Source organism: Ptychodera flava, chromosome 20 (assembly GCF_041260155.1).
Source record: "Ptychodera flava strain L36383 chromosome 20, AS_Pfla_20210202, whole genome shotgun sequence".
Taxonomy (NCBI): domain Eukaryota; kingdom Metazoa; phylum Hemichordata; class Enteropneusta; family Ptychoderidae; genus Ptychodera; species Ptychodera flava.
Window position 1 is genome coordinate 35,660,918 of NC_091947.1, and position 144,179 is coordinate 35,805,096.

The 144,179-nt window shown below is 37.4% G+C and overlaps 1 protein-coding gene across 3 annotated transcripts; it reads right to left on the bottom strand.

Annotated features, from left to right (window-relative positions):
* Positions 1-29,145: 29,145 nt before the first annotated feature.
* Positions 29,146-108,210, bottom strand: LOC139120824 (5-hydroxytryptamine receptor 1A-like). Of its 3 annotated transcripts, none has more exons than XM_070685397.1 (2): positions 107,920-108,210; positions 29,146-33,904 (listed from the first exon to the last, which is right to left on the bottom strand). In XM_070685397.1, the coding sequence occupies exon 2, from the start codon at positions 33,167-33,169 to the stop codon at positions 32,018-32,020; it is 1,152 nt and encodes a 383-aa protein (XP_070541498.1). In that variant the 5' UTR covers positions 33,170-33,904; positions 107,920-108,210; the 3' UTR covers positions 29,146-32,017. The 3 variants fall into 3 exon arrangements, with proteins under 3 accessions (XP_070541498.1, XP_070541496.1, XP_070541497.1); XM_070685395.1 differs by lacking the exon at positions 107,920-108,210 and adding an exon at positions 55,268-55,381; XM_070685396.1 differs by lacking the exon at positions 107,920-108,210 and adding an exon at positions 43,365-43,552.
* Between the last annotated feature and the right edge of the window lie 35,969 nt (positions 108,211-144,179).

Consider the following 144,179-nt stretch of genomic DNA (forward strand, 5'->3'; position numbering starts at 1 on the left):
AACCAAAAGTAAACATTGAAGTTTTTTCGATAACACTCGCAAAATATTGAATAACTAATTATAATTGTTCATTTTAAGCACAACGCATCCTATTGTTAGTAAACTCATTTCTCAATATCTTCTTTCGATGGATATATTCAACTCACGTAATCCTTCCGGCGTGGGAAATGCACTAAAGAACTCACGACGCAGAAAGCCAGCGTGTTTCGCTCCACTCGAACATGTAATCTTTGCCTGTAAACTTTCCATGAAACCAAAGAAACATAAAAGAACTGCGACAAAGGGTGAAGATTACATTTGTCATGTAAGACGAAACGAGGCAAGATGTAGGAATGAGTCAGCATGTGAAGAGTCTCTTGTCTTGTGTACAATCAAGTATGATTTACATGAGACTAGGCAAAATGCAGAGCAATGCGACCGACGTTGTGTTGATGCACACAAGTATCACATTAATACTGGTCTAGGTTTTGCCAAAGAAACTAGTTCTTGTTTCCCCTTCATCATACTCATTACGTCAATTATAACTATTCCTTAATGTAAGTCGTTAATGATAAATTCATACCGCTGACGTTTTCTAAATTTCCCAGTCTCTATCATGCGTAAAGTGTGTAAGCTATTGACAACAATTCAGTTAACAAAATTGAGAATATTGTACATGAAAGCGCAGGTTTTTTATCGATAACATAGGTATGACGACATCAAATCCATCATTTAACTGACATGACTCAATACAATACGGCAGTCATAAAATTAGCCAAGACAAACACTAAAAAACAGGGCCCTTTACTTAGTCACCATATTTCTTTGGTTTGCACGTACGTTCAACATTGCAATAATTCATCGACGTAAGTTTCTCTGTATGTTCATAGCATAGTATGTTCTGTGCTCGTCCGTTCGTAAACCTTCCGTCGGACAATTTCTTTCCTAGGCCAGTTAGTAACCAGATGTGCTTCAGATGCATCAATGACATGACCTAAGACCTTTAATCTTCTGAATGCTGCACATGTGGCTCAATAATGTACCGACTTGCTTGTCTCTGTTTATATTTTGCTCACTTGCCGACGCACCTGGAAATGTGTTCCATTACTAGCAACCAAAGAATGATAACTGGCAAACCTACCAAGTTAATATTTTACCCATCTCCGCTGCGATATTTGCTTCCCTTCCCATTTAGCTGGTTATTTTATAACTGTCGACGTCGCCTACTTGTTCTGATCTCGGTTTCTGTTACCAGGGCACGTCTCTGTCAAGAACATCCATCCGATGTGAGTGCCAAATTTAGACAACAGTATTCTAGTTACACTGTATCAGATATATGTGTTGAACTATGGTAACATTCAGACACTACCAGCAGGATGCATTCACGGCTATCAGATCAACATTACAAATCAACTAAAATATAGCAAGTTAATTAATTGTACGTAATGATACGGTCATTACGTGTGAGGTATCTACGTGCGAGGGGACCATTGGGATGCCTGCTTCAATTTCACAAGTCTCCAGCGGCTAGGAATACAAGCCTGCCGCAGTTTGTAGGGTGTCAGTCACAATAACATGTTGACGGAATTTCTGTGACTGAAATGATCGTGGTGTAAGTTTTTAAACACTTGTTATCCTAAATGACAGCTGTGTTTTAGGTTGAATTTGTTAAAACTGAGGCCAGTGAAGGCTAGGGCAGTCAGTATGAAACAGATGGGTCTATATCAATGATCGCCCATTCCTCTCAGTTAAAATTAGCATTGACAAAGGTCAGTGTGTATGTGTGATGTGGCGATAAAAAGCACAACCTGTGGTACCAGGTAAAAAGCATACTAAAATATCACCATTATAATAACAACTATGAGCAAGCTGCTTCCGTTTCAAATTGCCACCATTGTTTTGACAAAAGGCTCAATATTTCATTTTGCCATTAGATGCATCAAAATATGATAACTACTCCGAAGGCGTTATTTGGAACAAGATGTCCCTTGAATCATTTCACTAACTTTATCTTGTCGACTGTCTAATCCTGCAGTGCGGCACGTGTGATTTGACGAGAAGAGATGTCAAATTACTCCAGATATCTTGGTATCGAGCGTTCTCCCTTAAGCAAGTTCACGATATCGACAGCACAGTCTATTCTGGCAAGTTTACACTACGACTTTATGTAAATCACAATAGCAGAAATAGTGCAGCATTATATTCTGAATTTTTTGACAAAGCTTTTGACAGGAAACTGCGTTGTGTTAAAAAATAGATCGATAGATGACATGATTGAGCGGAAGGTATAAATAAAATGGATTTGATGAATGACTGACAACTCGACAAAAGTTGTTTCTCCTGTAACGAACACAATGATTTGGCCGATGGCTCTGTCAGATGTCATCACTGAACGGTGTTTGACGTCATTAATTGGAATACTTGAACTTGAAAATGTAAAGAGGAATTTGTCGATGAGTAAGCGTGATATATGTTATCGTGTAACTTTAATCAATGATATAGTGAATGAATTGTACTTTTTACAGTTCACAGACTTCGATTCACGTCAGTTTATGTCGATGAGACCAAATGTTATCCTGAGACCAAATCTAGCGAATACCAATAGATTATGGTCTTGTCTAAAAACAAATCGAAATGCCAGGTTCATATTTAAATTGTCAAAAACTAGTTGTATAACAACAATATAATTCAAGGCTGCTTATGTGATTAAATGCATACACTTAAAACAGTCTGCCATAATGTGACATATGTTAACCTTGCTAACATTTAGGCGCCAGAACAGTTTGGCGGAGGAAGAGATTGAATCTAATTGCTTGATATTTGAAATGACAAGCGACTCTCAATCCTAGAAGTCTTATGTGTAGAGCGATAAGACATATCTGATAAAACTGTTGAATTGATCGATAGAAATATGCCCCGAGAATGTTAGATAATGGGTCATGTGAGGTCACAATGGGTCATGTGAGGTCACAATTAGGTTTATTGTTTGCCGAAGTAAATATTGGTCTCCGAAACCGTTCAGGTTAATTGTGCTTTTATATGACTGAACAAAGACATGTAGATGTAACCATAGAATACACAAAAATGCATACAATTTCGTCGGTTTATAGTATCGTTTTACATGTGGTATTTCTTGACCCCTAGATGGAGATAGAATTACTTGCTGGACGACTTTATCTTACGCAAATCACGAAACCCCACCTTGCCCCTTCACATCAGATTTTGATCTGTGAGCATTTAGGGAATTCTATTAACTATTCAAGGGTTTACTATTCCTCAAGCAAGCCTCTGGCATAGCTTGGTTTTCAAATACAAGTGGAATTCACATCGAGCGATTGAACCATTGCTTTGCAATGACAGTGTATTGATCGACCACTCGTTTAATGCAGGCTACAGAATGTTTACGTGGAGGTAAAGCACCTATACTGCAACTCACAGCTGTTTCCGAATAGAAATGCAAAACTTAATGCTTAGGATAACATTGGAAGAGTCTCGTCGAATTTATGTAGTACATGGGAGCGATAATGGCTGCTATCTATAGATTATCAAGCACAATGTTGATTCTGATTGTTTACATTACGATCCATTGATATCAACACCAATCTATGGCTTTATATTTGTATTGTATGCATGGTTGCAATTGAACATTGCACAAGCCTGTCTGTTCTCTTCCGCTCTTTAAACAATGTACTATCCAAATATTACCACATTCATCTAACATAAGGTATGGAGATATACACACGCAATGAAAGTGTATTGGAAATGGCGGGAAAACGCTTCGATCGATGGTATTACTATTTGTCTTCACGGTGAAGTTTACATGATGGAAGGCAGCATTCATTGTTAGTGACAAGCCAAGTGTTTTCTATTCACATCGCTCGTTAACCTTGCTGACCATGGATGCAAGGCACAGCTGATTCAGGTCCTATGCTATCAGTAGCCTCAACAAATATGCCAAGTTACGGCCGATCAATTCCCTACCAAATGTTACTGAAATTATCCACATATTTGTGGAAAGTGTTACTTTTTAGGGACCAATTGTCGTTTTACTCTCAGGAATAGTGGATAGACATTGTTATGTTGCCGACTTGTTTAAACTGCAAAACACAAACTGTGCTGCTAAGGTGATGAAAGTTTAATAGACTTACGCATAACCATAAACTCGAGCTACATCATTCATTTTCTCACAGTAACGACAGACCTCTGCGTAGTTTTATCGCCCAGTTATCAACCGTAACTTTAGGAAGGGTAGACTCAAGATTTGTTTGTAGTAAATACCGTACGTATTGTGACCCTTGCATCTATCGGACTTAAAATTAATAATTTGCATGAATTTAATTGAAGCAAACACATATTTCCTGTAGTTGTGGGAACCAATAAGCCGCAAAGGCCTATACGTCATAGTTGACAAAAGACGTTGCATCTCTACTTGGTCTTCGGGGCAAAGTTACGCATGCTATTCATATATAGGCCTATAGCACCAACCCTCTTGTTCGGTATGTTCTCATCATATGTTCGATATTTACAACTGGATGTACAGCATGCTGGAAATAGCGCCAAAGAAACTGTGCTCTAATTTGACCTAGATTGGTGAACGGCTTGTGGCTTTCCATGGAGTATATTTGCATCTGTTTCGCAAGACTATCCAAACAAGATCCAAATCTACCAGTTAGTCTCACAATTTTTGTAAATCTATTAGGGCAACCTTGACGAGGTTTGAAAAATTTCAAGGTTGATTAGCAACTACTGTCTTATCAGAAATGGTAACTGTATTTAAAAAAACGATTTTATTGTAACTTCAACATGATCTTAGTACACCACGCGAAACATTCCTTAGAATGTGAAAGTCACTTTCAATTTACCGAGCAGTAAGTTTCTCACAGGAATGACAAAATATCCTGGAACACAAAAATAATAAGTACTTCTTACACTCAACTACTCAAGCTGAGAAATCCCGAGGAACCTGCAAACCAAATTTTTTAAAAGTTTATGAGTTTCCGGTTTCTGAAATTATTTGACAAAACTGACGAAATCTCCTCAAATGTATATAATCGCTAATTTTATCATAATTTTAACGAATGAGAATGAAATCCGTCAGAACACAGAAACTTGATTTATAGAAAGTGATATGTAACAAGAACTTTCTGAGAAGGGGAGGTTCGACCAAAGCGGAAACATATTCCATGAAATTACAATATTTACGTCAAATTTGAATAAGAAAAACTCAACGAATCAGTCAATTCAAAGTCAAAAGCTATTGGGCATCCCGGTTGGGCGTATGTTTACTGAGAAGAAAATGTTCACCTAACGGGTAGTAAAACACTCACAATTTATATTCTCTTATATTGTCATAGTGACTTTAAATTTGAATGTGAACATCTCTAGAACCAGAGTTGCTTCTGAAAAGAAAGATTTTTGACGACAGTTGAAGAGAGTAACAAAAAAACCTGGTTCTAAACAGATAATTGTGTATGTTGATATAAATTGAACAAAAGTATAACTCTTCCGTACCAGTAAACCTAATACAAAAGGCAGCTAGGCTTTGATTTGTACCATATTTATAGTTTTGGCAGTACAAATTTGCATATTTTAACGATCATTTTCAGTTGAACTGAAACCGATCTGCACATTTAATACTAAGATGATACATGCTTTGTTTTCTAGTTTTTGCAGTGACTGGACAAACATACAGAAAAACGAATGCATACTTATCCAAATAGCGCTATACATCCACACCCAGACTGGCTCTGTGGGCATATAAATATCAAAATAGAATAAATCTAAGGAATGAACCTCAGCAGACTGAAAGGGTAGGTGATAGGCTGGTGCTTAGATCGTGGAGTGAACGCCTTGCTTGGCCGGACATCGACAGTAACTGCTCTGGCGAGACAAGCTAAGCGACTGTGGGCCAGTCTAATCCACATGTAATCTAAAGTTGGAGAAGAATTGTAACGTGAGCGGGGAAGTATGATAAAAGTTCCGGCTTGGATACTTAAAGTGCCTCATATTCCAAAATTTTAATATTATTCGATCGAAGTTTCTACTCTAGTGGAACACAACATCAATTGACATAGCAGCTAGAGAACACATAAGTGTGCAACATGCTAATATCAGGCACTTGCAGTTGCACTTTTGAATTGGGTTCTTCTGTCACTATGAGATATTTTGACCTAAGCTTAGAATTTGTGATCATAGAAAAGCCGCACTGAATGTTAACCTTCGTAATCATTCACTATGTGCCGACCCTGGCTGTCTGTAAAACCATACATTTCACATATTCATATAATGTTACAGATATGAAATGGAGCCTCAAAAACTTGCAAGAAGTCGCGCGTGATAAAGTAGATATCGAAGGAGGAATTTATTTTCTCTCTGTCCAGGACATTCCTTCGATAGTTCGTCCGCAGCATGTGAAAATACACATTCTACGCATGCGTGGCTATCGGCGATGCTAACACTTAAAAACATTGTGCATTCATGCAGTATCGTATACGGATCTTGGAGGATCAATTGACACGTGACAAATGTCTTAACCAGTTCCGTTAACCTATACGTCTGACATATATTGTATACTGTGATTCACGCTATGCAAGTTTGCTGAAAAAGCGAAAACGGCGTCAAGCTGGGTGAAGCCAAGCGAAAGTCAACGAATTAAAGTAAAGAGAGGGATATTGCTCCTCAAAAATAATGGCAGACATAGATGTAGTTTTTGGACATGAAGCTGTTGATACAAGAGAGCCAAAGACGTAAATATGTAAAAACATGAATGTCTAGTATCATTGCCCGCAGTTTTTAACTAGAAATCGTAATTTGCGTTTACGTCTCTCTCGTATAGTTCATTATGGGTGTGTCAGGTTACAGTTACCTCAATGCGACCGATTTACATTCTGCTATATTGGTCGGTCTACCGAAATCTACATCCGACAACTTTCGTGAATTTCTGATATCGACAGAAAGAGTAATATTACTCCAGGAAATGACATACGGGTCGGGAAATTCACAGATACATTGATATTTGCTGTCGATATTAAGAGTTCATTCAGTACGTTAAATGACTGACTGATAGAAGTCTTATTTTCTCTACCTAACATTCTGTTGTTATTCACCCTCAGACATCAGCTAGTTGCCGTTATTACCAGAAAATTATGCAAGCAGGTAACTAACAGGTTATCTCAATGACAACACATGTTTCACGAAAATTTCTTGTCTATAAACGATCACTTTACTGGGCTCGGTAAACATATTAAAAAGTGAAGCATTGTAGCATGAAGAGTAACCAATAGCAACGTGGAAGGCTGGTTGCATTCAAATGAGGCTCCTGGGCAACTAGTCTGTGCAATCTGTTCAGCTTGGTAGTCTTAGAGCAAAATAATTTTTGAATGGCATCGTCGTTTTTTTCACTTGCATAGTTTTACTAACTTCAAATGACACCCTTTAGAATATTTATCTCCGAATGGAAAAATAATGCCAGGTGCCCGATTTTTTCGGGGTACATGCCATTGTGGACATTGTTTATGGACGACTATTGAAACATATTATGCTGCTTCGATCACGTTCTGGTATGTTGTCAAATCGTAAATTTGAACTCTAAAACATGCGGATAAATGTGGTTCCCGCTTTGGAAGATTCAATGGCTTTGAAACGGTCTTCTTAGTATACTTCAAATGTAATAATACAATCCTTGTTACTGGAATTGCAGTAGATTTCAGTACTTTGAGACAACAGGCTGACCTCTTCATATCGAAATTAATGATACTATTTTTCGCTTTTAAGTGTTAACAATCGTAAACTTTACTTGCTCAGTAATGGAGGATGCACATGCTGAGTCCTCTTTAAGGTTTAAGCTTCGACTGTGTATGGCAACGTGTCGTTATTTTGTGTGTATTTACTGTTGAGCTGGCTATCAACATTTTCACGTTGTTTTAGTATGAGGTCAACACGAACATTATCTAATGTTTATGACAGGACTCAGAACAGCTGCTACGAAGGATCTCTCTCGGTATGCAAAATTTCCTCCCCGTCGTCGAGGCAGTTGCTTACATACGATGGAAATCACGTTTCAGCGATGTTACTCGTCGCAAAGAGAGGTTTTAGAAATAACACTTTCAGAGTTTTTAACTTACGTAGCACACTGCCTTCGTGACCTCTCCAACATTTACGACATGAACTACTGCTCTCTAAAGTGATTAGTTTATTAAATCCAAATACATGAACGGATGGTAGAACTTTTTTAAGCTGTAAAGCTTGCGACCTCGTCATTTCAATAGCTTTTCGTTGAACCGGTTTAAATCATGATCACTTACCGTACAGGTGCAAACATGGTATGGCGACACACGAAGGCATCAAGTGTCGAACTCAATTCGTGAAAAGGTATAAATAACCAGTGATAAAAACATGTTTGACAAAAGGCCGAAAAGTTTCCCTGCAAAGAGCTGTGCCATAAATCGTCGTTTTTAGATACAGAAATTACGAACATGACATCAAATTGACACTAAATTGTCATAATTCATTATACAGTGTTATACTTATCACGACTGTTTAACCGCGACAAAGACTCTTTGTGTTCCACGAGTGCGTAAAACATCCCACGCTATGCGGCATGCAGATACATCTAATGATTCAACAAAACGAAGTCCAGTATCTGCACATAAAGTTAAGACATCTCCAGACTCTGCAAATCATGTGACATTCCATTTAGATTTATTCTAATAGGAATCGATTGCTTTGTAATAGCATCCGAGCACAGACCTCGTCGACTCATTATTTCAGTTTGCATTATTTCTGCTGGGCTGTAGCCGCTTTTTATTACCAGGTCAGGGGTTGCAGTGATCCCAGTCAGGGCTTCATCAATTCTAAACCTACAGTGCAGATTGCAAAAAAAAATACAGGCAGTTTTGCATATTTGTTACGGTTGATTCGCCGTCGCGAAGAAATTTGTAACGCAATGTTTGTTGTGTTGATATTCTGGGAAATGTTGCCTGTATTCCGCAAAGTATAGCTATCAGTCTTCAACAGAGAGTCTGTTGCCGTGCTGGCTACAAGAGCAGACTCAAATAAATGACATTCAATTTTACTCTTTAACAAATAATATACACTGTAAGTGCAAAACTCTGTAACCGTTGCATGTACATTCGTCGAATAACATGAAATGAAAGTGGAAAGCTATCATTTAATGCAATTATACACAACTTTGGTCAAGTCAGAACTAACCTGGAAAGTATAACGATCAGACTTCAACAAATAGTTTGTTGCCATACTGGCTACAAGAGTGAACTGAAATTCAAGCAACTCTAGGTTCCTTATAAATCAAGAAACCACGTGGAAAAACGCTAGGTTAGTTTATGATTGGTTGAATGTATAATAGCGCCATGTGCTTATGGATGTGATTGGTGGAATGAATATGCCGATGTGTTTTGTGATAAGTGGAGTATATACAAGAACACAGCTGTTAGCTAAATAAAATCACAAAAAACGACCAACAAAAGGCAAGTAAAAATATTCGCATTTTATTAGATTTATAGAGACTCATAAATATATATTTGCTATCGATGAAAATAAAATGTGCCCATTTCTATGTTTCACGTAACATCTAGCAGGGTGTCTGCTGAGTAAATGTCTTGAAGTTTTAATACAGCCAAAACGTACAAGATTTTTACTCTGCAAAAAACTAAAACTTGATTTTAATGTCTTGCAAGTTATACTGGAAACTTTGTTTTCTTATTCTAGCGAAAACTGCACAAAAAGACCACATCTGCCACTACCGCATTCATGCAGAGAAACTATTGTGGAATTGTACATGCCAAGAGTGCTCATCTATCTGTTGTCGCTTTGTAAGGGTCAGAGGGCATGGAAACTGTCTGCTGATTGGCCAACAACATTGCCATCTAAACGCGACCACAAGGAAGTGTATTGGAAGCACACTGAATTACATATAGCTAAGACATCTACCTCGAAATACTTTAGTTGGGAAACATTTATTAATTACTTCTGTGTCTGAAGAAGCTAAGTCCTTCTGAATGTGAACAGGACATTCGATGAAGAAGAATGAATACATTTTCTAATTTAACTAAGTAGCGGACTTCACGCAACGAAATGCTTTAACTCTGCTTTATGAAAAAGGCGGCTTTGTAGAGGGCACCACATGGGCATATTAAAGTATGTAAACGCTAGATTCAAAACAAACAGGTCAATGATGAAAATGGCTTAGAGCGATCTAGGCATTAAAATATATATAACAAATTTTCACAAGCTAAACCGAGGAAAGTCGCTGACATTTTCTTCTCAATGTGATGGAAATTTCAAAGTAATTTTTTTCATCTTCACAGTTGCTGTTCATGACGTCATTCCTGATATCTGTCATTGATTTCTCTACTTAAATATTCCCCGCCATCTTGCACATAACAGGAATATGTCATCGTTATTTTGAAGTATGTCATTAACTCTTTATAGTCGGTTGCTTGTCGATTTACAGTCATGCTCATATTGAATTCACCAAATGAACTTTGGCGAGAAGGAAGCTTTGCCCGACTGCCTTGTGCTCAATGAATGTTATTATGGGATATTATTGTGTGTACATTTTTGTTCCATTAAAATATCCCTGTGATCATACCGCTTGAAATAAGAACCATCTCTGAGCAGAAATGTGTTGATTACTGTACGCCAAGATCAATGAGAAATTCCATGGCAGGAATGCTGTCTTGCGATGAAGCAAGCCAAGCTATCCAAACAAGACGGAATTGCACTTTCAACCAGCGCATGATTTAGACAAACCCAATGCTCATCAGAGACCAACAATGGAAAAAAAATACTCAACAAACTCGTGCAAGGCCAAAATGAAGGCAAAGGTGTTTCCCACGAGATTCATGTTTGTCGTGAATCCAATGAAGAAAACATGGAATGTGGCGTTTCGGCTAGTGATGTTTTTTTCAATTAAAACCAGATGAACAATGCATTAATTATATGACTCTTAATCGCTATCTTATGGTTTGCTGGGTGACTGAACTTTCAAGCGTATATTTAGATTATGACCGCCATGATAACCAACCTGTAAAACGTGCCTTGTTTCTTTAAATAGAATAGCCCGGCTTTTCTGCTTGCATCCTTACTGGAACCTCATTGGATGGTTCTTTTATGAGCGGAGCTCATAAATGGCGTCGCGAAATGGAGTATAATCTGTGATGACGCTGCAGACAAACGTAATTGACTATTATTCATGTACGTTTCAGCGTAAGCTAAATTCAGATATTTCGAATTAAAATTTCTGGAAGCGGAGTTAGAATAGCCTTACAGGGTAACAGGTTGTATTAATCACCGATTAGTGTATTATAAGCATGCTTATATATCGATAAAATAATGAAAAGCAACATCACTAATAGAAAGAAGTCTTTCTACATTTTTTTAAATTGTACTTTTACGACATGTACCAGATTCGTAATTAAAATTCCTTAGTATGACGTAAAGACAGGGTTAAACACCTATACACGGCACACACTTTGAAACCATGTTTGGTCAGCAAAGGAGTCTCGTATACCGTGGGTCGTAATGTTGAAGTGCAAAATCAGAAAAACGCTATTCGCCCTTCCTTTTAGCACCTCTGTCTGATTTCAAAAGTAAATTGTTTTCAATGGTATATTTAATGTCTGTGCGCACATTTTGGTGCAAACATTTACATGACTTCGTTTAAAAAATCTCCTGCAACCCCTTACCGCTTGTTATGAAATTAATGATGGAAAAATTAACAACCATAAGCTTTCGCATGGGCTTACTTGCCGGCTAATTACTTAACACAATCATACATGTAACGGATAGGCAAACAAAAAACTACACGAGTTTGATGTCATGATACAGCACCGATATGGGTTGAAATGTTGGTCATCATGACACTTCTGAGCTGGTCATGACTTAGTTATTGCTGTGTACAGATCTAGCATACTCATATGAATAATTGTAGTTAATTACTATCGTAACATTTTCATCGTTCTGAGTCTGAACAGTTGTTAGCTCCAAGATTAATTGTAAGTCCAAATAAAACATCATCGAGGCAGTCATTTAGATTCAGCCAAGCGCGAAGTCGTTTTTCTCTGAGCTTATTTCTTACAGGTGATTTCACATGAGCTGAGCACCTCAATGTAATGAAATGAAAAGAGATCAATATTTGTGCTGGATAATCATAATGCAGAAATTCCAATGAAAGTGAAATTGGTGATATGAGGCGTTATGAAAAGTATGTCTGTGTTTTCCTAGTCAGACAGAACTGGGGCGTAGGAGACTCTCTGGCAGTGTCTGATGTCTGTTCATGTCGTATTTCGGTACAAATGTAAATTTTCAGTGTATAGCAAGAAAGCTTTGAAGAGGAAATGAGCACAGGTGTTGCGTATCAAAAACACAAACATTACTTTGGAATAAAATATCATGAAATACAAATTATTGCGCTTTCAAAATGTTTTTCGTTTTCTATTTTATATATGTGAATGCAAATTAATCGGCTGACACAGATGTTCGGCCGATGCCAGCATATTCTATTGACATTTCAATGGAATAAATTTCCGTATTCACTTTAGCGTATGCTACGTGTCTCTATATATTAGAATTGATTGATAGAATGATAATCAGTTTTGCCCTATCTTAAAATGACAGTCAAGTAACAGAACCTTTTAATTAGTGGATGACTACATTGCCACAGAGGTGGAAGGCCGGTGAATTGTGCCCTGTAATACATAAATTTTCCATGGCTGCAACTAAACACTACCTATGCCATATATAGCTTCAGTTCATAACCCTAGGAGATACAGTGCTATCATGATCAGTTTTGTCAGGATATTTGCTCCGAAATTATTACCTCACTTTGTTACAATTTCTGACTTGCCTGATTCCAATGTAAGGTTCTTCATCACATACGTACGCATGTCACAAAAGAAAACGTTCCATCAGTAAGTTCATCATGTAAAATTTAATTACTTTAATTAGTTTTACGTTGCCTATAGTGCGGTTGCTACAGTCAATATAAACGCAAGTCGCTATTTCTCTCCCAAACATTTGTCGAGTAAACCTGCGGGTTTTTAGTGAGTTTGATCACTTTGGTCCGTTGAATGCAATGCATCCTTTTGAGTAAGGCTGCATTCATAAACGCCCCTGAAAGGGGGGGGGGGGGTTATCCAAAAAAGTGCTTAGATTTTTTCAAATGCCCCACCAAACAAACTCACAATTCGTTAAAATCCCCCTTCTGACATACTGTAGTTTTGAAATCCCTCCTCAAAGGGAGTGGACAGAAATTGCAGGTTGGTCGCAATTCTTTTTGTGCAAACATTTTTGAAGGGTAATGAAATTTAACGCATGCCTTATGGGCCCGGCAGGGACGGTCACCATTCTTTGTGCAACTATTAGAAATGAAGGCAAAATGTGGCCGATATAAAGCAAATCATAATACATAGGAGTCTATTCGGCAAAAAATTAACATGTTCCCATAAAAACAAGCTTGATCTGTACATTTGTATAGGTTTGATAATTCATGTAAATGTACCTTACTTGGTAGTCTATGAGAACACCATGAATATTTTTTTCCAATATAAAAATGTAACAATATCTGTGCATAGACGTTTGATAATTGATATAAATGAACTTGATCAGCATAAGGTGGTTACAAGTGCACATGTGTACAAGAAATTTGATTTTGAAATTTCATCGAAAATGTTGATTCACTATATATGGCAATCTATGAGAAACTATGGAAAATGTTTTAACAATAATAACCTAGCTAAATCTGTGCCTTTATAAGTGTTTGACAATTGATACAAATGTAAAATTGATTCAAAAAGGGTGTTTGAAAGTGCACATGTAGACAACAAATATTATATTTGAATTTCATCTAAAATTATTTCACTTCTCATGGTAGTCTGCAGGTAAAGTATGAAATGTTTTCCCTCACAAAACTTGCTATATTTGTAACATGTAAGTATATATGTATATGTGCAAGTGTCCTTAAATTTTGACTTTTAGTCTGTAATAAGTTTCTTGATAAACAATATTAGTACTCCCTGTACAATTACAAGGTACACTACAAATGAACGTAAACATTACAGTGCTGTCCCTTTTTCGATCACATCAAAAGGTTTGGAAACAGGATGACTTCCCTCTCCTGTCAAGAAAATTACATAATTAACATACTTGTATACCAGATATGAACTGAATATGCTCACGTGTTTTACAACAGGTTCATTAATAGTAGTACGCTTCACAGAATGTTGGATATCCAGTAAATAGACTAGAAAATTTTAGCATTTACTAAATACAACAACTTGACCTGCTTATGTGACCTCTGAATAGAAGGAATGACGTGTATAGATTTTGAGTTTGACAAAATTACAAACTTAGTTATCAAGCATTGCAATTGACTGCTGATGACTCGACATGTATTGACATTTATTAGACACTACTGGACGCATGAAATAATACAGTATGGCATGAATTACTGCATACTTTTTGACTGTTATAAAGTTGTGTAAAACAATTTTACCTTTGACCTGTCTCATTTCAAAGCGACAGAACAACGAGCAAGGAGATGTTACGCAACATAAGATAATAACTAAATAAAACAAAAGAACAAAGACCGACATTGTATATTCTGACAGCAGTTCAATTGAGCACCGACGCGGAGTGGCAGACAGACTACTGATAGTTAAGCCGTGTATACGGTCTACTGCCAGATTAACTATCTCTGACGAAGATTTATTGTATTACGTTTTTCAATATTCCTGTCAATAAACCCAATTCATACCAATATAATCGACAACCGTGTGAGGCGTATAATAAGAACAATCAGATATCTGTCATATCATTATAGGTAGCAGGTTTCATCAACTTTCGCACAGTACTCTCAGAGTTAAATCACTGATTACAAAACTTTATTTAATATGTAAATGAGCTAATTATTAACTTGACTTGCCCAATGCTTCTCAGTACAATTAAATATTTATCAGATCAATATCTGTAGCAAGTTTCATCAAATGTAATGCTGTAAATTTGGAGTAATATCACTAATTACAAAGTTCATTAAATATGCAAATGAACCCTTAATTAACTCCACACAAGTAAATGCTTTACACCACAATTAGAAATCTGTCGGATCAGTATCTGCGACAGATTTCATCACATTTGGTGCAGTTATTTCGGAGTTATATGACTAATTACAAAACTTCATAAAATATGCAAATGAGCAAATGTTAAATTGACACTGTAAAATGCTTGTCAGTACAATTAGATATTTATCAGATCAAAATTTGTACCAGATTTCACTGACTTGGGCTCTGTAATTTCAGAGTTATATACCTAATTACAAAGTTTATTAAATATGCAAATGAACCCTTGATTATCTTCACACAACTAAATGCTTTACACCACAGTTAGATATCAGTCGGATCAGTATCTGCAGCAGATTTCATCACATTTGGTGCACTTATATCTGAGTTATATTACTAATTATAAAACTTCATAAAATATGCAAATGAGCTATTTATTAACTTGACACTGCCCAATGCTTCTAAGTATAATTATATATATATATATATATATATATATATATATATATATATATATATATATATATATATATATATATATATATCAGATCAATATTTGTTCCATATATCATCAAGTTTGGTAAAGGAATTTCACAGTTATGTCACTAGTAACAAAAGTTCATTAAATATGCAAATGAGCAGATAATTGACATGACACTCACAGTATCATCATAATGTTGTGAGATTGTCATCTGTGAAAAGTTTCATGAAATTTTGTGCAGTATTTCTTGATATATGTCTACACTGTCATAACCGTCTCCATAGGGAAACCATTGTACGTAAAAAATGATCTTGCATAATTTCATTAAGATGCAAGCCACACTAACCAAAATCTAATCAGTTCTTGCAAACAGCATATGGTACTTGTGTATAAAATCTGACTTGAATCTGTTCAGGCGTTTTTGAGTTATCGTGTAAATAGACAGACAGACAGACAGATACACACTAACACACACACACGGATAGACAGACAGACATCGCTATGACATCAGCCTACGTGTGAACACGTGAGCTAAAAATGGACATTATTTGTAACTTTTGGCCAATCATGTGTGTTTCGTTCAGTGTATCGACTGCAGTTTCATGTTCTACTCCCCACAGCATGATAAAATAACAAAATTCAGTTTGGCAAATACTCTGTATATGGATGTGTAAAGACCGTAATCATTGTTATTGATGACAAATGAATTCTAGTCCGGACTTGAATTCATTTTAAACAATAACAATGCTGATTGTACAAATATGGCTGTGCTTGACTTTTCATCACGCTTCAGGGAGTAGAACAAGAAAGTGCAGTGGATACAAAAATCAAACCACCCAAAAATTAGCCAAATGTTATATCTTAAAATTGACAACAAACCAATATTTCATATCAATAAGAGTTTTGTTTCGAGTATCAACTTTAAGTCCCCAAATTCCTTCAAGTGTCCCCAAAAATACTATCGAATTTTAAAGTGTCCTGTCAGTTCTCCCCTCCTCTCCTCCTCTTCCAGAGGTGTTCGTGAATGCAGCTGCACCTACAGCTTTAATAGCACTGTTAAATTGATCAAATCGTCCAACATACCATTTGAACCAGCAGAGTTGTCAGAAGACATTCAATGTGTATGGGTATCTATCTATTCTTACAGTACTTGTTTAAATGCTAATTGTTGACATTGACAGTCTCATAGCGATTACCCTGTGTTTCAATGTTCTATATGTAGGTCACCGCTCTGACAAACTTCCTTTCGTTTACTGTAAATCATAAATCCCTTCCAGCTAGATTTATGAAGTAGTATTACAGACTACTCATTGCGCCCATTTTTAATCAGATTTGTACATTAGCTCGTATTCTCTTTTATCATTCTGTAATAGCTTTTCATTTGTGACTTACTAGTGGTACTCCATAAAGGTTATCTATTTCTGCCGGCATTTAAATCGTTGATTTATGTAGATTATATTCTGTATAGTGTACATTTAGCCGTCAGGTTGGGTTTATCACAGGTTTTCAGGCATAGTATAGCAGTCTCCTCTACAGTAACACGTGCTTCTTTACACCTAATGGTACATAATTTCAACTGTACCTTTAGCAAAGCTAGGTTTAATCTGAGGAACATGGAGTACGGTGCCAGTATGAACATGGACTTAAACACGCCCATGCTAATGACAATCTGTACATCCGAATGGATATGCTTGATCTTGTAGATGTGGGTTTTATTTACTGACTTGCCGTATGTGTGCATTTAATAACATTAAATATAACAAAATACATACAGCTAATATAGGTCATATTCAGGCCCTTAGGATCATGGGAGACACCTTATTTTGACTTTGAAAAAAATACATGGCATTGTACTTTAAACTTGAGAAAATAAGCATCGTCTTCAGAACAGTTCATAATCCTTTACGACTCTAGGCTCTCTTATTAATGTCTGCATTCATGTTGTTTTTTTTGTCGGTTATTTCATTATGAGAACGATGGTGTTAAAAAGATCGTTTCTATTTCTCTCAAGCTTCAATATTAAAACACGAAGAAATTAGTATGGCTTCAGAGGTAAAAATTATACTTGAAATATTAGTCGTGAATTTCACCATTCTCTTCGAGGATGCATACATGAGGATGCCACTGAACAGACACTAAATGCAATATGAAAGTGAGCACATTGTACAAAGTAAACATCACAAATTATAAGTACATAAAAAGACAAGTTTTTAGATGGCATTCAAAAACACAATTGAATCAACAAGCATTATTAAAAGACAATATTACGGCAGCAACTAAAATGCACAAACAATGTTTCATAACATGTCTGCTGTATTACATTATGTAGCACCACATCTTATCACATAATACTTCAATTTCTAATCATGTTGACGGTTTCATCAGATAATTCTAGCAAGGAAGAAAATGCTGAAGGCAATTCGGATCCCTCAAGATGGCGTTCTACAAGCTCCTAAGTTTCTGTTTGTCTTTCAAAAAGAGTCGTTATTTAGGTTGAATAACACACGCAATATAACCTTATACTGACTGATTAGATGACAGTGTACATTTGGAAACTGTTGGTAAATTATGTCGTGTTTATGTCTCTGTGACAGGTCTAAAACATTACAATCAGGCGATTTGATACTGATTTTGTGAATTTAATTTCGTTCATTTATTGAATCTTGTATTGTTATACTTCCTGTCCAAACGACGTTCACATAATATTCAAACCAACGACAATATCAATTACAGCTAAGAATATTATTGAAGTGAAAACAAGATAAAATTCAGTCTCGCGTGTAATGTGTTATGATGACGTATGGAGAGAATCGCACAGTCCCCTTTGAGTTCACATCTCTCTGGTGTAAGTACGGACGTTTTGAAAGAATGAAGATCCCTGTGGGTTACAACTCACTTTGCATTAGAAGACATTGAAATGTATTTGCATGGAAGTGAATTACAGTGCCTTCAGCATAAGAGCCACAAGACAAGTGACCATTTCCTTTCGGGAAATACACATCGTATATTGTTATATATGACGTCAATGTAATTCAACATGGCGCCTACCTAGACAGTGAAATGCACAATTGATGTTTGGAGGTCCTTCACACTAGTCATTTTACTTTAATGGTTTGATCTTTCGCCTCAGAAACTGTATAAAAACAATCTTGTGTGATTTCATGGTTATTGAGTGACACAGACTGTTCCTGAACCCATAAACAGCTTAAAGTTGAATAAAAACGTAACTGGGACTGATATTAATTCACAATTTCATAAATACTGAAATTATTTATCTTTTACTTAATAATGATGAGCAGGTTTTTAGCCATCTTAGCTTCGTCGAATATCTAGTATTATTGCATAGCTACGATGCCTATTTTGCGGCAATTACATGTAAAGTGTATGCAACGCTAGGACGATAAAAAACATGATGTTCAATTGCAGAGAATGCTAGCGACGAGAAAAACAAACAATCAAAGGATCAAAAACGTCCACAAAACTAGCGTGCGGATAGACTGAATTAAACGATTTAACAAGTATTCCGAGATATACAACAATATGTTGTGTAAAGGTCTTCTATAGACATTTTTGTGAATAATAAGTTAAAAAATCCATGTGGCCAGTTCTTTCGCTTGTGGCATATTTGATGGACGGACTGTTACATACACTATTGGAATTCCGTCACGCGGCTTCACGATGCCTGCATGTCACGATTCAATGGAATATTGCATTTATCTCTGGTTCAAATTACAGTCAGTAATTTCTCCATTTATTTTATGTGACGGACCAAAGAGCCAAGCTATGTAAAATCGAAATGGCATTTGGCGTCAGAGAATGGTTTTCGCAAAACTTGAGAAGCCACAGCTGGTGTTTCATAACAAGGGCTAAGGCCACATATAGGATTAAAAGTTGGAATTGATATAAATGGTATCCTTAACGTCAAGTCAAACCATTCAGCGGTGAATGGAATCCCATTAACCAATTTATCGATTGGCTTCTCCCTTCAGGGTTTGGTGTGGAGTTTTGACCCTTGCCCAAGTAGACTATGTCAACAATGTTAAATTTATTAACCGGTTTCATCAGAAAGCTTGCTCATTTGGATATCTCACAACTTTTATCCGAACTGAGCCTCTGCCCTATTCTCGGCCATCGCAAACCTTCACCTATCGTCGTTTATGAACTCGTACTCAATGACACTCTTACGCGTGACTTGACTTTATTTTTCATTACGAGTTCAATATCTGCAATATGTTACCCTTCAGAAATCACCCCCTGGCAAGCCTTCTCCAGACCAACAAAAATAGCTCAGTTTATTTCTATAAGTTGAGCTCATTCCTTTAGCATGATGAGGCAGTCAAGTTTTCGTCAGTGTTTGAGACAAACATAAGGTCAATTTTGTTTTCTCTTGATCAAAAATCACTGAATATTTCATATTAAATTTTATATCGATCGAAAGGGAAATAAAAGAAAGCGGCCATGTGTCGGGATTTTTAACATGGTTTTGTAAAATCCTACTTTAAATTTGTTTCAAAGACATTTAACCCTAAGCGCCTGCACTGTGCACCAAAAGACACCCCTGTTCTAAGCATTGTGAAAACTAGTTAAACACATTATTGGGGAATTTAGGCAAGCTAAGACTATACTTACAGGATACGCGGATCAGTAATTTCCTTGAAATGAAACGGTACTTTCTAGAATTACAACCCATGGGTAATCGTAAAGACATATCATGAAAAAAATTAAAATTTTATCTGAATTACCATAATAGAATAATGGATGTTGTATTTTTAATATGTACATTAAACCATGTTATTTCTGAAACAAATGAGCATAAAATGAATTGTAAAAACGAAGGGGATCAGTGTCAAATCAATCTTCTTAAATCTTCAATTTTATGAATACTGAAGGTTCAAAGAGTGTATTTTTTCCCGAACAATAGATGAACACAAAGATGAATTCGAACCAATCAGGATTTGTTTCTCATTCGGAAATAAAAACCAATCAACGGCCAGATACCACCACTTAAACAGCTGAATCAACCACCACGTAGCAATACGATTACAAAATTACGATCAACAAAACACCGATAATCATCGCCGTGCTTTTATGATTTTGAAGTGCCCTTTCGATATATTGAATCCCCGGGACGTTTTCATTTAGTTCTCTCGCTGCCAGTCTAATGAAACAAAATTGACTGTCTGCCTGCCTACTGCTTGTCAGACACAACTTTGGGCGTAATCAATAGCTGTCTTCATTAGGCACGGTTGCCAGCACGACACGATATATCTGCTGCATTCGAGAGAGTTTACCAAGGTACAAGCCAGTTGTCCACTCCATATGACATTGCATTGGTCATAACTGGATTAAGTGAGCACAACCATCATTCTGGATTACAGTAGGCATTTGATGAGAGATTTGGAAAAAGTCAATCACATGTCAAGAAGACAAGATATTCCCCATACTGTTTATCACAAGGAGGCGTGCTCTCATTTGAATGTCTAGACACCATGACGGTAACATGGTCAAGCTAACGACAGTCGTGAGAAATTGTGACAATGTAGTACACGATGTTGTACATGTGCAGGGCAGTATATACAACGGTTTTCACAATTTCCTGACAAAATCATGAAAAAGGGGCCTACTCGGAGAATGGCATACTGCATTGGAGGGAGGCCAGGTGTTAGATGTCAGTCTACTGTCTGTACCGAGAAATTCATTTTACTCTCCCGGTGAAAGTACTCGAATGTATTTCTTCGCACCAGTCGGTGTATCTGCAAGGAACGTTAACACAGGCATTTTCCTGAACTTCATGTCTGAAAACCCGTTTACGTAACCTCCAAAATATATATACGAAGTTTAGAAAGTTGTTCTTTACGCTTATAAAGTGTTGAAAGAACTCAGATACATGTAGTCTTTCCCCACTGGTCGTGATTTGAACATCTATTCCCCATTGGTCGTGATTTGAACATCTATTCCCCCACTGGTCGTGATTTGAACACCCATTCCCCACTGGTCGTGATTTGAACACCCATTCCCCACTGGTCGTGATTTGAACACCCATTCCCCACTGGTCGTGATTTGAACACCCATTCCCCCACTGGTCGTGATTTGAACACCCATTCCCCCACTGGTCGTGATTTGAACACCCATTGCCCCCACTGGTCGTGATTTGAACACCCATTCCCCCACTGGTCGTGATTTGAACACCCATTCCCCCCACTGGTCGTGATTTGAACATCCCTTACCCCTCCCTCACTGGTCGTGATTTGAACATCCATTTCCCCTCCCACACTGGTCGTGATTTGAACACCTATTCCCCACTGGTCGTGATTTGAACAACCATTCCCCACTGGTCGTGATTTGAACACCCATTCCCCCTCCCCCACTGGTCGTGATTTGAACACCCATTCCCCACTGGTCGTGATTTGAACACCCATTCCCCACTGGTCGTGATATGAACATCCATTCCCTCCCCCACTGGTCGTGATTTGAACACCCATTCCCCCCACTTGTCGTGATTTGAACACCCATTCCCCACTGGTCGTGATTTGAACATCCATTCCCCCTCCCCACTGGTCGTGATTTGAACACCCATTCCCCAGTGGTCGTGATTTGAACACCCATTCCGCACTGGTCGTGATTTGAACATCAATTCCCCCTCCCACACTGGTCGTGATTTGAACACCCATTCCCCACTGGTGATTTGAACACCCATTCCCCCACTGGTCGTGATTTGAACACCCATTCCCCCACTGGTCGTGATTTGAACACCCATTGCCCCCACTGGTCGTGATTTGAACATCCCTTACCCCTCCCTCACTGGTCGTGATTTGAACATCCATTTCCCCCTCCCACACTGGTCGTGATTTGAACACCTATTCCCCACTGGTCGTGATTTGAACAACCATTCCCCACTGGTCGTGATTTGAACACCCAATCCCCCTCCCCCACTGGTCGTGATTTGAACACCCATTCCCCACTGGTCGTGATTTGAACACCCATTCCCCACTGGTCGTGATTTGAACACCCATTCCCCACTGGTCGTGATTTGAACACCCATCCCCTCCCCACTGGTCGTGATTTGAACACCCATTCCCCACTGGTCGTGATTTGAACACCCATTCCCCACTGGTCGTGATATGAACATCCATTCCCTCCCCCACTGGTCGTGATTTGAACACCCATTCCCCCCACTTGTCGTGATTTGAACACCCATTCCCCACTGGTCGTGATTTGAACATCCATTCCCCCTCCCCCACTGGTCGTGATTTGAACACCCATTCCCCAGTGGTCGTGATTTGAACACCCATTCCGCACTGGTCGTGATTTGAACATCCATTCCCCCTCCCACACTGGTCGTGATTTGAACACCCATTCCCCACTGGTCGTGATTTGAACATCCATTCCCCACTGGTCGTGATTTGAACACCCATTCCCCACTGGTCGTGATTTGAACGCACAATCAAAGCAATTAAGAAAGACAGGAACGCATCTCCACCCAGATCTTATCATTGAGTCTAATTGTTTGAACATGCATTAGTGACGCGAATAAAATCTCAAATAAAAGAGCCAAGTACATTGGGTATTATCTTGCCTTAATTCCCATTTACCAGATGACTTATTTTTCAACCATGACATGACTGTGAATGTTTCAAATATTTGACTTGTCTTGAAAAGTGATCGATTAAAAGTCCATGGGAGAGTGCAGCAGTACAGAGTGCTACTGTGTAAGCATGTTTATCCACTAATTACACAGTTGAGTGAAAGTAGAGTAAACCAACTATAAAAGGTAGCATGTCATCGGGACAATGAAGCCAAGGAAACCTTGTAGATAAGTATGATAGCAGTTTCTTAATTGACATCCGTTCTCAATTACTCTCCATGGGCCAAGACTATCAACATCGTAAATGCTTAACTCAGAACTTTTAATTTCTGTTCCCAAAACACCACCGTAAAATCGCTTTAATTGTGGTTTTGGCCAGGTAATGACCTCTCACAGTTCAAACATTCAATGTTCAATAATGTCGTCCACGCATTAAATCTACGTGGCATATCAACTTGTTTTATTTTCTCTACATGTACCCTCCAAGGCGAACTATTGAGCAGTAATGTACGGCAAATAAAGAACTGACGATACTTTACTGCACTTTAGAACATTCATTTTATTCCGAAGTCCAATCATTAGTTAAAACATCTGCAAGGCAAATGGAAAATGCAGACTGATAAATTTTAGAGTGCACAGTGGAATACGGAAAGAACATCACTTCTTTATTTTCTACGCCATGGGCTTGAGTGACACATCAGTTCAACGGACCAAATCCGGATAGTTAAGTTAATTTCATTGAAATCGCGTGCTTTCAAAAGTAGCCAGCATCTCCGATTGGGAAAAGTAAATCCGCCTAGGTGTATTGAATTAGGTATTGTCCGTTTCATTACATATTGGGGAAAACTAATTCGATTTAGTCGAAATGAGATGTTGAATGTTGACTGTTGTATTTGTTCACACAGACAAACGCTGTGGCCCTAATAACCCGGCAATAACCCGTAATGAAGCAATTTGAAAGTAAAATGAAACACTCTATATGAAGTCTGAGACACATCGGATGTATACATGGACTCATTAACACTCGCATCACTGGTCAACAAAATATTTCAATACAACCCAGTATGTCTGGCAGGCAAACTGAAAAGCTTTCACTTGAATATCGGTACTACATGCGAATTGTTTCTGAGTTCATTCTGCTTCGACACGTAAAAGAGTCCCACAAAGCTAAGCGAAAACGTGAAACATTTCATGGTGCAACCAAGCTGCGGTACTTGTGTACCACAAGTACACGGTCACATGGCGTCCCAGGTGGTTTCGAAGGTATTACCAACGTCCACGTGGTTGACATCGGTCACCTCGTGTTTTCTAGAAATGGTTACATTCCACAAGTGCAAGGGGATTTCTCCAAGGTTTTCATTTCAGCTATCTGACACGGGGCAATAGCAGAACATACTGCGAGAAATAGATTAATCCCGAAAGTAGCTAATATGATGTAGAGTACAGATGGTGTTCATGCTAGATGAGCGTCTGGTGCATCCCTGTACCAAAGTAGAACATTGGAATACATACATCCCATTCATTTTATGCTGTCACCGTGGTAACCATGCCAACTGTGATTGACAGCACCGCACACGACGTTTCTAATATCATATGACAGGTATTTGGGTATATTTGTAAGTCATAGAAGCGGGTGAATTCATGTATGGCTAGCCCTACACAAAATTTACACAGTTTCAATGTATACTACAAAGGTGTTCCAATAGAAATCATATATAACTATTTCTAATCCATGACTTTTCGTGGTTGTTCCAGTAACCACAGAAACGATGTTTGTCATAATCGTGTCTAATGACCCTTACATTATGACTTGAAGTGACTGACTCACAGCCTATTGTCGTAGAATATATCATGATAGATGAGGTCATACGTAGCCAATTCACAGTCTTGACTCATATAGTTGCTATGGTAACATCAGTATCGTTAATAAAGTGGAACCATGCACAACTAACCCTAAACCACGTATGTAATCGCCATGGTAACAACCAAAAATACGACAGTCAGAATACTTAATTTTGTCTTTGGGATTCTGCCCAATAAAGTAGGACCCTGTCGGCTGTCATACATTGTTTTCTTTTCATACAACTAACGTCACTGGAGATTTTCGTCTTTCAATATGAGAAACAGGTTCACCAAAACTAGAACATCCTGTTGACAGAAACAACATTTTCTTGTTTCAGAAATTCAAAAGTTTACTTGATGTGACCAGCATAGTTAATAATTTACATAATATAAATAACGTTTGTAAGAGGACTACCTATATATATATATATATATATATATATATATATATATATATATATATATATATATATATATATATATATATATATATATTATATATATATATATAAACTATACAGATGTCCTCGTTGGAAACTACAGTGCTCGATGCTAACAGCAGAGCGTCAAAAATATTACACAAATTACTTCAAGTACAAAGTAATAATCTCCTGTACGTAAGTTTCATGCATCTTGCAATCATCAGACTACTTTACCCTTAGGGTGTTGTCCTTTAATAGGATTGGGACGTACCAGTGTACTATAGTTTTATTATATATATATATATATATATATATATATATATATATATATATATATATATATATATATATATATATTATATAATACACACATGTATATGTATGTATGTACGTATGTACGTATGTATGTATGTATGTATGTATGTATGTATGTATGTATGTATGTATGTATGTATGTGTATGTATGTGTATGTATGTGTGTGTGTATGTATGTATGTGTGTGTGTGTGTATGTATGTATATGTATGTATGTATGTATGTATGTATGTATGTATGTATGTATGTATGTATGTATGTATGTATGTATGTATGTATGTATGCATGCATGCATGCATGCATGCATGCATGCATGCATGTATGTATGTATGTATGTATGTATGTATGTATGTATGTATGTATGTATGTATGTCTATAGACTCATTTATCATCAGCATGGTTTTACATGTAAATTTTGGAATAGGAAAGAAAATTGATCAGATGTGTATAGAATGACTTATTTGAAAGGAAATAATACAAGTGAATTTAATTTGAAGCCTTCAGATTAGACCAAACCATGAAGTAGAATGACACATTGATAACACACGTCATTGCAAAATACAGATATTCATACTGGGAGAGTCCACTTTATTTGTCACGTCCGCCGTACATACACCGTACATGATCGAAACTGAACAAGCATGTTTAATTGCCTGTGATTGCTTCAGCAACACGTGTTTGGAAATGTTTGCCGTCTCGTATAGAATGAGGGCCTAATTGATTATTTTCAAACACAGATTTTGTTTTTCAGGAGTAAAAGACAACTTTGCATATTTGTTTGTCAGTTATTGGACATATTTGGATCTATGAGAATGTCATTTGACGCCATTGAACAAGATAGCGAATGTACTGACGAAGAGCAGTATGTTAATATTCATTACCTGATATTCAAAGGCGAGCTATTGAAATTGTACAATTGCCTGTAAGAGACCTCGTTATCAGTATTATACTACAGCGAAGAGGCTTTGAAATAAGTGTTTTGCGATCCAACATCTTGACTCTGTGCACACTTTAGTGATCTTCAAAATGCCTTTAGTAATAGCAATCTAAGGCGTATAGCTTTTAACTGTTTCTGCATCAGCTAGTCTGAGGATTGAAACACCCATGACATGTATACATCAATGTAAACTCACTTACACTCTTCAAACTCAGACTATAAATAGAATTCCCCGTTGTTGAAATCGTCCATAGGCTTCAATTTCTCGTATTTTAAAATTTGATAGCCAAAAATTGATACACTTGGTATTAAACAAGTGATGGTTGGCATATGACACGCACAACATAGAACGTTATCTCTTTCTTTCTCATACATGTGTAATGATTCATTTATTCAGAGCAAGCATTTTTTGATATTTTATCTCGTCCACAGAGAAAACAGATCTATATTGGCTGCAACTATTCACGCCAATACCACATAGTGAACTTTGTATGTTTTTCTTTGGTTTCATTTTACCGTGTCCTATCGACGTCCACCGCGGAATGTGTGCCTATAATATTACACATGAAAGCCTGTTTGCCACTTTGTCTGCCGCTTTGCCTCTTTTCCACTCTGTTCACGGCTCTAAAGCTGCCGATTATACATCAATAGTGTGACTCTAAGTCGATGACGAAAACAGACGAAGTTTTCAATGGACATATTAACTACGGAACAATGCACATATCGAAATTTCACTTTATTCGTAAAAGAACTAATTTGCATTCAAAATAAACGCATCATTCGCGTGTCTCGTGATAATGTTCGTATTGTCTACGAATGTTTGGAAAATATCAAAATTGTAGATAGCAGCTATCCAGTAGTAGTGTTTATTTGGTGAATGACCTGGCAGACGTCAAGGACAACCCCTAGATGGGAGACAAGTATTGGCGAACCCTGGGGATATCTCATTACTCGGTCAGATTACCAAAGCGAACTTGAAGCAACGAGTTGGCATTGGGATGTTTGCTCAATGTTATCAGAACCAAGCAGTCATAGCAGGCAATGCAATGAAAGGAAGTGTTCACAGTTGTGTTAAATCATACTGAATAAAAATCTAAGTTAACGGCATTGTTTGACTTCGATGTAATCCTAACCAGTGTATTGGAGGTCAGTGGAAGTCCCAAACACACTGGTGACCTTTACTTTATTTTAATTTAATCGGTCATAAGACTGAACCAAATGTATGCATAGTGTGGTGATTGCAGGCAGTATAAAGTTTTGCTACAGGCGACTTATAGGCAAGGCTTAGTTTGCAATTTCAACAACGCCTTGAGATTGAGACGCGACGGTATACTTTCAATGAAATATGGCGACAGTTTCACGCCATGTATTTTATGTTTTCTGTGGTATGTCATTAACTCATCATTGTCTTTCGTATTTTCGTCATATGTTCGAGAATTTCATTTTCGTTAACAAACATTCTAATTCTTGGGCTTTGTTTTTCACACTGTAATGGATGAACTGTGTATGAGTTGTAGATAAGTGGATTACATCAAGTTGCAAATGCTCATCAGGTGTTTGTGTGAAGGCCGTTATAAGCCAATGCTACGCTCGTAGATAAAAGCTAATGCAAGCATTGCTGCATGTTGACTGATAGAACCCTCAAGCGACCATTTACAAGCTCCGTTTTGTGCACAAAGGGGTTAGAAATAAGATTAAAGTGGCTGATAATGTATCAACTTGACTAGATTGGAAACAGTTTCCAACTTGCCCAGAAGATACCTCTCTTGCCTTTATACGTTAAAACAACTTGCATTTTATGTACTTAAGTTATATCGTACTGGATGTATTAAAATCCCTCTAAAACATCAATGACCCGTAACCTTGAACTTCCCGTATTCAAATCACCATTCCTGATGAAAATTGTTTGACATCTGTCGTTCATATGACAGGTCATCAAGGAAAGCATGGAATTTATTTCTCTTTGTGATAGCGAACAATTTCGAAATCCTAGCTGTAACACATTATGTTTCTGATGGAAATTGTTAGACAAATGTCGTGTTCATGACAGGTCAGCAAAATATCCATGAAATTTATTCCTCTTTGTCCACATGAAATTGCTTATCGAGTAAATAATACTCAAAGTTGTCTGTTAAACATGCACATCAACATTTGTTTATAAACGATACAAAAGAGCATTTACACAGGATCCCAGATCTTTTGGATGAGGAAAAAACTGACGACAGCTGAATGTTCATCATTCAGCGTGGGTTTCTTTCTGTTCAGCACCCTAACAATAATCCTTACAGCCTGGTATCATCAACACTTCTTTGTAAGCTCGACATATAGCCCTGAGCTATCGTGATCTGTAAGGACTGGAATACTTTGCAATAACACGCACAAGTTGTGCTTGGTACACGTAGTAGGAGCCATCAGCTTATATCACGTGTTATAAAAATTTAAAACGGCAAACTGTTACACATGTCACATAGTCAGCCGTGTTTGACGGTTCATCCAGCCGTAACAACTGTATGTATTGAATATTTAAAAATGCGGGTATTTATTTCCAAAGGCTTTGACAATGCTTATCACAAGTACGTAGTCAGAAGTTGGTCTATACTAAAATTAGTGATGAAATCACAAATAAATACATAACATCCAGTTGCAAACGTTGATAATACAGATCCTCCTCCAAACATATGTTTGTATTCGTCCTCTGTCAATATTTCCATCATATTTGGTCAAGGGTAGGTACAAGCTTGTGATAATATCATCAGTACTTGTAACTTTATTCACTGTCAATATTTCGTTTTCCTAAGTTCAGAAACTTCACTTGTACAAATACATACACCAACATACATGTTGTGTTGAGAGCATCATAAGGGTAGTATGTGTTGGGTTATTTTTAAATACATCGTTGAATTGTTCATTGTATACAGTAAATTCTGTCCTTGAATGATTAATCTACTGCTGGCCATGATTGACAAGCATGCATCATTTTTACAAACAAAACGATGATAAAAACTACATCAATATTTCTAAAATTTGAGCATAACAATCTCTAAGATTCCATCAAACCCTTTCGTCTTTCTCATATTATTTGTGAATTAATTACAGCGTGTCTATGGTCATCCAAATACGGATTTTTACCATTATGTAAATATAACTTTAGATTGTGCATAATATGATTACATATCATAATTTCGTATTGTCATATTGCATCACATTCTACCATATTGTGTCTTCTATCATACCTTATCGTACCCTATCATAAGATCTTATATCGGAGAATAGGTCATGACAAGGTGCGAATTTACTGAAATATAGATCTCTTTACTATTGACAGGAACAAGTGTGGTACTTTACGTGTCAATTATTATCAGCCACGTCAGTGGAAAAGTTCAAGCAATATTTATCATATAGTTTTTAACTGTCAAGATATTACATTGAATTTATCAGCTAACAGTAACCAAATAAATAACGTCAGGACAAGGGTCTGACAAGTAAATTCACCGATTTAAATTAAGTAAAATGATACGATGAAAATTGTGCATAGATCAATCTGAAAACGACAACAGGAAAGACAAAAAGTGCATATCGTCACACCATTTGATATATCGCAAAAAATGGTCAAAGATTGTCTATTTCAATATCTTGGAAAGAAATGCTTGATCATCAACCTTTTTATCAAAAACCATGTAACCCGTTATACAATTTAGACCCAGTCGTCATCAAATGAAATTCATTTTAGAAGATAAAATATATATATACCAATTAATTCTTATGTTTTATTGTTAATATCGGCTGCGCTTTGCAATTTGACAGATGTAGTAACGTCCGGCGTGCTTATAGTCAGCAGGAAATATGTTCTTCGGCAAAAATGAACCTATCTTTTTCGTTTTTGGGTGGCAACATGACATTGTCTCTCATACAACGGCAAATACATTTTAAATGCACGAAAGCGAGCATTCTATCTACAAAACCTAGGAAGAGCAAGTCTCGAACTGTGTCCATGACCACAGTTAAATTTGTATTAAATGATGATAATGTTACTTTAAGGGGTTCTGAGTACACAACTGTTTTTCTTGGAGTGTTAGTACATCTGTCGTACTTGGCATGTTGTGTTTCTAATCGCTCCAGCATGCAAATCAATGAGCAGTTTGTTACACTACACATGCGTAGCGTTTTATGTCATGCTGCCGCTGTTCTCTCTTTCAGAAAATCAACGGAAAAGAAATATTGAGTTCTCCTTCAAGCAGGCCAAGGTTTTTCTTGCTTCGTAGTAAGATGATCGGATCATGGAAATGACTGGGTACAATAATTTGATCGAAATGGAATTAGCTTTGTAGCTATTTATACGGCTAGATGTTTTTAGCGTCAGTATAATTTATGGGATGGAAAATACTCTCGTTTTTGGTCGATTGGAAACCGGAATAGGGGCGATAAAGAAATTACACTAAAATTTGTCTTTTTGATTTTCACCTTTTTGGTATTGCATAGGAGCATATCCAACAGCCCACTACCGTCTGTGTCATTCTTAGCTTTCAGCGATGATAGTAAATGCAACAGGTCAAACTATAAATACCTTGCTATCGTTTGTTTATATTATTCGAAGAAAATTGTACCTTTACTCGACCGTGTTCAATCTCTCATCACAGAAACATAACGTGAAATAAAATAATTCAATGTCAAACGAAGTGTTTATGAATATAATGTTTCCTCCTTTTTTCAAGATTTTGATGAATATGAGATGCTATAAGCCTTAATTTGGAATTCAATTGTCCATGTCACCGACTTCGTATTCAAAAGGGTAAAGATCGTCCACATTCTCATGCATTTGTCATTTGCTTGCGTTTTGGGATAGCTTTCGTTTCACTAATTACCTACAATTCAGCAAACACGAAAACTGGAAATATAATGCGATTTGTGTCTCGGCTCCACATTTTATGTTCAGATTAGAATTATATGATGTCATAAATGTAGAAAATATATTTTATATCAGGCATCACAGACACCGCCAGGGATCTCTTGGGTTTAGTATTCCTTTGCAAGCTAAGAAGTGCCGTATGTACAGTATTGATACATAAACCATAGCGCAGGGTGTGTCTTGCATTCAATTATAGTCAAGAATGTGATTGCTGTCGTAAACATTTGCGATATAAAACATGGCTTATCGTAATTCATAATTGAACAACACCTGTATAAAATCGAACACAAATCAATTGTGTCAATCGCGGAAAATTGCCATTTTTAAGCAATACACGTTTGCGTCGGTTCGACTTCAAGGAAAATAATTGTGTACAACCAAAACAGAGAGTTCATTTTGACGGGCGTAATCTTCTTAATCTAGATGAAATTACATATTTGGATAATATTTATATGTTTTGGATGGTTGAAGATGAGTCTAACCGTTGCAATAGCGGCACGATATTAGTTTTCGAAAGGCATTCTTGAAATCCTGGTTGAAATACGTGTAAATTAATGGATTCAACAGAGAGTTAACGTAGCCAAGCCACACGAGGAATCGTTTAAGTGTTGGGGCGACATAGCAAGTCTCACAGAATGGCATGACGAGTGCAACAATGAAGAATGGTAGCCAACACACCACAAATGCTCCAATGATTATGCCCAGTGTACGGGTTGCCTTACGTTCTCTTGCCATGGTCAATTCTCTTTTACTTCTGCGTAGTCGAGTTATTACCTGGTCAGACGTTTCTAGTCCGTTTTGTCCATTTGTAAGTTTGGTGATAGCTGTTTTGGGTGAGTCGAGGGTTATACTGCTCGAACTCATTTCAACGCGGTATCGTTTGCCTCGTATTCTGTTCCTTGCCGCCACGTAAATCTTGCCGTAGACGATAAGCATTATGGTAAGCGGTATGTAAAAGGCCCCAAACGTCGAAAATATAGTGTAAGCGTAGTCCTGGCTGATGACACACTTAGTGGGATCGGCTTTGTCTTCTTCGGTTCGCCACCCAAACAACGGTGCAATGGATATTAATACTGACACAGTCCAAGCTAATATGATCATGCCAAACGCCCTTCTTGGCGTTCTCTTTTTCATGTATTCAATGGGCTTGGTGATGACCCAGTACCGGTCTAATGCGATGACACACAAGTTCAGAATACTAGAAGTACAGCACAACACGTCAAAGGACACCCACACGTCACACATAAAGCTGCCCAGAATCCAAGTCTCTGTCACGTCATAGACACATGTCAGTGGCATCACCAGTGACGCTACCAACAGGTCGGCCGCTGCCAACGAAGATATGAAGTAGTTCGGGACCGTTCGGAGATTCTTTTCCAGTATAATCGCAGATAGTACGAAGACATTTCCAAAGACGGTCAATGCTACAAGAAAGAAGACAAGGACAACGCCGACCACTTTTTCCACAGTAATGCTCACGATCACATCGCTTGTGTCATTCAGTTTCAACGCAGTCAAATTGGTCAGATTAGACAACAGTTCATATGATGTGGCGTAAAAATACAGAGTCAAGTTGTTGTCGTCCTCCAATTTTATACTGTTGTTGATGCCTACATCATAAAGATCCATCCTTCAGGGTTTAACTATTGGATCAGGCGATCAGAGGTTACAAGTAGCATCGATGTGAACTGGAGTCGTAATTGTCACTGTCCGGTGTATCGCGCAAAGTCGACCGAACAGTATCGAGTAAGGGCGTCAAATGTTGATTCGCGCCCTGTGCAAGTGGAAGCCGTATGTACATCAAATCACCAATGATCAGCGTAGATTGTAGTTGGATGTGCAGACAGCTAAGTGCTTGGAACTTTAGCTAGACCGGTTATAAAGACATCGTATCTATGTGACCGGTTTTGCACTGGGCACACCGGAAACCATCGAGGACACTGCATCAGTGCACAGTCATCACATTGGAGCGCACTTTCTCAGCTTACAAAGAATCTCTCGGGCGATGTGTGAGAAGAATTCAGCTCGAACTGATGTCGACGAAGACCGTTAAATTGGATTTTCTTCGATTTATCACCGGTTTTGAATATCAATAGTAATACATATTCTGCTAATTGCTGTATTATAGCTTAGTTTCAAAAGGAGTTTTTAGTAGATACGGTGACGCCAGGTGAGACAAATTGCAAATCATGCGTTTCAGAATCTCTAATTTCCTGGCCACTACAATGCACACAGGAAAGTTTGGAATAAGTTCTTATACAAAGAAGATTAAATTCAGTCGCGTTTCCTGATAATGTCGGACACTTTAGTTGCTTTCGTCAGCTCTGACATCAGTTGATGTCTCGTTCAAAGACCACCGCCACCCTGTTGAAGAAAGAGAAAAAGTATATGTCAGATCAAATACCTTAATCGTTCAAATTAGGTAAATCCCTTTGGCTCTGATATGCCAAACAAACCGATGACTTTCTTAGACTTATTCGATGTCTCAATCCTTGTGCAAAGTAATCCATACATTCTAATTCTCAGCGAGTGGCTGACATTTGGCCCATCGGAGATCACCGTAAGACGTGGTGTCGACGCAGTTGAAACTTACAAGGAGGTTTCTCAAAATGAACATCCCCGGATGTTGAGCGTAGTCGTTAAGTAACTTGAGTGCGAGCTTTACAAGCTTGTTCCTTCAGGGTTTAAGTTAGGACAAGCGTGCAGCCTTGCCTCGCCACAATCCATAAAACGTGAAGGACAGACTTTGACAAAGATGAAAAAGTTATAATGTGGCAGTTATTATGTGAAATATTTTGAATGACGCCTGCACGACGACGTGTCGTTCCCCCTTAAATGGAAAAGATCATGATTGCCAATGAGTGTAGTAACACCACTGAATAAACTTTGGCATAATATACCGAGAGAAGTGTTGACACGTTTCCTATATAAACTGGCAGATGTTGCTAGTTTTAGTGGCAGCCGGATAGCGTGTAAACCATGCTACGTTAAACCAGTCAACATTACCCTTTTGAAGGAAGAGCACACACAGTTTAATACGGGCACTTAATGGTATTTGCGAGCAATGCCTTGAACAATAAAGTCATTTATATTACACAGCAGCCGATCAATATTCCTGACTGAGTTCATTTTTTAATTCTGATCGCAACGTAACGAGTGAAGATAACAACATTCGCTTCATAAATAGTAATACAGCTTTATTTTTAAATTAGTGCGGAAGATTGTGTCATTGAATGGGCATTTACTATCCGGCGTTTTTCATTGTTTTGTTATTGTACAATACTAAACGAAATGACTTAGCGGCGCCAAGGAGGCTTTGTGTTGGGAGATTCAAAGTGTAACGTGTACCACAGTGACTCTGCACATCAGTAATGCTAAGGATTTTTCTGTTTCAATGAGAAGATCTCTGTGACGAAGAGTTGTTAATTTGACTTCAATATTATTTCATAAACATGGCATCACACTGACGTGCTCCAAGTCGGTGTTGTCCGTCACCATCGTTACAATTCAAATCGTAATTTTACTCGATTGTTTGATGGCCGACTCCAGCTCAGTTTCAGTCAGTGGTTCATTATGCAAATACAGTGCATACGTTATCGGGAGAAGGTGGCAGTACCAAGGAAACTATCCTTAAAACGACATCGGAGTCGATTAAGTAAAGAGACAGCTGCTATACCTCAAGTCAGTAAAAACTTTACATTAAAATGCTGATTGCGATGACACTGACAGAACTCTAATGGAACGTCCAAGATAGCTGATATGTAAATTGTCTCATCGACCTTGACGTATATTAACATCTGAAAAAATGTCATGCGTTAACGAAACGGGTGTTCGTTAGGACTTTGCTGTTGGGATCTTTGTAGAGTGCATGTTAGAGTAAAGTGATGGGATTCTAAAATCATTCACTTGCTGCTTGGTCTGTGGATGTTTGCTATTCTATAACAGCGTCTCTGTTCTAATTTCTATGTCTTAATTTAAAGTTTGAACAACAACTATAGGTACGCGCATAACCAAAATCTTGCGCCTGGCAATAATAGTCTTTCACGGCGAACATCTTTGACATGACTGTAAATGTTAAAGTGGATCACTTTGACAAAGCCAATGCCATTAATCACACTTAACATGTCTGCAGATCTCATTAACACTGTACAAGCCAAGGTTACATTACTTCTTACCGGTCAATGTGTCGACGTGTGACCTTTGCAAATTTGTTTTGGTTTGTTTTTTGCTGCGGTTAGGATTACTAGAGCTTTGCCGCGGTTACAGAAAAAATTAACCGCGCTTGGCAAGTGTTGAAATAAATTAATCACGTTTTGAATAATCTCTATTTAAATGATGGTGCAATTCTACATTTTATAAACTTTGAAATATTGGCCCAGTCTCCAATATTATCTAAGCAAACTAAGATACCTCTCTGAGGCGATAGCAGCTTGCCTGCAAGGCCGGAAAATAATAGTTTCAGTGTGTTTAAAAGCTGAACAAGGATTCCTGTCTGTGGGTGGTTTCTGTTGAACTTTATGTACTTCTTATACTCCAACAACTTGAACGGGCCCCAGGCAGCGAAGCAGCAGTTGTTGTTATTATGGCGGACATATAATATCGACAGCCATGCTAAGGACACGGTCTGAAGTGACTCTCAGAAACCTCAGTTGCCCTGCAGGAGTACATGAACTACAACACTTGTGTAAACCGCAGAGTACCAATCTGTTGGAACTAGTATAACATGCCTTTACTTCTACAATATTCATAGCTTTCGTATACCCTTGTTCTGATTGGGAAACTAATGATTTCAAATGATTGCAGTGTAGATATCATCATTAAATAGGTATCAAAACGTATTTAGTTCATCTGATAGTTTGAGCTTTGAGAAAGTAATTTTCAAGGCTTCGATATAACTCTGAGGAATTCGAGGAATTTATGTAAATATACTCTTCCCCTGTGAGTTTCAATTGATTTATTATCAATAATTGCATTCATTGGCTTCTACATTCTTTTCAAAACCTTCAATTACACATGCGAAAACGATATAATTCTTGAACGTACTGTAAATGTATTGACGAGTTTGGACACTGGAACCAAACTGGTGCAGAGGTTTGAAGTTCCTGGTAGAGTCGTGTTTAAACCCATAAAGTGATGGCAAATTTTCCGATTAATTCACCGACACTGCACGAACTGGGGTCAGCATGGTGCGTGTGTCGTAATATCGACCAAGGGTTGCCGTAAAACGGTAATTATGATTGATAGGCGTCTATATGGTGTAATAGAGAAATTATTTATTGCAATCGAGTCGTTTGGTCTCTAGTACTTGCTATTAAAGAAGACCATTAAATACGCCTTAGCTGAACAAAATTTGCAATCTGAACCCAGTTTGTCGGTTATGCCAGGGTCAATGTTGCATTAAGAGACGTCACATTCACTGCGTACGGTTGGTTTATGTCTTAATATAGCGCAACTACGGCTGTGTAAACGTACGGTGCTAAATGTCGCAGCACAATTGAAACGATTTGTTCGATACCTACAACTTCCTCAATATTGTACCGCAAAACCCCATCCAGTGTTTATTCACGGCTTTTATTGATACTTGGCAAGAGCAGTTAAATTGTGAATGGCGCGGAAATGTGTTTTCCGTTAGATAAACCGAACTGTTGAATATAAAGGCATCGAATATAATGTGTATCGTCATGAACAGAACAATGCCCTGAGAAAAATTCAATAACAAATAAAAAACTCCATTTATTTCCAACTAAAGCCCTGCCAAAATATCACAATACATTCCACAGTGGGAGTTTTTGTCCATTAAACGAGCCAAAACAATTTCAACTCCAAAAACGTAAAAATAGGAATCAAATGGGTTCTGTCGAACAACAAACGAATAATTACGATGCTTTTCTTTGATAGGGTACAGTCATTATCAATTTTAAATTCAAAAATTCCCATCACGATTATAGCTATCCAAAACCTTTATGGAGAAAATCTAATCGTAGTGTCGATTCAAGTAGATACATATCTTATTTGAAGAATTCTCTCTTTGGCCATTCCAACTTCCATATTTGAGCATGTGTAAGTTTCCAATCGATTATTCAAATGTTTAACGTTCTTTTCGGGATTCAAACACAATATTCCGGCATTACATGCATTCGATGTCCCTGTCTCTAACTTAAACCAAATCGTAAAACGTTATGAACGTCAATCGTAACATGGCCATAATAAACCTTCATTGGATGAATCTTGTACTCTGAAGCAAAAGCAATCCAAAAACTCAAACATGGACAATACACATTGCCCAAAATCCAACATTTCAATCGAATTCAAAGCTATTGACTGCCGATATTCGTCAAATCCATCTGGACTGGATTTTTTGAGTTTGTTGGCTTCGTAAACTGCTAGCTCTTCTTGACCACTATACTTGACAGTTTAGGGTAAAACTCAGCTAGACTGGCATTTATCACACTATGTAATTTCTGAAAGTATCACATGTTCTTAAAAATAAACACACTCGCGCATGAACTCAGATAAATTCACACAAATTATCGAGCCAGGCATAAACCAATATTTTATGAGTAAACACTGCTGTAACATGTCGTTCATTATGGATATGAGGCCGTTGAAAGACATCGTGTTACTCGATAGGCCCACGCCACGCTAAAGCATGCACAATGTAACAACATTCGAATGGAAGTACAATATGTATAATTATATAAATCATCGAAATAATTTTTGTCATTGAAATGTCCACAGAATAATGTTAGAGATTACTACAGTAACAGTTTACAACTGTGTTGATTGCCTTGAATAGTTTGCTCAACAGCATGGTCCTGCCATGGATGGTTTAGGAGCTCTGCAATCTGTCATTTCTGTCATTTCTGTCTTCTACAAAATATTGAAGTGTTCTTTCATAATGTGTTGTTTATTAGTCGCTTCAGCCGCCTCCGTTATGAGCACTGACCTTAATAAATTGATGCTAGTACTTCGGACTGATTCGTTTTCCAATCTCAAAAAACATTAAAGTTTCCCTGTAATCAGTATTAACAATTTGCAGTTTGATGAGGGCATTTCGATAGCATAGGATGAGAATGGTTATTTACACTTCTAATTACGGTTAGCCATTAACCTGCAAGTAACTAGCGCATGTGGTACTCACATTGGCCAAGTATTCCCACTGCATTCATCGACAGCGAGTCGTGCCTTCAGGGGGCACGTCAATGCGTAATTCAGTATATCCCTAACGCCACTCATGATGTGTCTGAAACCTGAAAAATCGTCAAGTCACCAGCATCGAACTCTTATATGTGATGTGGTTATTGACACAATGCCAGAGTTGGTGAATAGTACACCATGTAGTTCACACATTGACTGATTAAAAGCCACTGTCAATGCATATAATATCTTGACTACGTCACTAGGTTAATTACAGTCAAGATTTAACGTTAACAATATGAACACAGTTTAGTTTTGGGAGATATTCTAAACGTTTCAAATCCCAAAAGCAACATGCTTCTATAATTGTAGTGAGAAATCTTGAAATAAAATCGTGCCCACGAATATCGATAATGTTCAACGTGCTTATTTGATTACGTCGCACTGTGATGGCAAAATAATAAGCTATTGCACTGTGTTCATGTTGAACTTTGGTTATTTCAAAAGTACGGTTCTTTTAAAGAAGTAATCGGATTTCTTAGGTTCGGATATTGTACTTTGATATCCGCTTCAAATATTCAATCACGATTCTATCTATTTTTCAGCAGGATTTACGGTAAGTCATCTTCCTGAATCAGATTTGACCTTAATGCTATTGTTTTCATTATACACATACTACAACCAATCTCTCACTTGATAACAAAGCGCTGATTGATAACCACTCATCGTTTAATTCGCTGTCGTCTTTGCCATGACAAACGGTCTCCTTGGCAATTCCTTTGTCTCCTGTATGACCACAACGCTGAATGTGTAAAATGTCGCTTTGTCAATATGAGATACATATAGTTATCGGATATATTTTGCCGCAGTGTTTACATATTAAATGGACGATGTACAATTTGATTTCAATCAGGTGTGCGATTAATATGTCGGTCAAGACCCTAAAAAGTATGGATGACGTTCACAATTGACATCGCAGTTGGTTGATTTAGATGTTTAAGAGGTCGAAGGGGTGATTGAACAAAATTTTCACACTGTTGATAGTGCATTCGAATTCAATTATCCGTTTGTAATTTCAACTGTGTCCGATCTTTTCACCTATTATGCCTGATTTGAATGGCCAGTTTACGCCATTCCCATATTTAATATTTTTTTCTAATAATCTTTTTATTTCGCCGGAAAATTAATTCTGGATAAGCGACTTAACGAAAGGCGTACAGACCTGAAAAGAAGAGAAGTGCACATTGACAATATACGTGTTATTATCTCTGGTGGATTTACAGCTAGCTCCTGTCAAAGACCGTCCATCGCCTTCATATTCACTGTCAAAGTGATCTGTAAAGTGTGTGCGTTCGTCCAATGGTATTTCCATAGCAACTAACGTTTATCCTGTAGTTGGTGAATGTGATTAGGAAAGTGATCAAACGAAATAATATTTTCTGAGATATTTAATTACCCTTCAGTTGTCTTTCAAATTATCGGTAGGAAAGATGTCGGCATCTCACATTCTTGATTGCACAGAAGTAGGATTACCAAACTAGACAACTCAGTTAACTTTCAGTAATTATTCTGGTCCGTGTCAAAAGTGATTGGCGACAAACCATGTCGAAGATTGCGTCCGACTTAAGCTGTATTACTTACAGCACGGTGAAAGTCACAGTTGTTGAAACTGTCAATAGTTGGAATGAGATTGTCATTGTGCCAGTTTTAAAGAACAAAGAGACGGTACCTTACTTATATTGTTATTTCAAAGTTGCCATTGGCTGTAATATTACAACATTTAACATTTACGAGACCCTTCCTCGTTAAAACCTAGATAGCTTCATTTAACCAGATGATAAAAGACGGTGGAAGGTAGAATCAATGTTTTTTTCAAGAATGATTTTCTGTTATGCATGTAAAAAATAATGTATCAAATTACAAGCACTAAGAGGATAAGAATATAGTTAATAATTTTTCTTGATTATTTTTTCTGCCAAAGTTAATTTTATACATGAATATGCAGTCTTCCTTGGTTCTATTTAGGTTGATGTTATAAATACGTTGGTTAAGTTGATTAAACACGTAGTTCAGTTCAAAAAACCAAAGCCGATTAAAAGGAGCATAGAGGCGGGTTCTTACAACATTGGCAATTTTTAACGAATTCTTTACACAGAAATATAGGACTCTTACTGTCCGTGTATTTGACTCAATATCTTTACACAAGTAATTCACACCTGGCAAAACAACATCAACATTCCTATCCATGTATTCCATGTAGTAAGTATGTACCGTGTACACCACTATCAAAACAAAATATCATAGACAGAAACAGGAGATGGAACAGAAGCACCTGGCAGTCAGAATTCTACCATTATCTTTCAATATCTGCCGTACCGGTAAGGACTGGTCATGCGTAGCATGACAAATCGTTGTGTACATCACATACCGCACAACACTAACACCGTCACATGCTGAATAAAACCGCAATGTGATGTTCATTTCTGTCAAAATCGTTCAGCGTTCTGGCATGATCGATTTCTTTGTAAAGTCATGGTAGTTTTTAGTTTTTTCTGCTAAGGTCGACGCCTTCAATTTTGAACACTGAAAACAGGTACAAGGTATTGTAATATTATAAGCATATTAGAAAGAATATTCCTTTGTAACCAATGCTGTATATTTCTCGGGTGCTGTTTTCACTCAATTTCCATTCTTTCACTTAATCGATCCGATACTCTAAAGCCTCAATGAAAATTACTTGAAGAGTAAATACTCCACTCATAAAACTGTCATAAATAAATGACAAATCAACGAACAAACGAACAAATATGCCAACAAACACGCAAACAAATAGTGAACACCGAATGAATAAATTTATGAATAACAGAACGATAAACTATTAAATATACTAGCCACATTTACATTCACACAATCCTTTTATAACGTCTTAAGTAGTTCTCAGTTACTTCAAATTCAAAATGGCTGCCATGGAGAGCGGTCACGGCTTCAGTCGTCTACACGACAGTTTCTCCGTTAATTCTTTCGAAAATTCGATTTGGAATCTGTTCAGTGAATCAGAGTAAAACCATGTGGCTGGAAACACTACTGTTTAATGCATATCAATAGGAAAAGGCATTGATGTGTGCATTCCATGCTTAAAATCATTATGGCCTACAAAATTTTTGCATTTTCGAAAGAACAAATTATTTAAAGTTGACCTGATCCTTGCTCGCACAGACTTTCTACTTTAAGTTATTGAAGAAGTCAAAACGTGACCGAGTTATTCAGTATTTCAGACTCTTTGCTAATATAGTAGGTGTGTAACAGACGAGTAACTCCAGGGCTCCTCAGTTCATCTCCATCAGTCAAACAGACGCACTTCACACAGAGTCACATTACTTTCCAAATTCTTATCTTAGCTGTAAAAAATATCAGTTAATGTTGCTGTGTCGCGAGTCTGAGGTTGTAAACAACAACCTTTGACAGAATGTTTTTCAAAATACTGCCTTCATCTGGAAAACTGAAATTCTCATATCGAATATGACAAGAACGGTTTGTACATTTCCCCTCAAACTACTTGTATGGCGCCTCGCTCAAATAAATTACTCTCTTACCTGCTTTCACTTTATTACCGTCATCAGTTAAATAATGGAATCGCTTTACTGACAAAATAATTAGGCAATTTCCTTGGCTTCAATCTAGGTAAAGCAAACATGTACTTCAAAGTAGAAGTAGAATGCCTGCCAGCGAGATTGGACATCATGTCTTTTATTCGTGAGAGCAAAGGTCAGCCAGAGCATGGCATTTCGTCTGTCAACACAGCATTGCCTTACAACTGCCGACACAGCATTGCCTTACAACTGTCAACACAGCATTGCCTTACAACTGTCAACACAGCATTGCCTTACAACTGCCGACACAGCATTGCCTTACAACTGTCAACACAGCATTGCCTTACAACTGCCGACGCATAGTTCAGCTGAGTTTAATACATTGGAACTCTGACAGACTAACCATATTTACGTCTCTTGGATCTGCGAAAAAGCAACAGCATTTATACTCCACTAAAATGATTGTAAACAAAAAATCGGAACAATAGCCTCAACAACAATGTGCAGAACGATTTTCTACCTAATTTTTCACTTCAAAGTTGTTTAATCGTTATTAGATACAAAAACTCATCAACAGTGTAGAAATCGCGATCGGCTACCGGCCTTTTCAGATCCATCGGAATATTACGATAACCATCACCTTTGTCGGCTAGGAGAACATGCAATAATTGTAGTTTCTAACCGAAATAATTAGTCAAGGCTTGTTATGGAAATCACATGTAGATTTCTTCGGAATGAAACGATAGTACAACAAGTCCTTGATGTCATAGTGAGATCTAGCAGCTTGAACACACATAAGACATGAGCAATTGAATTATCTAGATATATGGCGCACTCCAGTGTACCTTACAATCTAGCATCAAGTTCTATTAAGTGTCTCACTTGATTCTGTGAGCATATATGTTCAAATTGATTTTGAATATCGAACGGTGTCACCAGCTTCCAGCCAGACATTCTATATCAGGCGTTGTTTCAAAATCGCACCAATTCCTTTTTTTCAAACAAATATTAATCATCTAATTTACACCGAAAACTGTACCTACTTAAATTTGGAACGATTCCACCGATATGAGATACATACTAGATTGGATTTTTACCTGTTAACGTATATGAGCTTGATCTAATGTCCTCTCAAGATGGTACGGTAGATACGTCGGATCCGTTCATGAGTGTTTGAAAACATGGTTCAATTGTAAGACCATCTCTACGTGCGGACTGGTATACGGCTTCCTGGCGAGGCTCATTCTGGAAGGCTGCGAAGAACGCCGAGACGTTCTATGGTAATTTTAACACATACGTACTCGCAGCCTTTTGATAAATTTCAATATTCAACACTTCCAGTGGCAGCAGCCAATCAGGTTCGCGTGTTACTCATACGCAGTCAAATCCCTTACGGTTAGCTAAAGGCAATTTAATGTTCAATAAAAGTACGGCGACTAGTATCGAGAGAGGGCAGTACGTAGTCTACATAATGCCCGCTTTTTGTGTGCAAATATTATCTTCAGAGAAGTGTGTCACTGAACTGATCTGGCATAAGGCCATACACGCTAACCACGGTATACTTCTATTATTAGTAGTAAATTAAAAGCAACAGTTATAGGATTGCTCCTGGAAATCTCATGTTCCACGTAAGTGTAAGAAGAAGGATCTCCCGCCGATAAGAAATGCAAATTTACTCCTTTAATGGCGGACATCAAAGGCAGAGAATATAGCTGGGCACCGAAGCTTCAGTTGACATTTGAACTCTAATTAGTGATTGTCAGCGTGCAGTCTGGGAAGGATGTTCGTTTTCATTGTGAAATCTTGTCTTGCCAGTTGCTTTGTGAAAAGAAGACTTAATTTCATTGATTGTCAGCACCTCAATCGAAATGTTTAGAATTCCTATGGTCTTCATTTTCCGCGCCGCTATATTGTCAATTTAATGGCCTTCGGCACACATCCAAGCATTTGTGTGTGATTAAAAAGTATCTGTCTCGTCTAAAGGACTGCATTGCGCACACTAAGTAGAAGCAAGAGAATGCAGTAACTTTTCAGACGTTTCTTTAATTCTTATCACCAGACGTCGGGTAACTCTGATGAATTTTAGTATCCGTGACTTTCAAAGTAACATGGTAGGCGTCTTAACGTTGGGGGCGTTTCAGGGCAATCGGAAAAGAATGTACTGTCTTGTTTAAATTTTACTCATTTGACAGTTTGCTCTGGAAAAATATATAATTGAAAGGATGGAGAATAAAAGTTGTCAACTTGAATTTTTAATTCAATACTGCAACATTCGTTTCTAATCCACTTTAAAGAGCAGTGTACAATGCTCATTTCTATGCAGAATCCCGGTGTGATTATAAGCGCTGAAAAAATTCGCACAGAATCCAAGAGTCGAACAAAAGCGATATTTCATAGAAAAATAGAATTCATATAAATCGTTAAACAGAGAATGTAAGGAACACAGCTTCAATCTGCTTACACGACTGATGACAGATTTAATTTTTTGGGAAATGCAACTATTTAGGGTTTGGGTAATAGCTAACGTGTTGGAACAGATCATAAATCAACTATTTTAGGGCTTGGTAATAGCCAACGTGTTGGAACACATCATAAATCATTGCCTTTGCGTGCATGTACAACTTTTAAATATAATAATGCAAATTTTAACCTATTTCATTGGGCTATTTCAATGGATGATGGTAGCTACTGTCGTAAATTAGAACGCACTATATTGTTATCATAGTAATTGGGCCTCAGCCCAAGTACATTTGTTTTCATTCCGTGGGAAAAAACTCTGTAAGGTATAACCATTTCTGGCTGAGACCAGGGAGGGCAAAATGTCTTGGCTTCATCTTTCTTGGCATAATAAATGGCGTAATGATGCTAACTTAATGGAAGTGCTGCTCTCAGCCAGTCATGAATAAGTGAGATGTGAATATAAATGCTTCTCTATCTGAGTTTTTGCCACAAAATCTTCTGAATATAATCAAATGTGCATCGAAATGCAACAATTAATGCACCCTCCGTTTCCTAAGCGATGGCACGACCCTTGCTACACCCACTGGACGAGCCAAAGTGGGAGGGGTAATTTCAGTTTGGTTGAACAGGAGGGCTCGAGACCAGAATTTAACATTTAAACTTGAAACATGTTTAATCGCTGACAAGATGTGGAACTAGTGTTAATCAAAGTGAAAGTTTGAAAAGGAAAGGTTTTATATCCCGGACACAATGAAAAACATTACGACTGGAAACTGTACCCCCAGTGAGAATAGTAATGCCCACAGCGATGGAGAACACTTATCCTTGAGCTGAGAAAACCAGACCATCATTTCGAAATAGAGCTGCAGATTCGAGAAGCTCGTTCAAAATAGCTAGGTACACCCCATAAAGGGGTGGTTTCGAGTTTTGAGGGCAAATTTCGCCTCCTTCATATAGAAATCGTACGTTTGTTTTTCCAGGAGAACACACCATTTGACACAAAATTTGCATGTAAAGGGGTCGCCAGTAAGTACGTGGTCAAATCTGGCATAAGAAACAATATGAAATATTGGGTAAAGCCAGTCCAAAATAAAGTGATTTGAACTTTTGTGTTTTGTAATTCATACCACTGCAGTAACATTACCTTTTTTTGACAACATCACACAATGTAATACGTTTTGAAACTGAATACTCCGACGTATTCTGTGTCTCCTTTGCTAAAAAATACGGTATGCCGATTACCATGTAAGGAGATGATGACGTCAAGACAGATTTGTAGTGCGTTTGGTCCTGGATGGTGCACGAAGTTTTGTCGAGGTAGCTTGTGTATTTATTTCCTAAATGGGAGAGATTAGGGTCGATCTAAACGAAGGCCGAAGAATGTTATGATATTCTAAGCGAGCTGAACTCTAACGCGAATGGTTGGATAATTTGGAGGATGTCTAGAACCGGGGTCTAGAATGATCTCGTCGAGTCATTAAGATTATTTGGCGGTCAGTATTGAATTTCAACTGCGTCACAAGTTTGCGAAATGAGTATTCCGTCGAACGGTCAACGAACGATGTTTTAGAAATCTGGAGACATGGCACATCGCATTTTTATTTTAGTATTTTATATTTTACAAAAGATTTAAGAAGCAATGATTTTGTCGAAAATTCTGAAAAAAATATAGGAAGATTTGATCGCGAACACATTTTCACTTGGGGTCAACTAGCCCTGCGTACGATGCTGTGTGTTCCGCTACAGCTAATCGCCCCGCTCACCACAGCCCTGCAAAGACCCGTACGTAGGGTCGGTGATTTCAAATCCATTTTGGGACTTCACGTAAAAAGCCAAATTACTGCCGAAATTCAGCGTTCTTGGGCCCAAGTCGTATCCCAGCCTACCTCAGCTACTCGATCGCTTCCAAAAATGACAGTCTTTTATTCACTTCTCGTAAATAACCGTCGATGTCGGCAACTCTATCTCGCTAGCCCTGAGTACGATGCTGTGTGTTAGCTGTAGCACATAGCATCGTACGCAGGGCTAGGGGTCAACCGGATGCGCTATTTTGCGGGTTGCGGGTTGCGGGCATGAAAAATGTGTGTTTTTTGATATCATTTTCGCCCTTCTCACACTTCAGATTAGTTCAACCGCCGATAAAAGCACAATTTTCAAAATCGTTTTCAACGCCGTTTCAAATAATTTTATTGTGGTGAACACGATTATAGTCCTAGGAAACTTTTCAAAGTCACGCTGGATCAAATGCTTGAAGGGGGCATACCGGCATGGAGCGACTATCATACTGCAGGTGCAAGTCATACGTTCATGATATTAGGAGATAAATTATTGAGAGCTGCAGAACACAAACTCGTCCAAAAATATTCCTATTAGATCGATTCCTGAAAATAAGGCAACGCACCGGCGTGTTTTTCCCACTGAAATCTCGCGTAAAATGTTAGCAGAATGTCATTCTCTGAGGTCGCGACCTCGCTTGAACCGAAACGGCAAAGTAAACTAAGTCCTTTGTTGTACGTCTTTTTCTTTTTAAAGATTTCATGAAAAATACACGGCATTTACAATACACATCACTTCTACGCTTTTTTAAGTCAAATCTTTCCTTATGCATTGCATTTAACTAGGCATTGTTTAATTTTCTGTATGAGTTGCCCTGGAACCGAATTGTGAATGGATGCAGTACGAAGAATTTACTTTCTATGGCCTGATACTAGAAATGTAACAATTTTCATTCCGCGATAAGTGGCGACATTTCCGAGGCGCGATTTTTTTTTGTCAGTCTGGTATTACGTATATTTCTCACTCACATCCATGGCAAGAAAGAAAGTGATTCAGATCCCTAATTATTTGTAATGGCCAGGCAGCTCGGAATAAATAAATTGGTCCTCGGAATCGCCGCTTTTAGTTTAGCTAGCAGATTTTGATTTTTCAGAAACATGACGTATTTTCACCCATTTGGTTTGGTCTGTTATAGCATCTTTAGTCAAAAAAATCAAGTTACAGCATTGATGGTTTCAACAGCCTTCAAATATACAGTATTACGTTAAAATACACCATATAGTAGTGTTTCATTAATTTTAACCATCTTGACCTGATGGTGAAATATGGACTTGGCAGGAAAAGGGATACTGTACGATAGACCTGATCATGATTATTCATAATAGACACCTTCTAAAGGTTTTATTTCTTATACACTAAATGCCATAGGCCTATTACATATATTAGAAATCTAGCCATAATTCTAAAAACCCGCAGCCCGCAACCCGCACTTTAGCAGATACCGGGGTCAACATGGGGTCGCAGCCATGTTGCCTCAAAACTTATTTCTGTCTGCACTCAAAACTAAAAAATGTCGGATATGAACCTGAAAAATCGATGCAATTTCGTCAAAATTCGGCGAAATTTCAGCCTATAGACAAAATTTCATCTAGGTAAGGTAAATTTACTGAAATTTGATCGACAAATAATCCTGAGCTTGAACGTGACAGCTCGCCTTCTCCGGGAAGTCAAGTATCCAGCTGCCCATACACAGTTGCCCATATGGCCAGGTTTATGAGATTGTTTTCAAGCGAGCGAGCCAATAGAGCTAGAGGTCTGATTTTTGGTATATAGGAATAACTTAGCAATACAATTATTTTGACAAAATGTCACGTGACCTCAATGACCTTTGACCTCAAATAGATATATTTGTCCACAACTCAGTAACCACAAGTGCTACACCCTTCATATTTGGTATGATGGGACACCTTATGACACCACATATTGTACCTCATTAATTATGCGCATATCTAATTCTGAGCAAGCCAACAGAGCTGGATGTCCGATTTTTGGTATATAGGGATAACTATAGGGTAGAAATCTAAATATGCCCATCTAAATATTAGACATCTACCATCGAGAACAAAAGAAATTTGCTGTAATTTGAATATTTAAGGAGTTTAAGCAATTTTCACTATAAATAAAGAACCCCTGCCTCAAACTCCACAAAAGTTGCTAGACATATTTTGCCGTTGTCATGCCATTGCTTCGTTTAATAACCAGTTAATCAAATGCCTAATTGACAGGAGGAAATTCAAGACCATATTTGAATAGTAGTATATATTGTCCTCAAAATTACTCTATCACGGCCCAAGTACTCATTGCCTTCAGCAATACTGCCTTGTTATCATAATATTTATCATTGCTAAGGTAACGTCATTTAACGTCCCTTTTGGTAACAGATATGCGTTATTATACGCCAAAATTTTTACCAATATTTAGGAATTCTTCGTCTCATAATGGTAAACTTTGAAGCCATATGCGCAATATATTGCTTCTCTGTCTACACGTTTATTACTTGGTGTTCCATGTGAGGGCGAGAGATACAACTTACGAATTTTAAGATGTTTTATTCGTATTAATAGGAGTATTTAATGTACTGAAGATACTAGTAATAGTGCTTTGATTCTAACGCCACGGAACGAGCTATGCCTCTAACGCCATGGAACGAGCTATGCCTCTAACGCCATGGAACGAGCTATGCCTCTAACGCCATGGAACGAGCTATGCCTCTAACGCCATGGAACGAGCTATGCCTCTAACGCCATGGAACGAGCTATGCCTCTAACGCCATGGAACGAGCTATGCCTCTTACGCCATGGAACGAGCTATGCTTCTAACGCCATGGAACGAGCTATGCCTCTAACGCCATGGAACGAGCTATGCCTCTAACGCCATGGAACGAGCTATGCCTCTTACGCCATGGAACGAGCTATGCCTCTAACGCCATGGAACGAGCTATGCCTCTAACGCCATGGAACGAGCTATGCTTCTAACGCCATGGAACGAGCTATGCCTCTAACGCCATGGAACGAGCTATGCCTCTAACGCCATGGAACGAGCTATGCTTCTAACGCCATGGAACGAGCTATGCCTCTAACGCCATGGAACGAGCTATGCTTCTAACGCCATGGAACGAGCTATGCCTCTAACGCCATGGAACGAGCTATGCCTCTAACGCCATGGAACGAGCTATGCTTCTAAAGCCATGGAACGAGCTATGCCTCTAACGCCATGGAACGAGCTATGCTTCTAACGCCATGGAACGAGCTATGCCTCTAACGCCATGGAACGAGCTATGCTTCTAACGCCATGGAACGAGCTATGCTTCTTACGCCATGGAACGAGCTATGCCTCTAACGCCATGGAACGAGCTATGCTTCTAACGCCATGGAACGAGCTATGCCTCTTACGCCATGGAACGAGCTATGCCTCTAACGCCATGGAACGAGCTATGCCTCTAACGCCATGGAACGAGCTATGCCTCTAATGCCATGGAACGAGCTATGCCTCTAACGCCATGGAACGAGCTATGCCTCTAACGCCATAGTAAACACCTATTGCCTGGTTATGAGGGCTGTAGCGTCCGTCTATTACCCCGAGGGGCCGTGGGTTACCAGAAACACATCGCTATTCCCCGAGGCCGCAGGCCGAGGGGTATAGCGATGTGTTTCTGGTAACACACGGCCACGAGGGGTAATAGACGAGCGTTATAGCCCGAATAAAGACCAGGCTATAGGTGTTTTATAACACACCACATGCTCATGTTGTATTGTTATATAGTTTTTAATGTGTTTTGATATTTTGCACCGCAACAATCCATTGTGACAAGTTTACTGAGCGATGTAGGCCTACAGCGGTTTCAGTTGTACGTGGTACCACTTTCTTTCAAAAAATATTCAAAGCATACCTAGCGACATCCTTAGTTGCACTTTAATCTTTTCCGCCGATGAGCTGTTCAAGTTCCTACGCTGTTGGAATGTTGGAAAATTAATGTTGGAAAATCTGTTTTAGAGAATGTGTCGTCACCTATCCCAGACGCTCAGCACGTATGTCACCCGCCATTGTTGCAAAGCTGCAGACGACACTCCGCCCGTGACGGTCACGTGACCGGGCACTTTTCCAAATTTGGTCACAGCTATTTCCCTAGGGAAATAGCTTTTCAAAAAATACCCTCTGACGTCACTTTTTTCGATCCGGTGGGGACTAGACGTATCTATTTTCTCGTCACGTGACGTATTCTGGCGTATCGCGACACGGAATGAGCATGTGGCGTGTTATAAAACGAGCTATGCTTCTAACGCCATGGAACGAGCTATGCTTCTTACGCCATGGAACGAGCTATGCCTCTAACGCCATGGAACGAGCTATGCCTCTTACGCCATGGAACGAGCTATGCCTCTAACGCCATGGAACGAGCTATGCCTCTAACGCCATGGAACGAGCTATGCTTCTAACGCCATGGAACGAGCTATGCCTCTAACGCCATGGAACGAGCTATGCCTCTAACGCCATGGAACGAGCTATGCCTCTAACGCCATAGAACGAGCTATGCTTCTAACGCCATGGAACGAGCTATGCCTCTAACGCCATGGAACGAGCTATGCCTCTAACGCCATGGAACGAGCTATGCCTCTAACGCCATGGAACGAGCTATGCTTCTAACGCCATGGAACGAGCTATGCCTCTTACGCCATGGAACGAGCTATGCTTCTAACGCCATGGAACGAGCTATGCTTCTAACGCCATGGAACGAGCTATGCCTCTTACGCCATGGAACGAGCTATGCCTCTTACGCCATGGAACGAGCTATGCCTCTAACGCCATGGAACAGGGAGTTTGATTTGAAAACGACGGGAATATCGACTCCTTTGCTTGAACTGGTTGTATGTTGGCAAAGTAATCGTGCGTATTTAAAATATATTGCTATGCAGGATCTTTGTACAAGATAAAAGTGTTGATATCATTAACAATGTTAAGGTTATTTTGATGTTTAGAAGGCATTCACCCTGTTATAATATTAGGAATATACCTAAATGCATTCATACATGCATGTACGCACACATGTGCATACAAACATAGATACATACACTTTGCCTTATTGTTAATAATTGGAACCGAGCTCATTTGTGGTATGATTAACTTTAATATGATTAGTACTTTTAAAAGACATGGAGCATGTAGAATGTTAAACGTTGGAGATATTAGTTGATTAAATTTCCCATGAGAGAAACTCCGATATACAATACAAACCCAAACTCCGTTTAATTAAAACTGACTGAACGTTCTTCATTAATGACGAGATGTTTATTATGGAAAGTGAATGTTGCTGTGAAAATTTGAATGAATAGGATACAAGTGATCTTCTTTGTAATGGCCGGCAAATGAATCACTTAAAAGAAAAACGAACAGGTAAATGAACTATTTGTTTGAAGTAATGTTTGCGAGTATCATCGAAACCCCCAAGTGTTTTGTACTCGGCAGACTAACATCTCTATACATTTACATCTCGTATAGGAAGAGTCGAGAGTATCCATTCGCAAAAGCCAAAGTTTTTGCAGTGCTGCCAGTGGAAGTTTAAATATATGGTTTGACATTTTATTTGAATCGCAAGAAACCTTTTCCTCCTTCGATTTGACATAACTTCAAATTAAATTTACCGGAATGCTTCATGCTGACCAACTATTTTAGGTTTACTGCCAATGGATATTAGTATACAGATATATCAAAATGTATGGGCGTGTTCAGTACGTTCCGCCTGTCATCAAAGTTTAAATCACCTTGACTGCCAATGAACAGGTTTTATGACGTCATGTGAGGAATTCACAAAAAGTGCATTATGAACGATGATCAAGAAACGCCACTATTCACGCGGAAATGTTTACAGCCTGAATGCAAAAGTTTCAATATTTTATTACACTGTCACACTCACGATAACGTAATAATCATGCACCCTTGACCTTACTGGCGAGTAGATGTAACCTTGAACGGAGTCCACTTCACCTTCCGATATCCTTATGTCACGAATCCTTAGATGTAAACTCGTATTTGAACGGAGCTGAAGTTAATATAGTGTCAGACCTATGAGAGCATATTTGTGCTGTCTATCTAGCCTTATCCTTTATGACTGTGTATTTTATTGAACATATCAAACGGTCCTTTCAGCAGTTTTATTGTGACAAACTGATGTAGACAGTATGGTTTTATTATACGCCAGATTAGTGTAAAGTTAGCAACTGATAAGGTATTGTCCAAGACATGTTGCTAAGTGATTACATTCATTTTATAAAGCTGACTAGTTTGGATGTTTGCGACATTCAAAAGTGCAATGTGAGTCGATTGGTTGATTTCGACTCAGAGGTATAATTGAAATGGACAATGGCGCTATCTCAAGATGTTTTGCTTTTGAGTCGAGAGTAAAATGATAGAACTCTCTCCTGTCGATGTTGCATTACTTGTATGTATTGGTAGAAATACTAACAAATTTCTTAATATGAGATGTTCAACCCTCTACGATCATAGATTTTGCTGATTTAAGTTTTATGTCTTGAGCTACAACGTTTCATTAAATAACTTACGCTTCTATTGAATATGGTATTGAATGCATTACGTACATAAAAAAAGCAACAAAACAAAAAACAAAAAAAATAAACCAACAGGAAGTCGTATGTTGGTGAATTAATTTGTGACCCTGTGTAGATTACTAGCATGCCAATTATCAATACTTTCATATTCAACAATTTAATATCACCTATTAAAATAAAGTCTTTTAGACATTTTTAAAGTAAATGAAATTTATACAAATTTACTGAGCAGTTGATTTCTGCAAATAACACTAATTTGGGATAATTGGATGATGAAGAAATATTGATTTAATATGCATATGTGATTTCATGTTTTCTGTTTACATTAAACAATTGTTTTATGAGTAATTTGCAATATTGCAACATTCAGCTATTGGGCACCTCACACTTTTGAGAAATTTGAAAAACAGGAAAATCCAATTATCCCAAATTAGTTGCAATCGTTTTAAATGCATTCTTAACTCACTGTGACAAAAAGAAATTTGAAAAAAATACAAAAATCATGTAAGCAGACAATTCTAATTAATGTTTGCATGAATAGTGTGTGTGAGTGCTATCTATTGTTTCAATCTTATGGCATTATCTATTTACAAACATAGCGCTTAGTTGCATAAACAAAAACAAATTACAAACGTGTTGTTTTAATTGTTCCTTGCGTGTTGACCGGGTCAAATACAGCAAACATTGCCTTTCGTTATGCTACACGTGCGAATTCTCGGGACTCACAGTTTTAATACTGCTGGGCTAACCTTCTATTTCTAGTGACGCAATGCCATTTTCTGGTGAAACAATAAGTCGTGTAAGAGTGCAGCTAACATAATGAATTGCAATGGAAGTTTGTTTATTGATTGCAACATTATAGAGTTGTAGAGAAACGCTACAGGCGACATAGCCAATGTCCCACTGTATTGCGTTATATGTGCTCCCATCGTACACGTCAATTCATCAACTCTCACAACGTAATGATCTTATCAACTCTTGATGCCTAGACATTTTATCGCTTTAACCAATGACAGACATTTATTCCCAAATTATCAGGAGTTGGCTATTTTAATCAGCTACTAATTTTTTAGTTTTTGTTTATGATCATTTCTTCAACAGTAGATCTAACAATATTTATTCAAGATAATGTATTACTCTCAAATTAATCTCACAAAGCGACCCTGAAAACATCAGTGTTATTTTTTAAGTCGAGAGAAATGCGCCGTGGGATGTTGAAAACAATTTCCCTGGAACCTTTATGTTTTAGACAAACAAGTTCAATATACGAATAAAAGTAACCCTTTTTTATGAGAGGTTATCCTGTATAAGCAAATTTGCATCAACCATCATATCATGATGACGTCGACAGAAATCAATAGAATAGATTGTATAACACAGGGAGTAAGGTTCATTCGTCTAATTATTGAGATGGATAATATTATCAAAATACGTGCGTCTGACAAGCCGAGCAAGAAAATCATAACTATGTTATACGTGGCGTCTTCGTTTGGCAGTTCTGTGTCTTTGTTTCAAGCGTTTTGCATCATGCCTGCATTAATGACGGTTCAGATTGGAAACAAGGCGACCGGCAACTCTGCGGTTTGCGGTCAGATGTAACAATGTATCAGGCTACTACAATTGTGTAGCAGACCATCTGCCAGCATTGAAAACGTTTTGAAGGTTTCAGCTTTTGAGTCAACCGACATCATCAAAACAATGGTGGATGAATAGAAAGCGTTTGGTGGAGATAAGGCGACTTTTCACTTTTTTCCGTAGACTAAAACCCGATTGGGCTGACACTCTCACGGTATCGTGATAACTGCATTGCACACTCGTTACTTTTTAACCTAGTGTAAACACTTTTTCAGACAAAAGACGGCAAGGTCGTTTGTTATTTTATTGCTTCAATTCAGATCTACAATTTGCATCTCTTTATGGGACATAATACAAACATGTAAACAGTCAAGTAAAAATGGGACGCTTTTCATGTTATCTACTTCGTGATGTCAATATGCTTGAAAATGGGCAGTCAATGCAGTAGTGTTGTGGTACATAACATGTGGCAGATAAAGATGGCGAGTTTCTATGCGGTGGAATTTTATCGCTCACTCTATAGAACGGCCAGACCTAACTATAGATGAAGACATTGTAACGCTTACCTTAGTCTTCAAAAGACAGACCAGCGTTTGCTTGATCACACTGGCAATAGCAGTTACATGTGCTTACTGACAGCGTTGCCAGAGTCTGACTGATAACAAATGACAGTATGGGTGATCAGTACGTTCTCTTTTATACCATCAAAAGCTGGCGCTGTTCATCAGTGTAGTTGCCTCTCAACTGTAACCGAACAGCGCAGCACCGTCGGCGTGATATAATTCTATCTTTGAACGGTTCCTTCAAAATGCATAATCAGAGCACCAATTTCTTCGTATTTGAAATTGGATATGAACGCACAATCGTCTTCGTCATATTTTCCTCACCAAGTTCAGAATATTTATGATTTCGGAAGTCATAATTATCTGTCTGTGATTTTGGTGTTAACTGATATCAGTCTTCTATGGAACATACATCTGTTACCGTGTAAATCATAAGACAGGCTGTCGTTGGTTTACATACTGATTAAAATGGAAATGTGTCCTCGCTAGACAATGAAAAGTAATCTACGATGAATTAGCCTCACTCAGCAGTGTCAAAGAATGGAAGGATGGCCACATATTTCGTTATTTAGCTAAATTCTGAAAGCCATGGGCGGCAGTGTTGAGTCTGCCTGTAACGACTTGAAAACAAATGATGGACAGGAAAAGTTCACATCCGGGAAAAAAGGAGAGAAATAAATGAGAATAAATCAACTAAGAGTTATATGCAATGTCTTCAAAGAGACTACAATTGTAACAATAACGGTCTTTATGTTCACGAAAAAATGTTATTTTCATATAGCTTTAGTAAAGACTTTCATAATTAATACTCAATCTACTTTTAACCACGTAATGAAATTGATGTTTATCTGAAGCTGGCCTCGTAACCGCCATGAAATTTGTGATGAATACAGTATTTCTCTTTTCTTCAGCCACAGATAGATAACTTCCCGCTATTTCGACATCATGTAAGATTACGTAAAGTGTTTTCTTTTCGGCATACCAGTTTTGCTATAAAAGGAATGTGTTTGAATGAGGCAACTTTTTGACATCGCCAGTTGTTAACGCCTTTTCATGTTTTGATATATCTTTATATATTTTGTCCAACAGTTCAGCATGACAACAGAGTACAATTGTCTTATGCACAACCTGGTATTTATCGCTATAAATCCAATACCATCTCGATATCATCAGAGATGATAAAATGATACTCATCATGTATGTCAGAATCGATTAGTCTACATTGTAGCAACGACAGTAGCTATAATTTTGTTCCCCATCTCACTGCATCAAAGTTAAATTCGAAATATGAAACGTCAAGAAAGACAAAGTAAATGTCATATGATTACTAAGGGATGAAACAAAGACTAGAGATGACAGCGTCGACTGAGCGTACTTGTGGTAAACAACCGTAATTTACATTTCTTGATCGTGAAGATATTCGGTTAGCCTGATTTTTTCGTTGTCATCATCACTTACATTTAATATTTAATAATCTGTAGTTACACTTTAAAGCTGGATATTCTTGTTTCAGTGTACTCGCAAACTGAGAAATGATCTCTAAATGCATGCTGGATATCAGAAAAGCATATTTGAAAAAAAAAGTTACTCATTCGTAAATATACTTTGTGAAGACCAACCATCTGTCGATAAGGTCAACGAACAGTTAATTAAATAAGCAAGTTACTATAATGCAATGGTATGCAAATACATTGACAAGTACCAATTAAAGCTGTTTTGTGGAGTAGGGCCATATGATGTCTATTGATGACATTTATTCGCAGTAATAAATTCCCAATGGTGTCATTATGGAATGTCACTCTAAAGCTGCCTTAATCTGTTTTTTAAGTAAGTAAGCATCTTTCGAAAGCTAAAAATCTTTTAAGTTAAATTTGTATTTTAAGTCTTATTTCCCAGAGAAATAATAAGTGTATACAAGTTTCCACTTGGAAAATATCGAACGTAACACTGTTAATGCGGAAAAGAAATTTCATTAATTGCTGGAGATAATTACGCTTATATCAATTATTCTATAGTCTCTCATTATTATACATCTGCCATAGAGAACAACAGACTTTTGCGTACGGAGACGCAGCCGTACAGAACGGATGTTCTGCAACATTGACTGTTTCAAGGCACCCCGAGCACAGCACATTCGATATTCTGTGAGAACCTCTGTGTGTTCACCTTTGAACAGTTTCAAGGGACACATCGGACGACTGCCAGCGTTTGTCTCTGTAAAGAGTTGTTCCGTACTTGCGCAACAAACTGAAAGAAAGATCGCTGACATTGCACGAAAACCGTCACTACCCGGCCCATTTGATGTCCCAATCATGAGTTCAAGATGCATAATATTTTTGTAAGGTTATTACCGAAATACCGTCAAGTTGCTTACGGACATTTAGCGCACCACTCTCAGTTACGCGTCGAGTAATACGCTGCGCAAATATCTTCCTACTTCCTTTGCGGTATTCCGAGATAACTACGTAATATTTTTTTAGAAAATATTTTTCACTCGTTCGTCAAAATACAAATGTAGCATACTGGCAATTTTCTTATTGGATTTCACAGAAATTATGGCATTTAAATAGAAATCGGAAAGTTTAAAATTTTTGCACCGTCGAGAAGACAGATGCTTGACATGTAGTGTAACATTGCATAGAGATCCAAATAGATGCTTGACATGTAGTGTAACATTGCATAGAGATCCAAATAGATGCTTGACATGTAGTGTAACATTGCATAGAGATCCAAATAGATGCTTGACATGTAGTGTAACATTGCATAGAGATCCAAATAGATGCGGAACTGGTCACATCGAACACCTGCATGTCCTAAACAAAATTTCCTGGATCAAACGTTCGGATATTTGAGGAACCTTAATGGTATTTCTGTATGTCATTTTACGTTTACATCAGCGTATTTTTAGGGAGCATTCAGTTATTATGGCCTGGGGTGGGCCGGCAAATTCTTCCTGAGCATCAATCAAAATAAGAGAACCCCCCTACCCATTGCACCAAAAAATTGATGACCCCCCTTTTAAGATGACAAAAATTTCATGACACCCCCCCCCCCATTGCTTGAGTAAAGCTGCACACACAAACATCTCTTGGGGGCGGGGGGGGGGGGCGATAGAATCCCCCAAAAAAGATTCTGAGATTTTTTCAAATGACCCTCCCTACAAACTCACAAGGTGTTAATGTTCAAATTTCCCATTCTTACTTGCTATATTTTTCAAATTATCTCTCAAAGGGATTTGACAGAAATTACAGGTGGATTGCAATATGTTTGTGCAAGCATGTGTGTACAAAATTTTGATATTTGGATTTAATCGGTAATCAGCTGTTTATATTGTTGATTCACTATACATGGTAGTCTATGAGAAAACTATTATTTATACTTTTTCATTACAAAACTGTATCTATGCATTTAAGCTCATAGGTAGTTGATAACTGAAATAAATGTATTTCATTGGAATAGGGTTGTTACAACCGGTATGTGGACAAAAAAAACTGACTTTAGAATTTCACCAAAAATGTTCATCCACTATGCATGGGAGTCTATGATAAAATTGTGAATAATTTTTTCCAATGAAGAACGTGCTATACTTGTGCATATACAGACATTGAACAATTAACATAATTGTACTTGATTAGAATATGATGGTTAAAGGTGCATATTATGTGTACAAGAAATCTGATTTTGGAATTTCACTGAAAATGTTCATCAACTATACATCGGAGTCTATGAGGAAACTATGAATAATTTTTTCCAAGACAAAAATAGATAAACCTGTGTATTTATGTACTCTCGATTATTAATATTAATGTACTTGATTAGACGAGGGTGATTACAAATGGATGTGTTCGCCAGAAATTGGATTTTGGAATTTCACCGAAATGTAGATTCACTGTTCATGGGAGTCTGTGAGGAAACTATGAATATTTTTTTCCAATACAAAAATAGGTAAATCTGTGTATTCATTTACTCTCAATTATTAATGCTAGTGTAGTTGATTAGACTTGGGTGGTTACAAATGGACATGAGTGCAAGAAATGGGATTTTAGAATTTCACCGAAATGTTGATTCACTTTACATGGTAATCTATGAGGAAACTATGAATAATTTTTTCCAATACAAAACTATTTAAATCTGTATATTTATAGATGTTTGAAAATTCATTTTTAAGTGCTTACTTAGACGAGGATGGTTAAAGGTTGATATGTGTGCAAGAAATTGGATTTTTGGAATTTCACCAAAATGTTGATTCACTATACATTGGATTCTATGAGAAAACTAAGAATATTTTTTTACAATGCTAAACTAAATTAATTTGTGCTTTTATAGGTGTTTGATAATTGATACAACTGTACTTGATTCAAATAGGGTATTTGAAAGTTCAGATGTTGACAACAATTATGATATTGGAATTTCACCTAAAAGTATAATTTCTCTTTTCATGGTACTAGTAGTCTACAGGTATCTGTTAAATAATTTCCCTGACAAAACTTGCTATATCTCTAATATGTAAGTAAAAGGAATTGTTCATTGCCCTCAATGAGCTCGATTTACAATAAGACAGGCCTCAGAGTTGCCAAGTCAAGATGTTCATGTGACAGATAAGTATACTTTTGTTCAGATTTACAGTTAAATGACTTCAGAGAATGAAATCATCATGAAGCGAATCATTTTTATCTCTCCGAATATTTCTAAACGATGAAACTGCATTTTGACGGGACGGATACTTATGAAAATTAAGTGACCCCCCTCTGAGCTGTTTGAAAAATATATGACCCCCTTTGCAGTTTTCAAACTTAAGGTGACCCCCCCCCCCTGGATTTTGCCGGCCTACCCCCAGGCCGTAATAACTGAACGCTCCCTAAATTCTTCGCCTTAGGCTGACACTGCATCAAATGACTAAGTCTGTCGAAAGCAGTGCGTCTTTTTGATATATATATAAGAAAAATATTGTATGAGAAACTAACTAAGCGACCATTCTCAGCTCACAATTACTTCCGGATGTTACTAAATTTAAATTCTTTGTTTGGCTTTCTGTATGACTTGTGATAAGATGATGTACGTACGAACAAAATGTCCTATTTTGACCAATTACTAATCAGTCTTTTAATTATTGTAACAATGGTGACAATAGAATATACGTTATGCATGTGAGTGACTGACTGACCAGTAAATAAATAAATATAATGAGATATACATACTGTATTCAACAAGAAACGCACTTGGTCGGTTAATTGACAAGGCCTCCATTTGGATAATTGTAACGTTTTTATAGCCCTGTCTTTTTAGTTTGTACCTAGCACAATCGCAACCACTATGGACTACTTGACTCATCAACGTACTATTTGTTATAGAAGCCAATGGACAGTATGTGTGTAGGTAGTTTGTTCGGAAACGAATTTCAAGGAATATTGATGGTCGTTCAAGGAAACCCTGTTATTTCACTAGCAGGTTTCCTTCTTGTATTAGTACAGTGTGTTAAGTTCAGCGCCGAGTCAGTGGAGGAAACCCTGTTATTTCACTGGCAGGTTTCCTTCTTGTATTAGTACAGTGTGTTAAGTTCAGCGCCGAGTCAGTGGATAGATCTATCTATCATTTCATGAGCACATGCACATGCACGATACAAACTACCGAAGCCAAAAGCATTAACAGCCTTAAAGAGAACCGCGCTCAAAGGTCGTTTTGACCCATTCGAACCATCTAAACACTGTAGCCAAGGTACGTTGGCGATTGATGTAGGTAAAACGTGTGTGCCATAATGTAAATCGTTAAATTTAAATGTTGCAGCTATGTTGACGTGGTGCGACTAGATATAATGCACGAAACACATTGTTTGTAAACGAGAAATTCGCACAGGCGTAGTTCCGACGACCCAAGCTCCTTTAACGTGCCTTGGGACAGTTCAGACACTTAGATTTTTACAAAATATTTTTTCTGATCTATTACTTGTGCGGTTTCAGTATGAATCCTTTGGAGTAAACAAATTTTGCCAATCTTGGTTGATTTTTTTCTTGATTATAACAGAGCAAAGTTTTAGGCGCCTATTACCATCAGCTAAGTAGAATTTAGATCCATTCACTACTACAGCTAAACAACAGTTTGATGTATTTCCTTTCAAAGATAACATATTTGATTTCAATGCTGACTTTTTTAAAAACAAAACTAGTGAATTCTTTCTAAAAATAGAAATTAATTTCTACAAATTGCAATAGTTTAATGACATTGTGAAGAAATTGAAAATGTGGATGAACTTTTATCGTCAAGATGGAGAATGGTGAAAAAATCTCCGAACTAATGTCCCACATCTATTCTCTCGGGAAATATAAAGCAGTTTGATATATGCTCCAAATTTGTAAAAATCTCAAAGGCAGTGAAGAGACACTATGTAAAATATCAAGACCATACTTATTAAAACTGGTATAATTGTACTGTCGGTCTTCTTATCGTCAAAGTCAATCAGAGAGAAATTGAGTTTACTCTAAAAGCTGAGTTTTGAACAAGGGAATTCACCTTTTGAATCAACATACAAGGTTGTTGTGACCACTGCAGGCTTGCATTGAGACAAGCCAATCTTAGCGGATTACAGACGACAAAATCGATACTGCCACATCTACTGTGGAAGTGGGGAGAAATTCGATTCACAATAGAGCGGAACGTTGATAAGTCACGTTTGAGTTATCGGGTATTGATTTTTCAACGTACATCTATAAGGTTTTAGAAACGCAAAGGAGGAAAATCTGATTAGAAGCCTAAGAAAATGCACTTTATGTGTAGATAATGTTACCAGGAGGCTGAAGATACGCAACACAAGAAAAAGACTGATCATAACTACAAGATTTTCTGTATTTCTGTTCAAACCTTCATCGACCACCGTTACTCTAACACCTAGCTTTGAAAGAATGTCACCAAAGTGTGTCGTCGGAATTACATCTACATTCGGGGATCCTTGCTATTGCTCTACCAGGTTAATCCTCTTAAAACGCTTAATCAACCACTTGACCAACATGACCTTGTTAATGTCGACATGTAAAAGTAGATATCATTTACTTTTAAAATATCGCTTTGAGTGTGATACTGGACTGCTAAAAATATACGGTGAGCCCATAGTATGGGTTTATATGAATTCTGCGAGTACGTTTATACGTGAATCCAAAGGTTTTCAGTACACCGTAAATTCGATGACTTTGCATTCGTTTCGATGACGAATTCCCAGGTAAAAGCACGGCCAAAGTCGACTTGTTTTGAAATCAAAGCCTTATAGTCACTTTGCTGCAGATGTGTGTTCGTGCCATCACACCTTGTGAAATGTTGTAAATCTAACTTTCAAACTCAGTAATTTATAACTAATTCCATCTGCAGCAGCCGTATGATTTTAGCCGCCAAATATCATTCCAAAGCCTCCTAAAGATTAGCTAATTTCCATTAAAAATGAAATATCTTTATGACGTCACACATATTATAAATGCAATGCTTAGGCATTCTGGAGTAAACAATGTCTCCAAGATTTCAGTTAAGTGGAAGTTAAGGCAAACATCAAATTCATAATCGAATACCAGACTTGATTTTCATTTCTTTTGACGGTGATGGGTTTGCTCATAGCAGTGGTCGCTACACAGTAGCAAACTAAAGCGTCTAAAATGAGTTTTGATCAGTGACAAGGTCACTCATATTCTCCAAAGCAAATTGGAATCGTCTAAGGCTGAGAGAAAATTTCGATGCGGTACAATGATATAGGGACAAGCTTACGTGTTAGATTAACGTTACCTTTCATCAACTCTATGTCTTTACATGCATATGCTAAAATGGAACCTTTCCATGAAAGTTGTCGCAGTACAAAAGATCAAGGTTACCCTTGATCACAAGAACAGCGCCTGTGTAGTGTATTGATTTTGTTTCGAACGTGGTTTATTATAAAGCCACAGTGACTACTATACTTTCATTGTGATCAGTATATAGATGTATTCCAAACACCGCCAATATTACAATCATCAAAGATATTGCCGCCAAGCTTGTAGGGAATCTGATTAAAAGCGATCAATTTGACACTATGAATATCGCAAAAATACATCAATATTGGACTCCGTTTCGCTCAGCTTAGCTGCCGAGATGTAGTCGGTTTAAGCTATGTCATTCCATTTGTGTTCGACGTAATACGATTAAAAGTATGCATGCATGCTTGCATACTTGCAAGTATCTATGTATCTATCTATGTATCTATCTATCTATTTGTTACTTTCTATTGTATTCTTGTGATTTTTGACTTTGTTGATTTTTTATTTTCAAATTGTTTTATTGCTTGCTAATTTTTGATTGTACATCGAGCGGAGACGCCTTTCGATCTCGCTTAGGTGTGATATCGATTACTTAGTATTTTAGTCTGTTGAATTTAGTTTCACGACTGACAATGACTCTGACCGACTGTAACCTTACATGTGATGCATCGTGAGAATGATCTCTTCTTCTTTATTTTCCGGACTTTTGAAGTTGCTGTTTATCTTCCGCTAGTTATGTACTGTTTTTACAACTGTAATGATGATAGAGCGCTTCATTCTGTTTGACATTGTTCTCAGATGGGAACGACCTTCCGACCCTCTGCTCTTTTGTTAATTATAGATGCATACAAAAGTCATGACAATATGCAGATTTGGAAACGATTAAAGTTGTTCACTTTCTTGAGGGAGACACATTTCACCTTGCACTCGTTTGCACTTAAAGCTTGCCTAGACACAGAGATGCAGACGCTCTGAGACTTTCAGTGAGAAGCCAAGTCTGTTTGACTGTGGTGGACCACGTCTTTGCAGACAACCGACCTTTCTAAATATTGTAACCATGTAAAAGTATCGTGATTATACTAACCGACCCATGGTGTACAAATCGCCTGTATGTGCGTTAGTACCCGATCCTTATACGAGTAACCGGGACAGCAGCGACCATCGCGAACAATATACGTATCGGGACGATCACGACCAAAACACCACTCGACCACGCCATATGGCATACTCATAATGTATGACGCCACGTGACATATCTATCCATGTGTGTCACATGTAAGTGTATAATACATTTACGTACGATGTGATGCAGCCGTAGTGCATTGATGTATTTTTTTGTAATCAACATTACATAAGCTTATGTATACCAGTATGTGCATACGTATATCTGTATATGCATATCTTACATGTGTATATCTGTATGTGCATATCTTACATACACATATCTGTATGTGCATATCTTACATATATATATCTGTATGTGCATATCTTACATACGTATATCTGTACGTGCATATCTTACATACGTATATCTGTATGCGCATATCTTACATACCTTATATCGGTATGTTGGTATGTGCACATCTTACATACGTACAGTATGTATGTGCATATCTTACATACGTACAGTATATCTGTATATGCATATCTTACATACGTATATCTGTATGTGCTCATCTTACATACGTATATCTGTATGTGCACATCTTACATACGTACAGTATATCTGTATGCGCTCATCTTACATACGTATATCTGTATGTGCACATCTTACATACGTGCAGTATATATGTATGTGCACATCTTACAAATTTTTATATCTGTATGTGTATATCTTACATACATGTATATGTTATTGTGCATCTTTGCAAGTTTTGCAGATCAACGTACGTTTGTATTTAGCACACACTGTCAACCAGCTTCAGAGCACTGAGTGAGAATCTATAATATCCATATATTGTTGCCCACCGCCGATATACGAACAGGTTAAAAATTTACATGCAAGATAGTCGTTCAACTTTACTGTGAGTGCAATATGTTTTGTTAATACGGCGTCAAAGACGAAGCTCTAACGAATATGGATCAGTTTTAGGACACTGAAGGGCGGGTGGTAATTTGAAATGTTGAACTGTCCATACTCTTTTTTCTACCTTCACAATTACTTCTGAGGTGAATGATGTAATTTGAAGCAAATATTTTAATGAACATTTTACATTCTGTTGAAATATTTTTGTAATAATATTGCCCCCTCTAGTCTGCCACAGAAGGCGGAATATTCATACGGAATATCCTATCTGGCGTTCTGATTCAAACCTGAAGTTTTCCGCTGAGAAGTGAACCATGAAAAATGTGAGTTATTTCAGGACGTTATTATGAGAACGTAATAGGAAATAGAGGTCAAAGGGTAAATATTTGCATTAACGAGAGAGTGCGTAAGTTTTATAAACAGTTTGAAGGTTTGAGATTGTAAAATGTAGGCAAACATTAAAACATTGATTACGTCGCGTTCATCGATACTTACAACCATTGTAAATGAAATATAAATTTGGAAACATCATAACCCTTATCTGTATTACAACCTTGAAATATTTGTAAATAGAAAATTTCTTATCGATGGTGGTCTTTTTTGTCATGCGAAATTGCCATTATGAGACCAGCAAATGTTGTTTCGTAGGGTCTTCATAAACCTCATGAGTGGGAAATGACGTCATTAGAAATAAAGAAATGGAATAAAATGTTATCGTCACTATGGGTGTTATTTATTGGAAACCATAATAATGCGACAGCAGTGAAACACATCGCCTCCATTACTGCGATATTTCGAAATGTCACATTGCCAGCTTGTCGTACAATTACAAATCACAAAATAATGGGATTCTTAGCATTTTGATAATACCAAGGAAAAATGGCAATGGCTTTTTAGTGACAAGTTGTTGTGACGATATTCAAATTGTGTTTTGAGAACTTTATTATAATCTGTTCAATCCGTTGCTTGTACTCTTAGGCAATAAGAGAAAAAATAATAATCATTTGCCCAAAAGTGCAAAATGCCGTTTTTAGTCCATTCGAAAATTCAATGCAACAATCCATGAAATCATTAAATGCGTACTTTCGCATAGAAGATGACCATCTTGATATCACACAGGCAATTCAATTACAAGCTAAGTATGAGTCCTTCGATACTTTGATCAATAACACCACGCACCCTATATCCAGAGAAACAATATTCATCAACTGTGTTTCCCCTATGAATGTTTGCCGGTACAGAATAATAATAAAATTCATCGTTGTACAGTACACGCCTCTAAAATATTACATGATTGCTGTATTAGATGCTCGGTATGGGGTTTTCATTGCTATATTAACATTCTACTGTTGGCTCTTAATATACGTCTGGAGGACGGAGAAATATTGAGATAAAAATGAGTGAACCCAGTGTGATGTGAAATTCTCTCGTACAAATGCTACAAGAAAGCAGCACGTAAACTGCATCTCTCAATGTTTCACAAGACCCTTTTTACTGAGGTTTTCATTTTATGATGTTATTAAAGGTTTTCTTTCTGTTATAATTTACTGTTTGAACCTGACATCCTCAGATATGTAATTTAGCTGCGGGGAAAATCATAAGAGTTTCATATATGCCTAGTGTACTATCATTAATAGAATTATACGTGTACGGAAATTGATAGTTTTTCGTTCATGGAGAATAAAAAGCAATCTCTATAGCTTTGGTTAATCTTTTGAAAAGACCTGTTTGTGATTTTTGGTGGAATATTCAACCTACATCTTGGAAAAGAATATTGGGTAAAAATGCATAAAATACGCTGACAATGATTTGTAAGGTTTTGTGCAAGCACACACATTCACAGAGAAACACGTATCAGAAAAACGACTTACTGCGTCGTATCCTCCGACACTTTGATAGCATTGTTTTCCTCTAACTGCATAGCTTTACATTCTTTGATTGCATTGTTTTACTCTAACTGTATATCGCTTTATTTGATTGCATTGTTTTACCCTAACTGCATCGCTTTACTTTATTTGATAGCACTGTTTTACCCTAACTGCATCGCCTTATTTGATAGCATTGTTTTACTCTAACTGCATCACTTTAAGCGCGTTTTTCAACAGATTCCAACAAAACGTAACGCCAACTCTCTCTCATGACAGACAAAATTTAAGACCTGTTCATTTCAAAGCCTAGAAGACTGCTGTTCTTAACTGAACGTTGATAACCGATTAATTGAAATGTCTTATCTAACCATCTCAGTACAATGAACGGCTACACATGCCGTTACGATAGATCCATGTTAGGAAGTTGCCCGTGGCAATCTAACCAATTAACAACCTGCTCACGTCAGATCCATAAACCATTAATACATTTCTCATCTGTTCGTACGTATCTCATTCTATAATCTTCAATAACCTTCTTATCAGACAAAACTTAACATTCATGTATGTCTCGCCCTCTATTTACAGTCGCTTACTATCTGCAACCATTCAGTGATTGAATGAGTTTACAAACATAGAATTCGTAACAAAGCGTGGCTTGAATAATATATATATATATATATATATATATATATATATATATATATATATATATATATATATATATATATATATATATATATATATACATATATATATATATATATATATATATATATATATATATATATATATATATATATATACAGATGTCCTCGTGAAAATAAAGGCGCTCGATGCGAAAAGCAGAGAATTATAAAGTATTCGTAGCTCTACTGAGAGTAGAGCTACGAATACTTTTAGTTCCGTCTGAAGATTGCAGGATGTATGAAACTTAAGTAATAGATATTATTACTTTGTACTTTAACTAATTTGTGTTATATATATATATATATATATATATATATATATATATATATATATATATATATATATATATATATATATATATATATATATATATATATATATACAAAATGTATACAATGGCTTTATAGCAACCTCTGAACTTGGGCACAAAGAGTACGGTATATATATATATATGAGAAAAGCCTTGAGCTAGACGACAGGATTGATGCCATCGCAGAAAAAGACGCTTTCGTAACACTGAAAGACCACAAACCAAATTTCAGCAACAACCCAGTATGCAGACTGATAAACCCATCAAAATCAGAAATCGGCATCATCAGCAAAAAAATCCTCGAACGGGTGAACACAAATATAGCAAAGAAAAGCGGGTTAAACCAATGGAAAAACACGCAATCTGTCATCAACTGGTACAAGGCGATCCCCAACAAATCCAAGCACACATTCATCTGTTTTGACATAGTTGACTTTTACCATCAATAACGGAGGATTTACTGAAAAAAGCATTGGTCTTTGCATCAAATTACAACACGATCACTGCCGAAGAGAGAAACATCATCTTGCAAGCAAAGAAATCACTACTTTTCAATGACAACACAACCTGGTGTAAGAAGACAACAGACACACTATTTGATGTGACAATGGGCAGTTTCGACGGCGCAGAAACTTGCGAGCTTGTAGGGGCCTACTTGCTGTCACTGCTTAAACCGATATGCGGAGACAAGGCAGGCCTCTACAGAGACGACGGCCTGGCTGCACTTAACGAACCACCTAGGAAAATGGAGAACATAAAGAAACAAATATGCGCAGTTTTCAAAGACCACGGCTTCAGAATTACCATAGAAACCAACAAGAAATCTGTCAACTACCTGGACGTGACCTTCGACCTACGCACTGAAACTTTCAAGCCTTTCACCAAACCAAACAACATCCCGCTATACGTCAACCACAGAAGCAACCACCCACCCTCCATCATCCGCAACATACCAGAATCCATCAACAAACGATTGACCAGCATATCATCAGACAAACAAACATTCGATTCAGCCATCACACCATACCAAGATGCACTCAAAAAGAGCGGCTACGACCACCAACTCACTTTCAAACCCGTACAACAACAGGAAAAACGCACAAGAACACGAAACATCATATGGTTCAACCCACCGTTTGACAATAGCGTCAACACCAACATCGGGCGCAAATTTCTACATTTAATCGACAAATGTTTCCGCCACGATCATCCACTCAGGAAGATATTCAACAGGAATACACTCAAACTAAGCTACAGCTGTATGCCGAACATGCAAAGTATTATCACTTCACACAACAAATCAGTACTTGCCAAGGAAATGGAAAACAAGAACACAACCGCCACCATCGCCAATAAAGAATGCAACTGCAGACAAAAGAGCAAATGCCCATTGCCAGGAAAATGCCTCACCGAGAGCGTGGTTTACCAAGCAACGGTCACCAGAGAAGACAACAATACACACGCAACATACATCGGCCTGACGGAGACTCCATTCAAACAAGATATAATAACCACATGCTATCATTCCGCAACACAAAATACAGAAACAGCACCGAACTGAGCAAGCACATCTGGTCACTGAAAGATGCAAAGACAGAATACAGGATTGACTGGAAAATAATAAAGCAATGCAATCCATACTCCAACGTCACAAAAAAATGCAATCTGTGCCTCCACGAGAAATTCATACTCCTCAGATATCCAGAAATGTGCTCCCTCAACAATAGAAACGAATTAGTATCGACCTGCAGACACAGGAGAAAATTTCTCTTGTGCAGTCACTAATTATTCAACCATTTGCAACAAACAGGTGCAACAAAAACAAAACAAAAGAAATCGTTCCCGCCCAAAGTTTCAGTCGATCACAGCCACCCGATGAGTGTAGGCGGCTCTGCAGCCTATACGAAACAAATTTGTAGTGGAAATGTAATATTTTAGATTATCCTGATCAACTCAGTTGTGTATATATATATATATATATATATATATATATATATATATATATATATATATATATATATATATATATATATATAAAGCGAAGATGACATTTATTATTCATACCCTAGCATATTTTATATAAATATTCCAAGATTTGAAGCTTTACTCATAGCTTTCACGTTACCAATATGACTAGACGCTTACCTACACGAATCAATGAATGTATGTATGTATGACCCTTGACTTTCAATTTTCAGATTGGAAATACTGCTGTTTATTACGTGTAAAACACATGGAATACCTATGATAGGCAAGTCTACATCGAGGTCAGTGAAACATGTTGTATTTTGATAAATCGGTAGACATGCATAATACCATATCATGCACGTCATATACAGACGGTTTTACATCTTCGTTCGACTCACCAGCTCTGACTTGAACCAACATGAATAATTTCATCTCACGGAATGGTACCTCTGCATTATGAGTTTATTTATGTTTTCAATATTTCACTGAGATATCACGCGACCACACATAACTCTCCTTCAAAAGCTGTGTTGTGCTTTTCATAAACCAAGTATAAGTCTTGAGCGATACACCATTTTACCTTGCATGGTTGAGATTAAATCTTCAACAGAATGTACTGTAACTCCGCTCACAGGCACTTTCTGAATACAAAGCGTTGTAGAGGGCTGTATGTTTCACTGTTGCCATGGTATTCATTCAGAAACCTGCTTGCAGTCAGCGTGTTCATTTCTACGTCTCTATGCTTGGCTTATCGATTTCAATAGACGTTGCCAAAGAGCACGAGTAGTTTCCATGCTCATCTTAACACTATACTGATGTGACCCCAATTAACTTGATTTATGTCTGTGAGATCTATGCTAGTGAACACGATATTTTGTATAATCAGAAAAAAACTGTCTGTATGATGATTATTCCGAGTGGGTTTAAAACTTCTGAATGTGCCCGTTGTTCATCTTAATGGGTTGAATCTCACTTTTGTAAATTCATACAAGTATCTTGGTGTTTTTATTCTAAGTAGTTTTATGGATGACGATGACATAAGCAGACAAGTTCGTTTACTTTATATCCGTGGCAACTTTCTTTTCAGAAAATTTGCATATTGCTCTAGTCAAGTTAAAGTTAAGTTATTCAAGTCTTTCTGTTCAAATCTATATTGTTGTCATCTTTGGTCAAATTTTAAATTAAGGTCATACAACAAAATTCGTGTTGCATATAACAACTGTTTCAGACGGCTTTTTAATCTCTCTAGGCGATGTAGTGCTAGTACTATGTTTGTTACGTTCTCTGTGTTATCATTTGGCGAGTTAATGCGTAAGTGTGTTCATAATTTTATCAGTAGAATGCAACAATGCACAAATTTTTACGTCAAGAATATTTATAATTGTACATATATAGATTCATATCAGTGCAGGCATTGGAGAAATATTTTATACTAGCTAGTATTTTTGTCGGTTTTGCATGTGAACAATTGTACTTTCTGTTACCATTTTTTCCCCCCTTTTTTTATGTAACGTCTATGGGCCTTGAGCCTGATTTAAATAAATAAATAAAATAAAAATAAAAATTTACTTGGATGCCACAAGCAACACGATTACTCTAATCAGTGGCTGGTGTGAGCACACAGGACTTGTCTTTAATGAAATCCCTCATTACGTCAAAGGAAATTAGAGAGAGACTTAGAAATCCCATTCTGGCATATAGTACCACAACAACATTATATTTACCCATGCAGTCTTGAAAAATGTCATCGAATACTTTTCAGTTAGCGCGAGTGAGAGATGCGTAAATCTAGCGATTGCGCATAATTATTTACAGAAATCAAATCAAAATGTGTATGTTTTCGATCTCACGTTCCGTTGCTATTGCTCCGTTAGAAATTATTACAAACATCAGTTGATTATTTTTCAAGCGACGAAGGAGATAAAAAGGATACAGGATAAAGGATATATTAAGTATGGTGTACCTCAGGGTTCAGTATTGGGTCCTGTCTTGTTTGCTTTGTACATGACTCCGATTGAGGATATCATCACACGTCATGGCTTAAATTCTGTTATATATGCAGATGATTCTGGATTGTACATTGCTTGTGACATCCTTACCAGCTCCACTATTGTTCAGCGTATAGAAGCTTGCGTCGATGAAATTCGTAATTGGATGATGTCCAATAAGTTGGCACTTAATGACGGGAAGACAGAGGTTGTCTGGTTTACACCCCGAAATTGTACGGTTGGTTCACAATTTGGTTCTATGAATGTACGAATAGGTGAGGCCACGATTTCGCCATCCACTGTTGTACGTGACCTTGGTGTAATGCTTGACTCGTTCGGTCTCATGGACGAGCATATTCGCTATGTTTGTAGGGTGGCATCTCATTCACTTTGGCGGATAAGTAAAATTAGAAAATTGTTAGACCAGCCCAGTGCTGAAAAACTGGTTCATGCTTTTGTCACATCGAAGTTAGATTATTGTAACAGTCTACTTTTTGGCCTACCTGCATATAAATTGAGCAAGCTTCAACACATTCAGAACTCTGCTGCTCGTTTGGTAACTGGACGGAAGATGGGCCGTCACATTGTTATGACATCTATACTCAAGGAGTTACATTGGCTCCCAGTAGAGGAACGAATCCGTTTTAAAATTCTTTGTTTGGTTTTTAAAATTGTCCATCAAGATGAATTCGTTCCAAATTACTTATCAGAACTAGTAACAATTGATATCCCAGTACATAATACCAGAAGGAGTGTCGGTGTAAGATTGAATCCCTTTTCTGTCAAAGATCACGGGAAACAACTGTCTAGAACATATGGTGACAGAGCTTTCAGCGTGTATGCCCCTAAACTGTGGAATAGTTTGCCACCCGAACTTAGGATGATAAAGAAATTCGCTCTTTTTAAGAAGTCTCTTAAAACCATTATTTTTCGTCAATGCTACTGTTGACTTGGATATAATTTTTACCTGCATGTTTTATAGTTTATTTATTTTTTTTATCATTTTTAGTGAAATTTTTTAAACTACTTTCTTTGCTGTTTTTAGGTAGGATCCTTTAGTCTAGATTTTAGCTTGCTTGATTTTATCGATTGTTTTTAATTTCACTCTTTCCTCTGTGACTTATTTTGTATTTTCTGCGTTAATTTTAGTTCTTCCAGTAATTTTTCTGTAATGTACAGACCACTGAGACAAGGTGTGTAGTGGTCTTTAAACAATAAATTATTATTATTATTATATTTGCGATATTATCCGTCAGCTAGCGTAAAGAATGTGTAGTGACTATGACATTATAGCCAGCGCTATAAACAGACAATTGGCCACGGTACTGAACTAACGTCATGACATCAAATCTCGGTACATAGTTTCTTAAAGTTTAAACGCCATACCACGCCTAAGTCAGTAGCGCATCGCTAGTGGCGGCACCACAGACAAGGAGTCTGTGGCGGCACGTAGCTTTTATGCGGCAGCCGTATTCGATGAAACAGTCAATTTGCACACGGTGACATGATTTGTTAGGGTAAAGCTAAGGGACATTATTTTGTGTCTTCGATGATTCACTCATTTTAGCCCCTTGGTAAAAATGACGGTCAAAGAACTCGATTACACTTGAACCTACGATTACCGACTGAACATGATCAAGCAGCGTTCCGCCAAGGTTACGAACACATTGCAATAAATTGGATGCCCTTAACCAGTGTGTGCTCTCGCTGTTAAACGAATAGCAGTGAACACACAATGGAAGACTTGAATCAAACATGCTGGAAATCACTAGAGATTTGACAAAGCACTTGATAGTTGCGATCCTTTTGTCTGTATATAGGTTATCGATTCTTACCTCGCTAACCCTTCCAAAGTGTACAAACTTCACTAGAAAGAAACTTTGGCACAAATTTGAACGTTGGAGGTTTCTCTTTACATGACAACATATATTAGATTTACACACGATTGAAGCTTAAACAGTCTATACACTTACATTCGGTTGAACGTGACTTGCTTGGCTTGCTATATTGTCGGCCATTGAAAGAATATTAGAGGGCCAGTAGCTGTAACGTTTGATTATATACTTTCATTATTTTTTGTTTTGTACGTTAAAAAGTTCTAGATCTACTGACCAAAGCGTGTTGAAACACCGTACCCGCTGTTTATTTTGTCAACACATCGTCTATACATGTCAAATGCATTGTTATTATTATTTACGTTTTAATTTAAGACCGGACCAGAATTCACTGTCAACAATAACAATAACATCACATGTACAGGCTGGGCTGACGAGCTTATCACTGTGTATCTCAACATGCTTCGGGAAGTAGAACAAGAAACTTTAGTTTGCATTAAAAAACAAAAGTGATGACAAAACATTGAAATTTACAGCTACTGGCCCTGAAATCTTGTGTCAATGGCTACGGCTAGGGTTATTGTGATTACATTATTTCAGTGACCCTGTTGACCTGAAGGACGTTGGCTTTAGTTATGCATACCCCAATGGCAAAGCTGTCAAAAATGTCCACAGGAAGGCGGACATGCATACCAATAATCAACGGGAGTCCAAACACAGTGCTTTGAAAAACTGGACATGGAAAAATCTTCACGTTCTTTGCAAACTAATCAATCATAAGAAATGCAATGAATTGTTAACAAGGTGTCTCTCCAAATGCTTATATCTTCAGATGAAAGCATGTTACAATTCATGTTCCTTTTAGCCGTATTTTTGTCAAACTGTACAATGCGATAGTTAGTAGTGTGACAAAAATGACAGCTTAAATATGCAAGTTCGTTTTAAAGTTGTTATAGTGAACACCAGTACTTTGCTTTTGAAAGACGTATTTTGCAGACGAATGTGTGAGTTCGTTTTGAACGTTTGAAGTAAGGTTTACTTTTCAGAAGTAAAACTATAAATACAGGAATATACAACAACGTGAACATTTTCTTTGTGTCTGACCTAGAAGAGACGCCTTAATTTTCCTCCTGTAAGTTTGCTAAGTCCTCCAATAGGACATTGCTTTGAGAGGAATCTAGCCATTTATATATTTGACAACCAACAATCAAAGCCTATGGTTTACAGTATGCCATTAAATGTAGGATAGATACCAATTATCATGTACTATTAGGCTTGCTTTCTTTGATCTGGCTTGCTGTAATGCATTATTTGGTTGGCTTGAAGAGGACAGTCGCGCTGTTGTCTTTGTGAAGTTCAACGTGGTGAGGTTCATTACGTTGCATATTATGACAAAATGATTGAGCAGACTCACTCCAATAACAAGAACACATTAACACCCAGTGAGTACTTTGACAGTGGAAGTAAACGATCTTGTATAGGCCATGCCTAAGGTTTATCGTCTTCACCAGATCAATCTGTCAATGGTTTGGGTGGACAATCTGTAGTGTTTCAACAACGGTATAAATAATAAGAATAATCAGAAGAGTGTGTTAAACTTTTAAAAATTACTAACACCAGTACTTTGCTTTTGAAAGACGTATTTTTCAGACGAATGTGTGAGTGAGTGAGTGAGTGATTGAGTGAGTAACTTTGCTGTATTCCAAATAAACCTGCCGTACAACAGTGTTTGGCACCACCATTACCATGTGGCTGTCGTAATTGCGATAAATATGCCCTGGGGAATTAGAAAAGAAGAAACACGCACCAATTAGCCTTAGTTGACGAAGGAACGAGTAATTCAACCTTCAGAGAGTAAATAGATTTGAAGGATATTAGCCAAATACAAGAAGAACTTGCTTGTCTCATTCTTGGAAAAGTATGACCCTTTACTGAGAAAAAGGTGTATTAAAATATGTGCACGGTCATCCGTACGCTCGTGGCTTTGATTCGGAAACAAAATACATGTCGGGTTGTTATTGTAGAGCATCAGTTGCTCCGTCATTCACAAGTTTCCGCGAGTTGTACTCCATTCTTCCAATATAAGAGGAAAACTGAGAGACATTTTACAAAAAAAAATTATAGAATATACCGAAATTCGATGGCATATTGAGTCAATCTAGCACGACTGCCACCGGGACGAGATTTGTCTGTATACCGTCTATTGCACTGATATAATAATGCAAAGTTCTTGAACACATGTAGAATCAGTGGCGAAGCTTACGTTAGTAACATGTGCCCGTGAGAAGACTGCGAAAGACTGGCATCAGACTGAAAGCTTTACAAATCAACAAGATCTTAGGGGTCCTATTGCTACATAAATCTATAGAAGCCCTTAGAAAACCCAATAGTTTTCGAAGGTTTGGCCAAGTTTCTTTCAATGAGCTTCTTAGCGTCAGCTGAACCTCTACTCCCGGGGATAGATATTCGGACTCTCAAATTTTACAATTCTTTTCTGATCAACCACTTGTGGAGGCTCATTTTAAAACTCTTTATTCAAAATTCTAAAATTTCATTTTTCCCAATAGAGTTAAGACAGGGGTTGCAGTCATTTTGAATTACCAATATCGGCAAATGCTACGTATCAATTTCATTTTTTCTCTAGTACTAAACTTGGCACAGTGACCCCTGATTTTAATTCTTGATTTGGTAAGATAATGTTTGAGCGTTTCATTGAAGAAAGTTGAAGCAAATGCTTAAGTCTTTCCCTTTTGGAGACGCACATTATCTCAAAAACTCTATTGTTCTGTAGTTTCTTCAGTCTTTTGAGGTCGCTAATATGAGAACGTCAGCGACATTTTTGCTCAAATAAAACATGGAAGGCTTTACTGAGTTGATTTGGTTAAAGGTAACGCATGCAAGATAATTGGGTGTTGTTTCGCGAGGAACTTTTCTTTAAAAAGTAAAAGTCATCTCGTCACTCAACAGTATCAGGGTAACGTTTTCAAAAACCGAATGTACAAGAGAATGATAAACGTTGTTTCTTTAGTCTGTTGTTGCCCAGCTTGAGAACATGCATTGAAATGACTACCTAATGCATTTCAAAGGATCATTCCTGACTTGCAGATATGACATTTACCAACTATCCAACTTTGGCGTACCTTGCATAAAATTAACACAGTATAGAACTTTACTACACAAACCCGCGCGGATTATCATTATTTACGTTGTTACAAACTAGAATTGACCTACTAGTGTTCTGCAACTGCCATACAGAGATAGTTCGGGTGGCAATCTGTGTCTTCCACGGCTTTGGTAATTCTCTTGTGTGCCATCGCGCACTTTCTCAGAAGACTGATTGCAGTGTTTTGGAAATTTAGAAAAATATGATGTCGTAAATCAGTGTACATTTGATATTTGATCACCGTCACTGGCAAACAGCTAATTAATATTGCTTACAGTGAACGGAAGACGGACAGTGAATGAGAAAGGAACAATGGACGGTGCGGAATTACAGTACGTCCATGGTGAATTCGGCAGGGAAATAACGCATTTCTAGCTCTGATACCTGGAAATAGATTGAAAAGCAGCTCACTCACTGTACGCTTGTGCGACACTTGAAGTATGCATAATTTACCAAACAACTACAGTAGTTGTCACTTAACATTCTCAAAAGACAAATGTGATTTTCTCATTACTGTCACAACGTGTACATGTGGGTCGAGTTAGTCCTGCACATCTTCCGATGGTTGTACACTTGGCGCCAAAAATCAATGACTTGCATTTTAGCAACTACTTGGTCACCACCTTTACCACAATGTTTCAGAAAAATGATGCAGTCTAGGCTGCTCAAGATGACTTCCGGCTGACTACACGTTATATATATATATATATATATATATATATATATATATATATATATATATATATATATATATATATGTGTGTGTGTGTGTGTGTGTGTGTGTGTGTGTGTGTGTGTATGTATGTATGTATACAGACTAAACTACGACAAAACCATCCTCGCCTATTTACACTTTAACTCACAACATCGTGTATCGCGTGCACGCCGCTATTCATCAAGAATGCAGAGGGCAAAAAAATCCAAATTGTAAACAAATCTTTATTTATAGGAGATTCTTTGTTATTAACGCATTACGAGTTACATAGGCAACATCGCCAAGCAACAAGTTTTTGATATTAAAAGGTAGTCGATTTTCCCATGAGGGTCCCTCTTGACGACACGTCATCTGTCGTCATGAGGGGCCTTCATAATCGCTCTCGGGATTTAGTGGGTGTTTATGCAGACAACTCCAATTAGGCGCTCCTGTTTTGAAAGAGGGCAATAAATTCGAATCATCTTCTTGGGATACGTACTCAGCGAAGACTACAGTGTTTCAGTTGAGGGTTGCTTAGAATGAGAACGTGGGTACGAGGTAATGTTGATTTTTTCAAAAAAGCAGAAAGACAGCATTTTTCAACAATGTTTAGCTCTGCAGAGATTGTTGCCGTTTCACCACTCCGGAGGAGATATTATGGCCGATCCCTTATATGCACACACTTCAGCCAATAAATAAAATAACCTTGTTATCACTTTGGCCTTAATTTCATGGCATCGTTTCATGAGTACAGATACTAATCAGAAATCAACAAATGTAATAGCGCGACAGTTTTTATTCTCACTGTGAAATTGTAGCCCAAGTAACTAGAATATTCACTGTTTTCACTTCTTTGGTCCTTGCTGTCAATTATTTTTGTTTGATATGCCAGGACTCCCAAAAGCATTTCGAGACACTCAATATTTTGCTTGTCAACAGGATGTACATATACACACACTGCAGTCACTCAAATTGTCATTGTGGGTAATTGACAATGTAAAGAACAAATGCACAGGATGCGATGATCAGACGAAAAGTAGGTACTTCCATAGACTGTTGTAAGTACTCCGAGGCCGTAGACTGTTGTAAGTACTCCGAGGCCGTAGACTGCTGTAAGTACTCCGAGGCACTGTGGTTAATCATAGATAACAATGCTGGAAAAAATGCCGAGAGTTGCAGTTACCAGTGGCTATATTGGCCACTAAGTAAGCTAGTGGTTATTGATGTCTGTGGTGTTTAGGTCTGTTTCATAGATAGGTAAGCTGATACCATTGCCATGTATTGTTCTATTTAATTTGGCTTTACAGTGTTGGGCAGAAACCTGTATCCGTTCAGACATATCAACAAGCGAAAGTTATAAAAATGTTAACTATGACCCTGTAGAGCACATTATTTTATTGCTATTTCCATCAAAATTACCAATTATAATCTGCTAGACTGCAATGTCTCTATTCCAGTACAATACGGTCTTTCTGTGCACAGTGTCCATGAACAAATACAAAATACTATGTCATTCTTTTGTTCAAATCTGTAGTTGTGACGATCGTAAACTACGTACGTCAGCCTAATATGTACGCAACAAATTTTCATCTCCAAGGGACCGTCAATGCATTGTAATTTGCAAACCCTCGTCACTTCGCGTTTCTTTATCACATTAATCAGTCATTATCGAAATAGTAAATCGAAAACCCGGCAACATTTTACAGCACGACATCGCGCATGACGTGGTGTACAATCAAACACTTCTTCCGAACGGAGTTAATTCCAGGAACCATCGCCTGGTCAAAGCGGTGTTCACGTAAGGATCCATCGCCTGGTCAAAACAAAGCAGGCAGTGGAAGTTATTGCAATTTACAAAATATTCAAGATACTGGAATTCGTAAATTAACTGTCCTTCTGACATGATTAATATCTGCTGAAGTTCTGTTTTATAAATAGAATATAATAGAAATAACAAAACACATTTTTGCCGGTCTGTTTGGCCGATTGAAACCTTTCAGACTATTGAATGAAACTTGTTGGAATATATTCATGACTGCTGGTTTCTACCTGTGAGCATATCACATCAAAGCATTTACTTACTTATTTTATCGGTCTGACCTTGAGATGTCAGGCAAGGTCCATGAAAGATTTTTTGAGCTTTTCACTTTGAAAATAATGAAAAGTAATTAGATTCCTCATATCATTAAGTTCAATTTCAATCAAACGGAGCAATTAAGCTTCATATGAAAATACATTTCTATATCCAAGCCATACTTATTCGAACACAAACCTATCGTTAATAAGGACAACAACGGGTTGAGGAAAGCCTTCAAATCGTACGATACCGCACAGTACAGTCAGCTATTCTGCATTTACATAGAGCTTGTGTTTCTGAAAATTGTTTTTGTATGTTATCCTGTTTTTTCAAGGTAAACTCAAGTGCATCGCCTGAAGAAATATTATGTGTATACTGTTGGAAATTCGATGCGAGCCCTATCGAATGCAATTGAAGACAACTATACCTGCTGTGCAATCTGCTTTGATCGCCGTGCCAGCGAAAGAACCGATGCTTAAAGCTCAACCAGTCCTGAAACTCAACACCAGGATTTCAATTCTTGTAGTTGAAGAATCGTGAACTTTTCTGTCCAAAAGTCATATTAATATCGCTGTCGCTCGCTACAATTCGTGATATTCCCTTTTTGGCTGCCACGTGTCAGTGTATGATGCCTAAATTACACGTCCGCAACTATATATCTACAGATGTGTATACATGTAGTAATTTCATAAGACTATCACAACTATATTGTACTCGTAAGTAGAATGGTGGATGCAATAATTCCAAACCTACAAAGATGAGTACTGAGAAAAGTCGTTAAAAATTGGGTCAGTTAGTAAAGGAATGTATTTTTATCTTATCTTGAATAGATACAGTGCAGTGTGACAGTTAAAGGCCTCAATTGTTTTAGATTAACTGGTCAATTTAAGTTTGTAAGTTGCCCTGATGCAAATCATAGGCATGTTTTACATATAGGGTGAACAACACATTTATCTGCGTGATGCATTATCACCTCATGCTGTTGTAAATGGTACCAAGGTTAAAGACCCATGAAGACGTCCTACAAACACTGGCAGCATCTAAATATCAAATTTAGATGTCCACTTCTTTGTCGATCTGTGCCGACGCAGGCAAGTACCTTACCCTGGGCAATTCAAATTCAAAAATTCAAATCATGGTGAGCTAGCTGCCATCAACTGTATTGACGACTCATAAGCCTTGACATTTCTGCAGGACTTGGAAGCAGGAGGTAATTCTAAACGCTTAATTTACATGCAATTTTATTTTGGATAAAATGCATCAACAGTGCTTCATGGTATGTAGCCATGGTCACTTGCTTATGGAATATAATGGTTTTTCGAGACTGGTGGTCGTTGTCCGTCTCGTTCAAACCCCTGGAACGAACAGTTAAAAACAAGTGTGTTCCAGTTTTATGTATACTAATCTTACATTAGTGCCCTTGTTCATTTCAATGTCTTTTTTGTCATGTATGTGCATCGAAACCATTTCTACGGTTTCAAATTTTAAAGTGATGCACAATTCTACAAATGTTGGTGCTATTGTATTATGGCACAGACAAATATAGCAACAGACTAGCAACGCGGCATGCCTTTTGTTCCAAGGTCGTCTCGGTAGACTATTGCCTTTTCATATTAAAATGAGCTTCAAAGGTGTTAAACTTTTTGGAGACTTTGTTTGTGGTTGATAATTGCACGAGATTATGCGAAAAATACGACGAGATGGCATCGTGCTGCCAGTCGCGTAGCAACCATAGTTACTTTGTGAGCTCTTAGGGCAGAAACACTGCTTCACGCCAATCAAAACGTAACACGCCAGCAGTTTCATAAACATATCCTTCCTTGAAAAACGTGTAAAAGACGGTATGACTGACCGTAAACCATTGAGTAAAACCAGAGAGTATCGATAAAGGACTTTCATATTTGGTTCAAACACACTCATAATATATTCATAAAAATATGAGTGGATTTTTTAAAACCGTAAAACTCACTTTCTTGAAGCTCAAAACACCCCCGTTTTCGCCAGCACGCCAATTCCGCTCAGTACCACACGACAACAACAACACAAACTTCGCCGAACATACTTTCGCTTAACAATTGGCGAAAATCCGAAAATTACCGAAGGATGCATGGTCGGCACTCTTCGGAAAAGAGAGGCGAGAGCAACCTGAGGCGAGGCGAACATGGATGGGTTACGTAACCGCTTCACGCCATGAACAATACCCGTTGCTAGTCTGTTTCTATATTTGTCTGTGATTATGGCCACCGGAGCTTCACGTAGGGTTACAGTGGGATTGTGACCAAGGCATATGCACGTTTCACATTACAAAAAACTACTTTCCAAAGTACTTAATGTGACTACAACTACAGAATCGAAATACAGAAATTTGCACCCTCAGACTCTGAGAAAGTCGTCACAATTAAATAGTTTATGGACATTTAAGGTGTATAGTTTATATGATTACAAAAAATCACAGCTGTACTTTATTGCCGTAGTGTACGATATGGAAGCAAAATTTCAAAGTACTATGATCTAACAAAGACAAATGGCAACAGAAAAATTTTCTTGAATATTAGCATGTATCAAGATTTGTCTTCGTAGTTAGACGATGAGAAGGTTAGAATGAATCTATGCTGCACATGTGATAAAGCCTAGCCTTATAATAACTATCGAACAGCACAAGCATTCTTGAAACTTCATCATTGTCAGGACAAGTTTCTTACTTTTTTCCCTCATGAACCGTTCAACCGTAATTTATACTCCTTCGAGGAAATTTCAAATTTCGACGCCGCCAGCGGAGCTTCACGTAGGGTTACAGTGGGATTGTGACCAAGGCATATGCACGTTTCACATTACAAAAAACTACTTTCCAAAGTACTTAATGTGACTACAACTACAGAATCGAAATACAGAAATTTGCACCCTCAGACTCTGAGAAAGTCGTCACAATTAATAGTTTAAGGTGTATAGTTTATATGATTACAAAAAATCACAGCTGTACTTTATTGCCGTAGTGTACGATATGGAAGCAAAATTTCAAAGTACTATGATCTAACAAAGACAAATGGCAACAGAAAAATTTTCTTGAATATTAGCATGTATCAAGATTTGTCTTCGTAGTTAGACGATGAGAAGGTTAGAATGAATCTATGCTGCACATGTGATAAAGCCTAGCCTTATAATAACTATCGAACAGCACAAGCATTCTTGAAACTTCATCATTGTCAGGACAAGTTTCTTATTTTTTTCCCTCATGAACCGTTCAACCGTAATTTATACTCCTTCGAGGAAATTTCAAATTTCGACGCCGCCAGCGGCCAATTTGGGTACAATCGCTCATCCCAAATAGCATTTTCAATGGCATCCCTGCGAGAAGTAGTTTCATTTAAGTACAGTTAGACCGGGCTTCTCGGTTTTGTAAACCATAATTTTAAACTAACGAATGGTAAATGTTTACAAATATATATTTTAATTTTACTATCAAATCATCCTTGTCGATGAATGTCCTTTCTTAGTTATTTCATTTCGCTACAAAGGAACTGAGCTTGTCAGGGGTCTTGTCATAGAAAACAGCGAGAAACGCTGTTCTTGTATTTCATTCAATAAGCAAACAGTACAAAGTCACGTATTAGGGAACTGAAAATTGAAAAGGACTATTTGGCTTTAAAATTATCTCATCAACTTTTTGCATTTACAATATGTACTAGCTTTGCAGCTATTACGGCGAAATTTCCAGGTATTTCTTTCAGATAGATAATTAGAATTAAATAATGTGTTTCCTTAAAGTAAGCTTTCAACATATAATATGCGACGGTGAATTTCTTTGTGAATCTCATACAGTGTAGCATACACGAGGGGATATCGATTTTATGTATTGAGTAAATGTCACGCTAGACGCAGGACATCTTAGCATGTGTTCTGTTTGTCATTGAGGTGAAATGTCTTGAAGGTAAACTGAAACAAATAGGGCGCCTGTTACGTGTGAAGAATACACTGGAGGTTATACAGATAACTAACTTTTCGATTAAAGAATCGTAGATATTTGTCCTGTCTCGTACGACAAAGCGAAAGGAAGAAATTCTGCTGAGAGCGTGACCAGCCTAGCATAGGATTTCCTGGAGAGATGAAAGTCACAAGGTTTGCTCTTCAAATCTGATGACCGATAACGAGCTCCGTAGATGCTACAATAAGACAAGACAGAAGGTGACTCAAGAAGGGGTACCACGACTAACCAATTTGTGTTTTCCTTCCCAAATTACAGATAATCGTCAGCTTCCTATAATGTTCTATGCGAGATCGTGTTGTTCAAAATAGACATGAATTTAAATGTTTTGCATTGTGTTTTTGTAAATCGGTGAGGGCCGCTAGGTAGGGTTTCATTGGTCGATGTTATATGCTTACTTGTTGCTTTAAGGTAGTATGCGCCTCGAAAGTGAACTTTAACTTTTTCTCAAACTTTGCCAAATGAAACTTTCAACCATTCTCATACCAAATCACAATAAAAATTTGGGGTCACCGTACAAAGTTTGGAACTAGCGAAACAAATTGTCAAACATTTTGCGATATTTGTTATTCAAAATGGCCGCCACCCCTGTGTTAACTGTATAGGGAAAAATTAAATATTGGATTTTCGAAAAACTAAAACGGTGAAAGTTTTTATTTCTCCAAGAGCTTTAAAATAAGCTTCCACAAGTGGTAGATCAGAAAAGAATTGTAGAAATTTGAGTCCGAATATCTGTCCCCGAGGTGCATTCTACCGTAATGAACAGGATAAAAGGACAGAGTCTAACCTTACAGAGACTATCTTTGTGAACTGTTCACCAGTAAAAAACTCATGTTGTGTCATTCAGCACATTGAAACAAGCTGAAAGAATGGAGCCGATGGGACGTACCTTAAGACAACTCCCAACCAAAGGCAGACACGATACAAAGAGCAAAATTGTATAATTTCCGACAAATGTCAGGATTACATGATTGTTAACATGGTTGAAGGTAACGGCTAATAAGACAAATCAAATCATAAGTCCTCGGGTGCAGTGCAGGGCATGGCAGTAAGTAAAGTTAGTTTTTGCACATTGAAATTATGGTTGATGTTTGATGTCATAAAAGTGATTTTATCTTGGCATTGATTGCCAGTATAATTTTCTTCTAACATTTCACACTGACATATTCCACCAAGCAAAATTAACGGAAATACACACAAGTTATGGTATGACATCGTTCAGCAGCGACAGCTAGCTTCTCATAATCCAGCGACAAAATCACAAACAGTGCGAAGAAACCTTATATTGTCATTTGCACGTAAAATGTCTTATTCTGCACACATGATCTTTTGATATGGTGATGGAATCCCGCCTCCATGATCTAGTGTATCGGTGTCAATCTACATTGTACTTTTCTGTCATGAAACTCATACCTGCCACGGGCAGCTGTGGCATTTTAGTGCAAATACAATATTCGCAACAGATAAGGTAATCTTCATGTTAATACAAAGTTGTCATATACTCCGTGACTGGACAATCAATGCCCGGTAACTATGATTTTAAGTCCCCTCTTCATCTATATTATAAGACCTTGCCAACGTAAAGTCAAAGCTAACATTTGATTATTTGGCAAATGCGTCTATTCACCCACTGGTAGTTCCAGCCAAACTGATATTATTGCACAGATAAATCCGGTGGCAAAACCACTTTAAGACCCTATGGGACTAGTTCTGATTTCCCAAGACTTACAAATTACTCAGTGTCCGCTTACCTGCTCCAGGTAACAAACAGTCATGCCGTTGCGTGATTCCCTTTTCCAGAATCGCCATTGTCGAGTTGGACTCAGGTTTGTCATGATTGATGTGATATCCATTAGGGTTTGCTAACACAGACACACTTAACATTAGAATATTACACTACACTCAGTGGCAAATCCGCTGACTATTTACTTGTTGTAACTTATTGTAGCGTCTTACAAACGAGCGGTAAAGATGAGAGTATGTTGTAGGTAGATGTTGTACTAAGGCAAGCAAATATGCGGAAATGCTTAAAAACATACAGAATTCATGGCCCGGAGAAATCGATACCATATTCAAATATAAATTTACAGTGAACGTTTGATATTTGCCTGGTAATATAATATCAAAAATGCATGGACGTGAAGTGAATTTAAATCTGCGTTTTTGCATGATACACTGATGACGGAAAATACGCCTGCTTGTATTCAAAATATTGAACTGATTGGGTCGAAGTATGGAATGTCTAGAAAAATAAAACAATGAAATGGTAAAACGTGAAGTCGTCATATATATTGTGGAGAATGAATAACGCATAAAGATAAATAATAATGAGAACGAATCAGAAAATTGTTCAGCTGACACCCATTAAGTAAAATACTCTCCCCTAATTTTCAATCACTTTTCATAAAGTCCGAATATCTCTGTAGAACTAAAATTGGGTCACTCGAATAGAGACTATTTTCAACAATTTTAAGGAGAGTCATTAATTCGCCTTTCGTGTTTGACGCCGATAGATTCCTGTCTAAAAGTCTAGTTAAGCTGTCAGAGACGGTTTAGTTGTAAAATTTGTGGGTAGCTGCCGGTTAGCTTCATTCCTTGTATTTAACAATCGCTAGTGAAAACGCTTTCATATTTGTGGGAAACTCGAGGAGAATGATGTCATTAAGAAACTTTATTCAAACCTTATCGAATTTACCACTTTTCGATCATTTTTGCTCCCCGATAGCTCTTTCTCTCATTCGATTTATAAATAGGTAAATCTTTCGAAAGTCTCTTGTCTGAAAGTTGTCAAATTTGCTCTGTAGATCTAAAAGTTGGTATCACCCTGACAATCCTTATTGTGGAAAATTTGGATGGTTAAATTTTCGTAAAAGGTCAAAACAGTCTGCATAGCCATTGTTCAAATGGCGATAGAATATCTTTGTGTAAGGAAAGTTTCAATATGGACATTTTTATGGATATTCTTGTGAGCTTGGGCGTTATTTTCATCAGATGATTTTAGTAATGGGTAAGTAGTTTCGCAGGTACCGTTTTTTATTTTAGTTTACTTAAACTAGATACTAAATAACCAACGCATCAATTTTAAAAGGTACTAGAACGGCTTTTAAGGTTGTACTACTATGTGTTACGGTTCAATATTTGTCGTAAAATTACAAACACTAATTATTTCCTGTGATCATAATGCAGTGTCGTCTTTGACCTATTCAACATCAGACAGATTAGAATGGTCCGATTCTTGTTTTTTTCCGAACACCAAGCGACGCAGTGTAGTCTGCTAGGTTTTCTATCTCTGATAATTCTAGAAATAATTTATTATTTATGGTTATTTTAGAATTTGTTCTTAAATACTATGCCAAGAAGTGTCGACATTCTCTCGGGAGTGTTATGAAAAACCTGACTGCAATTTGAAGTAAACAATCATTCTTGTAAACGACAATACAGACTTAAGATGTAATAATGATCACTTTTTGAGTGGGATGTCGGAAAAGCACTTTTAGGTTTGAGACTATTAAGTTTGCTGTGGCTACAGCTGCAGATTTAGGTGGGATGTTTGGTGTAACATAACATAACATAACATAACATAACATAACATAACATAACATAACATGACGTAATAAAGCGATTCAGACACACTTATTCACAGATTGTTACTCACATTTGTAGTTCAAAATGAAGATGCCGTGCTACTGCCTGTGTCTGAACCTAGAAGCTTTCAAGCTGAGTGTGTTGCCTGAGCTTTGACAATTTGCCCGCTACACTGTAATACTAAAGACGTTAATGGCAAAGCTGATCAAATCATTCCATGAAATGATGTACAGGGTACAGAAATGAACGGCCTCTTGATCCTACATGCAATACCGGTTTCAGTAAACACTATATAAATTGCTCATTATTCAAGGTACATAGTACAACTGTTTCCCCAGGGAACCAATGCCTGCGTTTGTTACAAGGTTGTATAACCTAATTTTACAAGCCCATTGCCGACCCTTCTTCTCTCTTCTTGAACTATTCTCATGTTGATTTTGCATGTAATTTTCTACGAAATGCCAGTATGGATTGATGACCGTTACCCATAGTTCAATTTGTGTCTCCACTTCCTGTTTCGCCATGGTAACCTAGCAATATCTGTAGGTGCCTGTCTAAGGGAACAAGTAATGTCTCAACGGCAAGGGGTCAAAGAGAACTTTTATGGCACGAAAAACGACCCCAAAATTCCGAAAAAAAAACCCTACCCCTGCAGCAAATAAGAGACAACGCTTTGAAAGTATGTCTCCCCAAGAAACAAATTAGCGATTAAAGCTGTTTTGAAAGATGTGTCAATCTTCGGTGCTATTTGTTACAAAGCTAAAAAGAGTGGATTATTTTCAAATTTAGTATCAGTTACTATTACTGCCAAGAGCTAAAGCAAACCGTCTACAAACGATTGAATATTTCATTATTTCAAGTTCTCTTCTGTGAGGAAAAAGTGCATATACTTGTCACTTTTAAGGTGACGGGTCACGAATATTCCTTATCAAAACATAGAAAATGTTGTTGGAATGGGTCTGTGTAAACTATGTACAACGACAGTAATAAGATAATTCTCACGCAAGGCTACGCATCCATCAACTTGGCCAATGCCCTCACCAAATCAAATCACACTGGCAGTTTTATGATAGAAGGTAGAAATTTGCATAACGCCATCTGCGAGGCTTACCCTCCTAATTTTCAAAGGTTTCTCCTGATATATCTATGTGACTTTGTATTCACTTGACATACAAATGGAAAAAAGATTGCTTATGCAATTCCAAAAATGTGTTAAAATTTTGTACAATAGACAGCAAAAGTTTGTTAAAAGTAAAAACAGTCATTTTGATTCACTCACAGGAACATAAGCTGAAGCTACGTATTGCTCCATTGGTTTAAACTATCAAGCAACGTTTGTTAAATACATCAGTTTCTATTAAATCTTGACTGTACTTAAGACCTCAAAGGCAGGGTAATCTTAATCTCCCGAGCTCTTTTAAGTTAGGATTCTCAGGAGTATTTTATGACGTAGAAGTAGCATGCGTAAATTTCAAAGATATTTAGCTTTGCATTAGTTTTATGTACTGCCATTTGAGTCCGCAATGTTTCGAACTTATAGTTAAATGTAACTTCAGAGACGTAATCAAAATAGTGCAACATATTCATAAAATTGGTAAAGTTCACTCCATAAGATCCGTGGCTTGACATGACTAGAAGTCTATTTGCTGATATAAATGAGATTATGAAGCGTACAGCAGGTAAAGGTTAAGTTGTCTGATGATGTCATTGAATTAACGGCATCATTCACTGATGTTTGCATAATTGTACCGGGCACGACGAAATTACAGCCATCGACTCCAGTGGCGACATTAGCTTTGACCAAAAACTTCAACTCCATCCAAAATGGGGTCCTGAAAAAAGCATTCAATTCACAACGTTCATTATTTTATTGTAATAATTGCAGGTTTTTCATAATTTTAACGACGTGAAAAGACGAGCAGGAAAGTAATATAATACGCAGCAAAGAGCCATGAATATGTGAAAGTTTTGCCGCTTTGAACTAAGGAATGTGTTTTGCGAAGGCAACAACGTCAAAGATTTGAAAGGTGACGTCAAGATTTAGTTTCAGTATCTTTAAATAGTGAATGAAAATACACAAGTCAAATCACGAACTCGTTTGGCTAATTATATCACGACATTTCCCAAGTATTTGTAACCGGACCGTCATCAACATCGTCAATTTGTGTCCACATTCCCTCTCGATGAACAATGACAATCACACCTCTGACGTAGAGTACTGGGGATGTGATACAAATCAGTGTTTTATTGATTGTGATATAAGTTGATGCAATATTTTAAAACTATCCCATGATGAAACAAACATAAAATATTCATTAATGATGAATGTCCTACATATGCTCAGCTGATTGACGTTAGTGATTGTCATCTAGCTTTGTATTACATTATATCTAATCAGCTTTCCTGAGATTTGAGCTGAGACAGACGGAAACACAGACTGACGCACGGATACAAAAAATATATTCAATGTATAACCTTGGATAAGGAAGCTAAAAATAGCAAACGCCTGTTCACTTTAGCTTGCCAACGTCTTTGATATAACGATTACTAGGGCGTCAAATGTAGAATGTATTCCATAAACAAAGAGTGCATATGCAGATACCTATCCTTCGTAATGAGTACCATGATAAAAGTCACGAATGTCAAAGCCTGAGAGTTTAATATCTCATTCTATAATGTCAAGTGTTTCAAGCGAAAATTACAACGCCTTCTTTATGTTCTACAACTTACAATGCATGATACTCAAGGTGTTAGCCAAGAATTCATTTCTATCTCTTACTTAAGCTTACTAACAAGATTCAAGTTCCGAAATAATTTCTATAAATCCATACTCATAACGTTTCCATACTCGTTTATTTCAACTGACTGATTTAATCATATGCATAAATGCGCCTAACAGCGCGGTATTGCTAGTATAATCAACTGTTAATTTCTTAAAATCTGTTCAGTAGTAGAGGAAGAGTCTTGACCTGATCTTGGACGAGTTACATCTAAATACTTGAACATAGTTTAGCTTGAACAGCTCTACACAAATTGAATCGCTATCAATTCAACGTGTGGTGTTCAATTACCAATTAATTCGAAAAACCCGACACTTTCAAAGTAACCCTACAAAATCGAGGTCGTAATTTCAGGTTTAACTTGTCTTTGTCAAGAGCTTATGCAGGTTAATTTGCATTTGAGGGTGTAGTGAATACAACACTAATATGATGTACCAATTTATTCATTTTGAGACTAGAAAATAGATTTTCACGGCCTTATCTTCTATTTTGAATAGCCAGCTTTAATGAATATATTTATCAAACTCTGAAGATGTGTCCTGAATGCTTATGCGATTTCATCTATTCAACGATGCGTTCATTAAATTGTCAGAGTTCAGTGACTCCCATTTCTCCTATCTATATTCAAACTGTATAACCAAGTAATGGTTAGCCATAAAGTGACAAAATTAATTCTTCTTGTCGACAATGAATAAATTGTTAAGGTATTTTTTTTCTTACCAATATCATGCAGTTTAACAATCAGTCAATTAATGTACTCCTAAATTGATCTTTTCCTCTGGTTATCCATTTCTTTTAAATTTTATGAGTGCCCTGTATGTTTGGCTCCATAGAAATTCTTTTCAGGTTGTTACTCATATTGCAACCTGAAAAGTGGTAAGGATTTCTTAACCACTATGGACAACGGCTCACATGCGCTTTGAAGTGCATAGGCCGCAAATATCGACCACATGAAAGTGCTGAAATCTGTTACCGTCGTTAAACCTACGAATAGGAGAAGCAGAGTAGACCTAATTAGTGCCGCTTTCACAAACACTTTATATGCAATATTGAGAAGCCATGTCTCTTGAGGGAAAACTTTCATCTTGAGAACAAACATTTGCATTAATATTGGAAGGATCGGATTTAGAGACAGAGAGAATAGCGAAACAATGACGAAGTGGCGTCCACCCACATGTACTGCCAATTGTGTAGATGTAAAGAATAGTACAATGCGTGTACAATGCAATTTTTTTAAGGGACGAAGTCGCTAATTTGGACTGAAGTTTGTCCTTTGGGACAATACGTCAATACCATAAACATTCGTCCAGTCACCAATCATTTAACTGGTACATTTTTGAAATCAAAAGGAAAATAGAATTCTCCTAACACAGCAGAATACAAGACCTCACACACAGTACAATGTTTTGTCAAAACATGGCAAGTTGAGAAAAAGTTGAAAGCCTGAGTCACCATATTGTTGTTGCAACTATGCATCCGCCTTCCACTATTAATTATATTCTAATAATCAAATTATCAAATTATCAACACGTCACCGTGCATGTGGCAATAATAACTGAAAGAAATCAATTGCAATTAAAATATTCATTAAATTGTGTAGGAAATCGTCATCTCTTGCTTATTGGACAGTTGAACACAATGTGTATACTTGGTTGCGACTAACTGACAGTATTCAGATTAAGTATATCCACTTCATAAAGTCAGTGAGGAAAGTGAAAGGGTGCTTGCAGTTAGCTGATGAAGGGACAAAACCAGAAGTACAGCCTCTATTAATAACTCTTTTCTTCCCGAAATTGACCGGCATATAAAGGATATATACGCAGAACGTGGTCAGCTTTTGAAGTACAGTAATATCAAGAATCTATTAGCGACGACTTTCTTTTTTATTTCGAACGTATTTCTATCAAAAAGTTACATTTGAAAACGTGTCGTATGTAAAAAAAGATTTTCATTCTAAAGCTCGAAACGTATCTCAAGACTTTTCAGATTAAAGATGCAATATGTATAGTTTGCGCATTTTGCCAAAGCGAAGATTGCATCTACATTATTTTGTGACGTCTGTGACCTTTCTGATGTGAGATGAAAATGACCGCAAACACGGCAGCAAAAGTATTACGATGACAGCAAATATGGCGGCAAGCACATGGCAATGACTGCAAATATGGCGCCAAAGACATGGCAGTAACTGCAAATATGGCTCTAAAACACGGCAATAAATGCAAATATGGCGCCAAATACGTCCTTCCGGCTCTTTTGATTAATTTCAAAGAAAAGTAGAATTATTTATCAAACACACATTTATTTAAATTCAGTAAGAGCTTGGAGTATGTTTTATCTTAGTAAATGGTTAGTGATTCCCTGGGATTATATCTTTACAATATGGCTTGAGATTGTTAATTGGAAGGACAAGTTGGAGGAAACAAATACCGATCACCAGCATATCTCATATGAGTATATGTAAATGTTAAACCGACGCTCAGTTTGCATATTATAGTGAAAAAGCTTTGACAAGTCAGGTCAGAGAATGTCGGTGTTGATGAACTCACAACGATTCAATAAATGGATAAGATAAAAATAGATTCCCCAACGAATAACAGGGAAAATAAGCAATTACGTACACCGTTCTGAATGAAACTGTAAATCTACACTGACAACAGAAAATTAAACGTGACAGTATAGCGGTATGCATGTCTCAAATGTGATTGAATCAATAAATAATATCACTAAATTGAAGGAAAGGGAAGAAACACTGATATACTGGTATTCTGTGTGAATGAATGAATGAATGAATGAATGAATGAATGAATATGTGATCATATAGTGGCAGTATTACATACTGACACCGTTAAAAGTATGTGACTCGGACAGGCAGGAGAATGACATGTTAGCCGCATCTGCTGCTGCTTTCTGAACTTGGCGCATGCTCACACGCAATGTCACCAAGACAACCAACTGAACACCAGCGACAGATATTTGACAGTACAATACCATTAAATTGTCTGTGTCAGACAATTGTTTTCAAAGAATGAAGGTGTAAGTATCGCCCCATATACTACCTATACTTAAGTACTTGTTTCCCAATACAGAGTTTATATTTTAATCTGTGCGTCAGATTGATATAACCGATATTTAACTCCATCGAAAGTAGAATACATACAATCTTCTTTCCGCTAAGAATTTCCGACATGTAGATGATAAACGAAAGTATGAATTCTGTAGGTAGGGAGAATAATGAGAGCGTGAAAGCCATCATCCCTTGATACCAGATTTGTTCTGGATGCTATGGATACAAGAAAGTCATTTTCTTCACGTTAGCATGTCATTTCCAAGTCTTGAATCTGGCCTGATGTCCAATATTTGATGGTGGTAAACCTAGTGCAATCATCATTTGATCCTATTTTACCACAGGGCCACAGAACAAATCTCTAGAATTTTTCTTCATCTGTATCTTACACAAATATCCTACTGAAATGTTGTTTTAATCCGTACAAAATACAAATGCATCCTTGTGTATACATTTTTCACTGACCAAAACTTCCATCATCGTTCTGCCAAGGTACACTTCAGACAGTCAGTGGCTTAAGAAAAAGTCATCTCATGGCCCGATCAAGTGCCACACAAAATTGTCCTTGTCGACGTCAGGCTATGGATTAGACACTATATGTTAGGGTCGATAACAAAATTGCAATTTCGGCAAGGAATGAAGTCTGACAAGGAATGAAGTTTAACAAAATCTTCAGCTGAGACATGTCAACAAAATCATTATTAAGCAGTCAGATGCCATGTCTATAGTATTCATTTTCACCTGACTCTCTGTTACACAAATTCTACTGATGTGAAAGAAGAACTCTTTGGATTTCAAACGAAACGTTATACTGGGAAACCGGATATTTGTGTATTATCTTTGCTGTCAATCTGATATAATTGGAAATGGAAATGAAAAAGGTGTCGACATAAAACAGATGCATGGACGCTGATATAATTGATAAGACTCTGTACTGGTGTTCAACTGGAGTGTACTGGTGTTCAACTGGAGTACACATAAAAGAAAATCACTAATGACGTATCCATGTCTCTGTGCTTTCTAAAAGTGCAATCTTTGTCGGCAGTGTCGGCAGTCGTTTTTTTAATTAGAGGCCTAACCTTCATCTAGACCTTTACCCGTCAGATGATCAGCGAGCGTGTATTTGCCATCGAAAATGATAATTCCTGAGCGTTACCGTATAACCCCAGTTGAAAAATGCCGTGATCAAACAATTTAGTGGTACAGTATATCGCGCAATCTGGCGTACGAACATGTAAAATATAAACACAGAGTGGTATGTTAGATGGCAGAAATAATAGGTAATAAGTTACACATTGCTATGGCTTTGTCGTCAGGAATTTAATTAAAAGTAAATAGTGTAATTAAATCGATTTCTGTAAGGATGGAAAATGGACGTTGAGTTATGAGTTGTGTCTGCTTCTCTGAAACTTTACCCCTAATAGACAATTAGTGATGCTAAATTAACATGACAGTGTGAGTTAAAAATCGCATGCATTGCACGCCAAATACTGTCTTCTTTGATATCGACTGTGACATGTTGTTTTGTCAATAAACACCTGCTATATTTCAAGTATCAAAATTTTCTGGAAAAAAAATCAATCAGGTTGACATGTCGTTTATAATTACACCATGTCGGTACGTGCAACTCAGGAATGATCATCTAAAAAGACATGTGATGGCACAATAAACATCAATGAAGGGCTGATGGTAGATGTGACAATGGTGATTATGATGATAGCAATGTTTTGCAATTGAACTTCTTCTGCAATTAATATTTTATTCTTGTTCTTTGATACTTCATATCAGATGCAAAAAGTCATTCCTTGCAATGAAAAATAATAATGAAATAAATTATCCTCTTACTATATGTACTTAATCTTGAAGTACAGTTCAGTAGTAATCGCCGTCCAAAGTTTTATCTGACATAAAGCTTAAAGTATTCCACTACTTCATAATGTACATTCGACTGTTTAGGACAATTTTTTTATGGAAATTATCTTGAGAGAAGAGGTATTCTACCAAAGAAGACAAATTGTTGTACTTATACCACTCTTGATAAGCAGCCTGTAATATGCATGACGTGTTCCACTTTTTCAGATGTCGATTGCAATAAAATCGGTGTAATCTTTTAGCAATATCCGTGAGTAGTTTTGAAGGATAATCGACACATCCAGAGGTTTACATTTTGCAACTTAAATTTCTGAACTCCGTGCACGGAAATTTGATGGCATGTTAGCAGTGAATGCGATTGACGTTGATGTCACCTGTCATACTACTGGTTGATTTATCAGCCGTAAACAGAATACTTGATTTTCACTACTGCTTTATCGTAGGATACAAACGTTGCCAATGTTTGACTTCTGGCATTTATATTAATGCCTTGCCTTGTATTTTCTGAGTTATCTGTCATGCTCATACGTACTTCGCCATTCGACTTATTACAAACGATCTATTTTTGGAGCCTCAATTGAAATATCCTCCCTCTCGAGCCTCACCTCATTGCATTGTGGCCAGCTCCTCTGATGTTGTGAAATTACAACACTTTCGACATTAGACTCGTCATAAAAAATGCAAATGGAAACTTGAACAGACGATTACATAAAAAATCAACTTTGGTATCTCCACTTGTCAAATGCAATATTCTCCTGGTACATAATGTGATGTTTATACTATCGGCATCTCACACGGGTTTGTTTCACCTCTCAGTATGTCATTCACATTTGCCAATGTGCAACGACTTGTAGCACTTTTAATAGCTGAAGATATTCATTTTAATATGTACTAAGCAAACATAATTTACACCATATTACTGAAGCAATATTTACCAAGCTTATACTTGTTTGAATAATCGATTTAATGCTGTCAATGGTGGAATTTTAATTCCCTTTTTATAGAGCTAGTACACATTTATGACTTCTAGGGTTCTCCTGTTTAACAGCAAATTATAGGATGAAACCTCCCTCAAATAGTAAAAAAAGCATAGAGACAGAAAAATAATTGAGAGTAGAAGCTGTTTTATATCGTTCATAGCAAACGTAATCAAGCTTGAAGTTTGTTAATGATTTAACTAATTCTAGGATGAAAACTATGACACTGAGTGAGAAAGACATTTGCGTGCAGTGGTTTCAGCCGAAGGCTCCTAAAACCAGATACATCAATTCACTTTAGACATTTACTGAAAGTTCTATGCTATATTTCGGAATTAATTTAGTGTTCTGGCAACAAAGGTATAAATCACCATCTACTCAATGCGTATGACACCATTTAATAGAGTGGGCACCTTAAATGGCGGAAATAACCTTCAAACGAAATATACAGGATTAGCTTCAGGGCTACATGCATGTAGTGCCATCACAAATTAAAAGAAAAGCTCTAGATAAAAAGATAAAATGGCGGATAGATTATGGGATATTTAAGTCGTATTTCAATAACAGTGCAGTTTACGTGACCCTTCGGTAAATTATGGAAGTAAAATAGTTTTTTCCCGTTTTGTCGTTTAGCATCTTAATATGAAAGCATTCCAGCAATGTCTATATCGATCTCTGATTAAAGCACTTGTCGTTTTCAGCATCAATGACATGTCTCTTGAAATAGCGCAGTGTAGGTGTGTGGCATTATTAAGTGACACTGATTGAGATCTGTGCAACACAATGGACCGAGTCCTTGACTATGAAATTGGCTATAAGATTGCCAAAGTGTTGGACTGTCTGTAGCAACAGATGACATGTGGTTAAATAGGTTGTCGTCATTTGCATAATAGGTGCATTGTTCACCTTGAGTTTATATCAAGCTGATCAGTTAATTGACCTGGCCAGTCGGTGAACTCCGATTATCTGGAATAATTTGACATGCTGCATATACAGCATTCGTTGAACACTGAGGGCTTCTGAGTTAACTAATTCACATGGCTTACATGTCAACGTGTGACTATTGAGCTGCGAAGTTGTTTGCATCAAACCAACGAGTACGCAGTACTCATAGTGATCATTGGGAGTCGTCATTGACATCTGCATTCTCAAAGTACAATAAAATAATATTATGAGAAGCGTAATTACAGAATCAGAGCTTGCAGAAGGCAACCGACATTGATCATTTTTGAGCTGCGTTTCACGAACTCATTCTGGAAGGACCTGTTTGTTAATTATCGGCCGGTTTGCAGGCGATTTGAGATCGAGAGACTGGTCAAGACTAGATGTTAGCTACAAATGAAATCCACAATAATTCGACATGAAAATTTACTGCCATACAGGGCATTTTAGTCAGCGTCCTTTACATCCACTTCAAACACTGTGACAGCGACATATACGACTTTACAGAATATAACCGTTTTGCGTTTGTGTAAGTCTCCCAAATTATCATATGCACGTTACATTACCGGCATCTTTCCAAAATAAGCTGCTAATCTTTTCAGTGGTTAACTCGATTATTGTGATAACCCTGCCAAAAGGGACTCCGTTTTCCAGACATTCGTCGATATCAGTGTTATGAAGTCTTATCTGTACTCAAATGGAGTTTCCAGTCCTAAGTATTGTTCATACTTTACAATTCACCTTTTTTCCAGTCTACCTTTACCCGTTACAAACTTGAAAATACAAATAATTTTATCTTGAATAGTTATTCATCGAATCTATTCCTTATATTGTGAATACTTAATTTTTGAACATTAATCAAAGTATGTTGAACTTTTATGATATTCCATAATTTGAACCCGTCGACTTTAATCAATTTTTCATATCCGATGTTTGCCAAGTGGGGTATACATATCCAATATGGGTATGTCTCAATTATTATAATATCCCCTTTCCTTAATTTCTCCCTTCCTTGTACAGTGCTTCATACATGTTTTACCGACGAGTATACATTTTGTATACATTTCTTTTTTAGTTGCTTTCCTTTTTTGTTTTGGATGTTTTATGTTTGGTTTCAAACATAAAGAGGTTACTCTGGCTAGTTAACGACGACCAAATCAAACCGTGATATCTAAGATATCAATGATTAATAGAGTTATATGTAATAAGAGATAAAGAACAAGGAACATAAACAAACAAATAATAAAAACAAACAAGCAAATAAATAAATAAATAAATAAATAAATAAACAAACAAATAATAAAAACAAACAAGCAAATAAATAAATAAATAAATAAATAGAGATGGGTGGGTCGTTTCAGAGTGAGACGTTTCTACAGAAACATCCCGCTACAATTTAGAAAAAATAACTTAAAATATTTTCTATTTTGTCCACGTGTTTGTACCCGTCATACTATTATAAAACATAGTATTCTATTAATCTAAATGTTTTTTCAGTTATATGTTTCTTTAAAATAAAGTTTATAACATGAGACGTTACGACCTGACTGCCCTGAAACTAATGTCTTTCTTGCCGTCAATTATGATCAAACTTTTTGTTCAGTCTAAAGTGTTCTTATGTCAAAGTCCTTGCTCTCTAATCGTAACGGTGATTAGATAATTGAGGGCTTACAGGAAACATTTAGTGTTCGTTACCTCATAGAAGTGTAAATCTTCAATGACAAATTAAAATCCTCGAAATGAAAACCTTTCGTAGGATATTTGTAAATGTAAATTCACATTTTGAAAGAAGCTCACCAAAGCTCAGACGGTTATTGGACAAATAATCCCAACATCAAAGTGTAACACCCGCTCAATAATACCTTTATGATTATGAAGCGATGTCTCTTCTGCCGCGCCGTGATCAATTGTATTTTTACTTTCCATACGGCGTGTCGTTTTTCGAAGTGGCCATTTTCAATCTTCTTTTATATTCATCCAAAAACGTGTAAACCGAAAGACAATACGTCATCTGATCATGAAGTGCGCATGAGCATCAAAGTTTGAGAAGGAGTTTAACAGATCATAGCAGTTTCTTGACCGATCTTTAGATGACGAACTTCAATTTCGAAAATGACTATTGACATAAGTGACTTTACAAGTAATTTTTACACATAATTTATAAACACAATCCGATTGTTGATGTTGTCATATATTTCCCTCGTTGACAGATTACGGTTCCAATGTGCATTTCTTTCTTTTATTTTTATAATAATGGTAATATCAGAGAGAATACGCACCTGCTACGTGATGGCCGATCCAATGTCTACAATTTTAACATTTTTGTTGAATGAAATATTACTGCAAAGGATATTTAATCAAAGCTGGCCAACTCTACCAGCCTCGTCCAGTCGAGATTACTGTGATTATTCATTGGTGTTTTATGATATCTATACACAAAACTAAAAACAGTCTCTAATGCGATTATGGTCAAAGTATGAGATACTATTTCATCATCACTTCGTCGCCAGATAGATCCAAACGTCGCTATGACAACTGACAAAGTGCACTTTAATGTAATGGCTTGTTGGTTCAATAGTTTGTTGAAAGATTATTGAAAAGATTTATCGACTAAATATGTATACGTCATAACTTGTCCTCTCTGGGACAGTTCCTTCATGTACGCCATCCATATAAACATTGAAATCTAACCCTACAGTGACCATGGTAATGTAAAAACACAATGGTAATGACGTCATCTGACTTTGTTTTAGTACCATGGCGCACCAAACTCCGATTACACCATGATTATTCGCTTTCTTCCGGCGCTCAATACTTAATTATTCCTTAACATTCCACTTATTAAGATGTGATTAATTAGAACCAATCCCCATAACAGGTAATGTGTCACGTGATGTAAACTCCTTCACTACTATTAATGTGATTAATTAGTTTTGTCAAAGTAACGAAAGCTTTTTGTCGAATAAACTTGTGATTTAGCTTACTGCCACTGACTTCACTGAAGTATACATCGGCTGAAATAGGCAAAGAATGTTGCTAGTAAATCAATTAATCTTTGATACATGGGTTTCTCTGATTAAGAGTTGATCTCGATGTGTTCCGGGCATCTGCAGTAGATATGTGTAAATTTATTCATATGATAGTCTGTCTAAACCATATTAGCCTTTGCGATGTTAGTTGACTAACCGTAGGTTTAGAAGTATTACCATAGAAACGGGAATCGGTCTTAGTTTAGTTTTAAGCAATTATTTAAGGTCGTCTTTTTATAAACGCTTACACACATCACTAATATATCCATGACAGAACAACATGATTAAAATAAATGTTCAGAAAAAAATCTTCCATAACATATCAACGCATCCAGACTTGGATAGTCTTGTCAACTAAAAGTCAATCAGCTCTTTTGCACATGTTCATGCTTTATGCTGTTGACCAGATCTCATTCTTTTTCAAACAAAGTGACGATACACCGCCTATCATATTACTGGTGGTTCAACCTAACTACATACACACACGGCACTGTTGCATGAATAATATTCAATTTTGAGAGAGCTCATATTGTATATAGGCGTGTTTTAAGTATTGATTGTAATGTACAAAGTCTAACTAGTGATCATGAATAACAAACTAAAGCACTGGTTAGACGATTGATCCCATTGAAGTTCAAATGATTTAACTTATCCGTCAACCCAGTCGACTAGGCGTGACGCATTTAACAACCAATCCCGTCGGCCCATTCCATCGTATTATCCAAGCATGACACAGACTTACTTATCCCATTTCAACCAGTAGATGCATTGATGGAAGATAGACATTAGCTCGCCGAAATAACCTTCAACCTTGCCCAATCTATTAATCTAATCCAAGCCGTCAACTTAGTCCAGCACATCCAATACAACCTTACAGACCATCGTTGGTGTAGTCTATAAACGCAAAATAATATATCACCGTTCAAAGTAAGCTATCAGTAATGTAATTTCACAATTTCGTCATGAGCGTATGTTATGACGTCATCATTTGATGCCGAAACAGAGGAATTGAATAGAAACATTCATCAGAATCTGTTTCCTGTAGGAAATATCAAAATCCTTGTGTTTGTATCGCTTAAAGACATTACGCTTCTCTCTTTTAACAGTATCGTCAGAAATCGAAAGTTGTTGCTTGAATACGGATACCACCTTTTGTGTTAGTAATACCGAAAACTTGGGTTTCGTCTTAATAGTACACAAAATGATTCCTCAGTGTTCTACTTTCATAAGCTGGCTGGCTTAGAATCTAATGTTTACTGTATAGAATCACATTACGCAAATTAAGGCCTATCGTTTTTGACAGGAATTAATCTAGAATCTCTTCGATAAATAGTTGCAAAATCGGTGTAAATCTCGGAATCGCCACGCGTCCATTGCCTGGAACGTCGGAAGCATTAAATTTAACGTAAGTAACGTGAGTGCAGTAAATTTTATCATTCAAATTGAGATACTGTATGCCAATGCAGGTGCTTAGATCTATCCAGTGGATGGACGAAAGTGGAAGGGCCCACAGATTATGTAAACATATTTAAATCTCGTCAACATCTCCATGACAGAAAGGATAGCTGTGAAAGCAGCCTCTTCAACATTATCACGCAGGGAGTTCGCAACAAATCAATGAATAGCGTTCATTGTTTTATAACGAAAGCTAAAGAGCGTACACTGGCGCCATCTTTGCTTTGCCTTCATTGGCTCCGTGTACCACTCAATGCAGTAAATGGTTCATACAAAATGGTTCATCTGTTCATATCGAACCGAAGACGGAAAGGCAGTCTTTGTGTGCATCTCTAGACAAAAGTTCCTACAAATTCATCAAACGAAGATACAAACATATTCATAATATTTGTGTTTTCCTTACTACATCAGTAGGATGATATAACTTTATGCGACAAAATATTCAACATCTTGATGACGCTATGACTGTGTTCACAGGCAACAAACGACTCCTCTTTCATTGAAGTACATTCGTCTGTTTGATTCACTGGGTTTCTGCAGCATGTTTATCCAGTCGACATCCCATCTGCTTGCCTGTTACCTTACTCATATGATTTCATGACATTGGGCGTTTTGCATTTTGTTTTCAGTGCATTTGGTAAAGAAACATGATCTATTCCTGAAATATTCCGCCTGTTATGGTTACTGGATACTTGATGTATCGTCGTTTTTCGGCACCAGGGACTCGGATATTGTACACTCACAGCAACGATGTCGTTCTGCTAATACGGTTTAACACGAGAGGTTAACCTCAATTCCACGTATTTTCTCATCCTTGCATATAACGCAAAGGATAGTCGAGGTTCATTGAAATTCAGAATGAAATATTACAAGTGAGTCCCGAGACTGTAGAATGAATTGCGGCATATAACCTAAATGATCTGTACTGATTGAAATACCCATTACCTACCAGAGGATTCATGGCTGGGCTAACTACAGCGGCGACTTTCTCAATGTTTCTGCTGCGTCATTCACGACAATTAATCCCATGGGTATTTTTACCCATAATCAGGTAATTTCTTTCATCTTCATTATCCCTACTGAGAAATAATCCTAAGTTTACTTGCCTTTGGAATTCCTAGATCTTTGCTGATATCTGTTAGCGTGTCGACGACCGAAAGTTACAGTTCAGCTGTCTGTCTTCAAGGACAGCCTGATATCTAAAGAATGTTCCAATAAACTGCGGGGGTTCCACTTCGAGTGGGACTGCTCAGTAAATATGTTTAGGGAACAGAAAATAACTTCGTAGACACATAAAACCGCGCTCCGTGAGGTGTGTAAATTTACTCTGCATATTACATCTCTCAGTTAGCAAATGCATATTGGCGTCATATCACCAATATGTGTCACAATTAGTCGGTATGATATGTAAATTATCAATATCAATTGTCGGCAAAGTGATGGCGTCACCATTTGGAAAAGCTGCCACTTCTTTTTCATGCATTACCCTCCGAGGCTCCGTGTCCAGCACTGTCGACGGATTAATAATATTTCAATGTTAACTTTTCCACTTCCTAACTTGCAATTCTCGACCGCGGGTCATCCGGGTACTTGCGGTTTTTACGTCAATTTTGCGTCACAACACCGTGAAGGGGTTCGGATTTGCAACCACCAAAACAATATTTAAAGTTTCAATATACCTAAATGACATAACTTTTAGTTCTGCTTTTTTCTACACAATTTCTGTGTCATTCGCTCTTCTGTATCGTCTGATCTCTCATTCACCTCGCTCATATGCGCATTCTCCTACTGACGTCACTCCGCAGTCGAGAATACTATTTATCTTTTTACATATTTTGGAAAATGATTACAACTTTACTGAAGGTTTTGGACTTAATGTCACTTCTAAACATTGTAGTCAAGTAGACTGCATATTCTTGCACCACTAATATTTCAAATGAATTAACTGAATTTTCAATCACATTTTGAAAAAGGGAAACTTAAAGGTCTTTACAAGAAAACATAAAATGTTTCACAGTTCCTTAACTGTCATAATGCTTAATTGCATTAAAGGGACACAGTCGCCAGAACAGTCGCCGGATCTCAAAGGTCGTACGGGACCCATACGACCAATGTTAACACTGTATCCAAGGTACGATGGTGATTGATGAAAGTTAAAACACGTCTGTCATAATCTACATCGCATAATTTAAATGTTGCAGCTATGATGATGAGGTGCATCTAGGTATTATGCAGGAACTCTCGCGCAGGCGCAGTTCCAACTACTGTTTCCCTTTAACGTATTTGTGGAAAGAATGTTTCTCTAGCGGGTTTTACGCGAAATGTTTAGCTTTTTGTGCAAACACACATATATAAACACAAGTTCATGTTACGAGGATTGGCATTTATGTTTTGAGGACAATGATTTGAAGTGTAATATAGTGATCGTGTGATCGCAGTGGCGGGAATAGAGTGGGGGTAGGGTGATGTAAATGCATAAATCAGTGGATATGAGCTAACTTGCCATCCACGTTGCTGGTTTGCGATATAAGCTATCCAATGCTTTTGAACGGTCCTCCATCCTTTGTCAGCATAGGGTGACATGTATTAACACGTGTTGGAATGGTTCACTTCGGCAACAGGAGAGGTCAGAACCTTTAATTATAGACACTGATTTAAAGCGGTATGCATTTCCCTATGTTCGTTACTATACATTTAACACATGTGAAAGGAATATATCACACTCCACACAGCCGTCGTAATACATAAATAAAGGTTATTATTTTCAATGATTTTCCTCAGATATACCACTTTGATTCTCAAAAATTGTATTATTGTCTATTTTACAGATTGGATTCAGCAGTCGAAAGAGAGAATTTGAACAAGTCACGACGCTCAGTCATTTACGAGGCATGAGATTTTCGATAATTGAAATTTGATGTCGCCTTATTCGCTTGGGAATTGCGTGAAGGGCCAAATAGCTGGACCAAAGGGAATAATTAGTGTGAAATGTTACACCTTCAAATGGTACAACGAGTCAACTCTCGCCTGGAACTGCACAATGCTGTAGCCTTCAAGGAGTTTTGTCTTGAATTGTCTTCCTTGACATCATCGCCTAATATTGCATCTTGTCCTCCGGACTTTGCCCGTTGTATTGCAAGATGTTCAAATGACTAATAAATGTAGAAATGTTGACCGTGGCTGAAAATGTCGATATCATTTTATGACCTTTATAGTGAAAAGGTAACGTTGGAAGTACATAATATGAACGGATAATACTATTTTCTTTGAATTTCCTCCAAGGATTAAATTTGCACGTTTCATTAACTCAATCGTCTCCTGCTTTGGTAAAGTTCAAGCCATGCGTAAAATACAAAGTATTTCTGCGTATTAATGAATTTGATTGTCTTTTACGCATCTTGAAAACTACCTTGGTACATGTCAATGCAGTAAGCGGATAGTAAATAACTACCTTGGTACATGTCAATGCAGTAAGCGGATAGTAAATAACACATAAAAACAAGTTTGTTTTCTTCATTGTGGTAAATGTGGTCTTCTTGGCTTACATCAGCAATAATTTCAGTTTTTCAAATTGCTTACCACATCGACAAAATAACAACAATTATTCCGAACGATCTGTTCGCCCGGTCGTTCGCAATTCAAAACTGTCGGCCACCCTTTCATATCCGTCGCTCAAGGTAATTCGCATAATTTTCAAAGAATTCAGTTTCAACAATATTCGATTTTATCGTCATAACTGAATAAATTGCCAGCTGTCTGGTTCATTGTGCGTTCAATACTCATAAATAAAAAAGGCGGCCCAGACCTCTAATCATAAATGTGCATATTTAAAATCCAACTCTCCTCCACGCTGGTAACAAATTATACACTCATTCGTTGCCTTGCGTTTGGAACGAACGCTTTACCGGAAGTCTGTGTGACAATCAATCAAAGAGTTTGGCAGGTAGACGCTGTTTTAATAGCAACAAGCTGCAATAACACAACATGTTACCTTGACAACGCACGCATTCGTGCATTACATGTCAATAATAAAGATACAGTTTCTGGTGCACTTCTAATCCTGATTCGGAATCGTTGATAAAATATGTATTCAATTTAGGAATGACTTAAACATTAAACGTCACTTAAAAATTTACTGTTATTAACAGATCAAGTGTATACAGCAGTATTTCACCGTATTTGAATTACTCGTAAGACCTCGATACCAGCACGCTATAAGCAAACACGGCATAAGAATACCAGCAAAAGTGCAGGCATGTATCTCATCGACCCTGAAAATTAATATCTCATGGGCCTACACATTCTTCTGTTGAATGCATGCATTGATAACGCATAGATGGTACCTCTGCTGCCAACGATTCCACACGTCACTTTCTCATCATAACAGGTGAGACTATTTCAAGTTCGACTTGAAAGGGAATTTAGAATTACGGTGCCACGTGTGTATAGTTTATGTTTCATTTCTCTACATACCTAACTATAAAGATATTTTTGCTCATAATCCAACACAGAGCTGAAAACTACGCCTGTTTGCACTTTACGACCTTTGCTATTTGCCAGCGTAAATGCTTGGGATAGTGTTTCGCACTGTAGAGTCCACAGTAAATATGTCCATTGTTGCAAGTACAAGACGAGTACAAGCTTTTTTACAAGTTCCGAATTTGTAGATTTTACAGTAACTTAAGAGAATCTACCGGTGATTTTTGAATATTTTGAAAACGTGTATGACTAAATAAGTATACGTTACGGGTAGAAATCCATTTTATTATAACGAGGGTGAATCTAGTAGTTATCTACTGCTAAACCAGAATCTCAGATAAATCCAGAATTTTAAAGCGAGCAGACACGTCAGGTGAGATAAATCTTGAGTCGTGCGATAAACGACAAGTCAAGCAGTCAATATTGTGATACATGACAATGCCAGAATTATCGAATTTTACCTGCTTTTTTATCGAGTTATCTTTTTTCGCAATACGGTCCAATCCGGGTGTTTATACTGTTGCTCTGCTTGACCAACAAATGTACCCCTAGACCCTTCTTTCAAAGTGAAATTAAATGAAAACTCAGAGCAAGTGTATAATATGATGTAGGTGTTGGAAGGTAATAAGAATATATTGTACATGTAATAACTCTAGTGCAATCAAATGAAACTTTTCTCTCTATAACAAAATTGTCGCTTCAGGCAGCGACGTTATTAAAAAGGAAACGGTTGATTGTACCACACTTGATATTACAGTTTTTTCTTTCAACCCCTCGCAGCGGTTGTCATACTTTATATTATAATGGGTGCGTGTTTCGTTAGGTTTCGGGCAAAATGTGTGTGTTATGAATGGTAATTCCCAAAATAATGGCATAGGAGAGACACATCTTTTATCAAACAGGTCACATTTGATGAGGTACTACTGGTTGACTGGTTATTGTGAAAGCGCTGCGCTAGTCCAATTTCACCTGTGAGACAACTTTAGACATTTCAATTTACGTTAAAATCATGTACATATAGATAATGACAAGCTGCTCCTTCGCCATTGCACCGGTGTTGAGCGGAATACAACAAAGGGTTACTACCATGGAACGATATAAATTGATTAGAGGTCATGCACAGTTATCTGTGAATACTTTGCAAGGTATATAGTATAGGCATGACAATGACACATTCATTTGCATAGATGATCTCTGCCGATGTAAGCTATCAACTTTTCAAAGAAACATACACCTGAGGACTACTTTGAAATCTCAAAAGGTGTATTCCGTGAATTTCAACATCTGATGCAAATGAACCGAAATACTTCCCTTCACTGATTAGGAAATCAACCACTATGCTGTCAATTTGAAGGAATTAAGATAAAAGGCATTGAAAGTTAATGCAATTTACGTTGAAGCGTCTCCCTTTCCGTCTATCTCAGAAGACTGTACACTAATTTAATAAAACCCAGCGTATCAATTACAGCTGGGTCTAAGACATGGATGGAAATGAGAGTTGCCATTCGACAAGAACTGTGACAAATAATGATTCATGAGAACATCTGTCTTCAAGCGATATCCGGCGGCTGTCAATCAGACTGCTTTGCTAAATCAGACCCTTACAGGTCTATTTTATTACATCAAGAAAAATCCTTGTTCCCTTTCAGTATGTTGTACCCGGACATGGATCACACATCGAAATCTACAATACTTATTGCAGAGTATTAATTTCCGGCGAGCTCAGTGATCGAATATTGTGTAGAAGAAGTACTCTCACACGAGCTATCGCTGTACATCGTCGTCTACTATCGTATCTTTTTGAATGTGAGATTAAGTTGAATAACGTTCAGTAACGAATTGACTTTTTCTCATCATCACACGGAGCAGACGGTTCATACGTAGGAAATCATATTTCATTATGTCAGACAGAGTTTTGGTCCCTCTATGTTTCTCTAACAGCAATTACCTACTTCCGTACGGATTGTTTATGAATTCATTTACATCCGAAAAGGCAAAATTACATTTCTAATTTACAAAGGATGTAGGCCTAAACGTAGTGATCGTCAGGATGTCAAAGTACGCCGCCGTGTTTAATAATGGAAAAAATAGAGCAAATAGCTTACCTGTACTGTGTACATATTTGATTGACACTTGCACAATTCGAGTCGTGGCTAACCTGGCAGTCTCAAGAACGTCTAGGAAAACCAAAAAAATAACTTGCAGTGGCAAAGTTATTGGAATGTATTGCGAAGAATCATCCCAGATCGAAGTAACAGACAATGGTGTCTTATAGTTGACGTCATCAAGACTTCACTGACACTATTTATGAGATGAAATACAAACTCTGCCTTCGATTTGCCACATTCATTCCAGTACGGGTACGAGCAGTGGCGTGCGATGGCTGGTGTCCGACTGAAAGCAGTTTGCAAATACTCATAATATAACCACGTTAGACGGAAACCACACCCTGAACATTTGAATGAGTGGTTTCGTCAAATCACTACGCCAGCTGTCATTATGGTGGCGCACTGAGTTACAGTCTGCGCGTTAAGATCTCATCATCTGCCTTATCAAACGAGATTCTCCCGATAAGATATGAAATTCCATAACCTTGTCCATTATACGACAAGCATTTGTATTCAAAAGAATTCCTCTTATAATTGTAGTACGACTGCCCATTCAAGTCGTGTGTTTGTTGCTATATGTGTAGGCATAGTACAAAAAACCATCTAATATATGCATTTGGTCACAAATTGGCTACCTTTTTTTGTATTCTTATGACAAAGCTCCAAAAGGATGATTCGATCGCATTGGTTTTGTCTTGATATAGCCCGAATTGTTATTAACTGAAATATATTTTGTATACGGTATTGATTATACATGCAATACGTAAAAACATAACTGTATCGGGGACGATTAACTTAGCTTGTCTTCTGCGCATGCTGTTATGACACTTCTTTGGTGAACCATGCAGGTCATAGGTCATACAATCACTTTTGATAGTATAGATCTTGTTTACAACCTTATGTTCACCTCGTTCAAACACTTTCAGCGACACATCTATTTAAAAAAATTCAAGGTTACTGCGTCTATGACAATTTTTCCACTCGAAATGACGGATTCCATCTTTGTATGAACAGTCATCTGCTCAGCTGGGATTATTTCATTTCGACATGCGAATTAAAACTGCACGTAATTAGATCCAGTATACATGTAAATCCTTAGCGCCTTGCTGCAGAACAGCCCATCGTTATTGCTAATGGTCTATATTTGACATTGTCTTTAACTCACAGGGATACTGTGTCATTGCTTCATATTTTTCTTGTTCCTAACCTTCTGGAATGAATCTCATAAAAATATTCCGATAATTCATGTGATTTTATATTCGCGCTTACATCGAGATTTTATGTTATCCACAGAGTGAAGTAAAATCAGATTGTGAACATATGATGTAGCTTTCTACAAACTCTATTCCCATATCCATTGAACCTTGGCAAAAACTTCGGCAAAATCTTTAATTCGGACGGAGGTGGAAAACAAGCATTTGTGCGAACATTAATTAGCTTATCTTACATTATTAAATAAATGTGAGGAATATTAAATTTAAATTCGAAGGAAATTGCAATCCGATAACAATCATATTCTGCAGCTAATACATCATTCATGGAGAGGAATCAACGTTTGTCGGAAGGGAAGAAAAAATTAATGATGTGGTTACAGTTGGACGAAATCCAGTTAGTACATTGGTTATCTTCAGATGTTCATTAATGAAGTAATACACAACGGACACGGTGATAAATACTTTGATATTTTCATGGCTTTAGCCGATGTTTATCTTAATTACTTTATCTGATCTTAATCTCGTTTCCTTAGAAGGCTTTAATTCAACATGTTTGTGGCCGGGTGTCTATTCCAGATAGTCATCAACACAAGATGTTCAGGAGGACTGTCACCAATCAAGTGGCTGATCTTTTGACAAACAAATCCCTAACACAGGTATTTCAATGGCGCAAAATACATATAAGTGAAATGCTTGGTATTATGATCTTTGTTCAAATCATTGATGATATTTTACAAGTAAGCAGGATTTGGGTTTCTAGTAGAAATATTTACCAATTACTTGATTACCATAGACATCAGAAGAAGAAGATATGTAACACTTTAATTACGACTCTTGTTGAGAAGATTAACAACTTGTTAGATAGGTATACTTCACGGTAGTGTGATATTGAGAGTAATAAAATTGACAGCTAAGAGTAAATTAACCAAACTAACATTTTTTCGCTGGTCATTAGAATATCAATCACCTAATTTGGTCAAAGGATAAGTACCTGAGTTGCCTCAGGATTAGGTGTTATCATTTCGCCACTCATCAAATTGCCGTACTCTGTGTTGCAGACATTTGCAGCGACTATTTTGAGTGTCTCCTATACTTCCACAAGCCAAATTTGTGTAAGTCGTCTTTACCAGTAGACGGTTTAGTTGATATAACCAATGAACAATTCTAATGATTAAAGCAATGCTTTCCGTACCTGGATCTTTTTGGGCACCAATACACGAATTCATTGTGATAAAATCATTTTAACAATTTAGAATAAAATTCAGCACATTTGCAATCTATCTAATTTGTGAATGGCGTTAAATTGTGATTAAAATGCCACAGAAGTGTACAGGAGGTTTTAGTGACATTAAAAGGTAACCAGAGGATTTGCTAATGTTCCTCTCGAGAGATGCTGACGACACTCTGGTGAGTTAGTTAAAACTTATTCACTCCCTAAATTTACCTAAATGTCTTTAATTAGAATATGAAATGCTAAACTAAATGCTTTCTACAAAATTTAGAGCGTGCTATGGGTTTACAGTACATGACTATCATTTAAATAGATCTTACTTCTATTTTTGAAGATGATCAACAAGTGTGTTTTTGAAGAAATCGAAGATATAGCAACATGCCAATCATTTTCACCCCTGCGATCATTGGTCAACGCTTATCGTCCTCATCACATCATGTCGAGATAATTGTCATCGAGGGTGGATTCGGGATCTCTTCAATAATCTAATATCAGAGGGGCAGAAATAAAGATAAATCATCTTGGATCAAATAACTCAGATATCTGGCAGGTTTGCATGATACTTCAACATGAATGAACGTGGCAACATCTAGACGGGCATCTGTCATTACATTGTATGATTGCATACGTATAAATTTTGTAACCCTTCATATTCTAGCTATCGAAAAGCTCTTCTACAATACACCATCTCTTGAGGCCATCACATGCAATATTTACTGCAAAATACTACAATATTGAGCCATGCTGATTTCTAGGGAAAGGGATTTATGGGAGTAACGATAAGGCGAAGATTTTGATTTTGATTTTTAAGGCAATACCGAAGATTAAACAGCTAGGTAATGAATGATGGATGGAGCAAAGGTGTAATATATACCAACTTTGGATTTCTGCCATTTTATTTGGTTTAATTGCTTCATAATGAGATGTATGTGTGTTTTGTGAGGCCAAGGGGCTGGCTGTTGTAAGTTTCAGATACGCAATTGTACTGGGTTTATTACTATTCACAAACTCGAGTCCACATAGGACATATAAATTAACAAACAACAACATGTAGAGACGTGAATGACAATGTGATTTCTATTGCTATTGACGAATGACGTCGATTAGATCAACAAGGGTTGAAAATCTCTCAGCTTCAGTTACTTAAATTTTGCGAAAGAGATCTGAAACCCACGGAGTTTAAACTCGAGAAATCCATCTAAGTAATCGAGTATAAATTGGACAGCTGTCTAAATAAAACAATGTTTTCAAGTAGCAAATATGTACTGTGTCATTTTGTTCAAATTTGAACAGATTGTCTGTCAAATCTAAAACGATAGGGGATTTTCAAAACATATCTGCGTATTTCAAGGTGGTGCCTAGATTTGCTCCAACGGAAACAAAATCGACAGAGTTTATATGTTTTAAGTTATACAAAAAGGTTGGAAGAAAGTCACGTAGACATCAATGTGTCATTGCCGGGTAAAAATGATGGACGGAAGGAAATTTGAAGGGCTGTTTTTGAAGGAATTCACCGGAAATAGAATAAAGCAAAACAAAACTAATAAGCCATACTGATTTATACGAATAGTAAATAATTTTACCGATTTAGATCATTGTCACACTGTATTTGACGAATTATTCTCATGAAAAACGCACAGACTTCCTAAAGATTTCATGTGCGTTCTGCAAGGGTAGCACTGGATCCATCTAAATAACAGTGCTTGTGTTCAATATCAGGCATTTGATTAGATTTTACGATTTTAGTGTGCTACCCAGAACAGTGTCAATGACTTTTTCGGATAAATTTGTAAGCTTACATCGCAAAGGACGTGACATCCATAAGTCAGTATCATGACGAACTTACCGTCATGACTTGTCATCTCTGTGGGACATTTCAAAAGGATAATTTATGTGACCCAAACGTCTGCAACGCTGTTGTCTGTTGTCCTTGACGGATTAGTCGGCTGTCCCGGAGAAGTAGGTCACGGGCATTTGAAATATGCTACATCTTATTATCATACGTGTTTGTGGGACTTCGTTCTCAATGAACGGTCTGCATGTAATAGCACTGCATGACGTACATGTACTGCACTCGTAGACGTGCGAAGTTTGGTATCAATTCAATGTGCTTCAACCTGATGTTGACATGCATTAAGGCTTTCAGGATAAGAAATATATTTCCAGTACGTATTACCTGAACAATGATAGGCTTTACAATAGAAGGTGGCCACAAACGGCTCACTAATACGCTACGTCACTGCCGTACGATAAGAATTTTTCGCTCGACCGCATGTCGCCGATATTGCGATCCCATGATGCTTGCGATTACACACGTCACAGTGCAGCTTCAATAGTTTTTACTTTGATAAAGATTTGCTAGCAATAAAGTTGTAAAATTACTAAGACAACTTAAAAAACTCAAATGAATTAAACTGCATCGGTATATTTTCGTATGGAATGAAACATGACGCATCGGTCGATAGCATCCACCGTGACGCGCTGGCAGGCGTCATGACTTGTGTCAAGGGTGCAGCGCGCGCCGATTAGTCGGGCTCACTGAGCTGCAGCACGCGTAGCCAGCAAGGCCACGAGACCATCAAAACTTGTGACGATATGAGGAGTATCTTAAAAGTGTCTTTATCAAAAGCTCCTCTACTATGAACAGTGAACTGTAACTTTATTGAAATTACATGGCTGGGTGAGCGTATGGGCTCAACCCTTTGTGGTGTTATAATACGTATGTGATAAAACAGAACGATTGAAATAATTTGAACATGCTGTCATAATCTCCATAGAAAGAGAAAAAAGATATTGGGTCTTGATATCATTTTCTTTTGAGGCGTTCTTTCAGAAGCTACGGTTCGGTTTCCCCATACTGTAACATAGCTGTCTCTGATTCGATGCGTACTGTATGTATTAAGATACAGGCTTCATATGATTTTTGTTGTAAATTTGTCACCCGTGTTAGGTTTCTTTCATTCAGTTGTCACTGAGTAAATTTAGCAGATCTCTCATGTAGGACAATAAAATGTAAAATCCTGATACATATATATCACCCATTTCCAAATGTCACGTTATAGCAAACATCTGCTATTCCAATCTGGCCTCAGAAGGAAAGGACTGAAATCGGATTTTGCTGAACGTCGTGTGACTGTCTACAACTCACATCCTTTGGCTTTGTCGAAGACCGAATATACATTGCGCTTATCAAAATCTATGAACAAAATCCGTAAGAGAGGAGTTGTCCGTGTTATGTTGAAATGGGTACATTAAAAATCTAGTCATCTGATTGTTTTGAAGATAATTGAAAATAAAAACATAGATATCTTGCAATGACTGTCAGAGAGATGCCAATGTCGGATGCATTGAATACTTTGTAATAAACATGATTAGCGTTCTCGTTAGCGAAGCTATAAACAAATGGTATAATAACTCCCTTTGAAAGGATTCGCCTCAGTGTCGTACATATCTTGTCAAAGGTTCATTTGCAACTTTGCTGCTGAACCTTGTAAGCCCTATCGCTCGAGATAAGAAAAATAGTGTTACCGTCATTAGTATAACGTCATCGGTTCAACAAGGCTTTGAAATGCAAGCATTATGACCACGTAGGCAGTGCAAATGTCACATCCCATCAACATAAAGTGTGAAATATCCACAAACTGACAGATTAAACCTTACCATGGGAGTATCATATCACTGTTTCCAAATGGAATAATAAACCGAATTGAGTCAAAGGTGAGCAGGGTTTCAGTGCCGTGGGTCTGTAAAAACGCTTAGTGTGTACTTAAAAGATGACCTGATGCCAACATGGACGACCCTTATGACGATATTCATCCAAAAAAGTTAATTACGTCGTCCGTAAAAGCACACTTCAAGTATTCACAAATTGGGTTAGGGGTGTTTAATTACGGCAGTTGAATTTTACAACTGTAAATTGTAAACCAAGCACATACACTACGGTTGTGAACAGTTGTCAACCCGAAGACAGATGGTTTGTTTGTTTATACTTAAAAAAATTGAAGAGAAATGCTACTTACTATCTGAAATCTCCGAAGTTCAGGTTCATTCCTTTAATCAGAAATGCCAATGTATCGCATATTTTGCCAAGTAACAGTAGCGTATCTTATCTCCTGTTGACCTCACTAATTGTTCAACATAAGGTTTGATTGTTATTAATATGATACGTTTTCTCCTTCGAGAACATCTTGGCATCCTTCTCAGATTAATCTCGTTCAAAATTGCAAATACGTTTCCAGTCCGTCGTCAGTACACACATCCTGCAATATGTACATTTACATGAACTCATTTTGTTTAGAAAGTATTTACACGAAAGGAAGATAAAATATTGCACCTCATGAGCCTTTTAACCATTTCATGGTGAAATGAAATGTTGGTTTAAATTGATAACATAGACTTATCAAAGCAGTAAAACTAAATTCCTTTATGTGTATATATTTATATTTGTTTTCTTTACTTCCATTATTGCGATACAATTTTGCTGTACCTTACTGTGCAATAATTGAAATAACAGAATGTTATAACGGGAACGTTATCGAAGGACAAATCGTTCAAATAGAACACAACTGTCTACGCAAAAATAATCTAGCACTGTAGTTGAGGCACTGCATTGTTTTTACGTGCCCATCAAAATAATTCTTGGGTGACATTCATATTAAAGAGTGAATAGTTCAAGTACACTTTTTGTAGACCGAACGTTGTGACACTCACCGTACAGTCACTGTGGTTTGTGTAATAGCCTCAGTCAGCGGCTTACCAAGAAGTGTGATCAGAAACTTCATTTCACGGCACTCTTCATCACACACTCTTCGCCCATCTGATAATTGGCTTACGCATTCACCGATATGAAATCTAATCTAATCTCTCCTCATCTGCTCCCGGCTTTCAGAACTCTCTATCCTTGGATGTTGCACATTTTAAAGATGTTTACATCTTTCAGAGAACCTTTCCACTTCCTTCGCAACTCAAGCGCCACAGAGCACTGTTTAACTTTGGATATGAGTCGCAATACTAATTAGATAGATAGATAGATAGATAGATAGATAGATAGATAGATAGATAGATAGATAGATAGATAGATAGATAGTTCATTGGTTTTATCTCTCATTTTAAAATTCTTCATCCGAAAGTGATCATCATTTATTCAATTTGTTGTGATACTTCAATTTTGTGAGTTTCTGCTTACGTGGTAATAATGAAACAGTGCTGACAGACACAAACCGCGGCTCTGAGTATCACAAAACAAACCTGTGTATGCAATTACAGTTGTACTGACGTACAGATACACAACTGTGAGAAGGCTAATCTGTGACGGCATGTATTAGAGATCTTTAACACGAATGGTTCTTCAGAAATCAATTTGGTTAACTGTGACGCATTGCGAGTCTTGTTATGTACAGCGATCCATCAATATCGAAACGATTATCATCTGCTAGCTCGGTGCGTGCACTATCGTACATGTACGAATGCCAATGCAGTACTTTCACTTTATCACAGCTGGATGATTCTGTGTCGACATTTGAAGTGCATCAAACGGTCAAAACAGAAAGTTTTGCAAGACAATAGCGAGGTTCAGCTCAGTATTGCAGACAGAGTAGACACATGTAAACAAGACATAAACACCAATCATACAGACCAACCAAATATTCATGTTTTGATGTCTATGCAAGGAATGTTTAAAAAAAATGTTTACAGTAAACATCTCTCACGATTTTACCACAGGTTACAAAACACAGTAACGGATGCAATTTAAGGAGCCTTCAGAAATTACAGGTGGAGGTGGGCCGGGGAATTGGGGGAGGGTCACTTTTTAGAAAACTGTTCAAGGGGGAGAGTCATTTTTTATAAACCTGTCATGGGGGAGGGTCACTTTTGACAGAACCTGATTTTATGGCCAAACCTTTGATTGTCTGTGTGATATTTCCTGAATAGGAAATCACCAATAAAGTACTCAGTGCATATTCTCTCAGTGAATCAACATTTCAGTGACATTCCAAAATCAATTTTTTTGCACTACCATGGACTTATAACCACTCTAGTCTAATCAAGAACATCAATACCAATAATCAAGCATAAAAAATGCAAAGATTTACCTATTTTTCTATTGGAAAACATTATTCATAGTTTCATTATAGACTGCCATGTATAGTGAACCACTCTAGTCTAATCATGAACATTAATACCAATAATCAAGTGTACACAAGTGCACAGATTTACCTAGTTTTGAATTGGAAAAAAAATTATTCATAGTTTCATCATAGACTACCATGTATAGTGAACCAACATTTTAGAGGAAATTCCAAAATCAATTTTTTGAACACAAATGCACATATTACTTCCCACTCCAAGCAAAGGACATTTACATATATTATCGAACATATAAAATATACAGATATAGCATGTTTTGTGGTGGATAATTGTCAATAATTTGACCGATAGACTCCATGTATTATGATTTGATATTTTTGGATGAAGCGCTGTATCAGCCACATCTTGCCTTCTTTTAATCGCACAAAATATGGTGACCCTCCGTCAAATGTATGAAATATCATATCTCTTCAAAAATTCTTGCGTGATAAATTGCGACTGTCCCTCCAAAAACACCAGCCCTTCCCTCCGTAATTTGTCCCTAACTTACATAACAATTAAACCAATTGTTATGTAAATTAGCTGATACTGTTTCAGTTATTCCTGGGGAGAATACTGAAATGGTTGGGGGAGGGTCAAATTTTAGAATCTCGGACAAGAAGGAGGGTCACAGTTTAGACAGGAGGATAGAGGGAGGGTCACATTTTACGGTACCCGTGTGCAAGGAATTCCCCCGGCCCACCCCCTGTAATTACTGAAGGCTCCCTTAAGCCACTGTAATAGTGGCATGTTACGACACAGTTTTGCTGGTAACACATCATATTCGATGAAATGTTTGGTGGACGCATCTGTGTGTATTGACTTTTGAAACCACTCATTCGGAAATTTTACGCTTTACACATGTTTTAGTCCTTACATTTCATATTTAATTGACCCTCTGTAACCACTTGTAATGGACATATTTCTCATTAGTAAGCCAAGCGCAGGGTATTCATGGAGGTAACTTTCGTTTTTTCACAATGAACAGTTTGGTTTTCAAGGCGAGTTTTAATCCATTATCTCAGAACCGTCTTACAATTAACATCAATTATACTGCCTTTAAGAGTCGTTGGCAGAGATATATGTTAATTCGTCGCTTTTTGAGGTAAAATGGATAGCCCAAAGGTGCAAACACGGCTTTCAAGTCGAAGAAGACAGATACTTCGAAAAAACTGAAAGAATTTTCAATTTTACTGGAAGAAAAGCGATATGCAGGTGGCTAGTTTCCTTGCCTTTTCCGTGTTACTTCCCTATACGCTTTAAATGTTTCCACATTCAGAGCGGAATTGTCAGACAATGAATCCTTTCAACTCAATAGCCGTAAATGAGTCGCTGCGTATGAGGATGTATCGTACTACGGAAAAGCGTTCACCAAATGCTACGCTTCTTTTCTAGTTGAATAATTGGGTCGAATGAAGAGGGCAAAGCTGTAAGGATTTAGAGAGTGCCTTGTATCAGATCGGTTCTATTTTTAAAGCCATTAGAAACTTCTTTAGGATGGGTTAATTCTGTTTCTCTTCAGGGATCGTCCCATCGAAAATCAATGTTTAACAACCAAATACATTTTCAACCGTTGACACAATACACACGTCCGTGCATACATGATTTGTGACGTGTTATGCTCAGTTAAAACAAGCGACTACACAAACCCTTTTAAATGAAATGAGTTCATTGCACTCTGCAGTCGAACAGTTGTCCTGTTGATCATAACATAGTCTTATTCACTGGGCCCTCTTGATTTCACATGTCAACCCTGATCTCTTAAATTATGCATACTCCTCGTGCCAGCTGGAGATTTGAAATTTCAGGCAATTGACAGACTTTCTTTTGTTTTTACAGTCATGTTGACTTTATCAACATGCAGATCTATCTATTAGTTTAATTTATTTTTAATAGCGAAGTTTGGTCACAACAGACTTTCTGTTGTACAGATAATGCTAAAAGCAAACACATCTTAACATATTCAAAACACAAACAAACAAACAGCCAGATTCAAACATCAGGCATGATGGGAAATATCACCTACTTTGTCGAAGTAGCAAAATATGTTTTCAGTGATGTTTTAGCAACATTATTCAAAACTTCTCACCCGAGAAAGTTTTAAGCTTTTGATAGTGAATTGCAGGCTTGGAGTATTACTTTAAGTTCTGTGCTTGTTACCTTTCAGTTCTTTCGATTTCAAAAATATTTTAAACGGCAAGTGCATTATATAACGATAATGCAAAAATAATGGATCAACGAGTAACAAACGTAGTTTCATAGTTCTTTTAAGATCCCTCCACCTCTCCCCGAAAAATATTAACACTTGATTTACTGATGCAGTCGTTTACATTCTATTTACGTTTTACAGGGTGCAACCACGTTTGCAAATTTTTCTGTAGCTCCTAAGTCGCTCAAAGAAACGCGGATGTTTTTCCTCAAATTCGGTCCACGGTATGATTTTTCAGCCGAGATAGCTACGCTATACAGCTTTAATATGACTGACAGAAATACGAAGAAAATGTATACTCTTGACAGGCCAGTCATTAAAGGCACTCTCGATGAATGAAACGACAATGCCATAAGTATGAAATCATCCTCGCCACTCTAATTGTCCAGATTCAACGTGGACAGACTAACATGCATGACACAGCTTCTGACGCATGCGATATGAACTGTGTCAACATTGCCATCGAAGAGATTCGAGACCATATTTCAATGCAAGTTTCAAGGATTACTGGTGACTTTGACTGAGTACTAGCAGCCGAACGAGTTGACAATTGACGGCGTAGAAGTCATCAGGTTAGTGATATACGGCTTTAGCACAACACAAAGATGAAACCGTCTCGCTTAAAAGTGTATGCTTCAAGGTGAATTGAAACCTTATGAAATGACGCCATATGCTGTCATGTTGTACGAGAGATACATAAAAGGTTAAAATATTCCAGTATAATGTCAGCAGTCGTGGGATTATTGGTTCAAAAAAGAGCTATGAATTTGTGAAACAAAACGTTCCTTACTACGTCAGACTACGGTTACTCTGGTCGGACACGTTACGAACAGTGTACCTCGAGATACTCGTCAAATGCATGCAACTTTTCACAGCATACCAAGATCCATTACTGACAAATACATCAATTGGGAAATGACCGAGTGAAACGAATTAAAAGAGCAAATAAAAATCGCGTCGAGTGTAGGCATAGATTTAATGATGCTAACATTAATGGATTGGAGAAGTATGACACTTCTTCACTCAACAGGAAAAGCCACAACTGGAAAAATACTTCGGCTGCTTAGGGATATATTTTTGTGAAGCCAATAATATGTGCATATAAAACAGGCGCACTGAAGGCAATTATTATGTGTTCATATCTGTTTTAATTAAAGGTTAAGAGTTCATTGATTATTGTTTATTTGCGCAATAATGTACCCCTCATTAACCATAATGAACGTATCAAAAGGAAACTTTCTACAACATATAATTGCTTGCAAAGTTTGCTTGAATAGAAAACATCAAGGGCTACAATACTGAATAATTGGATACATTATCAGTAATAATCTTGGCCACGACGTCAAAAATTCATCGGTATTGACAAAGCTTTAATATATAACAATATCGCCTAATGAACTGAGGACTTCAAAACTGTTCAAGTTTAGTCAAATGCAAGTTCTGTAATTAACTTGGCATTTCCAACATGAAGTCCCTGATCATCACATTTTAATGACTTGAAGTATACCATGTTTTCAATGAACATCGAATAATATGTGAAAGGGGCGATGGATGAGATTCACATGGCCACTCAACCTCGATTTCGTCTGCTGTCGATTTGATCACAGCCCTTTTAGAGTTGACCTGTCATCCAGACACTCAAAGTAAGAGTCACATGAGATTGAAAATCCTGAAAATCCTAGAAACGGCTCATTTAAAACGATCGAATATTGACTTCATCTGTGATGAAATTTGTCAATTTTTCAAAGATTGAAATGGACACCCATTTACAGTTCAGAAATGTTTCACTACGCACTATTTACTATTAACAAAACCCCAGCAAAACATTAAGTGAATAATGGCGTCCATGTACATAAATTTACTTATTTTGCATATTATTTGCATTTCATTTGCAAACAACACTGAGTTCAGCAATTATTATGTCAACGCGTCCGCTCGATATACGTTCTGATCATTGTTAAAACTAAAGCTATAACGTTGATATAGTTTATGCGTGTCATATGTAAACGCCTACTACCAAATGAAAAAAAAAATCGAGTTCGATGTGTTTAGGCAAAGTTTTTAAGAATCACACTTCAATGACTTTGCTCTGGCATCTTTGTCTACGGCTATCATGATTATAAACATGTTCATATGATTTATTTTTCTTTCTTATTAATTCTGATAGGGCTTAGTGATAAGTAAATTTCAAATGTCTCTCCCAACGTACGCTCTCTACCTCTAAGTATATGTTGGGAGAGAGTTGCATTGGGTCAATAATGATAGCAACCTTGTACACTTTCTTACGACATTTACATTACGTTTGAAACAACAACACGCCAATAGTTACGTACATTGAATTTTATTGGGGAACAACAGCAACATGACAACAATAGAAACAACAACAACAAGAACAACAACAAGAAGAAGATTTCCTGGTTCACTATATGGGAATACTAGAATTCTGAGTGTCACTGAGCTTTATGAACAGCTATTTTGCCTCTCGACTCGAAAGTGAAACTTCCTCAAGGATTATTTCAACCATTATCTTTCAAAATCTAGAATAAAAATCAAGGGTAACCGTGCAGATTTTCGTACTGGAGAAACAAAGTTCACAAGATTTACCGATATTTGAAATTCAAAATTGGATAAAATTTTCGATTTTCGAAAACTACGCTGGTGAAAATTTTTCTGACACCAAGAGCATTAAAATGAACCCCAACAAGTTGTATATCAGAAAAAAATTCTAAAATAGCTGTTCCCGAACACTGAGTTTGGAGATTTATTTGAAGATGTTTCGGGTACTGTCTGTTGCTGCATTAGTAGACGCCTACTTCGAAAATGCAGCAGCGTTTCAGTTTGCCCGTACCGAACTGGAACACTCAGAAGACGCTCAAAGCTCTGATTCACAGTGATCATATTGATCGCTCACAAACCAAACGGCCCTTTTCAGGGGCTACCAAATGTTCCAAAAAGAGATCTACCTAGCATTAGAAGATTAGATCGAATGCGTTTGTAGTCATTGCGATGCATTAAGGCGACCTGACGTCACGTTGAATGCCTTTCTTTCCTTTGACCTGCTACAATATGGTATGCTTACCCTACTTGCGTCCTGACAATTGTTTACAATAGACTGCTCGACGTCGTTTCTTCGGACTTTCACTATCTGACATTTTTTGCATAGCTGACAGTGTTTAAACGAAAGCGACTAATCTAACTGTGTTACTAAATGCACAGTCCATGTGCGCGCGCTTCTTTTTGCACTTTCCTTCACAGAGATGTTTAATTATTCGTTTAAACCGTCAAAGAGCTAAATTTTATACAGCAAACTGCAAAAAGTAACCTTTAAGTCAGTTAATCCAGAGTACGATACACCGTCGTAACAATAAAAATAATCGCGAAGAGTCAGTGTAAGTGCAGAGGCACTTGACGTTAGCAAGCAATCAATTCAAAGCACGCGTGCTCGGAATCGCCCCGGAAATATTAGCGATTTCATCAACATCTCTGTGTGATGATTTGAAAAAAATTGCACTTTTTCCAAAAATTCCAGGGGGTAGCTGCCCACCCCTCCCCCCGCCCCGCAGGCTACGGCTGTGCACTTACTTGGATTTGATACTTGCACATGTGATTCACGAAAAGTTTCAACGAATCATCTATTTACCCTTCAGACAAACGCCGGGAATCAATACTGATCGAAAATGGTGCCAGTGATGCATGTGCTGCCAATATTGAACCTGATTTGGATCTGAAGAGATGGACAGGACTTTGAAAGTCTTTGAAACGTTGCAGATTCTGTATCAACCCACAATCAATTTTTACGCATCTGTGAACAAGTTTAACGAATTTGACTGTGAACTTGGCCAGTTAACCCTCCAGACATACTGATACTAGATCAGCGAGATTTAAATCAGCAAATTACGATGGAGGAAATTACAGACGTTATCAATAGAGCCAACACTCGCGAAATGTCCTGATTAGATGAAGTCACAATGAACTGGAAGAACAAGGCGGCAGTAAAATTGATAAGCCATCTGCTCTCATCGTGTGCTGATACTATAATTGTACAAGCAATTTAGCGTCAAGGTCGTATTTATCCGATATAGAAACCTTGTAATAAAGATAAAAGCATCCCTCTTAATTACAGATGAATAAATTTTATGTCGTTCGTATCTGAAATTTTCACAATGTTTCTCACAATAGTTTGATTGACCGGCAAAAGAAGCACACGGTTAATTTGCCGACGGACGAATAGAATAGTTTACTGTTGGATCATATTTTTCATATTCTGCGTTCCCTGTACACGAGTCTGATATCTTGTGCATAGCCAAGTCTATCAGTTTACTCCGCAAGTTACCCTATTATCATCGGATTCAAATAAGTTATTAATCTTTCCCAAACTATTTATTTATTATTTACAAACTCACAACTTTTGCTCCATAAAGTCGATATAGGGTCATCTCGTCATGAATATCTTGGACATTCTCTACAGTGGATATGAATGTAAATTCTGGGGAATATTAGTTTCACGATCAATATAGGAGCTTTGTTGTTACTAGTACCTTCCGGGTTGTGCTTTCCTTTAAAAGATCATTACCTCTGTTTACGGCAAATTTAAGAAGTTTGTTTTGTCGCTGGACATCTCGAGATTACATTATGGTATGTTTTTGAAACTGAACGGAACAAATAGCTTAGTAACCATGGTAAACTTTTCTGTATTAACGTCTATTGACAGGAAGTATCTCATACTACCTATACAATTGAAACACAGGTAACAGATAACACCTGTCCTTACCCTTTTCAAGTCAGGGTTGCAATCAAAATTTCTTTGTTAAGATTCCTGTAATTTTTGACTGAAATCAAATAGCTTCAGTCAACGAAATGGTCTTAGATGACAGAATCGAGAGGAATACAGTTGTATTGATTTAATCGATTAAAAAAGGAGCAGCCCTGAACTTAGTTTACCGAGTAAGACCGCTGACTGTATCGTCTATTGAAACCGACAAAGGTCTGAGGCTGGATTAATCTGCTGTGAGTTTAAAAATACAGACTGAATCCGTCAGTGCAACTATTTGAAACGCTCTACCTTTTGGACTAGTTTTTCTAAGCAACAAAGTTGCTGTTTGACACATAATATTCCATGGCCGTCCAAAGAGTTTGTATTATACTTCCTGTGACAAACGTAATTGATAAGAAGCGACTCTACTTCCGAATCGATAGTTTGAGATACCTACGAAACATCTGCTCTCAGCTATTGTTCAATAGTCATCACAACCTCCTTGGAAATTGAACTCCTGTAATTTATGCCCTATTGACATGCATCACCAATTGAAAAGTCAATGGATAAAGCAAGGACAGCAAACCATTCGGTGCTGCACTATGACACCGACATCGTAATTCGAGGTTATACTACTTTACAGCGACTGATTTGTGTAGCATTTCTTTCAGTCGTGTGACACGAAGAAGGTGACCTCCCGCTGGCATTCTGCCTCATTACTGAATCCAAAACATCAAGCAGTAGTAAATGTCATTGTAGATTGTTCGTAACTTGCTTATTGAAATACACGCATGCCCATTTCTTGATTGAAGCAACTTGATTTACTGGTACTTCTATTGGTTACATATCTATTTATTTAGTGCAAGCATAGCTTCCACTTGATATCATGATATATCATGATATTCGACACCTAACCTGAGTCATAGTACCAGCCCTATAGCTTCACATTTCAAGACGTGATAAATGATAAATTATTGCCAAGTATCCAGTGTCTGATGTGATCGTGATGGGACTATAACTCTTGGTTAGCTGCTGAACACCAGACTGCGGAAGTAAAATATTTATTCACTTTTGGGGTCTTCAGTATGTTTAAATGTTTTCGATGGATTCAAGTTTCGGTACAACTGTCACAGTACTTCGTACATATGCATAAAAATTACATTTGCAATATGTAGACCGCAAACAAAGAGAAGTTAGTGCGGCAACGAACAGGTCATCTGACCAAGATATTTGTTTTTCGATTTGTCGGTCGCATTTTTTAATCGGGTTGATATTTTCAATATTTACCAACTATTTGATGTGAAAAAAAAAAACAAAGATGGTTTTCTCCGTGTCAATTCCAGGTGACAGCATTAGAATATGAAATTATTGTACACAATAATTAATAAGAGATGCAGTCTTACAAAGGGAATCCGTTTCATATTTATGTTCGTTAAACACTTTCCAACTTCGAAAAATAAATGTGTCGTCACGTTCGTTTGGGTCTATGGTGACGTGACGCATTCATCATGGAAATGAGTGAAGTAGTTTTCAAACATGGCAGTTTGCAAATCTCGAATTTCTAAAACTTAGCATTACTTTTTCGAGTTTAATGAATCTGTTTCGTAGTTGACACATATAATTAATAGAACTGACAACACATGTCGACATGCATGTACCCCTTGGCAAGGTTTAGATAAATTGATCTAAAATCTTGTGCGAAAAAGTGAAATGGCTAGTGTTATAGTATCGTCAATCAACATTTCATGAAATATGTCATTTGCAGAAAGCTACAAGTCGACTGACAAATAAAATTCTGTTGATGTCAATGGTGTTTAATAGGTGAATTTTCAGATATTAGATATCAATCTTTATAAGTGTCGGCTCGGCGAGCTAATTTGTGATGTGGAGATTACCTGTCAGTGTTACATCTAGTGAAAGTTGAACATACGGACTTGAAATATAATATGAAATATTGAATTTCATAATTTTGGGATACCTTACTGGATTGTCGTCCAATTCAACGTCTCATAGGCTACACACCTCTAAATAAGGATCTAACTTGTGCGAAAAAAATAATACAGAACGATTCGTCAATTAAAACAAATGCCAGTACATCGTTATTTACTTCACTGCGTGGATTTGGTGTCGCTAAGTACCTCAGTGAAATATGTACACTGAATAAATTTATGTTTCAAGAAGTAATTTGACAAGGTTCTGTAATAATTGGTACTGTGTCACCTGCTATTGTACGCTACTTAATCATTTGCCCGTAATCGACCCCTTCTTCAAAACGCTGACAAACGCTCACTCATTGAAAAAGCCGGAGACCTATCATCGTATATTTTAATTCACCATTAACCTTCCCAATGGGATAAACACCGCACCACACCACAGCAGACCAGATCACGTCACATCAGACAAGACCAGACCAGACCATATAACACAAGACCATACCACACCAGACCATACCACACCAGACCATACCACACCAGATCAAAACAGAACAGAATAGACCACACCTCACAACACCAGACCAGACCACATTACATCACAACACATATCACATCACACCACCTCACATGACATCACATCAAACCACACTACACCACATCACATCACACCATACCACATCACATCACATCACATCTCATCACATCACACCATACCACACCACATCACATCACATCACAATACTACACATCACATCACATCATATCACATCACATCACATCACATCACATCACATCACATCACATCACATCACATCACATCTCATCACATCACACCACATCATATCACATCTCATCACATCACACCACACCACATCACACCACATCACAACACATCACATCACATCACATCACATCACATCACATCACATCACATCACATCACATCACATCACACACATCACATCACATCACATCACATCACATCACATCACATCACATCACATCACATCACATCACATCACATCACACCACATCACATCACATCTCATCACATCACACCACACCACATCACACCACATCACACCACATCACATCACATCACATCACATCACATCACATCACATCACATCACATCACATCACATCACATCACATCACATCACACACATCACATCTCATTACATCACACCACACCACATCACATCACATCACACACATCACATCTCATTACATCACACCACACCATATCAAAACACATCAAATCGTCCATACCATAGCATAGCTCACATAGCACTAGTCATTATGTAGAATGGCACCATTTACATTGCCCTCATCGGAGTGTATGAAAAAATGTTACGGTATCACATTGACATCACATCTCGTTATTTTACATCAAAGCTCATCATGTCACATCATAATAGATGCAAAATCCGGTTGTTCAACAAATTAGTACCAAGTTATCAAATGCAATTCTATCTCAGGTGACATCAATATCATCACCAACAAGATTGTCATATTCAAATATTTCTACATTATTGACAAATACCAAGATTTTTTTTTTCGAGAAAATAACATTTCAAAAATTGCACCAAAGTTTTCTCTTGTAATTCATATATTCGTTATTATAGCGACTACATGATATATCACATCATATATCTTGCATTGTATGGCCTAAAACGGATATTTTATTTTATGACTTCAGCATGCAACATGGTGTTTCACGACCACGATGATAAATGACCCTAAACGGAAATAAAACCACTCAGCTATTATTAAGGTTGCAATTCTGAGGACAAATTTCCAATGACATCAAGTCTAATTTCCTAGATGATTGACTCAATGCTGTGAGTTAGAAGAAGTGTATAAGTCAGCGGGATTTAGACGTTTTAAATAAAATTTAAACTTGTTGGCAAATATCAAAGAAGCGGATGAATTTAATAGGAAAGCACTTTACATCTCCGTTAGTAATATTCATCGTTAAGGCTCTTGCTTTATCTTATATTTATGCCGGTGAGTCAAATCCTTGTCGAAGCCATACACTTGCAGCTAAGTAAAAAATTGACAGCGTCACCGATTTTATTTGTGGAGAAGTCGTATCACTCTTTACCCCCACAGTAAATAAATAAAGGTCGTAAACTTCCTTAAATGTTACTGCAATGTATTTGCGAATGACGTCATCCGATTAGATGTGAAATGATTTCATGGCAGGTCATTAATATCGCCAAGTACAATTCGGAGAAAAATACGTATATATATTATATATATTACAAATAAATAAATAAATAAATATATACATACAAACTATATATCTACCTTCAATCTATCTATCTATCTATCTATCCATCTATCTATATCTATTTATCTATCTTTCTCTCTCTCTTTCTCTCTCTCTCTCTCTCTCTCTCTCTATATATATATATATATATACACACACACACACACACAAATGCAGATGATGTAGCATTTAATAATCCACCAATTTCATAATTTATTACCCTTGGGTAAGCAAACCAACAATATCGCAACTTAATCCTCCACGTGACTATCAATAACTCCTTTGCGGAGTCGCAGCTAAGAGAAACTAAATTCATAATAGCGAAAAATAAAGCCGGTGTTTCGGTACCATTTTAGGAATGGCGACAGCCACCCGGTGACTCTTATTCCACCATGACGTGTACAGGACTGACTCAGTAGTATGGTTGTCGAGTATTTTTTTTCTCTGACGTAAGTCTGCTTAATTTAATACTCAGTTCCACCCAAACACGCAATTCTGCTTCCATGCTTTCATAGTTTACACATCTCTGTTTTCTGCCTACAAGAAATCGATGCTATCGCATCGTTGTTACTTTAAGTATCTACGATATCAGTTTGGGGGGCAAGTCCTTACGAAGTAGGTTTTTATGGAGAGGATAACCTGGTTTACCCAACCTCGTGAAAAACAAACCATTAATCGACGATGATAAGTAATCACGTAATTATATGTAATGATATGTGTAATCACAGTCAGTGAAGCAGTGCAATTATGGATATCTGTGTTAATAGGTCAGATGTAATCTCTGTGACTTATATATGACCACCTTATTATCAGCAGGTAAGTGTAGTCCCAGTTTGAAGCTGATGATAAAATGCAATCATATGGGTGATGTAAAACGGTCATAATTAATCTCAGTTCTGAATGGATAAATTCAGAAGACGCAAGACACATTAATTCATCAGTGCTATCTGACGCTAGTCGTGAAGGTTGATGACAAACTCCTTGTCTTCTTTCAACTCAAAATGACCTTCCGCATCAGTTGAGAAGAGACGTCTTTCTCGACAAATATATGAAGTCACTTTTTTACAAAATGGTGGCAGTGTGTAAATTGAAGTTATTGAAGCACAAATCAATGAAGGCTCTGCTCACTTATTTTAATGCATTGTACGTTAACTTTCCAACAGCTGTCATTTCGATCGACAAATTTCATCGCCAAGAACGAGCAAGAATTAATCAAAAGTGTTTGGCGGAAGCTCCATTCCTTATTCTCTGTACACGTACCATTCCATTCACAATTATAAATGACCGAAGCATACTCTTTAAACGTGTCCCTTTGACTTGATTTCATTGGTTTTCACAAAGTCATCATTACTCTTCAAAAATAACAAACGAGTCTATATCTCTCGTCAACTGGTAATAATAATGTTGGTTACCCCATACGTCGACCTCTGACCTACATCATGTAACATACACATTTTCATATTTTACATTATTAAAGCGGTGATGGCATTCAATTTATCAAATGTTGACGATTTTGCAACCATTTTTGCAACTTATTGAAGATGTTGTGGTTTGGATAGGCTTGAGTAAATGAAAGTAATGTAAACAACAAAATATGAACGGCAATATTTCCTTGAACTAGAGAGTCAACCCATCTTTATCATCACCCGTAGGTCGAATGTTAGGGACAGATCATGGACATGTCATAGACAAATTAAAATACAAATCCTCGAAAAACCGAAATCTGGAAAGATAGAAAACTCCAAACTTTGAACTCGTGTCCTGTTTTCCACCTGATCTATATCTACTGATTAAATGGCTTTGCGACTACGTCCGATGACATTGTCATCTCTTAGAGAATTACGCACGAAAACGAGACTTGCTTCTAAGACTATAAGTTTTAGCCAAGGAAACTCGTCCCCATTTCATGCAATTGTTGTATACTAACCAACAAAGCAGGCTGCGTATCAATGCATTGGAAATGTTAGTCATGTCAAGGCCACAATCATTACGGCATTATAACGGGAATAATCGCTTAATTACAATTTGTGACAGTCGGCAAGCAAGTTTATCCATATGTTGTGATGAGTTTACGGAAAAATTAGTGTTATTGAGTGAGACGCTATTTTTTTTAAAGAAGTCAGACATCTCAATTTTGTTAGTTCAACGATTTCAAATGCTAATAGGTGCAATTTTGTATTCATTTACCTTATTCATGAATAGGCTCTCATAGTATGATCACCTAATATTGGATATTGCATCGACACTGAGTTAGTAGCAGCATTCAAAACCTTTGTCAAATCGAATAGCATAGTTACTGACTGCAGTCTTACTTTTGTCGTAGAGGACGAATTAATTAAATGAGTTGCATGTTTGTTTATGTATGCGCAAGGTCAACAAAGCGTATACGTCACTTTTATTCACAGTTCAAATACGCGATAATGAGTGAATTAGATGATGAACTCGGTATTAAACGGTCGATGACCGAAATTAAATTGATTTCTTTAATTATGTAACCATCAAGATCCAAAAGCAAGCGTATCTGTTTTTGAAATAGTCTCTCTATGTAGCTCTAAGATAAATTATTGTGATTTGATGCAACGCTATACCACGTTTCCAAATTGCATCACGCAATGTTATCAGTAGACATTCTACGGTGTCTTTCTTCAGTAAATCAATCATGCAGCGTTGTATAACACAGACAAAGTTATAAAATACCAATATATCATACTCACTAAGCTTTCAGCACAATTGAAACTTAGTAATAACCAATGTACCTGAAAGGACTGATGAAATTCGGTGTATTTAGGTTTTCTATATGGCCTAATTACAGAAATTCAATTAACATTAGAATGTTTTTTTCATCAAACTTTGAACATCATCAAAGCTGAATATGAAGAATAAATATCGGAGATCTGTTCAATATTAGCGCATTCACTATTAATTACAGAAATTCATTAAAAATATGTAAATAAACGCATAATCAGTATATCCCGCTCATCGATTTTTAAGCATAACTATTCCTCTCAGAGGTATGATCTAAATTGGCGGATTCGATATTAATATATAGCCTAATTGCAGAAATTCGTCCAATATGCAAATGAGCAAATTATTAGTTTGTCATGGATACAGATGAGCTCATAATCAGTATGTCACGCTTTCAGCATAGCTTGACCTAAGTAAGACCAATATACCTCAGAAGTCCCATGAAATTGCATGCACTGCATTTTTATGTATGGCCTTGTATATACTAATTCGTTAAATATGCAAATGAGCTTAGATTGTTAGACCCCGGAACAGTTTGAGTGCCTTCAAAGTTACATCAAATTTGGTTCAAAATTTCATTATTTATGCAAATGATCATCAATTATCGATACCAAATCCATCAAAAGGAAAAGATGTAAGATCTCGCTATGATTATATTGGGTACCAATATTCTAATCAACGGTTTTTAATTTATGACTGGATCAAACCCTGTCTACATAAAGACGGACGGACACGCCCACAGACATTGTGGCGACATTGGACACGGGCTGGGCCTCCGGTCTTATGTGTCCTAAAATTCATCTTTCACGGGTCATCACTGCGTATTTCAAGGTTTTAAATATCCACTTAAAATAAACACGACCCCGGCACTTTGCTTGGATTTTATAAGGCGCATTAAGTTCGGGCAGCAGTGTTTCATTGATTGATTGATTTATCTTTTTAACAATGTAATTGTTTTCTTTCGGCTTTTTGGTCAAACTTCTTAATGTAAGGTTTACACAAGAAGTGATCTCCTTCAAAGTGTTTTTGAGGTACGAATGTCGTCACATTTTCCATATACGAAGAGTTTCCATCGCCTGGACGGTGTACACATCGTTGATCAAAAGCCCAATGTCACAGACACTTGACCAGATTGCAACGGTACATTAACCAGTCAAAAGGGTGATTGCTAGAAGATGTTTTAAGGTCATCTGTAGGCTGATATTAAGTCTGTAACACATTCATTTCGATGTACGACATTCAACTTCAACATTGAGTGTGACTTCATGGCGATGAATTGATTACATTTGTTTTTGTTTTATAATAAAGATTCTTTATTCAAATTCACACTTGAAGAGAAAGAGCAAAAACTTTATATAAACAAAAGGAAACTCAGTCGTTAGAAAAGAATATTACGCATTCTCAGTTCTTGTCTATATAACATTTCAATATTTGCATCACAAAGACTTAAAGTTGCAATATGGATCAGAATTGACCTTCATATTTCGAAGCACTACGTAGTTTTGACTATCTAGAAAAATCCATAACAATTTCATTTGCAGATTCGACCATTAACAGGATCACGGGAATGCCTCTAATTTGAGTAAATTGATTTAATTACCGAATAAATTGCTGTTTTGGTACGTACTGTTTGCGAGAGTAAAGCACAAAATTTGAAACGTCATTTTTACTATTTGAATATGTACGCATGCGTATTTGGTGCATGGTAACGGTTTGCGAAATTGCAACATCGTGTCAACATGCCTAGCTAGCCTTCCCACGGCAAGCGGTCAGGTCTCTGCCCACGCCCTGGGACTCTGCTGACTGATTCAGCCTAGTAAAAATGGAATAAATTAGCCAAAAATGTCGGCAAAATAAACAATGTTTGGTCAGATCGAAAGATGGAACCAGATAAAAAAAGTGACACGCGACTACTGCACCACGGCCACGTCGAGGAGGCAGACTGTCGACTGTGTCTACAGTTTCTCGCGAAAACACCGTGACCAACGTGTCGCCACTGTGTGATGATCAACTTCGCTAGCCAGCGGTGTTTTCTCGGGCAACACCGATCTACTAATACCGTGCGGACCCAGCGCTTTGTAATGTGACCGGGCCGTAGTTCCTCCGCAAGGAAATAACTTAGAACTGTTAGCATTCATTGATATTCTATATCCTTCAGGTCAAATATGCATTTTTCGGAAACAAAGAAAAACTGCAGTCTCCATCATAAATGGCATGGTCTCATTTACGACGCGTCGATCTTCGCGTTGACATGGCCATGCAAGACATGCATGCAAGACAGTTGCCGAACTTCTACAGTGGTGGATGATAATGAAGTGGGCAAAGCTTTCCAATAAATATAGCGTGCAGATACCTCGCCTTTTAACATGAAAAATGTAACAACGTGCAACGGGGAGAGGATTGCGGAAACGCTATCAGGTACGGGGTGAACACAACCAGATCGGTGTACGTGGTCTGGACGCTCGATCGATTGAACGTACACAGTGGGTGCACACGGCGCGGCACTGACATACACGTATATGGGTGAGAAAAATCAATCACACGATCTTTTGTAGAGCTGTACTTTCTCATATCGATATACTTACATGTATATTTCTGAAACATTGTGATGCTACCAAAGTTAGGCAAACGTAAAATTTACAATTTATTATCATTATATATATCAAGTTCTGTCATCGTGTCAACATCGCCCCGAAACGTGAACTCTATTGAGACGTCATCACTCTTGGTTGTACTTGTCACGTGCACAGCAGAAAACGCCAATGTTTTTGTTTTGAAAGTTTGTTTACAAAACACCTTTTCTATGCGGCCGAAACGTATCAAAATGAACGTATTTGTGTGCCGGGATCGGCAAGAGGCTTAGCTAGGAAGAGTACTTCAACGTAGTATGGTCTATTTGCTTTAGTTTTACGAAAAAAAATCGACAATTTTGATCCATATTGCAACTTTAAACATCGACTTTTGTGAATTGACCATTTTGCTATCAAAACAATTAAATTAATTATCTTATTGTCATCTATATTGGTATGTACACCTTTGATGATAGTTTCCCAAGAAAGAATAATATGTTGTTGATACAAAACATTGATAATCTGTCCTGCCACTTTCCAGACTTTTCTGGCAACAATGCAATCAAAATACCGATGTTTGACAGTGTCCATAACATTACAATACTCACAAAGGGCATTTTGGCGCTTATTCCATTTATACAGCTTTACATTGTTAATACAGGTTTTGTGTAAAAATTTCCAGTGAAAAGCTCTTAATTTATTCTCCTTTGTCACTTTGTGAGCTAATTCCTAAACATTACTCCAATTAACAGTATGTCGTAACTCATTTTACCATGTTAACATACAGGGTGGCTGCATGAAATCAGCTAGCAATGCTTTATAAATATACTTAGTTTTTAAATCCTTAAGAGGTTTTTATTTTCATCCAAAATAATGAATTCTAGGCTACGTCGACATGTAACAAAAAGACTATATTGAAGGTTCCACATGATATCACGTGTAAGGCTTTGATCTCCCTCATGAGGTGTAATACCATTCTATGATTTCAACACACTTTGATAAAACATTTTGCATAATACTTGAAATCACATCTCTTAAAACAGAATGTTGTGCAGAAGGCTCAAAAAGATACACAGGATAATTTTTCTAGCATGCTTCTTTGCAATTTAGTAAACGGGAAATCCACATAAAATGGAGGGATTTCACCTTCAAACTGAAAATTGGCATATTACAGCCTCTGGAAACAATTGGGGAAGCCAACACTTTCCTTTTTAATCTGCCGATCCTTTTTGTAACAAAGCCATGAATTAATATGCACTCTTGGTAGAACAATCATTGACGCTAGATATATCAGCTTCGATAAACCCAGTGAGTTTACGATGAGAACTCTACCATAAAAAGGTTAAATCTCTTTTTCCCAATGAATTTAAAGTATTTTCAAATTTTACAATTTTTGACTCCCAATTTAATCTTTCACATTTCTTTTCATCGTACCCGAACCATACACCAAGAGCCTTAACTGGTTCTTTAGTCCACCTTACACCTGCAATTTCCCTATTACAATGTTTTTTACTGCCAAGCCAAACTGCTTCTGTTTTTTCTATATCCATTTTTAACCCTGCAACTTTTTAAAATCATGCATTATGTCAATTACTTTTATCACAGATTGCTCATTATGTACAAAAATAGTAGTGTCATCTGCAAGCTGTGCTATTTTTACAACATTCCTGATTAAACCCTCAATTTCATGACATTGACAAATTTTACATGCTAATCAATGTGAATTGATTACATTGTGTGTCACTTCTAGATTGTTGATTTTCAGACCCCTAGTTACCAGTAAAGCTGATGGCTTCATCGAATGATGTTCTCACGATGATTCTTTTGGTTTCAGAGTCAGTGTGAATACAAAAGGACTAGTGCATTTTGCGACGCTTGTTTCTCTCGTTTCAAATGAGGAAGAAATATTGCCTGTTACTGCATAAGCTAACACCATATTATCAAATATCAGAATCAAACAAAACCAATTCAAACCCACAAATTTTCCTAATGTACTGTTCAATTTGTTTTGATAAGAGTATTGTTGGCTTTGTATTAACACATAGCCTTAATGTAAATTTGTTGAGGTCACCAGTTGGTTCGACACGGTGTCACGCAAATGTATTAAAGCGAGACGCGGGATAAATAAAGGTCTTGCTGTATTGTCAGTATATAATCAGTTAGATGTAATAGAGGTCTATGGGGTCAGTTCAGTAATTCTATGGCCTTGTAATGCAACGAGGCTAATGAATTAGGAGATCGTCTATGAAAATCATATACTGTAGCAGGTTCACTGACCGCTTTTAGGTTATTTATGTTCGAAGTCTCCAGGCCCTTCGGAATGTAAATCATGCTCCATTTCTCTCTTTAATTTCTCAAGAAAACGTTGGCGGAACACAATGCGTTTTTTGTCTGATTCTCCCTCGAAGTAAACCTAGTTTCAGTCGACATAAAGCCAATGAGTAATTTGAATGCAAGTCGCCTGTACGTGCAAACACGGTTAGCAATACACGTTGGATGAGTACATGTAGTGACAACAACCACCATTTGTTGATATGCGTAAACCATATGGTGGGGGTAGGATAGTTCCATTTACAACAAATTTATCGCATTTCAAATACTCAGGACTTAGACTCAAATTCATTTACGGTAGTAAACCGTTACTGTCCATATATTTAACTATATAAAATGCAGTGCAAATAGCTCATTTTCAACTTTGTACGCAATAAACAAATACCATGATTATTTCCATCTGGACGACAATACTCTATTAATGAAAGATAAAACACGATTCATAAATCAAAACGATATAATCTTAATGATATTTTATAAGATGCGTTGTCTATGTTTCTACATTATGGTGTATTCTATGATAAATCGCTATATTAAAAATGGTTGTTACGATTCTGATATTCTGTTACCCTACTAATGTCGACGTCGGCAAAGTCACCAGTAGTCTGTAACTTGGGGCTACCAAGCGTGGGCGGACAAACCAACAACAAGCAATCTGCCAAAGGTCAAACAGTATCATCTATTTCTGATGGTGTTGATTACACCAGACTCAACCATCAAGGTTGTTTTGAAAAAACCATGAAGAGGTAACACTACATCAAGTAATTACCATTTAGGTATAGTAACGGAAATAGTTAAATTCGTCGCTTCATTCTCTCAAGGTATCGAACAATCTGCAGTAGTAAAGCTGCATATCACAGGCGAGGAATAATATATTTCAACCAACAAATGAGAGGTAAAAGCGTACGCAAAACTCCCCAAAACAACAGCCTCCTTATAACGCTATAATTGGACCCTTTCACACACTTGGCCGCTGTGCATGTGCAAGTTTCTAACATAACTTCGATAATAAGTCATATAAGTCGGCAACTATGATCAGTAGACTCACAAGTCTCATCATTAGTGTTTGATTTCGATTGAGAACCCAGAGTGAGCTGTCTAGTGTTAGGTGAGGGTTGAACTTAAAATGGCTATAATACTGCTAGTATAAGCGATAACAATAAATTTACATTAAACAAACTATGTCATGGTTACAGAGAGGCTGAGCCCACTACATCTCTCGTGAAATATTGTCTTCACAAAAGACTACAATTCAAGACTATTACTTACAAGTTTGCAGGTATTACATATCTTTACTTCACTGTTTACACCGAACGACTGCTTACATTGCACAAAAACGTACATGTCGATTATATCAGCAACAAGTTAATCAACAACAACAACAACAACATCAACAATACAACAACAACAGTTGAAACGTGAACGCATGAAATTTACACAGAAAACTTCAATATTTTGTATAATGATTAATCACTTCAAATATCGTTCTCTGCGATACATTAACAAATGCGTGATTCTTGATATATTTATCGGGTGTACTGTGTCATTGTAGGACGAAATAATCCTTCAAACATCCTTAAGATCGAATGATATTGTCATCCATAATATATATTTGCAGGATAGTATCAGAGATGAGAGGAATCTCTTGCTGAGATTTTTATGACGTGACATTGCTTGATACAGTTTGCACGCTGTATGCCTATGTCTAGCATTATATTTCTTTTTAAACGAAATGAACGTAGCTTTCATTTTCTGTCACCTTTTCACCTCCATGTTTGGCGTAACCTCTGACCCAGTGAACTAATCGTAGCCTATACACCACATTCATCCACAAAATCGCAAATATAGGTATGTGTAACCATAGTAACCCTTGCTTTTACGCAAATGATCTAACATTTCTAATGTCATTAAAATAGAAACCATGATTTGTGAGGACGAATGTCACCTATTTATGACAATTACATTAAGTTTATGTGTTATTTCATTGGCGGTCAATAAACGTTAAAACATGTTAATTGTAGGATGATCTATGAATGACTTGGGAGCGTGGTTTCGTTGGTCGAGTCTTTTTACTCCATTTACTTTGTTGGCAGATCTAATAAAGTCATGTATGATATCACTCATCCGGCACGTCACTTTCCCGATTTCTCCCTTTAGGGAATGTTTTTAATCGTTTGTATGTGAGATGAACCGTTTTATCACAGTTTTTCCCGAAAGCACTCACAACTGCCATATTTCTATTCACTGTCGTGAGATTAGTCTGTTGTGCTATCGTATTTTACATTTTTAGGATTGTAGGAGTTTTCTTATCTTTGTAATGTGATGTGCTGCGGCTTTCCAGTGCAGATAGTTTTATGCCGGTGTTTTTCAGCGATGTCAAGGCTCATTCCTTTTGATTTTATCAATGGGCAAATAAACATTATTGCTAATATGATGGAGATTTTAGGAAGACTAATGTTGTTTTTAAACGTCAATAAATTTGGCCGGGGAAGTTAGATCTGCAGTGTAGTTCATGGTGCACGGAAAATGGCACAATGTGTTGGTGACGAGAATGTAACTGCGAAAGTACTTTACAATTTTGTCGTATACACGGTTTGGTTGGTGATATTGACAAGCCCTGCTCGAACTCACAAAGCACGACACCCAGTATCCTAGCTGAGACAACACAATCAAACCCATTCGGCCAAAGCCCCACCCTCAAAAAGAGTGGTTCAATAACCGAGCTACCAGGTAAGTTGTTACAATTTTTCTGACTGCCATCCTTCCACTCACTGTAAGGGGCCGTGGATAATTGAAGCACGCGCACGGTCAACGAAACTGAGTGCGTTTGGCCTCAACCCCCTCCCCCCTCCTAAACGAAAGTTTGGAAGTGCGAAAATCCAACCCAGCCTCATTCTAAATCCACTACTGCTACAATTGTAATCTCCTCTTGTGTTTCAAAATGATGAGAGTCTCCGTACAATAGTTGTGTGTCCATGGTGTTGGACTAAAAGCAGTCTCCGTACAATAGTTGTGTGTCCATGGTGTTGGACTAAAAGCAGTCTCCGTACAATAGTTGTGTGTCCATGGTGTTGGACTAAAAGCAGACTGCGCCTTGGGCCCGGATTTTCAGAAAAGTGAAAGGCCTGTAAATCTTTCCGTTTTGTTGTAAGTAAGCCTACAGGGGTTAATTTGAACATTCAGGTATTAGAAAACCTGGTGTCAGTCACGTGTTAGCTAATTTTATTTAATGTTTGCGTAGAAATACAAGAAAATGTCCTTCATACAGCGCCATGGTATTTCTATTACTAAAATACTTAAAACTATATTGCAAAATGTATTAAAATGGTGTCGCCATGCTTGATTTCAAGGAGAAATGGCTTCAGTTTTTGTTCTGGTTCTGTAAAACTTGAAATGATTCTGTTCAACAAGCAGTTATTACATTCTTTGCATGACATACCATTTTGTATATTTATTACTTTGCCAATAACACGAGAAAATACTGCCAGTCTATGTTTGCAGTATGTTGTTATGTAAATGTAGGGACACTCTAAGGGGCCAAGAGAGCTGGTCGGAGGAAAACCTAATCAAGGTGTTAATATGTGTGGAAATGTTCGTATAATGGCATACTAATGAACCTCTTACTCTCTTACTACATAAATATAATTTACCAGACCAGACAAAATCTACGAGCGGCAGGGCCTGGTTTAATATGCGTAGATGTTAACAGGTTTGATTGAACATGGAGGTAGAAGCGAGATCTTCCTTCGACCTCCAATGGTAGTGGAACGTGTCAGGAATGACAACACTGCCCATGGACGAGGTTCTCGAATTCTGTAAGGTTGGAATCGGTAATAAAGTGTTATATTAGCTGCAAGGTTTGATTCATTTGCATGTGATACACCCAAAAAAGTAAATTGAACGCTTGATATTTGGCTATCATTTTTGTTGTCTACTTATTTCTGGCTAGATGGTATCTAATTACAAAGATAGTGACAAGCATTGTGATTTTCGTATCTTCATGAGACAAGAGAAATATGAAGACTTTAACCATAGAAATCAAATAGAAATTCGCTATCTGTGCGGATTAAACTTTCAAATAATCATCATGAATATAATAGGTAGTAGATCGGCCAAATTAAAAATACTGCAATTTTGCGTCTGAATTTTACGATTCCAATAAGCATAGCTGAGACATTCCTCTTGCTTAAGATATGAGTCATTATTTAAAAAGTTCTCAGGACATAGAAGGATACAACGAATCATTCGCCAAACCTTTCCATTTACAATGTAGAAACCTGTAAAACGTACTTTTATGTCACGTTCATCAGAGAGGAAGATCAAATTCGATTTCAAAAAATATACCTTTACGGTAAAATATTCATACAAATCACAAAATATAGTCTTGCTAACCGTTAAACTCGACCCAAGTATTCATTGCAAGGGTTTATAGAGGTTTTACAGGCAATTGCAGTTCACAGAGTCCGCGATGATTGCCTGGTCACATTGACTTGGAATGCGATTCTCATGCGTTTCCTTAGTAAAGAAATCGATAAATGCTAACGTTTCACTGTAAGCTGAGTTGATCTCTTTAAGGCACGTTCTTGACAATGTAAGTTGGTTCGTTCAGCTGATGATACTACTTCTCCGTCTTCATCCAAAAGCTGACCGTTCATTCATTAGCTTTTATACTCGTATGAGGGAACGACTAAAACTGAAACAGAACTGCGGTCAAAGGTCGTATGGGACCCATCCAAGGTACCTTGGCGATTGATGAAAATTAAAATATATTTTTATAATGCATATCGTAAAATTTGAATGTTGCATCTATGTTGACGCCATGCATATACATATCGTGCATGAAATGCATTGTTTGCGCAGTTTCGACGGCCTCCTCCCTTTAATACTTGGGACTGAAACTCACCGAATTTTATGGATGATTACATCATATCAGTCGTTGCAGTGATGTTCCTTACGATCCCTCACCCTCAACGTTTGATGTACCTGATAGTTTGCCACACTATGTGAATGTAACAGAGGTGAAAACATTTTCAGGCCTGACATTTTTCCAACTGGAGACGACGCAAAGGCTCAAGTCCATCGCAATTCGAGGGTTGGACGAAAAGTTTTGAGCATAACTATGAATGAGCGATGCTAGGTCAATGAAGCTTGGTTTGCATTTATTTCAACTCTTCAGATGACAAAATGACTGGTTTATTTTCAGTTCGCTGTGTATTTGACTGCTAATACAAACCAGTTACGGGAGGCTATCAAAACAAAACGAGGGAGTTGAGAAAAAGGTGTCTTGTTCCATCAGGACAGTGCTCCACCTCACAAGTCAGTCATTGCCATGGCAACAGTGTGTGACTGCGGCTTCAAAGTCGTTCCACACCAACCATACTCTCCTGACCTAGCACCCTCAGACTTTCATCCTTCCCCAACATGAAGAAACAGTTAGCTGGAAAGCATTTTGACGACGATGATGATGATGATGTCATATCCGCTATTCAGGACTTCTTTGACAACCAAGATGAAACCTATTACCAAGCGCTGCAGCACCGTCGGCAGAAGTGTGTTGACTGCAAGGGGGACGTTGAAAAATAAATAGCATAGAAACTTATTCCCGTAAGACTTCATAGTTAGGCTCAAAACTTTTCATCCAACCCTTGTATAGACTCGTTTTACAGATGCAATTGCTCAGCTACAGCTTCTCCAGTGTCTCCGTGTTTTGGCGTTGGTCCCGATTAGTTTTGCACAGTGTCTCTCTGAGGGAGTAGGTTTTATCAGAGTATACGTTAATAAATTATTCTATATAGCGTAGCTTCAATCTTACGATCCATATGAAATAAATACAAACGACTCATCCAATATTGAACATCAAAACAACCCATATAGTGATTACGTGAGCTTCTCTTTATCATAAGCTGTTATTCGTAACTGACGCGTAATAAAAATATCTCGTGTCTGCATTTTTCAAAATAACCCTAAAAATTAAATTCCCAAAACAACCAATCTTAGAATCGACTACTCGCACTGTCCTTAATAGCAGTTAAAGATCCATTCGTCGGCGATTTTCGTTATTGACTCGATCATCCGCTGTTGTGTTCAAATTAAGTTGTGCTGGATGGTTTAGTGTTTTATTGATTGATTTAGCTGCAAATCTCTGATTTTTTTGGCCTCTAGTTATCTTCACATATTTGTTTATATTCTTTAATCATCCCAACTTAAATAATATTACCTTTACCTGTATCACAGAAATGTTAATGTGTGACAGAAAATGCGACAAATGAAACGGATTTCAATTTCCCGCCATAAAAAGCTGGCATTGCAGAGAATACAACGTCACAGTGGGGGGGGGGGGGGGGCATTCAATGCAATGTGTTCGAGTGGGTGACATCGTGTTGTGCCTGTGAAGATTCCGGTTGGTAGATGCACAAGAGCCACTGTCTTTTACATGTTCGGATGCATGTAACCGTATTTGAGCGTTATGATGTTAAAATTTGCACGTGGAACACCATTTGGTGGTTAATAATATCTGTATACACACTCTTTAGTAACTTCAGAACTGAGGCGAAGCGTCATAAACAAGGAAGGGGAATGTTACAGAGGGTATAACACTCCCTTCTAAGTTCTAATTACCATACAGGGGTCATTGTTACTAATTATGGGATGTCAATCGCCTGATATTCACTTGTTACCTTTCGCTAGCCAGCAGACGTTGACTCGGTCATGTGTAAACAAAGTCATAATGATTTTGATTTGACAATGACAGCTGATTTGATTATTTATGATACATGTACAGGGCATGCTAAGATGACTTTGCCCTAGCTTAATTTATACAAATAACGTTAATTATACAAAAACGTTTATTGGATGTAACGCCTAATATAATTAGAATTGACAGGCATGGGAAATAAACGGTGTAGCCTAAATGTGAGTGTCCGCTCTCTTGTACTGTGGAATTTTGCTGCTATTGTTGGATGAGAGACTTTCAACTCTTATACCAGTACATGTACAAGGTTTGTGAGTAAATTTGATCTTGTTTACCTAATGGCGCATCCTACTGCGCATTTTGTCCGAGAGAATAACGTGTCTGACAATATCACATTGAATACACACTTTTTGAACAGTTTCCCTTGAAGAAGGAAATATCAAACTCGGGAACGATATCAACTTTGGAAATATAACCGACTGGAAAGCTGAGCTTGAAACGCTACTACAACATCTTTACCTCGAAACAAGCTTTTGTTGAGACAAATCAACAGGTCGGCACTAAATGTGATGCATTTAACATAAAGTATGACGCATTTGACTGTTTCACATGAAAACCTGACTCATCGGACAGTTTCACGTCACTGGCATAATGGACTGTTGAAAGTTTTCATATGAAACTCTACCAATACGACATCGCCACATCATGAATTGATTACCTCTTTTTGGTTTGAGGACAATTAACAAAGTCATCATAAGTCAAAAATCTTAACTTGTCTAATCTTACAAGACTATACATATCGTCTATCTCAGTACAATTCAAAGTATAGAAAAGAACTTTAAAACTCAAATGGAGTCCTCTGGCAGGTCAGCCACGCTCGTTCGAGGCACAAGAGAATACGATTCCCCCTGCCATCTCCAAAATAAATCGTAACGCGAAACTGAAATAAACCGGAACAAAAAGGTAAAATAACATAGACTTCAAAATAAGACGCACAAAATGCAAAACAAAAAGAAATGCACGCAGTTCTGTCGAACTGCAGAACAGCTGTGGCCAAAACACGGGTGATAAAAGAGGTTTGGAAATAAGTCAGGACGATGTACAGTGTATTTATGCTGACCCAAGCCGCAGCCTTGGTCCGTAAGGAGTACCGTGCCCCAAGCATACAGACTATATACACATGAATCCTGACACTATATTTTTGACATAAAAGTGTAGTAAGAATTAAAAAAATGCAACCCTTTTTCAAAAACAAAAGAGGGGTGAGCTTTATACAAAGTAGACGGGTTACTGGATCTCTTACATCTCTGGTTCACCGGACAAGCTACACCAATTTTTGATAAATTATACTCATCTCTACAGTGATTCACTAAAACTTCCCAACCAACCAGCTCCGTGTCACAGTTCTTCTCGGATATCAAACCGCAAGAAATAACCAGCGACTTTAACTTATGAAGTTTACAGATGCGCATTTTATCAATCGCTGTGCAAGCATTAGACAGACCATGCAGGCATTAGACAGACCATGCAGGCATTAGACAGACCATGCAGGCATTAGACAGACCATGCCAGCATTAGACAGACCATGCAGGCATTAGACAGACCATGCCAGCATTAGACAGACTATGCCAGCATTAGACAGACCATGCCAGCATTAGACAGACTATGCCAGCATTAGACAGACCATGCAAGCATTAGACAGACCATGCAAGCATTAGACAGACCATGCCAGCATTAGACAGACTATGCCAGCATTAGACAGACCATGCAGGCATTAGATAGACCATGCCAGCATAGGACAACCCCACATTTCTATTCCCAATTCATATTACTTAAGTAATATACCCAGTCAACTTCATACGATTCTGTTGATTGAAGAAAATATTGCGGGGTTTTCCCAAGCGTAGTCTTCGTACTAAGATGATGTGGCGTTGAGTAAGAAAGGCACATACATCGGCAACTACAGACACGAACCAACGGGGTTGGCGGTACAGTTCCTTTGTGGCTTCAGATGTGTTGAAATATGATATTACGTGCTCAACGTCAATGCGACACCGATTAAAGTCACGAGTGAACATTATACGGTAAACCCGATTCTCGCAAAAAAGCTGTCTCGCTGGAAAGTATGTCATAAGCGGATACTTGTTAATGTATCTATCATTAGCAAATAAATGTGTATC

Coding starts and splice junctions, on each gene's coding strand:
- LOC139120824 (XM_070685397.1), bottom strand. CDS start 33,169: ATGGATCTTTATGATGTAGGCATCAACAACAGTATAAAATTGGAGGAC.